This window comes from Helianthus annuus, chromosome 1, assembly GCF_002127325.2.
Source record: "Helianthus annuus cultivar XRQ/B chromosome 1, HanXRQr2.0-SUNRISE, whole genome shotgun sequence".
NCBI lineage: Eukaryota > Viridiplantae > Streptophyta > Magnoliopsida > Asterales > Asteraceae > Helianthus > Helianthus annuus.
This window is the reverse complement of record NC_035433.2, coordinates 67356568-67500746: the sequence shown is the minus strand read 5'-3', so window position 1 is coordinate 67500746 and position 144179 is coordinate 67356568.

The window sequence follows — 144179 nt, the reverse complement described above, 5'->3', positions numbered from 1 at the left end:
TATCCTTTGGGCTTGTCCCCAGTTATCCTATGGGCTTGTCCCCAGTGATCCTCTGGGATCATTCTCAGTTATCCTTTGGGCATAACCCCAGTTACTAATTTACTTCTTACATTGGCTTAGTCCCAAGTTGTGCTTCGTTTTTCAGGTTTGTCAAAGGTAAAACACATAAGGATCCTTAATCCTTATTATCCATCAAAATCTTATCCACGATTGTCTCGATTGAAGGTTAGGATCCTGACTTGGATCCTCAGGTATGATCCTTGGCTATTTTAATTATATTCATTATCCTAACCGACCCTTATACTTTGACAACCAAATCTATGATCCTTGAACTAAAATACTTTGAATATTTTCAATATCAGGATATTTGATCTAGGATCATATCCTAAATTTATTAAATATATTTTCAACTCTTGCCACTTTAACAAATATACTACAAAAACAACTAAGAAACAAGAAGATAAGGATAACAACACGAGATAAGCCAGAAAAGTTAAGTTATATTATTAAATAAAAGGATCATTAACCCTTTCGAAAAGTTGTCAAAATTGCCAACCCACATTTCTACCAGCAAAACGTGGCCCGTCCACATGGGTTGGCAAAGGGTGTCCATTGTCTATGCGGTCTTAGCATTATGCAGGAAATTAAAAAGCGGCAGGATCACAAAGGTTTCATCCCCCAAACAGAGGATCCCTCCACCTTTTGCAATCCTACCCATTGTTCAAAGGATCCAGGATCCTTAACCCTAAAAACTATTGTTCGAAGATTACAAACCATAATTGTCTCAAACCATCAACAACCACAAAAACCACTACCAAACCTAAAAAAATTGGGCTCCGGCCTAGTCAACAATATCCATCATCGCCCAATCATGCAGCCTACTCCTTTGCTGCTCCATCACCACCGGCTGCTCCACCTTGATCCTTGTCAGCATCACCTCCCTCCAGCATTGGGATATCCTCAGCCTCATCCTCGTCCTCCAGGTCTGCCAGCCTTGCCTTCCAACCTTCAACATCCCACGAGCTTTTGTCAAAGGTAGGATCCTGAGCCTCCTCGGCCATCTGAAGTTGTATCTTATACATAGCAATTGCCGCGGAGACCTTAGCATCTTGGGTGATCTCCTGCTTCTCGTTATCCATATCGATCAACCTCTGAGCAGCCTCAGCCTTCATGACCCGGAGTTCCTTCTCAAGATCTCCTATCTTGAGATCCTTTAACACACCCATTTGCTGGAGGTCGGCAATTTGGCTCTCCTGGTCCTCAACATGGCCAAGATAGGTCTCAATCTCGGCAAGTTTCTGCAACAGGAGAAAAAAGATAAGCTTAGGATCAGATGATCCTCAAAGAAAGCAGGATACACAAACAGGATATGCGAGACGGATAACCAACAGGGGCAGTGATCCCTACCTCATTCACGTAGTCGAGGAATTGCTGACGGAGGAGGGGAAATCCCTGGAGATCATCTGAAGCCTTCCTCTTCTTCCCTTTGCCTCGGATAGGCGCTTTAGGAGCCGATGCTGAAGGACTGGCAGCAGGAGCCTTCTTCTTTGAAGACGTGACATTGGCAAGATCACTTATCCCAAATTTGGAGGCAGATTTAACAGACCTGGCAGATTTTCCAGCACCTACACAATTCAGAAACAAGATAAGTTCCCTTGTTAAATTAAATACTCTTACATAAAACTTACTTTCTATGAGGATACTTACTTGACATTGTGGCAGATGCAGAGGATATCTCTTGAGAATCTTGGATAGTGACTTGGAAGCTTCTAACTTCAGGATCAAGCTTTTTAAAAGCTAGGACTCTCTCTTTTGCAGCAGGGCTTAATTTCAAATGAGCAATGGATATAGCTGCACAAAAGATAAAAAGAGATATTAGTGATCCTCATTATATGAGACGAGGCTGATAGTGATCCTTCGAGGATCCTCTATCCTACCATGAATGGCCCATTCCTTGGGCAGATCCTCCCCATCTGGGATGGAATCCCTCCTAACAAAGAAAAAGCGACGCTTCCAGTTTGAATCGTTCTTAGTAACCTTGAAAACAGGATGATCCTCCCCGGCTTTCCGTTTCAACAAATACCGGTGAGAACCGAATGTGGTGAGATCATAAAACTCAGCTAACTCCGCCATCCCCAGATCAATCCCTTCCTGCTCGATGATCCTCTCAAAGGTATACAGAACCCTCCAGATCATCGGCATAGCTTGGATATATGAGATGCCGGTTAAGGAAAAGAAAGATTGGGTGAACGATGGGAAAGGATATGAATACCCTATGGTGAATGGAGTAGCAGGAAAAGCCACCCAGGTATTCGAAACAGAGTCACTCAGAGCGGTAGGTGTGAAGGATTTGAAAACAGCATTCGCCGGGAAACAATGACGAATTCTGTCTATGTGAACATCAGTGAAACAACACCTCTCCGTAGGAGAATCCTTGATAATCCCCTGGCTTTTTAAGGGACTATCCTTCTTGGGATCCTTGTGTGGAGAATTCCGGAGCAACATGTTTGTGACGGGACGGAAACAGAGTAGAAGCAGAAAATAGAGCAAAGAGAAAAGAAAGAGAGAAAGATACCTGATCAATCTTCGGTGCAGAATATAAAGGGAGTGTATCTTGAATTTAAATACAAACTGATCCTCACCCTATCTCCTATTTATAATCATGATTTGCAGGGATTGTCACATCCATGACGTAATGATCGTAACGGCTAGTTCAATATTAACGGCTAGTTACTCGGAGTTGCCCGTTGGAGATAAGATCAAAACAAAATACAACTCGTTAATTTACAATCAACTCCTTATATTTTGGGGGCAATTGTTAGGGCTGCATTTTTATTATAGGTGATCCTTACACATGATCCTAACCGGTGATCCTTGTTTCTTTGGCAGACAGTGATCCTCAGCAGGACTTCAGGATCAGGATCATGGGACATTATGGTGATCCTCATACTAACGGCCACTTCGACTTAATACAATATTGTTTCGCAGGAACATCTAGCAGAATACGCTCTAGGCGTCATGATCCAGGGACGCGTCTTCACAATTATGGCAAGAGCTAAATCAGAGATAGACGTTGCACAGGATATGGAAACATGGCTTGATTTATGGGCGGCTATTTAGGCTAGATTGTATCTCATTTCTAAAGGGGTAATGAGCTGAATATTAGTTTAGCTACCTAAAATAGGTCACCTACACATGTATAAATATCACTTCTCCATCATTTGGAAGGGGACACACGACATACAACGCAACTCTCACACACTTAGACACCAAAAGCAATAGTGATCCTTGTACTCAGCTCATTATCATCCAAAGTTGTAATCATATTTTTGTTATATTGAAGTTGGTGATCGGTAGTTGCCATCACCCGAGGTTTTTTATGCCGGAGATCATTCATTGATCAAGGGCTTTTTCCTCGTATAAATCATTGTGTCTTTGCATCTTTATCACAGAAGTGATCCTTTACTTTCATAATTAACCAAGCATCATACCCCGTTTTCATAAAGTTTGGTTACATTATCCTTGTGTGATTTTTGACCAAAACATAAGGGTTGCAACGGCTAGTTCGATATTAACGGCTAGTTATCCGAGTCATTCGTTGCAGATAAGATCAAAGCAAAATATAACTCATTTATTTACAATAAACTCCTTATATTTTGGGGGCAATTGTTAGGGCTGGATTTTTATCATACGTGATCCTTATACGTGATCCTAACCAGTGATCCTTGTTTCTTTGGCAGACAGTGATCCTCAGCAGGACTTCAGGATCAGGATCATGGACCATTGAAAGGATCCTCATGCTAATAGTTACCTTCGTGTAATACAACATTATTTTGCAGGAACATTTGGCAGGATACGCTCTTAGCATCATAATCAAGGGACGCGTCTTCACAATTATAGCACGAGCTTAATCAAAGATAGACGTTGCAAAGGATATGGAAACTTAGCTTGATTTAAGGGCGGCAATTTAGGCTAGATTGTCTTTTATTTCTAAAGGGGTAATGAGCTGATTATTAGTCTTTTTACCTAAAATAGGTCACCTACACTAGTATATATAACACTCTTCCTCATTCGGGAGAACGGACAACACAACTCTCACACGCTTAGACACTCGAAACTATAGTGATCCTTGTACTCAGCTCATTATCATCCAAAGTTGTAACTATTTTTCTTATATTGAAGTTTGGTGATCGGTAGTTGCCATCACCCGAGGTTTTTTGTGCCGGAGATCATACATTGATCAAGGGCTTTTTCCTCGTATAAATCATTGTGTCTTTGCATATTTTATATTGAAGTGAGCCTTTTCAGGGATCCTTTCAGGATCCTGAGTCCTTTGCTTTTTTCTTCCCAACAATTCTTTTAGATGCCCCTTGCTTAACAGATATCCAATTTCTTTTCTTAAAGCTATGCATTCTTCAGTTAGATGCCCGAAATCCACATGGTATGCACACCATTTTGACTTGTCTTTAGTCCCGGATGGTTTATCATTCTTCCTGGGCCACCGAGCTTTTTCTCCTAGATTCTGCATTGCAAGGATTAGTTCATGATTATCAACGGAAAAACAATATTCGGAGATTGGAGGATAATCTTCATCATCCTCTTCTTGGTCAACAGCATGCACATTCTGGTTGTCATTTCTATGGTAGGATTTGAATTTATTGTTCTTGAAGGAGGATCCTTGCTTCTCCTGTTTTGAGGATCCTACTTGTCTATCCTGGATCCTCTTGTCATCCTCTAGCCGGATGAACCTGAGTGCCCGAGTTCTTACTTCATCTAGATTCCTGCATGGTGTCATAACAAGATCATCATAGAACGATGAATCCTTAAGCAGTCCCATTTTGAAGGCTTCAACAGCCGTAGCCATATCCAAGTTGGGAATGTCCAAGGATTCTTTACTAAATTTAGTTATATAATCCCTTAATGATTCATTATGACTTTGAGTTACCCTATATAAATCACTAGTTAATCTTTCAAATTTTCTACTACAAGAGAATTGGTTATTGAATAAATTAACTAAATTAGCAAATGAAGTGATAGAGTAAGGGGGAAGACTTAGCAGCCATTTAAGAGCTGATCCAGTAAGAGTGGATCCAAATCCTTTACATAGGCATGCTTCCTTTAACTTTTCCGGTATTGGATTGGTCTCCATCCTCTCCCTGTATTGTGCTATGTGCTCCTCAGGATCCGTTGTACCATCATACAGCTTCATAGTAGGGATATGGAACCTTTTGGGTACCTCTGCATCACAAATTGGTGGTGCAAAGCGAGATACCTTATGGCTTCCATCTGCAATCTCTGGGATAGGCTTGACTACCCCTGGGACACTTGAGATCATATCTTTTAGCTTCTGCAACTCCCTGGCCATAGCATGATTGATACCTGTATCCTGCATGAATCCATGGTTAGTGGTAAGATAGTTATTTAAAGTGTTACCTCCCATTGAGTTCAAGTTAGGAACATTGGGTGTGAATCCATATTGCTGGGATTCTGGGATAACGGAGGGACCAGTGGAAGCAATGGTCTGCATTGGAATGAAGTCCCCTTGATGGACTTCTAGACTTCCTGTTTGCAAACTTTTTAGGGATCCTGGCATCTGGAAGGATCCTGGTATCTGGGACGATCCTGGAACGAAGAAGGATCCTTGAACCTGGGATGATCCTGGGACAAAGGAGGATCCTTGACCCTGGGATGATCCTGGAACAAAGTAGGATCCTTGAAACTGCTGTGCTCCCAGATAGGTTCCTGAATTCATGAAGGATCCCATATGCTGGGGATAGGATCCTGCCGGCTGGAAGTGTGAGCCTGATGCCTGAGTCATTGCTGCCGATCCGAGGTGCAACCCTCTTGATTCTCCCATAATTTGCATGTCTGGGACTCCCGATGGCTGAGAAGTGATCACTGGAGTATCAAAGCTTAGGGATTTGGGCATCAGTGGGGAATGATCCTCTGCCGCTATCTTTTGCCTTTTGAGGTCTCCAATTTCCCTGAGGATCCTGTCATTAGTTTCATCCTGCCGCTGCATACGATCCTTCATCTGCAAAATTAAAGCAAACACATCACTAGTACTAGGAACAGAAGAATTCATGGCAGAAGAAGATGGAGGTTTAGAGAAGGTAGGATTTGGTCTCTTCTCAGCATTTTTCTGGGATCCTGCCGGAGGTGGAGGCAGAGTGTTCTGGGACGAGGTGACTGCAGACATCGCCGTGGACGTATTCTTCAATGATGAAGCCATGTAACTCTTTGAAATGATTTCGAACAAAAGGTTTTCTTATGAATGAAGCACCAATTGCCCCACGGTGGGCGCCAAACTGTTTTGGTCAAAAATCACACAAGGATAATGCAACTAAACTCTATGTAAACGGGGTATGATGCTTGGTTTATTGAAAAAGTAAAGGATCACTTTAGTATGAAATATGCAAAGACACAATGATTTATACGAGGAAAAAGCCCTTGATCAATGTATGATCTCCGGCATAAAAAACCTCGGGTGATGGCAACTACCGATCACCAAACTTCAATATAAGAAAAATAGTTACAACTTTGGATGATAATGAGCTGAGTACAAGGATCACTATAGTTTCGAGTGTCTAAGCGTGTGAGAATTGTGTTGTGTGTTCTTCCGAATGGGGAAGAGTGTTATATATACAAGTGTAGGTGACCTATTTTAGGTAAAAAGACTAATAATCAGCTCATTACCCCTTTAGAAATAAAAGCAAATCTAGCCTAAATTGTCGCCCTTAAATCATGCCAAGTTTCCATATCCTTTGCAACGTTCATCTCCGATTAAGCACATGCTATAATTGTAAAGACGCGTCCTTTGATCATGATGCTAAGAGCGGATCCTGCTAGATGTTCCTGCAAAATATCACTTAATTCAATGAAGGTAACTGTTAGCATGAGGATCCTATAATGGTCCATGATCCTGATCCTGAAGTCCTGCTGAGGATCACTATTTGCTAAAGAAACAAGGATCACTGGTTAGGATCACATGTAAGGATCATATATCATAAAAATCCAGCCCTAACAGGTATGATCAGAGAGGTAAAATATCCAAAATGGCTAGCCAATGTGGTTGTTGTTCAAAAGAAAAACGGAAAGTGGAGGGTATGTGTCGATTTCACTGATTTAAATAAGGCATGTCCCAAGGATCCTTTCCCATTACCCCACATTGACTCCATGGTGGATGCAACGGTGGGTCATGAACTGTTAACCTTTATGGATGCATCATCTGGATTCCAACAAATTCAGATGGAACCATCTGACCAAGAGGATACGGCCTTTATGACCCCAACCGGTTTATATTGTTATATTGCTATGCCTTTTGGATTAAGAAATGCAGGTGCAACATATCAAAGGCTGGTGAATATGATGTTCAAAGATCAAATTGGATAAACTATGGAAGTGTACATAGACGATATGGTGGTGAAATCCAAAAAAGCTGAGGATCACCTAAGGGACTTGGAGGAAGCATTTGATATCCTTGATAATTATAACATGAAGCTTAATCCTTCAAAATGTCACTTTGGTGTTAAAGCAGGTAAATTCTTAGGATATATGGTAACCCAGAGGGGCATTGAAGCAAGCCCGGAACAAATTAAAGCATTGGTGAATATCAAATCCTCTGCCAATGCTAAGGATGTGCAAAGGCTAACAGGCAGGATAGCAGCTCTAAACAGATTCATATCCAAATCCTCAGAAAGGTGTAAAGAATTCTACGATATCTTAAGAAAGAACAAGAAATTTGAGTGGACTGAAAAGCATGAGAAAGCTTTACAAGCCCTCAAAGAATACATGTCCTCAGCTCCAGCATTGATGAAACCAGAAAAAGGAGATGTGTTATCCTTATATCTCGCGGTATCCTCAAAAGCAGTAAGTGCAGTCCTTGTTAAGGATCATGAAGGTACACAATATCCTGTCTATTATGTAAGTAAGAGTTTACTTGATGCCGAATCCAGGTACTCACACCTTGAAAAACTTATTCTTGCATTAATTATGGCATCTACTAAGCTATGACATTATTTTGAAACCCATGTTATTGTTGTTAGAACTAATTTTCCAATCAAGAATGTCCTCAGGAAACCAGAAATGTCCAGAAGGATGGCTAAATGGGCAGTAAAGCTTAGTATAAGATATGAGCCTAGAACAGCCATCAAATCTCAAGCATTAGCAGACTTTGTGGCTGATTTCAGTAGTGATTTACAAAAGGAAGCCGAATTGGAGGTCCAGCAGCTGGATGAGACCAAGGATCCTTGGATACTACACACTGATGGATCCTCAAATGTTAAAGGCACAGGGCTTGGTATACTACTAAAATCGCCACAGGGGGACATAATACCCCACTCCATAGCCTGTGAGTTCCAAGCAACTAACAATGAGGCTGAATATGAAGCCTTAATTGCTGGTTTGCAAATTGCTAAGCATATGGGGGTCAGGTATCTTGAAGTATACGTAGATTCATTATTAATCACTAATCACTTTAATGGATCCTACGCTGTTAAAGGTGAAAAACTAACCAAATATTTAGAGATAGTCAAAGAATTGGCACTCTCCTTTGTTTTCTTCAGTTTGACACAGGTACCAAGGGAGGAAAATACAGAAGCTGATGCATTGGCCAATCTAGGATCATCTTTGAAGATCCCAGAGGATATAAGTATCCCCATAATCCATATCCTGACTCCTGCTATTGAAAATCAGGTAGCCATGGAAATAGAAGAGGATTCTGCAATGATCCCTAGTGAGGATACTCAATCTGGTTCAGGATCATGGATCTCACCAATCATGAGATACTTACAACACGGAGAGATTCCTATGGGAGAAAACCCTAGGGCTTTCAGAATTAAGCTATCCCAATTCACAATCTTAAATAATATGCTGTATAAGCGATCTCTTGCAGGACCATATTTAAGATGTATCGAGGATCCTGAAGTTCAAGAAGTCTTAAAGGATTTCCATGAAGGAGATTGTGGAAATCACACTGGGGGCATGGCATTGTTCTCAAGGATACTAAGGACAGGATACTACTGGCCAACTATGAAAAAGGATGCTGTGGAGTATGCTAAGAAGTGTGATCCTTGTCAAAGACACAGCAATATCCTTCATCAGCCGGCAGAATTTCTACATCCTATACCATCCTCTTGGCCATTCATGAGATGGGGGATGGATATAGTTGGCAAGCTCCCTAAAGCACCTGGTGGAAAAGTATTTATGCTTGCCATGACTGACTACTTCTCCAAGTGGATAGAGGCTGAAGCTTTTGCCTAAGTCAGAGAAAAGGAAGTCATATCCTTTATTAAGAGAAACATTATAACCAGATTTGGCATTCCTTCTGAAATTGTATGTGATAATGGTTCCCAATTCATTGGGAGCAGGACTACTAACTTTTGTGACAGTTGGGGAATTAAGATGATAACATCAACACCAGTCCATCCACAAGCTAATGGTCAAGCAGAATCATCCAACAAGATCATCGTCAACAATCTGAAGAAGAAACTTGGATCCAAGAAGGGGAAATGGGCAGAGGAATTGCCTTATGTGCTCTGGGCTGATAGGACGAAAATTTGAGTTCTGATAGTCCAGGTATCCTCAGCATATCATTGAGAATCTTCAAAAGCATCTCAGATCCTTGGGTTCAACCCCAGCTATCCTTGGGCTTGTCCCCAGTTTCCGCCTGTAGCGCACGATGATCCTGGTATAGTTCACGTCTTTGGGACCAGTACCCACCTTCGGGGCTGATAACCCCATCGTACTGGCTATATCTAGGATCCTACGTATAATGGTAGACGTACCATACATCCGTTCCTAAGGTTTCTAACGTTTTCACGTTAGCTAAGGTTTTGGCATTTTCATGTCACTAAGTTTGGATAGTCGCCAGCAAGGGCCATACTCCAGTTTACATACGATCCTTGGGCTTGTCCCCAGTTATCCTTTGGGCTTGTCCCCAGTGATCCTTTGGGCTCGTCCCCAGTTATCCTTTGGGCTTGTCCCCAGTGATCCTTTGGGCATGTCCCCAGATACTAACCTATCTTTTATATTGGCTTAGTCCCAAGTTATGTTCTATTTTTCAGGTTTTCGAAGTTAAAACAATTAAGGATCCTTAATCCTTATTATCCATTAAGATTTCATTTACGGTTATCCTGATTAAAGGTTAGGATCCTAACTTGGATTCTCTGGTATGATCCTTAACTGTTTTTAATCCTATTCATTGTTTCTTTATGCTAACCCTTGAAATTTGACAACTAAATTTGTGACCCTTAAAATATGTACTACTTTTTGGGATTTTTCAACTATAGGATTGTTTTGGTCAAAAATCACACAAGGATAATGCAACCAAACTCTAAGTAAATGGGGAATGATGCTTGGTTTATTGAAAAAGTAAAGGATCACTTTAGTATGAAATATGCAAAGACACAATGATTTATACGAGGAAAAAGCCCTTGATCAATGTATGATCTCCGGCATAAAAAACCTCGGGTGATGGCAACTACCGATCACCAACTTCAATATATCAAAATATGGTTACAACTTCGGATGATAATGAGCTGAGTACAAGGATCACTATCGTAATGTGTGTCTAAGCGTGTGAGAATTGTGTTGTGTGTCTTCCGAATGGGGAAGAGTATTTATATATACAAGTGTAGGTGGCCTATTTTAGGTAAAAAGACTAATAATCAGCTCATTACCCCTTTAGAAATAAAAGTAAATCTAGCCTAAATTGTCGCCCTTAAATCATGCCAAGTTTCCATATCCTTTGCAACGTTCATCTCTGATTGAGCGTGTGCCAAAATTGCAAAGACGCGTCCCTTGATTGTGATGCTAAGAGCGGATCCTGCTAGTCATTCCTGCAAAACAACATTAAAGTTAATGAAAGCAACTGTTAGCATGAGGATCCTATGATGTTCCGTGATCCTGATCCTGGAACTCTACTGAGGATCACTATCTGCCAAAGAAACAAGGATCACTGGTTAGGGTCACATGTAAGGATCATGTATTATAAAAATCCAGCCCTAACAATTGCCCCCCAAAATATAAGGAGTTTATTGTAAATTAACGAGTTATATTTTGCTTTGATCTTATCTGCAACGGGCGACTCGGATAACTAGCCGTTATAATCGGACTAGCCGTTGCAACCCTTACGTCATTGAAGTGACAACTCTGCAGATCATGATTATAAATAGGAGATAGAGTTAGGATCAATTTGCATTTAAATTCAAGATATACTCCCTTTATAATCTCGTCCGAAGATCGATCAGGTATTCTCCTCTTTTCTTTCTTCCTTCTTTTACTCTGTTTTTCTGCTCCTCTGTTTACATTCTTCTGTTAGTATGTTGCTCCGAAATTCCCCTCACAAGGATCACAAGAAGAGCAGCCCCCCGAAAAGCCAAGGGATCATTAAAGACTCTCCTACTGAGAGATGCTGCTTCACCGATGCTCACGTCGATAGGATCCGTCACTGTTTTCCGGCGGATGCTATCTTCAAGTCATTCACTTCCACCGCTTTAAACGATTTTATCTCTGACACATGGGTGGCCTTTCCTGTAACTCCGTTCACCATAGGATATTCATATCCTTTTCCAACTTTCACCCAATCTTTCTTTTCTCTGACCGGCATGTCTTATATTCAAGCCATGCCAATGATCTGGAGGGTTTTGTATACCCTGGAAAGGATCATTGAGCAAGAAGGGATTGATTTAGGAATGGCGGAGCTGGCTGAGATGTATGATCTCACAACGTTTGGATCCTGTCGATATTTGTTGAAACGGAAAGCTGGGGAGGATCGCCCTGTTCTTAAGGTTACCAAAAATGATACGAACTGGAAGCGGCGATTCTTCTTTGTTAGGAGGGATACCATCCCTAATGGGGAGGATCTGCCCAAGGAGTGGGCTACTCATGGTAGGATAGAGGATCCTGGAAGGATCACTATCAGACTTGTTCCTTAAGGCGAGGATTACTAATATTCTGTTTTTTGTGCAGCCATATCTATTGCTCATCTCAAGTTAACTCCTGCTGCAAGAGAGAGAGTTCTAGCCTTCAAAAAGCTTGATCCTGAGACCAGAAGTTTTCAAGTTGCTACCCAGGATTCACAGGAAGTATCCTCCGCATCTGCCACTATGTCAAGTAAGTATCTTTATTAAAAAGCAGTTCTATGTAAGATTTTAAATTAGTTAGGGTACTTATCTTGTTTTGATTGTGTAGGCGCTGGGAAATCTGTCAAGTCTGCCTCCAAGTTTGGTATTGACGAGCTTGGCAATGTCAAGTCCACAAGGAAGAAGACCCTTGCTGCTAGCCCCTCTGCTTCAGCCCCTAAAGCTCCTATTAGGGGTAAAGGAAAAAAGAGAAAGGCTTCTGAGGATCTTCAAGGATTTCCCCTGCTCCGCCAGCAGTTTCTTGATTATGTTAATGAAGTAAGGATCATTGCCCCTGTTGGTTATCCTGCTTGAATATCCTGCTTTAATATCCTGCCTGTATATCCTGCTTCTTTGAGGATCACCTGGTCCTGAACTTACCTTTTTCCCTTTCTACAGAAACTTGCTGAAATAGAAACCTACCTTGGCCACGTCGAGGATCAGGATCGCCAAATCGCCGACCTCCAACAAATGGGCGTGTTGAAGGATCTCAAGATAGCTGATCTTGAGAAGGAACTCCGGGCTACAAAGGATGAAGCTGCTCAAATGCTGGTCAACATGGATGGTGAGAAGCAGGAGATCACCCAGGATGCCAAGGTTTCTGCCGCAATAGCTATGTATAAGATACAACTGCAGATGGCTGCAGAGGCTCAGGATCCTGCCTTTGATAAAAGCTCATGGGACGTGGAGGGTTGGAAGGCAAGATTGGCAGAGCTGGAGGACGAGGACGAAGCTGAGGAGATCCCAATGCTGGAAGGTGGTGAGGCTGGCAAGGATCAGGGTGGAGATGGAGCAGCAAAGGTTTGAGCTGCAGGATTGGGCGATGATGGATATTTCGAGACTAGGCCGGAGCCCAATTTTTTAAGTTTGGTAGTGGTTTTTGTGGTTGTTGATGTTTTGAAACAATTTATGGTCTGTAACTTAAACAATAGTTTTTAGGGTTAAGGATCATGGATCCTTTGAACAATAGGTAGGATCGCAAATGGTGGAGGGATCCTCTGTTTGGGGGATGAAGCCTTTGTGATCCTGCCGCTTTTAATTACCTGCACCTGCTATGACCGCATAGACAATGGACACCCTTTGCCAACCCATGTGGACGGGCCACGTTTTGCTGGTAGAAACGTGGGTTGGCAATTTTGACAACTTTTTTGAAAGGGTTTAAGATCCTTTGTTAATAAAATAACTTTAATCTTTCTGGCTTACCTTGTTTCGTTATCCTTTATTTATCCTCTTGTTGTCCAATTACTTTGGAAATATATTTGTTAGAATAACAGAAGTTGAGCAAATCATGTTTCATAAATTTAGGATATGATCCTAGATCAAATATCCTATCATTGAAAATTTTCAAGGCAGTTTATTTCAAGGATCATAGGTTTAGCTGTCAAAGTGCAAGGGTTGTTCAGAATAATGAGTATAATCAAAATAGTCAGGGATCATACCTGAGGATCCAAGTTAGGATCCTAACCTTTAATCAAGATAACCGTAGATGAGATTTTAATAGATAATAAGGATTAAGGATCCTTATTTGTTTAACTTCGAAAACCTGAAAAATGGAACATAACTTGGGACTAAGCCAATGTAAAGGATAAATTAGTAGCTGGGGACATGCCCGAAGGATAACTGGGGACAAGCCCAAAGGATCACTGGGGACAAGCCCAAAGGATAACTGGGGACAAGCCCAAAGGATAACTGGGGACAAGCCCAAGGATCGTATGTAAACTGGAGTATGGCCCTTACTGGCGACTATCCAAGCTTGGTGACATGAAAATGTCAAAACCTTAGCTAACGTGAAAACGTTAGAAACCTTAGGAACGGATGTATGGTACGTCTACCATTATACGTAGGATCCTAGGTATAGCCAGTACGATGAGGTTGTCAGCCTCGAAAGTGGGTACTGGTCCCAAAGACGTGAACTATACCAGGATCATCGTGCGCTACTGGCGAAAACTGGGGACAAGCCCAAGGATAACTGGGGTTGAACCCAAGGATCTGTGGTGCTTTTGAAGATCTTTAACGATATGCTGAAGACACCTGGACTATCATAACTCAAATTCTCGTGAGAGAAGGATGAAGGATACGTGATCCTTATCCTTAGGTAAAAATAAGAAAATGGAAAAGTTTTGAGATAAGGATTTTACCAGAGTAAAGGATCACTGATGTCGCCGGGATCCTTCGAGGATGCTTCCAATGTAAGGATCATATGCTTGGAGGATCCTGTTCACATGAAATATTTCTTTAGGTGAACAGCATTCCAGGCTCTAGGTAAAAAATTTCCTTCCATGGTTAGCAATCTATATGCCCCTTTTCCTGCTTCAGCTTCAATCAAGTAAGGGCCTTCCCATTTTGGTGCTAATTTTCCGTCAGCAGGATTGATAGTGTTTTGGAATGCTTTTCTCAACACCATATCCCCGACTTGGAACTTCCTTATCCTGACATTTTTATTGTAAGCACCAGCCATTCTTTGTTGGTAGCTTGCCATCCTTATCCTAGCCAAATCCCTGATTTCCTCAATAGTATCCAAGTCTTGAGCTAAGATTGCAGCATTCTCTTCAGGATCACGAGTACTTGTTCTAGCAGTTGGAACCACCATTTCTGTTGGGATCACTGCTTCTGCCCCAAATACTAAAGAGAAGGGTGTTTGACCAGTGGCATTCTTGGGAGTTGTTCTATCAGCCCATAGCACATAAGGCAATTCCTCTGCCCATTTCCCCTTCTTGGATCCTAGCTTCTTCTTCAGATTGTTGATGATGATCTTGTTGGATGATTCTGCTTGACCATTGGCTTGTGGATGGACTGGTGTTGATGTTATCATCTTAATTCCCCAACTGTCACAAAAGTTAGTGGTTCTGCTCCCAATGAATTGGGAACCATTATCACATACAATTTCAGAGGGAATGCCAAATCTGGTTATAATGTTTCTCTTAATAAAGGATATAACTTCCTTTTCTCTGACTTGAGCAAAAGCTTCAGCTTCTATCCACTTGGAGAAGTAGTCGGTCATGGCAAGCATAAATACTTTTCCACCAGGTGCTTTAGGGAGCTTGCCAACTATATCCATTGTCACACCCTGGCTTTGCGGAAGCGTGGTTAATTTGGTGTGACTTCTTAATACCATAGCTTAATCATAACAAAGCTATATGAATTAAAAACATGCAAGAATCATCCATTAAGTTTTAAAAACCAAATACAGTACCATTGTTTTAACGGGAAACACGCCCTAACAACCATATCCTTGTTCAACAAACATTACGAACTTAAACATAACATAAACACAGTTTAAGGACTGTGACTTGTCCAGGAAAGAGTCACATTCCCTAAACCCCGGATGATCTTGGAAACTAGTGCAGCGGGAAAACATGCCATACCGTGCCAGATCTTTTAATTCCCTGAAATACATGTAAGTTGAAAAATCAACAATAATGTTGAGCGAGTTCATGCGATAGTGAGTAAATAAACCTTTATCTTTATCAAAAACCTGGTATGTAGCAAATAAGGAAATAAAAGAGATCACCAATGGGTTGCAAGTCCACTGATATGTGTGAAGTGCAAGTAGGGATGACTCAAACCTAGCGGATTTATGCGTCGGGCACTAAGTCACCCCGAGGTCCGTTATGCTGGACCTGGGGCTGGGCTCGCTACACCCAGATAGATCTACCGCTCCTGTCCCTCGGTCCTCAACGAGGATTAATGGCCTCAAGTTTCTGCCTACCCACTCACATGATCTAAGTAATAACCCTCCTTATGCTAACCATACCATGTATAACATATCCATAATCATTGTAACATGTATTTCACCCCCGCAGTTTATAAAACTGAAAACAGTTAAGAGAAAAGGGGGACATGAACTCACAGTGAATGCGTCACAATATCAAATAGTCCAGATATCCAGGTGCTGCGCAACGACCTACATGTGCTAATTTTATTAGACGGATGGCCGTGCTTTAGCTTCATAGATTATATTTTTGGGAAACAGTTAGACAACCGTTCCGTATATATGTTTGATACGCATTCTCCTTCCCAAGGATGGGGGATTTAAATACATGTATACTTATATTATTTTATTAAGTCCCACTTAATATATTTTATTCCTTATTTCAAAATATATTTATTTTTCTCAAAAAAATAATATATTTCCTTTTTCTCATAATATTTTCCCAAAATAATGTTTTAACAATACATGCTTATGAATACTTCCGAATAAAGCGTAAGTTACGTTTTGGTGATTAAGTGGTAATAGAAATTACCGTTGTAACTTATATGTTTGCCGTGAAGGCGTTTGTAATACTTCGGGCTTGACAAGGTTAGTAAATATTATTTTTACTCTCAAAATAATATTTATATATCTTCACAAAATAATCATAAACAGTGAGGTGACAAAATATATTTTCCGAATAAATATTTATCACTTTTAGTTTTGTGAAAATCCCACCTCCGATTATTTATAAATAAAGTTGTGGCGAAATATATTTGAAAACATGTCAAGGTAGTCTAACACTTGTAAATAATTCTGAGTGTTAGATTTTTAGAAAATTTCGCCAGAGTTTCCCCTGTAACTGGAGGTGGCCACGCTTTCAAGCGTATCATTTTCTTTTACAACTCCTCTCAACAATTTATCAAATCAACCGAATCAATTTTCAACACTTCAAATAGAAGACTAGTATGTAAAACCGCGTTGTTTCATGAACTTGTAGTTTTTACAAAAACTACGGTGTAGATTTCGTTATTTTTAGTGGATCTATTCATAACATAACTTAGTCTTGCAAAAACCTCGTTTTTAGAACAACTTACTTCTTACAACTTCCCGACAATTTTTGTAAATATTGTTATTTTGTCGGATCTTTTATTCTACAAGTGTTTCTACACTTGTAGTTTATAGAAATCGTATTTGTTAACACTTTATCCATTTTTATAAAAACATGATTTTCTCGACACCCGGTCCTACGAATATACCACTTGTACATTCGTAGATCGGCTTGTTTTAAATACTATTTTTCACGTTAAAACATTTTTACACAAGTTCATGTTTCCCGTGTGGTGGAGTTTCACCTTTTAACCCTTGTACCAAAGAAACCAGTGTATGTCAAGATACGTGATCCTAACAAAGTCGGGTTAAACGATGATGAGAGCCACCACATCATAGATCGGGCCATAAAAACCAACATATTCAAATACTACGACATTTACACGCGTTTTGAGCTTTTATCCAACGATATACACGTTTTAGTAAACTTTAAAGTTCCATTAAGCGGGTTACCGACATTCAACCGACAAATATCCTTTTAACCACTTTAGACATGACCAAAAATGAGTTTTAAACGTTATACCTCTAGCTCGGGGCTAGGGAAGAAACTAGTCGAAAACTGCGTGGATAATAGCAAACGGTAGAGGTCCTCCGCGTTCCGTTTGTTCCGAGCTCCGTTGTACGTAACCACCGACACTTGAGTATGCTTGGAATGTCAAGACTTGAACCGAAAAACGGATGTGGGGGTGGTGGTGATCTCGGCCGAGAGGAGGGAGAGGGAGAGGGAGAGAGAGTGAAGGTGAGGTGTGTGTGTTTGTGTGTGTGAGAGGTGAGGGGTTTAAATAGAAAAAGTTGTCTCGATCCTCGTGCAATCCAATTAAATATTCAAAAGCGTACTCTCCTTGGCCCCACTAGTTGGCCGATTCCATTGAGTTGTAATGGTGCTCGGTTCGTTTCCAATCGTTCAGTTACGGTTTAGTTTGGTTAAGTGCGTTACTTTTAAGGTCTAACCCCGTTAGTTGTTTTAGTGTATTAAAAGCGGGTGTTAGGGTAATCAGGGACCCTAACTGGCTCAGAAAAGTACCAATATTAATTTTGGCAATATTTTTATGTTCCGGGTATTGTCCGGTTGTTCGGTCGGATAGTAATCCGTTAAAGTGCTTAAGATATCCGTTAAGCGTCATAAATAATATTTTTAGCGACACAATTTATTCTGCAAAGTGTCGGGAATAATTCCTCATATTTTGGCACTTTATTAATTAGCTAGAAGCTAGTGTGTTGATAAAAGTGCTGTGTTCCGTGCTTAAAGTACGTTTTAGGCACATCCAAATCTCTATATCTTATTCCTAGAGACGTAATCATACAACCCTTGTATCCCTACACACACTATGGGTGTAGTAAAAATATTCTGGCTCATTCAGGCCTTTAGAGGCAGTGTTTGCCTGATGCTGGCTATACCAGCATGTTCACTGTGTATCCGTTTAGTGCTACTGTGCTTTTGTGCATCATGTTTGTCACTAAGGTTCAGTAAATAAGTAGTGTAGTGACAGGAATATCAAAGTATGATGCAGATATGTACAAGTACCAACAATCAAGTAGCAGTTTATCAGCAAACTCAGTAAAGCACAGTAATTAGGCAACAATTAATAATTAATTAAGTCGTACGGATACCTGGTTTTGAGGGGGTTGTCACATTCTCCCCCCGTTAAATAAATTTCGTCCCGAAATTTAGGTTCTGCTTGAAGAAGCAGGGTTCTTAGGAAACAGGTGGGGGTATTTCTCTTTCATTCGGTCTTCACGCTCCCAGGTGAATTCAGGACCATGTCTAGCATTCCAGCGAACTTTAACGAGCTTGACACTGCTCCGGCGGGTCTTGTTAACTTTCCAATCCGTGACCTCAACAGGTTCTTCAACGAAGTGGAGCGTGTCATCAATATGAATTTCGTCGGTAGGAATGGCAACGTTAACTTGAGTTGGACTCCTCTTTAGATTGGATACATGAAATGTATCGTGAACGTTATTCAGCTCGGCAGGTAGATCCAACTTGTATGCTACTGTTCCAATTCTTTCCAAAACCTTGAAAGGACCAATGTAGCGCGGATTCAACTTCCCACGCTTCCCAAAGCGTGCTACACCCTTCCAGGGTGATACCTTCAACAAAACCATATCCCCAACCTCGAACTCTTGAGGTTTCCTTTTCAGATCTGCATAGGTCTTCTGGCGATCACGAGCCGCGCTAATGCGATCTCGGATTTGCGCGATCTTATCTGTAGTTTCCTGAACTACATCGGGACCTACCAATTGTCTATCACCTGCGTCAGACCAACAGAGCGGCGACCTGCACTTGCGCCCATATAAAGCTTCGAATGGCGCGGCACCAATACTGGTGTGGTAGCTGTTGTTGTATGAAAACTCAACCAGGGGTAAATGCTTATCCCAGCTACCGCCTAAATCCATCACACATGCTCTCAGCATGTCTTCCAATGTCTGAATCGTCCGCTCACTTTGGCCGTCGGTCTGCGGGTGAAACGCGGTGCTCATATTCAGCTTCGAGCCAAAAGCTTCCTGGAAGGATTGCCATATCCTCGATACGAACCTTCCATCTCTATCGGATATAATCGAGAGAGGTACTCCATGGCGAGTGACAATTTCTCTCATGTAAATCTCAGCCAGTTTGCTTGTATGATCCTTTTCGCGGATATGCAAGAAGTGTGCTGACTTCGTCAAGCGATCCACTATCACCCAGATAGTGTCATGGCCCTTAGGCGTTCTTGGCAACTTCGTAATGAAATCCATGGATATTTCTTCCCACTTCCATTGGGGAATTTTTGGTTGCTGCAGAAGTCCCGAAGGCTTCTGGTATTCTGCCTTAACCTTAGCGCAAGTCAAACAATGGCTCACGTAGATAGCAACATCGCCTTTCATCCTAGGCCACCAGTAATAATTTTTAAGATCCTGGTACATCTTATCCGCTCCAGGGTGGATAGAGTACCGCGACTTGTGAGCTTCATCAAAGATAATCTCTCTTAAACCACCAAACAGAGGAACCCAAATCCTTTTCTCAAAACACAATGTTCCTTCCCTGTTTGGCATCAATAACTTCTCCATCCCACGGAGATACTCTGCCTCAAGGCTTCCCTCCTTGAGAGCTTCCTTCTGTGCTGCACGAACGCGCGAGGTAAGGTCGGTTTGAATTATCATCTCCATAGCCCTAACCCTTATGGGCTTGATTCTCTCTTTACGACTTAGGGCATCAGCGACCACATTCGCCTTCCCTGGATGATACTTGATCTCGCAGTCGTAATCGTTCAACAACTCGACCCATCGTCTTTGCCTCATATTCAACTCCTTCTGGTTGAATATATGCTGGAGGCTCTTGTGATCTGTAAAGATTGTACACTTTGTACCGTAAAGGTAGTGTCTCCAGATCTTCAAGGCAAAAACCACTGCGCCTAGCTCCAAATCATGAGTGGTATAGTTCTTTTCGTGCACCTTCAGTTGGCGTGATGCGTAGGCGATAACCTTCTGACGTTGCATCAACACACAACCCAATCCTTGACGCGATGCGTCGCAGTATACCACGAAATCATCAGTACCTTCTGGTAGAGCTAAGATTGGCGCGTTGCAAAGCTTATCCTTTAATGTCTGAAACACTTCATCCTGTTTGATTCCCCAATCAAACTTCTTATCTTTCTGCGTGAGGAGTGTCAACGGTTGAGCGATCTTTGAAAAGTTCTCGATGAACCTTCGATAATAGCCAGCCAAACCCAAGAATTGCCGAATCTCAGTTGGCGTCTTTGGCGTTTCCCAATCTTTGATCGCCTCGATTTTGGTTGGATCTACATGAATTCCACTTTTATTTACCACGTGCCCAAGGAATTGCACGTCTCTCAGCCAAAACTCACACTTAGAGAATTTGGCATACAACTGCTCCTTCTTCAGTAGCTCTAAGATAGCTCTGAGGTGTTGCTCGTGTTCTGCCTTCGTCTTTGAGTAGATCAAGATGTCGTCGATGAACACAATCACAACTTATCCAGATACGGCTTACAAACTCGGTTCATCAAATCCATGAACACTGCAGGTGCGTTTGTTAAACCAAACGGCATGACAAGGAACTCGTAGTGCCCATAACGAGTTCTGAAGGCTGTCTTCGGAATACTCTCCTCCTGTATCCGTAGCTGATGGTATCCAGATCGAAGATCGATCTTTGAATAGAAGCTCGAACCTTGAAGCTGGTCGAACAGATCATCGATTCTTGGCAGGGAATACCTATTCTTGATCGTCAGCTTGTTCAACTCTCTATAGTCAATGCACATACGGAAACTACCGTCCTTCTTCTTCACAAACAAAACTGGAGCTCCCCAAGGCGAGAAGCTTGGTCGGATAAAACCCTTGTCTAACAACTCTTGAAGTTGTGTCGACAGTTCTTGCATCTCAGACGGAGCGAGTCTGTAAGGTGCCTTAGCCACAGGCGCGGCGCCTGGAACTAAGTCGATGCGAAACTCCACTTGCCTCTGAGGCGGCAAGCCAGGCAAGTCTTCTGGAAAGACTTCTGGGTATTCCCTCACGACAGGGATGTCTTCGATTTTCGGCTCAGCAGCCTTCTTATCCACAATGTGTGCTAGAAAAGCAACACATCCTTTCCTCAAACACTTCCTTGTCTTCAGGCAGCTAATAATCCTCAACGGCGTCTCACGCTTCTCTTCGTGAACAACAATGGTCCCACCATCATCGGTCGGGATACGAACGACCTTCTCATGACCAACCATCTCGGCCTTGTTACTCAATAACCAATCCATCCCTACTACCACGTCGAAGCTTTCCAACTGGACTGGTAGTAGATCGAGAGCAAACTCACGCTCTCCCAACTTGATTACGCAACCTTGAATCGCCTCGTTAGCTTCTACTAACTTCCCATTCGCCAATTCAATTGAGTATGGAATATCTAATTTACTAGCGGTTAAACCAAGCATATTCTTAAATTCTAATGATACGAAGCTATAATCGGTACCATTTTCACACAAGATAGATGCGAAAGTTTTGGTTGTTAAAGAACGTACCAGTAATCATGCCTGGATCCTGGCATGCTTCACAAACTCCGATGCTGGGTGTTCTCTCACGGTCTTGTTTCAACTCCGGGCATTCTCTCTTAAGATGTCCAATGTCCCCACAATGGAAGCATCCTAGCATTCGGCCATTTCCTTTCCTGCTTCCACCTTGAGCGTTGTTACGGTTTTCTCCTTGTTTGGGACTCTTCATCCCACAACCATCCTTGTTATGCCTTTTCCTCTCGCACCTAGGCTTCCGACATCCACATTCATGGTGATATTTGCACCCAGCACGTCTTGCTTTAGTTTCTAAGCAAATCTTATCATTGGCCTGTCTGTTGTTAGGGCAATCTTTCTTGAAATGCCCTTTGTCTCCGCAGTCAAAACAACCTCGAATAGATCTTTGTTCATCATTATTTGTTCGGGTATCTTCGGTAAGCTTCCTTTTGTTCTTTCCAGATGACTCTACCTGAGTCTCCCTATCAGGGTTTGCAAGTTTTTCTAGTCTAATGGCTTCCGTAACGAGTGCCAAACCCATCTTGCTTGCAGCAATAGTTGTTGGTGGCGTAGATGCTGCCATTAAGCTCATGACTTCTGGTGCCAGTTCCCAAATGAACTGTCCCAATTTCCTCATTTCTGGTTCCGCTAAGTGGGGAATAACTCGTGCCAAGTCATGAAGTCTTTGCATGTACCCCAACATTTTTGGACCTTCCATTATCAGGCTCTGGAATTCCCCTTCCAACTTCTGGGTTTCCTCTTTGGAGCAATACTTCTCACGCATCATTCCCTTCAGTTCATCCCATGATAATGCATATGCTGCGGTTTCGCCCTTCATTTGAACCTGAAGGTACCACCATAGTCGAGCTCCATCTTGAAACAACCCAGAAACGTATAGGACTTGTTGTTCTGGCGTACAACCACTCATTCGAAAGATGGAATCCATACTTTCAATCCATTTCACAACAGCTATGGCACCTCCAGTGCCGTCGAACTTCGGAGGCTTGTAGTTGAGGAAGTGCCAGTAGGGACAACCGTTATTTTCCGAGGTACCTCCGTTGCGCTCGGAGTGATGGGCCTCGTATTGTGTGATGACTGCAGCAATGATTTCCTGAAGTTCCGCCTCGTTGGTGGGTAAGCGCATTTCGCGTCTTGGTGGCATCTTCTAAAAGATGTTTCACATAGGTTAGGTCGTACCAGGGAAAATGTACGTATGTATTCAACAATATCAGCACATAACATCTCATGCTATCAATAAATCAGCCACATAACATCTCATGTCATAGAACATAAACCATAGATCAAACATCACAAGTGATGAGAATACTACGATTGCATTACCACAAATCGAGACCACAATGTAAAGCTTATATGTACATAACTGTATCATACAACAATAATGACTTAGTAGGGGACGACCCTAGGCAAGTCGTGCGATTTCTGGACATGTTAAGGAATCTCGGGTCTCTCCATTTTCAAATTCCAGAACTCCACCTTAAGCTTCTGAATTCCAGTCCTAGAACAACATTTCTTCCCAATCATTTCCTTGAGCTCGTCCCAGCTCAGTGCATAAGTAGCATCCGTGCTAAGGGCCTGAACATGATGGTCCCACCATGAGAGTGTGCCGTCTAGTAATGACCTTGAGGTAAAGGTATCACTCCATTTGGGGCGAACAGTTTGTCTTTCTTAGAATGGAGTCAATCTTTTCGGGCCAACGAACAAATGCAATGGTGCTTTCTGTTTCGTCGAAGTTCAAAGGCTTGCAGTTTAGGAACTGCTTATAGGTGCGGTCAGCTAGGGATTATTTCCAATAGTGCCATTGCCGTGCTAAAAGCGGAGAGCTTCATGTCGTGCAATTGCCTGTGAGTTGCGTTTTTGCAGCTCGGCTCCTATCCTTGGCAACATACTGGTGTTTGTGTCACGCCTGGGTGGCATTCTCTTCTGCCGGAATGGCATGAAGTGGGTTAGACAACTTTCCAATTGTCTATGAGATACATAGCACCGTAAGCCATCATGTACTCACCCAATTTTACACATAAATATACTTAATGTATGGGTGGGGAAATAAATTTTCTGAGCCTCCACATAGGCTTGCCAATATGGCTTGTTGTTTGAAATAGAATGAACTCGAGGCTTCATCGCCTTGGTCATTCGTGTTCGAGTTATTTCCTGCTACATTGGTTTTCATTAGCTTGACCCGCAGAGTCCACCAGGATTTCTGTGCACTACAAGTCGTTATTACGTGGGCCCCCGTAATAATAAATTGTCTTGCATAGTTACCCCAAATTTTCTCTCGTCCAAGCAGATGATCAATCAAGGAGTAACAGCAGGTGCATTGGCATGATCAGGGTCATGCTCCAATGCGGTGTTAGGAGCAACGCCTGGCTCAGGGGCCATGACTAGCTCCGGATCAATAAATTCCATCTCAAAATCAGCTGGATTAACCATCACAGGGGGTTACAGGATCCTCCAAGGGCTGGTTTAAGTGTATGATCTCAAGGTCAGGGCCTGGATCAAAACCGGGTGGAAGAACAAGATCACCCTCAGTACTGTGATCAAACTCAAAGCTGTGTGCGGGAACCGGTGCAGCTGATGATGCCGTATCAGGGTCGGCGTCGTGTGAATGGTGCTGCACTCCCTGTATGCGAAAATGCGGATGTCAGGAACTCAAATGAGTCTGGGACAGAGGAATGGGCATAAGTTTCCCTTGCAGGAGCGTCCGCAAGCAGTAGGTTAATACCAGCAGCAATAGGGCCTCGCCCTCAAATGGGTCCTCTTTCTAGTAGATCGTTATCGTCGTCAGAGGCCACGTCGGGGGGGGGGGGCATATCAACAATAGGGTAAGCGGCAAGGGGCACAGGAACAGGGATCACCGCGAATGGCAAATTCCCAACAAGATGGCCATCAGTAGGCTCTGTTACGACTTCAGGCAGCGCAAAAGGGCTGAAAGTCGTCATTGTCTGTGCCGGTAGTATCGGAAATGTACTCCTCGTGCTCCGATGAAACTATGTCGTCTAATACTATGGCCACGGGATTCGTAGTGTCCATCCTTCTAGTACATGGTGAAAGCATGACGTTTGTAACACAAACACATATACGTATAATAATCAATCATATATTCATGTAAACATGTAAGTCAACAATAATCAATCAAATAATTCTCCTAGTCCCACTAGCCTCCCAGTCTCCTAGACTGACATTCCTAGTCCCACTAGCCAAATTCCTCCCAGTCTCTAAGACTGCTCTACCATCCACCTCGACCTCTTAGATCGAGCCTCGGCCTCCAAGACCGAGCCTCAGCCTCCAAGACTGAGCCTAAAACAACAAACATCTACCTCGATCTCTAAGATCGAGCCTCGGCCTCCAAGACCGAGCCTCAGCCTCCAAGACTGAGCCTAACATAAATATCATCTACCTCGATCTCTAAGATCGAGCCTCGGCCTCCAAGACCGAGCCTCAGTCTTCAGGACTGAGCCTAATAATGAATAAATGAAATGTGCTCAACATTTGTTTGTAAAAACGTTTTGGATCTGGACTTAAGTGGTATGCAGTAAAAAGGTTTTCGTGAGAGCCCTAGTGATCATAGTCTAGACTCGAGAAGGAATCCTAGTTCGCTATGATCAGAGCTCTGATACCAAGCTGTCACACCCTGGCTTTGCGGAAGCGTGGTTAATTTGGTGTGACTTCTTAATACCATAGCTTAATCATAACAAAGCTATATGAATTAAAAACATGCAAGAATCATCCATTAAGTTTTAAAAACCAAATACAGTACCATTGTTTTAACGGGAAACACGCCCTAACAACCATATCCTTGTTCAACAAACATTACGAACTTAAACATAACATAAACACAGTTTAAGGACTGTGACTTGTCCAGGAAAGAGTCACATTCCCTAAACCCCGGATGATCTTGGAAACTAGTGCAGCGGGAAAACATGCCATACCGTGCCAGATCTTTTAATTCCCTGAAATACATTTAAGTTGAAAAATCAACAATAATGTTGAGCGAGTTCATGCGATAGTGAGTAAATAAACCTTTATCTTTATCAAAAACCTGGTATGTAGCAAATAAGGAAATAAAAGAGATCACCAATGGGTTGCAAGTCCACTGATATGTGTGAAGTGCAAGTAGGGATGACTCAAACCTAGCGGATTTATGCGTCGGGCACTAAGTCACCCCGAGGTCCGTTATGCTGGACCTGGGGCTGGGCTCGCTACACCCAGATAGATCTACCGCTCCTGTCCCTCGGTCCTCAACGAGGATTAATGGCCTCAAGTTTCTGCCTACCCACTCACATGATCTAAGTAATAACCCTCCTTATGCTAACCATACCATGTATAACATATCCATAATCATTGTAACATGTATTTCACCCCCGCAGTTTATAAAACTGAAAACAGTTAAGAGAAAAGGGGGACATGAACTCACAGTGAATGCGTCACAATATCAAATAGTCCAGATATCCAGGTGCTGCGCAACGACCTACATGTGCTAATTTTATTAGACGGATGGCCGTGCTTTAGCTTCATAGATTATATTTTTGGGAAACAGTTAGACAACCGTTCCGTATATATGTTTGATACGCATTCTCCTTCCCAAGGATGGGGGATTTAAATACATGTATACTTATATTATTTTATTAAGTCCCACTTAATATATTTTATTCCTTATTTCAAAATATATTTATTTTTCTCAAAAAAATAATATATTTCCTTTTTCTCATAATATTTTCCCAAAATAATGTTTTAACAATACATGCTTATGAATACTTCCGAATAAAGCGTAAGTTACGTTTTGGTGATTAAGTGGTAATAGAAATTACCGTTGTAACTTATATGTTTGCCGTGAAGGCGTTTGTAATACTTCGGGCTTGACAAGGTTAGTAAATATTATTTTTACTCTCAAAATAATATTTATATATCTTCACAAAATAATCATAAACAGTGAGGTGACAAAATATATTTTCCGAATAAATATTTATCACTTTTAGTTTTGTGAAAATCCCACCTCCGATTATTTATAAATAAAGTTGTGGCGAAATATATTTGAAAACATGTCAAGGTAGTCTAACACTTGTAAATAATTCTGAGTGTTAGATTTTTAGAAAATTTCGCCAGAGTTTCCCCTGTAACTGGAGGTGGCCACGCTTTCAAGCGTATCATTTTCTTTTACAACTCCTCTCAACAATTTATCAAATCAACCGAATCAATTTTCAACACTTCAAATAGAAGACTAGTATGTAAAACCGCGTTGTTTCATGAACTTGTAGTTTTTACAAAAACTACGGTGTAGATTTCGTTATTTTTAGTGGATCTATTCATAACATAACTTAGTCTTGCAAAAACCTCGTTTTTAGAACAACTTACTTCTTACAACTTCCCGACAATTTTTGTAAATATTGTTATTTTGTCGGATCTTTTATTCTACAAGTGTTTCTACACTTGTAGTTTATAGAAATCGTATTTGTTAACACTTTATCCATTTTTATAAAAACATGATTTTCTCGACACCCGGTCCTACGAATATACCACTTGTACATTCGTAGATCGGCTTGTTTTAAATACTATTTTCACGTTAAAACATTTTTACACAAGTTCATGTTTCCCGTGTGGTGGAGTTTCACCTTTTAACCCTTGTACCAAAGAAACCAGTGTATGTCAAGATACGTGATCCTAACAAAGTCGGGTTAAACGATGATGAGAGCCACCACATCATAGATCGGGCCATAAAAACCAACATATTCAAATACTACGACATTTACACGCGTTTTGAGCTTTTATCCAACGATATACACGTTTTAGTAAACTTTAAAGTTCCATTAAGCGGGTTACCGACATTCAACCGACAAATATCCTTTTAACCACTTTAGACATGACCAAAAATGAGTTTTAAACGTTATACCTCTAGCTCGGGGCTAGGGAAGAAACTAGTCGAAAACTGCGTGGATAATAGCAAACGGTAGAGGTCCTCCGCGTTCCGTTTGTTCCGAGCTCCGTTGTACGTAACCACCGACACTTGAGTATGCTTGGAATGTCAAGACTTGAACCGAAAAACGGATGTGGGGGTGGTGGTGATCTCGGCCGAGAGGAGGGAGAGGGAGAGGGAGAGAGAGTGAAGGTGAGGTGTGTGTGTTTGTGTGTGTGAGAGGTGAGGGGTTTAAATAGAAAAAGTTGTCTCGATCCTCGTGCAATCCAATTAAATATTCAAAAGCGTACTCTCCTTGGCCCCACTAGTTGGCCGATTCCATTGAGTTGTAATGGTGCTCGGTTCGTTTCCAATCGTTCAGTTACGGTTTAGTTTGGTTAAGTGCGTTACTTTTAAGGTCTAACCCCGTTAGTTGTTTTAGTGTATTAAAAGCGGGTGTTAGGGTAATCAGGGACCCTAACTGGCTCAGAAAAGTACCAATATTAATTTTGGCAATATTTTTATGTTCCGGGTATTGTCCGGTTGTTCGGTCGGATAGTAATCCGTTAAAGTGCTTAAGATATCCGTTAAGCGTCATAAATAATATTTTTAGCGACACAATTTATTCTGCAAAGTGTCGGGAATAATTCCTCATATTTTGGCACTTTATTAATTAGCTAGAAGCTAGTGTGTTGATAAAAGTGCTGTGTTCCGTGCTTAAAGTACGTTTTAGGCACATCCAAATCTCTATATCTTATTCCTAGAGACGTAATCATACAACCCTTGTATCCCTACACACACTATGGGTGTAGTAAAAATATTCTGGCTCATTCAGGCCTTTAGAGGCAGTGTTTGCCTGATGCTGGCTATACCAGCATGTTCACTGTGTATCCGTTTAGTGCTACTGTGCTTTTGTGCATCATGTTTGTCACTAAGGTTCAGTAAATAAGTAGTGTAGTGACAGGAATATCAAAGTATGATGCAGATATGTACAAGTACCAACAATCAAGTAGCAGTTTATCAGCAAACTCAGTAAAGCACAGTAATTAGGCAACAATTAATAATTAATTAAGTCGTACGGATACCTGGTTTTGAGGGGGTTGTCACATCCATCCCCCATCTCATGAATGGCCAAGAGGATGGTATTGGATGCAAGAATTCAGCTGGCTGATGAAGGATATTGCTGTGTCTGTGACAAGGATCACACTTCTTAGCATATTCTACAGCATCCCGTTTCATAGTTGGCCAGTAGTATCCTGTTCTAAGGATCCTTGAGAACAATGCCCTGACCCAGTGTGGTTTCCACAATCTCCTTCATGGAAGTCTCTCAATACTTCTTGAATTTCAGGATCCTCGATACATCTTAAATATGGTCCTGCAAGAGATCGTTTATATAGCATATTATTTAAGATTGTGAATTGAGATACCTTAATCCTGAAAGCTTTAGGATTTTCTCCCATAGGAATCTCCCCATGTTGCAAGTATCTCATGACTGGTGAGATCCATGATCTTGAATAAGATTGAGCTTCTTCACTAGGGATCACTGCAGTATCCTCTTCTATTTCCATGGCCACCTGATTTTCAATAGCAGGAGCTAGGATATGGATGATGGGGATACTTATATCCTCTGGGATCTTCAAGGATGATCCTAGGTTGGCCAATGCATCAGCTTCTGTGTTTTCCTCCCTTGGTACCTGTGTTAAGCTGAAAGAGACAAAAGAGAGTGCCAATTCTTTGACTATCTCTAAATATTTGGTTAGTTTTTCTCCTTTAACAGCATAGGATCCATTAAAGTGATTGGTGATTAATAATGAGTCTACATATACTTTAAGATATTTCCCCCCCATATCCTTAGCAATTTGCAAGCCAGCAATTAAGGCTTCATATTCAGCCTCATTGTTAGTTGCTTGGAACTCACAGGCTATGGAGTGGGGTATTATGTCCCCCTGTGGCGATTTTAGTAGTATCCCGAGCCCTGTGCCCTTGACATTTGAGGATCCATCAGTGTGTAGTATCCAAGGATCCTTGGTCTCATCCAGCTGCTGGACTTCCAATTCTGCTTCCTTTTGTAGATCACTACTGAAATCAGCCACAAAGTCAGCTAGTGCTTGGGATTTGATGGCTGTTCTAGGCTCATATCTTATATCATGGGCACTAAGCTTTACTGCCCACTTAGCCATTCTTCCGGACATCTCTGGTTTCCTGAGGACATTCTTGATTGGAAAATTAGTTCTAACAACAATAGTGTGGGTTTCAAAATAATGTCTTAACTTAGTTGATGCCATAATTAATGCGAGAATAAGTTTCTCAAGGTGTGAGTACCTGGATTCTGCATCAAGTAAACTCTTACTTACATAGTAAATAGGATGTTGTGTACCTTCGTGATCCTTAACGAGGACAGCACTTACAGCGGTTGAGGATACCGCTAGGTATAAGGATAACACATCTCCTTTTCCGGGTTTCATTAATGCTGGTGCTGAGGACATATATTCTTTAAGGGCTTGTAAAGCATTCTCATGCTTTTCAGTCCATTCAAATTTCTTGTTTTTCCTTAGGATATCATAAAATTCTTTACATCTTTCTGAGGATTTTGATATGAACCTGTTTAAAGCTGCTATCCTGCCTGTTAGCCTTTGCACATCCTTAGCATTGGCAGGGGATTTGATATTCACCAATGCTTTAATTTGTTCTGGGCTTGCTTCAATGCCCTTCTGAGTTACCATATATCCTAGAAATTTACCTGCTTTAACACCAAAGTGACATTTCGAAGGATTAAGCTTCATGTTATAATTATCAAGGATATCAAATGCTTCCTCCAAGTCCCTTAGGTGATCCTCAGCTTTCTTTGACTTGACTAACATATCATCTATGTATACTTCCATAGTTTGTCCTATTTGATCTTTGAACATCATATCCACCAGCCTTTGATATGTTGCACCTGCATTTCTTAGTCCAAAAGGCATGGCAATATAACAATATAAACCGGTTGGGGTCATAAAGGCTATATCCTCTTGGTCAGATGGTTCCATCTGAATTTGTTGGAATCCAGATGATGCATCCATAAAGGTCAACAGTTCATGCCCCGCCGTTGCATCCACCATGGAGTCAATGTGGGGTAGTGGGAAAGAATCCTTGGGACATGCCTTATTCAGATCAGTGAAATCGACACATACCCTCCACTTTCCGTTTTTCTTTTGGACAACAACCACATTGGCTAACTGTTAGGGCTGGATTTTTACAATACATGATCCTCACGTGTGATCCTAACCAGTGATCCTTGTTTCTTTGGCAGATAGTGATCCTCAGCAGAGTTCCAGGATCAGGATCACGGACCATCATAGGATCCTTATGCTAACAGTTGCTTTCGTTGAATTAAATGTTGTTTTGCAGGACATCTAGCAGGATCCGCTCTTAAGCATCACAATCAAAGGACGCGTCTTTACAACTATAGCATGTGCTTAATCGGAGATAGACGTTGTGAAGGATATGGAAACTTGGCATGATTTAAGGGCGATAATTTAGGCTAGATTTACTTTTATTTCTAAAGGGGTAATGAGCTGATTATTAGTCTTTTTACCTAAAATAGGTCACCTACACTTGTATATATAACACTCTTCCCCATTCGGAAGAACACACAACACAATTCTCACACGCTTAGACACTCGAAACTATAGTGATCCTTGTACCCAGCTCATTATCATCCGAAGTTGTAACTATTTTTCTTATATTAAAGTTTGGTGATCGGTAGTTGCCATCACCCGAGGTTTTTTATGCCGGAGATCATACATTGATCAAGGGCTTTTTCCTCGTATAAATCATTGTGTCTTTTCATATTTCATAGTGAAAGTGATCCTTTACTTTTTCAACAAACCAAGCATCATACCCCGTTTACATAGAGTTTGGTTGCATTATCCTTTGTGTGATTTTTGACCAAAACAGTTTGGCGCCCACCGTGGGGCAATTGGTGCTTCATTCATAAGAAAACCTTTTGTTTGAAATCATTTCAAGAATTACATGGCTTCATCATTGAAAAACATGTCCACGGCGATGTCTGCAGTCACCTCGTCTCAGAACACTCTGCCTCCTCCACCGGCAGGATCCCAGAAGAATGCTGAGAAGAGACCAACTCCTACTAACTCTAAAACCTCCATCTTCCTCTGCTATGAATTCTTATACTCCCAGTACTAGTGACGTATTTACTTTGATTTTGCAGATGAAGGATCGCATACAGCGGCAGGATGAAACTAATGACAGGATCCTCAAAACAGGAGAAGCAAGGATCCTCCTTCAAGAGTAATAAGTTCAAGTCCTACCATAGAAATGACAACCAGAATGTGCATGCTGTTGACCAAGAAGAGGATGATGAAGATTATCCTCCAATCTCAGAATATTGTTTTTCCGTTGATAATCATGAACTAATCCTTGCAATGCAGAATTTAGGAGAAAAAGCTAGGTGGCCCAGGAAGAATGATAAACCATCCGGGACTAAAGACAAGTCAAAATGGTGTGCCTACCATGAGGATTTCGGGCATCTAACTGAATAATGCATAGCTTTAAGAAAAGAAATTGGATATCTGTTAAGCAAGGGGCACCTAAAAGAATTGTTGGGAAGAAAAAAGCAAAGGACTCAGGATCCTGAAAGGATCCCTGAAAAGGCTCCAGCACCTCCGGCAAATGCACAAGTGATCAACTTTATTTCCGGAGGATCAGACATCTGTGGTACATCCTTCTCGGCGGCCAAAAGGCATGCAAAGGAATAAAAAATGGATAATGGAGAAAGACCTATTAGAACATCAAGTGTCTCAGAAGGGAAGATGATAACGTTTGATGAGGATGATCGCATTAACATTCAGGATCCTCATCATGATAGTTTAGTTATTACTCTCTTTATCTCTAGCCATTTTGTCCGCAGGATCCTTATCGATGGAGGGAGCTCAGTGAACATTATCCAGCTTGATGTTCTGAAGAAAATGGGTATCCCAGAATCAGACATCACACCAAGATCCTCTGTGCTTGTAGGGTTCAGTGGAGAAACGAAGAAAACTCTGGGGGACATCAAACTCCCAATCTACGTGGAAGGATTACATAATTATCAGAAATTTTGTGTTATTGACTGTTTATCTTGTTGCAATGTTATCCTTGGCAGGCCTTGGATACATGATATGAAAGCAGTCCCATCCACCTACCATCAATGTGTGAAGCTCCCTAGCCCATGGGGAATAATCAAGATCGACAGTGATCAGCAGGAGGCTAAGGATTGTTATACCTCATCCATGAAGCCAACCTCGAAGCCAAGGGAGCAATAGCAATTACAGTATCCTCCGAGGAATGTCTTGGAGGCAAGGGAACAAGATGTGGATGAAATCCTCTTGGATCCTAGTGATCCTGAATCAAAAATCTATATCGGATCAGGGATCCTTGGCAAGATGAAAGAAGATATGATATCCTTCCTCAAAAGAAGAAAGTCTACCTTTGCATGGAAGCACGAAGATATGACAGGTATATCTAAGAATATCATAACTCATAAACTTGGCATTGACAGGTCTATAAAACCAATCCATCAAAAAAGGAGGAAGTTTGCACCAGAAAGGAATGCCATTATCCAAGAAGAAGTAGAGAGACTACTTCGAGCAGGTATGATCAGAGAGGTAAAATATCCAAAATGGCTAGCCAATGTGGTTGTTGTCCAAAAGAAAAATGGAAAGTGGAGGGTATGTGTCGATTTCACCGATCTGAATAAGGCATGTCCCAAGGATCCTTTCCCATTACCCCACATTGACTCCATGGTGGATGCAACGGCGGGACATGAACTGTTGACCTTTATGGATGCATCATCTGGATTCCAACAAATTCAGATGGAACCATCTGACCAAGAGGATACAGCCTTTATGACCCCAACAGGTTTGTATTGCTATATTGCCATGCCTTTTGGATTAAGAAATGCAGGTGCAACATATCAAAGGCTGGTGAATATGATGTTCAAAGATCAAATTGGACAAACTATGGAAGTATACATAGATGATATGGTAGTCAAATCAAAGAAAGCTGAGGATCACCTAAGGGATTTGGAAGAAGCATTTGATATCCTTGATAATTATAACATGAAGCTTAATCCTTCAAAATGCCACTTTGGTGTTAAGGCAGGTAAATTCCTAGGATATATGGTAACTCAGAGGGGCATTGAGGCAAGTCCGGAACAAATTAAAGCACTAGTGAACATCAAGTCCCCTGCCAATGCTAAGGATGTGCAAAGGCTAACAGGCAGGATAGCAGCTCTGAACAGGTTCATATCAAAATCCTCAGAAAAATGTAAAGAATTTTACGATATCCTAAGGAAGAACAAGAAGTTTGAATGGACTGAGAAACATGAGAATGCTTTACAAGCCCTTAAAGAATATATGTCCTCAGCACCAGCATTATCAAAGCCCGAAAAAGGAGATGTGTTATCCTTATATTTGGCGGTATCCTCAACCGCTGTAAGTGCTGTCCTTGTTAAGGATCATGAAGGTACACAATATCCTATCTACTATGTAAGTAGGAGTTTACTTGATGCCGAATCCAGGTACTCACACCTCGAAAAACTTATTCTTGCATTAATCATGGCATCAACTAAGCTAAGGCATTATTTTGAAACCCATACTATTGTTGTTAGAACTAACTTTCCAATTAAGAATGTCCTCAGGAAACCAGAGATGTCAGGAAGAATGGCTAAGTGGGCAGTAAAGCTTAGTGCACATGATATAAGATATGAGCCAAGAACAGCCATTAAATCCTAAGCACTAGCTGACTTTGTGGCTGATTTCAGTAGTGATCTACAAAAAGAAGCAGAATTGGAGGTTCAACAGCTGGATGAGACCAAGGATCCTTGGATACTACACACTGATGGATCCTCAAATGTCAAGGGCACAGGGCTCGGGATACTACTAAAATCGCCACAGGGGGACATAATACCCCACTCCATAGCCTGTGAGTTCCAAGCAACTAACAATGAGGCTGAATATGAAGCCTTAATTGCTGGCTTGCAAATTGCTAAGGATATGGGGGTGAAATATCTTAAAGTATATGTAGACTCATTATTGATCACCAATCACTTTAACGGATCCTATGCTGTTAAAGGTGAAAAACTAACCAAATATTTAGAGATAGTCAAAGAATTGGCACTCTCTTTTGTCTCTTTCAGCTTAACACAGGTACCAAGGGAGGATAACACGGAAGCTGATGCATTGGCCAACCTAGGATCATCCTTAAAGATTCCAGAAGATATAAGTATCCCTATCATCCATATCCTGGCTCCTGCTATTGAAAATCAGGTGGCCATGGAAATAGAAGAGGATACTGCAGTAATCCCTAGTGAAGAAGCTCAATCTTATGCAGGATCATGGATCTCACCAATCATGAGATACTTGCAATACGGGGTGATTCCGACGGGAGAAAATCCTAGAGCTTTCAGGATTAAGGTATCTCAATTCACAATCCTAAATAATGTGCTATATAAACAATCTCTTGCAGGACCATATTTAAGATGTATCGAGGATCCTGAAATTAAAGAAGTGTTGAGAGACTTCCATGAAGGAGATTGTGGAAACCACACTGGGGGCAGGGCATTGTTCTCAAGGATCCTTAGAACAGGATACTACTGGCCAACCATGAAAAGGGATGCTATAGAATATGCTAGGAAATGTGATCCTTGTCAAAGACACATCCATATCCTTCATCAACCAGCTGAACTGCTACACCCTATACCATCCTCTTGGCCATTCATGAGATGGGGGATGGATATAGTTGGCAAGCTCCCTAAAGCACCTGGTGGAAAAGTATTTATGCTTGCCATGACTGACTACTTCTCTAAGTGGATAGAAGCTGAAGCCTTTGCTCAAGTCAGAGAAAAAGAAGTTATATCCTTTATCAAAAGAAACATTATAACTAGATTTGGCATTCCCTCTGAAATTGTATGTGATAATGGTTCCCAATTCATTGGAAGCAGAACCACTAACTTTTGTGACAGTTGGGGAATTAAGATGATAACATCAACACCAGTTCATCCACAAGCCAATGGCCAAGCAGAATCATCCAACAAGATCATCATCAACAATCTGAAGAAGAAGCTAGGATCCAAGAAGGGAAAATGGGCAGAGGAGTTACCTTATGTGCTATGGGCTGATAGGACAACTCCCAAGAATGCCACTGGTCAAACACCTTTCTCTTTAGTATTTGGGGCAAAAGCAGTGATCCCAACAGAGATGGTGATCCCAACTGCTAGAACAAGTGCTCGTGATCCTGAAGAGAATGCTACAATCCTGGCTCAGGATTTGGATACTATTGAGGAAATCAGGGATCTGGCTAGGATAAGAATGGCAAGCTACCAACAAAGAATGGCTGGTGCTTACAACAAAAATGTTAGGATAAGGAAGTTCCAAGTCGGAGATATGGTGTTGAGAAAAGCATTCCAAAACACTATCAATCCTGCTGATGGGAAGTTAGCACCAAAATGGGAAGGCCCTTACTTGATTGAAGCTGAAGCAGGAAAGGGGGCATACAGATTGCTAACTATGGAAGGAAACTTGTTACCACGAGCCTGGAATGCTGTTCACTTAAAGAGATACTTTATGTGAACATGATCCTTTAAGCATGTGATCCTTACACTGAAGTATCCTCGAAGGATCCCGGTGATGTCAGCGATCCTTACTCTGGTAATGTCCTTATCTTAAAACTATTACATTTCCTTACTTTTTACCTAAGGATAAGGATCATGTATCCTTCATCCTCTTCTCACGAACCATTTGAGTTATGATAGTTCAGGTATCTTCAGCATATCGTTAAAGCTCTTCGAAAGCACCACAGATCCTTGGGTTCAACCCCAGTTATCCTTGGGATTATCCCCAGTTTCCGCCAGCAGCGCACGATGATCCTGATATAGTTCACGTCTTTGGGACCAGTACCCACTTCCGGGGCTGACAACCTCATCGTACTAGCTATACCCAGGATCCTCCGTATAATGGTAGACGTACCATACATCCGTTCCTAAGGTTTCTAACGTTTTCACGTTAGCTAAGGTTTTGACATTTTCATGTCACTAAGTTTGGATAGTCTCCAGTAAGGGCCATACTCCAGTTTACATACGATCCTTTGGGCTTGTCCCCAGTTATCCTTTGGGCTTGTCCCCAGTTATCCTTTGGGCTTGTCCCCAGTGATCCTTTGGGATCATCCCCAGTTATCCTTTGGGCATGTCCCCAGCTACTAACTTATCTTTTACATTGGCTTAGTCCCAAGTTATGTTTCATTTTTCAGGTTTTTAAAGTTAAACACATAAGGATCCTTAATCCTTATTATCCATTGAAATCTCGTCTACGGTTATCTTGATTAAAGGTTAGGATCCTAACTTGGATCCTCAGGTATGATCCTTGACTATTTTGATTATACTAAACAACCCTTACACTTTGACAACTAAACCTATGATCCTTGAAATTGATTGCTTCAGAAATTTTCAGTGTCAGGATATTTGATCTAGGATCATATCCTAAAATTATTAAACATGGTTTGCTCAACTCTTGTTACTCTAACAAATATATTTCTAAAACAACTGGAAAATAAAGAGGATAAATAAAGGATAACAACACGAGATAAGCCAGAAAGATTAAAGTTATTTTATTAACAAAAGGATCTTAAACCCTTTCAAAAAGTTGTCAAAATTGCCAACCCACGTTTCTACCAGCAAAACGTGGCCCGTCCACATGGGTTGGCAAAGGGTGTCCATTGTCTATGCGGTCTTAGCAGGTGCAGGAAATTAAAGGCGGCAGGATCACAAAGGCTTCATCCCCCAAACAGAGGATCCCTCCACCTTTTGTAATCCTACATATTGTCCAAAGGATCCATGATCCTTAACCCTAAAAACTATTGTTCAAGTTACAGACCATCATTGTTTGAAAACACCAACAACCACAAAAACCACTACCAAATTTTAAAAATTGGGCTCCGGCTATGTCTAGAAATTTTCATCATTGCCCAATCCTGCAGCTCAAACTTTCGCTGCACCATCACCACCAGCTCCACTTGCTTCCCCCTGATCCTTGCCAGCATCACCACCTTCAAGCATAGGGATATCCTCAGCATCATCATCATCCTCTAACTCTGCCAGCCTTGCCTTCCAACCTTCCACGTCCCATGTGCCTTTGTCAAAGGAAGGATCCTGAGCCTCCGCAGCCATTTGCAGCTGGATCTTATACATGGTTATCGCAGCAGAAACCTTAGCATCCTGGGTGATATCATGCTTCTCGTAGTCAAACTTGATCAATGCTTTGACAGCTTCATCCTTGGTAACCCGGAGCTCCTTCTCAAGATCAGCTATCTTGAGATCCTTCAGCACACCCATCTGTTGGAGGTCGGCAATTTGGCGATCTTGATCTTCAACGTGGTTAACATAAGTCTCTATTTCAGTAAGTTTCTGCAAAAACAACAAGATATGACGTCAGACATAGGTGATCCTCAAAAACCATCAGGATAACCAACAGGGGCAGTGATCCTAACCTCGTTGACAGAATCAAGAAACTGCTGGCGGATCAGGGGAAATCCTTGAAGATCCTCAGAAGCCTTTCTCTTCTTTCCCTTACCCCTAATAGGAGCTTTAGGGGCAGAAGCAGAGGGACTAGCAGCAGGGGTCTTCTTTCTTGAAAACTTGACATTGGCAAGTTCATCAATCCCGAACTTGGAGGCAGACTTGGCAGACTTAGCAGGTTTCCCAGCGCCTACACAGTCAAAACAAGATAAGTTCCCTTACTAACTAAACAGTCTTACGTATAACTTACTCTTTAATAAGGATACTTACTTGACATAGTGGCAGATGCGGAGGATACTTCTTGTGAATCTTGGACGGTGACTTGAAAACTTCTGGTCTCAGGATCAAGCTTTTTGAAAGCTAAAACTCTCTCTCTTGCAGCAGGAGTTAACTTGAGATGAGCAACGGATATGGCTACACAAAAGACAAAGAAAACATCAGTGATCCTCATCACGAGAGACATATCTGATAGTGATCCTTCCAGGATCCTCTATCCTACCATGAGTAGCCCACTCATTGGGCAGATCCTCCCTGTTAGGGATGGTATCTCTCCTAACAAAGAAGAATCATCGCTTCCAGTTGGTATCATTTTTTGTGACCTTAAAAACAGGGTGATCCTCTCCAGCTTTCCGTTTCAACAAGTACCGACAAGAACCGAACGTGGTAAGATCATATAGTTCGGCCAGCTCCGGCATCCCTAAGTCGATCCCCTCCTGCTCAATGATCCTCTCAAGGGTACACAGAACCCTCCAGATCATCGGCATGGCTTGGATATAGGACATGCCGGTCAGAGAAAAGAAGGATTGGGTGAAGGCTGGAAAAGGATATGAATATCCTATGGTAAACGGAGTAGCAGGAAAGGCCACCCAGGCGTCGGAAACGAAATCACTCAGAGCGGTGGGAGTAAAAGACTTGAAGACGGTATCCGCCGGAAAACAGTGACGGATCCTATCAAGATGAGCATCAGTGAAGCAACACCTCTCCGTAGGAGAGTCTTTGACGATCCCTTGGCTTTTCAGGGGACTGCTCTTCTTGTGATCCTTGTGAGGGGAATTTCGGAGCAACATACTCTCGGCAGGGTAAAAGCAGAAAACAAAGCAAGAGAGGAAAAGAAGAGAATACTTGATTGATCTTCGGTTGAGATTATAAAGGGAGTATATCTTGAATTTAAATGCAGATTGATCCTAACCCTATCTCCTATTTATAATCATGATTTGCAGGGATGTCACCTCAATGACGTAAAGGTTGCAACGGCTAGTTCGAGATTAACGACTAGTTATCCGAGTTGTTCGTTGCAGATAAAGATCAAAGAAAAATATAACTCATTTATTTACAAAATCACTCCTTATATTTTGGGGGCAATTGTTAGGGCTGGATTTTTACAATACATGATCCTCACGTGTGATCCTAACCAGTGATCCTTGTTTCTTTGGCAGATAGTGATCCTCAGCAGAGTTCCAGGATCAGAATCACGGACCATCATAGGATCCTTATGCTAACAGTTGCTTTCGTTGAATTAAATGTTGTTTTGCAGGACATCTAGCAGGATCCGCTCTTAAGCATCACAATCAAAGGACGCGTCTTTACAACTATAGCATGTGCTTAATCGGAGATAGACGTTGTGAAGGATATGGAAACTTGGCATGATTTAAGGGCGATAATTTAGGCTAGATTTACTTTTATTTCTAAAGGGGTAATGAGCTGATTATTAGTCTTTTTACCTAAAATAGGTCACCTACACTTGTATATATAACACTCTTCCCCATTCGGAAGAACACACAACACAATTCTCACACGCTTAGACACTCGAAACTATAGTGATCCTTGTACCCAGCTCATTATCATCCGAAGTTGTAACTATTTTTCTTATATTAAAGTTTGGTGATCGGTAGTTGCCATCACCCGAGGTTTTTTATGCCGGAGATCATACATTGATCAAGGGCTTTTTCCTCGTATTAATCATTGTGTCTTTGCATATTTCATAGTGAAAGTGATCCTTTACTTTTTCAACAAACCAAGCATCATACCCCGTTTACATAGAGTTTGGTTGCATTATCCTTTGTGTGATTTTTGACCAAAACACTAACCATTTTGGATATTTTACCTCTCTGATCATACCTGCTCGAAGTAGTCTCTCTACTTCTTCTTGGATAATGGCATTCCTTTCTGGTGCAAACTTCCTCCTTTTTTGATGGATTGGTTTGATAGACCTGTCAATGCCAAGTTTATGAGTGATAATATCCTTAGATATACCTGTCATATCTTCATGTTTCCATGCAAAGGTAGATTTTCTTCTTTTGATGAAGGATATTATGTCTTCTTTCAACTCACCAAGGATCCCTGATCCGATATAGATTTTTGATTCAGGATCACTAGGATCCAAAAGGATTTCGTCCACATCCTGTTCCCTTGCCTCCAAGACACTCCTTGGAGGATACTGTAATTGCTATTGCTCCCTTGGCTTCGAGGTTGGTTTCATGGATGAGGTATAGCAATCCTTAGCCTCTTGCTGGTCACTGTCGATCTTGATTATCCCCCATGGGCTAGGGAGTTTCACACATTGATGGTAGGTAGATGGGACTGCTTTCATATCATGTATCCAGGGCCTGCCAAGGATAACGTTACAACAAGATAAACAGTCAATAACACAAAATTTTTGATAATTATGTAATCCTTCCACGTAGATTGGGAGTTTAATGTCCCCCAGAGTTTTCTTCGTTTCTCCACTGAATCCCACAAGCACGGAGGATCTTGGTGTGATGTCTGATTCTGGGATACCCATTTTCTTTAAAACATCAAGCTAGATAATGTTTACTGAGCTTCCTCCGTCGATAAGGATCCTGCGGACAAAATGGTTAGAAATAAAGAGAGTAATAACTAAACTATCATGATGAGGATCCTGGATGTTAATGCGATCATCCTCATCAAACGTTATCGTCTTTCCTTCCGAGACACTTGATGTTCGAATAGGTCTTTCTCCATTATCCATTTTTGCTTCCTTTGCATGCCTTTTGGCTGCCGAGAAGGATGTACCACAAATATCTGATCCTCCGGAAATAAAGTTGATCACTTGTGCATTCGCCGGAGGGGCTGGAGCCTTTTCAGGGATCCTTTCAGGATCCTGAGTCTTTTGCTTTTTTCTTCCCAACAATTCTTTCAAATGTCCCTTGCTTAGCAGATATCCAATTTCTTTTCTTAATGCTATGCATTCTTCAGTTAGATGCCCGAAATCCTCGTGGTATGCACACCACTTTGACTTGTCTTTAGTCCCGGATGGTTTGTCATTCTTTCTGGGCCATCTGGCTTTTTCTCCTAGATTTTGCATTGCAAGGATTAGTTCATGATTGTCAACAGAAAAACAATATTCAGAAATTGGAGGATAATCCTCATCATCCTCTTCTTGGTCAACAGCATGCACGTTCTGGTTGTCATTTCTATGGTAGGATTTGAATTTATTGCTCCTGAAGGAGGATCCTTGCTTCTCCTGTTTTGAGGATCCTAATTGCCTCTCCTGGATCCTCTTGTCATCCTCTAGCCGGATAAACCTGAGTGCCCGAGTTCTTACTTCATCTAAGTTCCTGCACGGTGTCATAACAAGATCATCATAGAACAATGAATCCTTAAGCAGTCCCATTTTGAAGGCCTCAACAGCCGTGGCCATATCTAAGTTGGGAATGTCCAAGGATTCTTTACTGAATTTAGTTATATAATCCCTTAATGATTCGTTATGACTTTGAGTTATCCTATATAAATCACTAGTTAATCTTTCAAATTTTCTACTACAAGAGAATTGGTTATTGAATAAATTAACTAAATTAGCAAATGAAGTGATAGAGTAAGGGGGAAGACTTAGCAGCCATTTAAGAGCTGATCCAGTAAGGGTGGATCCAAATCCTTTACATAGGCATGCTTCCTTTAACTTTTCTGGGATTGGATTGATCTCCATCCTCTCCCTGTATTGTGTTATGTGCTCCTCAGGATCCGTTGTACCATCATACAGCTTCATAGTAGGGATATGGAACCTTTTGGGTACCTCTGCATCACAAATTGGTGGTGCAAAACGAGATACCTTATGGCTTCCATCTGCAATCTCCGGGATAGGCTTGACTACCCATGGAACACTTGAGATCATACAGCTTCATAGTAGGGATATGGACCAGTGGAAGTAATGGACTGCATCAGAATAAAATCTCCTTGATGGACATCTAGACTTCCTGTTTGCAAATTCTTCAAGGATCCTGGCATCTGAAGGGATCCCTGAACATGGGATGAACCTGGAACTAAGGAGGATCCTTGAACCTGGGATAATCCTGGAACGAAGGAGGATCCTTGAACCTGGGATAATCCTGGAACGAAGGAGGATCCTTGAACCTGGGATGATCCTGGAACGAAGGAGGATCCTTGAACCTGGGATAATCCTGGAACGAAGGAGGATCCTGAGTTCATGAAGGATCCCATATGCTGAGTATAGGATCCTGCCGGTTGGAAATATGATCCTGATGCCTGAGTCACTACTGCTGGGCCGAAATGCACTCCTCTTGATCCACACATGTGTTGAACGTCTGGGACCTCTGATGGCTGAGAAGTAATCATCGGAGTATCAAAATTCAAAGATTTGGGCATTAGTGGGGAATGATCTCTGCCGTTTTCTTTTGCCTTTTGAGATCTCCGATTTCCTTGAGGATCCTGTCATTAGTTTCATCCTGCTGCTGCATACGATCCCTCATCTGCAAAATCAAAGTAAATATATCACTAGTACTGGGAACAGAAGAAGTTATAGCAGAAGATGATGGTTTAGAGGAGATAGAAGTTGGTCTCTTCTCAGCATTTTTCTGAGATCCAGCTGGTGGTGGAGGCAAAGGTGGAATGCCAGTAGATGAATTGACTGCCGACATCGCTGTGGATGTATTTTTCAATGATGAAGCCATGTAACTCTTTGAAATGATTTCGAACAGAAAGTTTTCTTATGAATGAAGCACCAATTGCCCCACGGTGGGCGCCAAACTGTTTTGGTCAAAAATCACACAAGGATAATGCAACCAAACTCTAAGTAAATGGGGAATGATGCTTGGTTTATTGAAAAAGTAAAGGATCACTTCAGTATGAAATATGCAAAGACACAATGATTTATACGAGGAAAAAGCCCTTGATCAATGTATGATCTCCGGCATAAAAAACCTCGGGTGATGGCAACTACCGATCACCAACTTCAATATATCAAAATATGGTTACAACTTCGGATGATAATGAGCTGAGTACAAGGATCACTATCGTAATGTGTGTCTAAGCGTGTGAGAATTGTGTTGTGTGTCTTTCGAATGGGGAAGAGTATTTATATATACAAGTGTAGGTGGCCTATTTTAGGTAAAAAGACTAATAATCAGCTCATTACCCCTTTAGAAATAAAAGTAAATCTAGCCTAAATTGTCGCCCTTAAATCATGCCAAGTTTCCATATCCTTTGCAACGTTCATCTCTGATTGAGCGTGTGCCAAAATTGCAAAGACGCGTCCCTTGATTGTGATGCTAAGAGCGGATCCTGCTAGTCATTCCTGCAAAACAACATTAAAGTTAATGAAAGCAACTGTTAGCATGAGGATCCTATGATGGTCCGTGATCCTAATCCTGGAACTCTGCTGAGGATCACTATCTGCCAAAGAAACAAGGATCACTGGTTAGGGTCACATGTAAGGATCATGTATTATAAAAATCCAGCCCTAACAAGGATATTTGATCAAGGATCATATCCTAAATGTTTTCAATCTGACTTATTCAAAATTACTTATTCAATGAATGTACACCAAAACAATGGGGAATTAAAGGAACAAAAAGGATAATAACACATGATAAGCGACAAAAGTTTAAGATTTTATTTATAAACGAAAGGATTAACCCTTCAAAGGTTGTCAAAATTACCTACCCCGAGCATCTACCAGCAATACGTGGCCCGTCCGCTGGGGTAGGTAAAGGGTGTCCATGATAATAGGTTCAAAAGTTATGCAGGGATATAAAGGCGGCATGATCACAATGGCTTCATCCCCCAAACAGAGGATCCCTCCACCATTTGCAATCCTACCTATTGTCTGAAGGATCCTGGATCCTTAATCCTAAAACTATTGTTTAAAGTTACAGACCATCATTGTTTAAAACATCAACAACCACAAAAAAATTGGGCTCCGGCTATGTCTAGAAGTGTCCTTCATCGCCCAATCCTGCAGCTCAAGCCTTCGCTGCACCATCACCACCAGCTCCACTTGCCTCTCCACCCTGATCCTTGCCAGCATCACCACCTTCAAGCATCGGGATCTCCTCAGCCTCCTCATCATCCTCCAACTCTGCCAGCCTCGCCTTCCAGCCCTCCACGTCCCATGTGCTCCTGTCGAAGGCAGGATCCTGAGCCTCCGCAGCCATCTGCAGCTGGATCTTATACATGGTTATCGCAGCAGAGACCTTAGCATCCTGGGTGATATCATGCTTCTCTAATCAAAGTTGATCAGCATTTTGGCGGCTTCATCCTTGGTAGCCCGGAGCTCCTTCTCAAGATCAGCAATCTTGAGATCCTTCAGCACACCCATCTGTTGGAGGTCAGCAATTTGGCGATCTTGATCCCCGACGTGGCCAACATAAGTCTCTATTTCAGCAAATTTCTGCAAGGAAAACAAGGCATAACGTCAGAAACAAGTGATCCTCAAAACTGTCAGGATAACAAACAAAGCAGTGATCCTTACCTCGTTGAAGTAGACCAGAAACTGTTGGCGGAGCAGGGGCAGGCCTTGTAAATCCTCTGAGGCCTTTCTCTTCTTCCCTTTACCCCTAATAGGTGCTTTAGGGGCTGAAGCAGTTGGGCTAGCAGCAGGAGTCTTCTTCCTTGCAGATTTGACATTAGCAAGATCATCAATGCCAAACTTTGAGGCAGACTTAGAAGGTTTTCCAGCACCTACACAACCAAAATAAGATAAGTATTCTAATTAAACTTGAAAATCCTACATAGAATTACTTTCTAAATGAGGATACTTACTTGACATTGTGACAGAGGCAGAGGATACTTCTTGGGAATCTTGGGTAGCAACCTGGAAAGTTCTTGTCTCCGGATCAAGCTTCTTGAAGGCCAAAAGTCTCTCTTTTGCAGCAGGTGTCAACTTCAGACGAGAGATGGAGATAGCTGCACAATAAACAAAAAAAAAATATCAGTGATCCTCATCCTAAGGAACAGGTCTTATGATGATCCTTCCAGGATCCTCTATCCTACCATGAGTAGCCCACTCTTTGGGCAGATCCTCCCCATCAGGGACGGTATCTCTCCTAACAAAAAAGAACCGTCGCTTCCAGTTCGTGTCATTCTTGGTAACTTTGAAGACAGGGTGATCCTCCCAGTTTTTCGCTTAAACAAATAGCGATGGGATCCGAAAGTGGTAAGATCATACATCTCAGCCAGCTCCGCCATACCAAGGTCTATCCCCTCTTGTTCAATGATCCTCTCAAGGGTATATAACACCCTCCAGATCATGGGCATCGCTTGGATATTGCAGATGCCGGTGAGAGAGAAGAAGGATTGAGTGAACTGTGGGAAAGGATACGAATATCCTATCAAGAACGGAGTAACAGGAAAAGCTACCCAAGTATCAGAAATGAAATCACTCAAAGCAGTAGGAGTGAAAGATTTGAAAAGGGTGTTCGCCGGAAACCAATGGCGAATTTTGTCGATCTGAGAGTCGGTAAAACAACACCTCTCAGTGGGAGAATCCTTGATGATCCCCTGACCCTTCAAGGGACTGTTCTTCTTAGGATCCTTGTGCGGGGAGTTCCGGAGCAACATCTTTGCAGAATGATGGAAAGAGATAGAAAAACAGAGTAAGAGAAGGAAGAAAGAAGAAAAGAGATACCTGATTGATCTTCGGACGAGAATATAAAGGGAGTCTCTCTTGAATTTAAATGCAAATTGATCCTATCTCTAACTCCTATTTATAATGATGATTTGCAGGGCTGTCACTTCTGTGACGTAAGGTTTGCAACGGCTAGTCTGTCTCCAACGGCTAGTTATCCGTTACTTTGTTGCGGATAAGATCAACAAAATACAACTCGTTTATTTACAATATTACTCCTTATATTTTGGGGGCAATTGTTAGGGCTGGATTTTTATGACTTATGATCCTTACATGTGATCCTAACCAGTGATCCTTGATTCTTTGGCAGATAGTGATCCTCAGAAGAGTTCCAGGATCAGGATCACGGACCGTCCTAGGGATCCTCATACTAACAGTTGTACTCCTTGGATTTAATGTTATCTTGCAGGAATTTCGAGTAGGATCCGCTCTTAGCAACGTAAACAAGGAACTCGTCTTTACAACTTTGGCATATGCATAATCAAAGATGGACGTTGTGGACAATATGGAAACTCAGCATAATTTAAGGGCGATAATTTAGGCTAGATTTACTTCTATTCCTAAAGGGGTAACGAGCTAATAGTTAGTTTATTTACCTAAAATACGACCACTCACACTTGTATAAGTAGCACTCTTCCACATTCGGAAGACACAACACACTACTCACACGCATTGACACACGATACTATAGTGATCCTTGTACTTAGCTCGTTACCATCCGAAGTTGTATATATATTGTTATTTATATTGAAGATTGGTGATCGGTAGTTGCCATCACCCGAGGTTTTTTATGCCGGAGATCATTCATTGATCAAGGGCTTTTTCCTCGTATAAATCCTTGTGTCATTCGCATATTTTACATTAAAGTGATCCTTTACTTTGTTCAACAAACCAAGCATCATTCCCCGTTTACATAAGAGTTTGGTTGCATTATCCTTGTGTGATTTTTGACCAAAACAGTGCGTTAGTTAGGCCAAAAGGCATGACCACAAACTCGTAGTGCCCATATCGAGTACGAAACAAAGTTTTCGGAATATCATCTTCGAGGACATGTAGTTGATGATATCCAGAACGTAGGTCAATCTTAGAAAAGCAGGACGCGCCTTGAAGTTGATCAAATAAGTCGTCGATGCGAGGTAGAGGGTAACGATTTTTCACAGTAAGCTTAGTTAGTTCACGGTAGTCGATACACATACGAAAAGAACCATCTTTCTTCTTGATAAATAAAACGGTAGCACCCCATGGGGAGGTACGTGGACGAATAAAACCCTTATCGAGTAATTCCTGCAGCTGACTAGATAACTCTTGCATCTCAGAAGGTGCAAGACGGTAAGGAGCCTTGGCGAAAGGAGTCGCACCAGGTACGAGGTCAATACAAAAATCAACGGCCTAGGAGGAGGAAGACCAGGAATATCTTCAGGAAAGACATCAGTAAAATCACACACTACCGGAACGTCGCTTATGTTCTTCCCCTTGCCTTTTTGTTCCACCACGTGGGCCAAGAAGGCAGGGTTCTTTTTACGTAAGCTTTTGCTCGCTTGTGTGCATGACATCAATCTCAGTCCCTTTGAAGGCCGGTCTCCATAGACGATCAAAGTATCACCGGAGGGAAGAGGAAGACGAACAAGTTTCTCGTGACACACAATCTCGGCATGGTTCTTGTTTTGGTCAAAAATTACCTAAGCAATTAAGTGATCAAATTAGTTTTGTGAGGTAGTGTGCTAGTAATACTTTGTGAAAAATATGCTGGTTTGTTTGTTTGCAAAAACAGTTATCAGGATACAACTCAGGATATCGAGCTGTATCTATAATCAAACAATGAGCAAAAATGTAAAGGTTGACACGATATGTACGAGGAAAGCCCTTGATCAATCTAGATCTCCGGCATAAAACCTCGGGAGCTGACAATCGTCGGATGCCTTGTTCTTCTTATTGCTTGAATAACAGGATATAGTGCGGTATAATGCTCAGATCTCTACTAAGTGTTACAATGATTGCAAGTGATGAGTGTTAGTGAGTGATTACTGCTAGAAAAGAGAGTGAATGAGCACCAATGAATTCCAGAGTGTGTGACCTATGGATCTGGCATCTCCTTTATATAGTTACAAGAATTAACTAATTATGCTAAAAATCCGGGATATTATGCTAAAAATCCGGGATACTGAGATTATTTCTTTTCTGAACGTTGCAAGGCTGTCTCTGTTTTGGTCAAAAATCACACAAGGATAATGTAACCAAACTTTATGTAATTGGGGTATGATGCTTGGTTAATTATAAAAGTAAAGGATCACTTTCGTGATAGAGATGCAAAGACACAATGATTTATACGAGGAAAAAGCCCTTGATCAGTATATGATCTCCGGCATAAAAAACCTCGGGTGATGGCAACTACCGATCACCAAACTTCAATATAAGAACAAAATGGTTACAACTTTGGATGATAATGAGCTGAGTACAAGGATCACTATTGCTTTTGGTGTCTAAGTGTGTGAGAGTTGCGTTGTATGTCGTGTGTCCCCTTCCAAATGATGGAGAATGGTATTTATACAAGTGTAGGTGACCTATTTTAGGTAAAAGGACTAATTATCAGCTCATTACCCCTTTAGAAATAAAAGACAATCTAGCCTAAATAGCCGCCCATAAATCAAGCCAAGTTTCCATATCCTGTGCAACGTCTATCTTCAATTAAGCTCTTGCCATAATTATGAAGACGCGTCCCTTGATCATGATGCCTAGAGCGTATCCTGCTAGATGTTCCTGCAAAACAATATTGTATTAAGTGGAAGTGGCCGTTAGTATGAGGATCACTATAATGTCCCATGATCCTGATCCTGAAGTCCTGCTGAGGATCACTGTCTGCCAAAGAAACAAGGATCACTGGTTAGGATCACGTATAAGGATCACCTATAATAAAAATCCAGCCCTAACAATTGCCCCCAAAATATAAGGAGTTAATTGTAAATAGACGAGTTATATTTTGTTTCGATCTTATCTCTAACGGGCGACTCCGAATAACTAGCCGTTACACATGGACTAGCCGTTGCGATCATTACGTCATAGATGTGACAATCCCTGCAAATCATGATTATAAATAGGAGATAGGGTTAGGATCACTCTGCATTTAAATTCGAGATATCTTCCCTTTATAATCGCTACCGAAGACTGATCAGGTATCCTCTTCTTCTCTCTTTCCTTTCTTCCTTCTCTTTGCTCTGTTTTTTCTGCTCCGTCTCTGTTTCTGTTCCGTCACAAACATGTTGCTCCGGAACTCTCCACACAAGGATTCCAAGAAGGATAGTCCCCCAAAAGGCCAGGGGATTATCAAGGATTCTCCTACGGAGCGATGTTGCTTTACTGACGCTCATGTAGACAGAATTCGTCACTGCTTCCCAGCGAATACTGTCTTCAAATCCTTCGTTCCTACAGCTTTGAGCGACTTTGTTTCAGACACCTGGGTGATCTTTCCTGCAACTCCATTTACCATAGGATATTCGTATCCTTTTCCGGCCTTCACCCAATCTTTCTTTTCTCTGACCGGCATATCTTATATCCAAGCTATGCCGATGATCTGGAGGGTCTTGTATACCTTCGAGAGGATCATTGAGCAGGAGGGGATTGACTTAGGGATGGCAAAGCTGGCCGGGCTTTATGATCTTACCACGTTTGGTTCTCATCGATATTTGTTGAAACGGAAGGCCGGGGAGGATCACCCTGTTTTGAAAGTTACCAAAAATGACACAAATTGGAAGCGTCGTTTCTTCTTCGTGAGAAGGGATTCCCTCCCTGATGGGAATAATCTGCCCAAGGAGTGGGTCACCCATGGTAGGATAGAGGATTTTGGAAGGATCACCATCCGACTTGTCCCTTATGATGAGGATTACTAATGTCTTGTTTTTTGTTTATTGTGCAGCTATCTCCATCGCTCATCTCAAGTTAACCCCTGCTGCAAGAGAAAGAGTTTTAGCTTTTAAAAGGCTTAATCCTGAGGTCAGAAGTTTTCAAGTCACCATCCAAGATTCACAAGAGGTATCCTCCGCATCTACCACAATGTCAAGTAAGTATCCTTACCAAAAAGTAAGTTCTATGCAAAAAATATTAAATTAGTTAGGAGACTTATCTTGTTTTGATTGTGTAGGTGCTGGGAAATCCGCTAAGTCTGCCAAATCTGCCTCCTGGTTTGGGATTGATGATCTTGCCAACGTCACGTCTTCGAAGAAAAAGACTTCTGCTGCTAGTCCTTCTGCTTCAGCCCCTAAATTACCCATTAGGGGTAAGGGAAAGAAGAGGAAAGTTTCTGAGGGTCTTCAAGGATTTCCCCTGATTCGCCAGCAGTTTCTTGATTCTGTCAACGAGGTTAGGATCACTGCCCCTGTTGGTTATCCTGATGGTTTTTGAGGATCACCCGTGTCTGACGTTATATCCTGTCGTTTTTTGCAGAAACTTACTGAAATAGAATCTTATGTTAGCCACGTTGAAGATCAGGATCGCCAGATTGCCGACCTTCATCAAATGGGTGTGCTGAAGGATCTCAAGATCACTGATCTTGAGAAGGAGATCCGGGCTGTTAAGGATGAGGCTGTCAAAGCATTGATCAAGTTTGATTATGAGAAGCATGACATTACTCAGGATGCTAAAGTCTCTGCCGCGATAGCTATGTACAAGATACAATTGCAGATGGCCACGGAGGCTCAGGATCCTTCCTTTGATAAGAGCACATGGGATGTTGAAGGCTGGAAGGCAAGGCTGGCAGAGTTGGAGGATGACGATGATGTTGAGGATATCCCTATGCTTGAAGGTGGAGATGTTGGTAAGGATCAGGGGGAGGCAAGTGGAGCTGGTGGTGATGGTGCAGCGAAGGTTTGAGCTGCAAGTTGGGCAATGATGGAAACTTCTAGACATAGCCGGAGCCCAATTTTTTAAATTTTGATAGTAGTTTGTGGTGTTTGAAACAATTATGGTCTGTAATCTTCGAACAATAGTTTTTAGGGTTAAGGATCCTGGATCCTTTGAACAATAGGTAGGATTACAAAAGGTGGAGGGATCCTCTGTTTGGGGGATGAAACCTTTGTGATCCTGCCGCTTTTATTTTCCTGCACAATGCTAAGACCGCATAGACAATGGACACCCTTTGCCAACCCATGTGGACGGGCCACGTTTTGCTGGTAGAAATGTGGGTTGGCAATTTTGACAACTTTCTTGAAAGGGTTAATGATCCTTTTGTTTAATAATATAACTTTAACTTTTCTGGCTTATCTCGTGTTGTTATCCTTTAATTATCTTCTTTTTTCTCAATTGTCTTTGTAGTATATTTATCAAGAGTTGAAAATATGTTTTAATAAATTTAGGATATGATCCTAGATCAAATATCCTGATATTGAAAATATTCAAAGTTTTTTAGTTCGAGGATCATAGGTTTGGTTGTCAAAGTATAAGGGTCGGTTAGGATAATGAGTATAATCAAAATAGTCAAGGATCATACCTGAGGATCCAAGTTAGGATCCTAACCTTCAATCGGGATAACCACAAGTAAAACTTTAATGGATGATAAGGATTAAGGATCCTTATTTGTTTAACTTCGAGAACCTGAAAGATGGAACATATCTTGGGACTAAGCCAATGTAAGAGATAAATTAGTAGCTGGGGACGTGCCCAAAGGATAACTGAGAATGATCCTGGAGGATCACTGGGGACAAGCCCATAGGATAACTGGGGACAAGCCCAAAGGATCGTATGTAAACTGGAGTATGGCCCTTTCTGGCGACTATCCAAACTTAGTGACATGAAAATGTCAAAACCTTAGCTAACGTGAAAACGTTAGAAACCTTAGGAACGAATGTATGGTACGTCTACCATTATACGTAGGATCCTAAATATAGCCAGTACGATGAGGTTGTCAGCCCCGGAAGTGGGTACTGGTCCCAAAGACGTGAACTATATCCGGATCATCATGCGCTGCTGGCGGAAACTGGGGATAATCCCAAGGATAACTGGGGTTGGACCCAAGGATCTGTGGTGCTTTTGAAGATCTTTGACGATATGCTGAAGATACCTGAACTTATCATAACTCAAATGTTTCGTGAGTAGAGGATGAAGGATACATGATCCTTATCCTTAGGTAAAAAGTAAGAAAATGCAATAGTTTCTAGGATAAGCATATTACCAGAGTAAGGATCACTGATATCATCGGGATCCTTCAAGGATACTTCAATGTAAGGATCACGTGCATGGAGGATCATGTTCACATGAAATATTTCTTTAACTGGACAGCATTCCAGGCTCTTGGCAACAAGTTTCCTTCCATGGTTAGCAACCTGTATGCCCCCTTTCCTGCTTCAGCTTCAATTAAGTAAGGGCCTTCCCACTTTGGTGCTAACTTTCCATCAGCAGGATTAGTAGTGTTTTGGAACGTTTTTCTCAACACCATGTCTCCGACTTGGAACTTCCTTATTCTGACATTTTTGTTGTAGGCACCAGCCATTCTTTGTTGGTAGCTTGCCATCCTTATCCTAGCTAGATCCCTGGTTTCCTCAATAGTATCCAAATCCTGAGCTAGGATTGTAGCATTTTCTTCAGGATCACGAGCACTTGTTCTAGCAGTTGGGATCACCATTTCTGTTGGGATCACTGCTTCTGCCCCAAATACTAAAGAGAAAGGTGTTTGACCAGTGGCATTCTTGGGAGTTGTCCTGTCAGCCCATAGCACATAAGGTAACTCCTCTGCCCATTTCCCCTTCTTGGATCCTAGCTTCTTCTTCAGATTGTTGATGATGATCTTGTTGGATGATTCTGCTTGACCATTGGCTTGCGGGTGAACTGGTGTTGATGTGATCATCTTGATTTCCCAACTGTCACAAAAGTTAGTAGTTCTGCTTCCAATGAATTGGGAACCATTATCACATACAATTTCAGAGGGAATGCCAAATCTAGTTATAATGTTTCTTTTGATAAAGGATATAACTTCTTTTTCTCTGACTTGAGCAAAAGCTTCAGCTTCTATCCATTTAGAGAAGTAGTCAGTCATAGCAAGCATAAATACTTTTCCACCAGGTGCTTTAGGGAGCTTGCCAACTATATCCATCCCCCATCTCATGAATGGCCAAGAGGATGGTATTGGGTGTAAAAATTCAGCTGGCTGATGGAGGATATTGCTATGTCTTTGGCAAGGATCACACTTCTTAGCATACTCTACAGCATCCCTTTTCATGGTTGGCCAGTAGTATCCTGTTCTAAGGATCCTTGAGAATAATGCCCTGCCCCCAGTGTGGTTTCCACAATCTCCTTCATGGAAGTCTCTCAACACTTCTTCAATTTCAGGATCCTCAATACATCTTAAATATGGTCCTGCAAGGGATCGTTTATATAGCACATTATTTAAGATTGTAAATTGAGATACCTTGATCCTGAAAGCTCTAGGATTTTCTCCAATTGGAATCTCTCCGTTTTGCAAGTATTTCATGATTGGTGGGATCCATGATCCTGAATAAGATTGAGCTTCTTCACTAGGGATTACTGCAGTATCCTCTTCTATTTCCATGGCCACTTGATTTTCAATAGCAGGAGCCAGGATATGGATGATAGGGATACTTATGTCTTCTGGAATTTTTAAGGATGATCCTAAGTTGGCCAATGCATCAGCTTCCGTGTTATCCTCCCTTGGTACCTGTGTTAAGCTAAAAGAAACAAAAGAGAGTACCAATTCTTTGACTATCTCTAAATATTTGATTAGTTTTTCACTTTTAACAGCATAGGATCCATTAAAGTGATTGGTGATTAATAATGAGTCTACATATACTTTAAGATATTTTACCCCCATATCCTTAGCAATTTGCAAGCCAGCAATCAAGGCTTCATACTCAGCCTCATTGTTAGTTGCTTGGAACTCACAGGCTATGGAGTGGGGTATTATGTCCCCCTGTGGCGATTTTAGTAGGATCCCGAGCCCTGTGCCCTTGACATTTGAGGATCCGTCAGTGTGTAGTATCCAAGGATCCTTGGTTTCATCCAGCTGCTGGACCTCCAATTCTGCTTCTTTTTGTAGATCACTACTGAAATCAGCCACAAAGTCGGCTAAGGCTTGTGATTTAATGGCTGTTCTTGGTTCGTATCTTATATCATGGGCACTAAGCTTCACTGCCCACTTAGCCATTCTCCCTGACATCTCCGGTTTCCTGAGGACATTCTTAATTGGAAAATTAGTTTTAACAACAATAGTATGGGTTTCAAAATAATGCCTTAACTTAGTGGATGCCATGATTAATGCAAGAATAAGTTTTTCGAGGTGTGAGTACCTGGATTCGGCATCAAGTAGACTTTTACTTACATAGTAGATAGGATATTGTGTACCTTCGTGATCCTTGACAAGGACAGCACTTACAGTGGTTGAGGATACCGCCAGGTATAAGGATAACACATCTCCTTTTTCCGGTTTTGCTAATGCTGGTGCTGAGGACATATATTCTTTAAGGGCTTGTAAAGCGTTCTCATGCTTCTCAGTCCATTCAAACTTCTTATTCTTCCTTAGGATATCGTAGAATTCTTTGCATTTTTCTGAGGATTTCGATATGAACCTGTTCAAAGCTGCTATCCTGCCTGTCAGTCTTTGAACATCCTTGGCATTGGCAGGAGATTTGATATTTACTAATGCTTTGATTTGTTCCGGGCTTGCTTCAATGCCCCTCTGAGTTACCATATATCCTAGGAATTTTCCTGCCTTAACACCAAAATGGCATTTTGAAGGATTTAGTTTCATGTTGTAACTATCAAGGATATCGAATGCTTCTTCCAAATCCTTTAGGTGATCCTCAGCTTTCTTTGATTTGACCACCATGTCATCTATGTACACCTCCATAGTTTTTCCAATTTGATCTTTGAACATCATATTCACCAGCCTTTGATATGTTGCACCTGCATTTCTTAGTCCAAAAGGCATGGCAATATAACAATATAAACCGGTTGGGGTCATAAAGGCTGTATCCTCTTGGTCAGATGGTTCCATCTGAATTTGTTGGAATCCAGATGATGCATCCATGAAGGTTAACAGTTCATGCCCCGCCGTTGCATCCACCATGGAGTCAATGTGGGGTAATGGGAAAGGATCCTTGGGACATGCCTTATTCAAATCAGTGAAATCGACACATACCCTCCACTTTCCATTTTTCTTTTGGACAACAACCACATTGGCTAACCATTTTGGATATTTTACCTCTCTGATCATACCTGCTCGAAGTAGTCTCTCTACTTCTTCTTGGATAATGGCATTTCTTTCTGGTGCAAACTTCCTCCTTTTTTGATGGATTGGTTTGATAGACCTGTCAATGCCAAGTTTGTGAGTAATAATATCCTTAGATATACCTGTCATGTCTTCATGTTTCCAAGCAAAGGTGGATTTTCGTCTTCTGAGGAAGGATAATAAGTCTTCTTTCATCTTGCCAAGGATCCCTGACCCGATATAGATTTTTGACTCAGGATCACTAGGATCCAAAAGGGTTTCATCTACATCCTGTTCCCTTGCCTCCAAGGTATCCCTTGGAGGATACTGTAATTGCTATTGCTCCCTTGGCTTCGAGGTTGGCTTCATAGATGAGGTATAACAATCCTTAGCCTCCTGCTGATCACTGTCGATCCTGATTATTCCCCATGGGCTAGGGAGCTTCACACATTGATGGTAGGTAGATGGGACTGCTTTCATATCATGTATCCAAGGCCTGCCAAGGATAACGTTGCAACAAGATAAACAGTCAATAACACAAAATTTTTGGTAATTATGTAATCCTTCCACGTAGATTGGGAGTTTGATGTCCCCCAGAGTTTTCTTCGTTTCCCCACTGAATCCTACAAGCACGGAGGATCTTGGTGTGATGTCCGATTCTGGGATTCCCATCTTCTTCAGGACATCAAGCTGGATAATGTTCACTGAGCTCCCTCCATCAATAAGGATCCTGCGGACAAAATGGTTAGAGATAAAGAGAGTGATAACTAAACTATCATGGTGAGGATCCTGAATGTTGATGCGATCATCCTCATCAAATGTTATCATCTTCCCTTCTGAGACACTTGATGTTCTAATAGGCCTTTCTCCATTATCCATTTTTGATTCTTTTGCATGTCTTTTGGCCGCCGAGAAGGATGTACCACAGATGTCTGATCCTCCGGATATAAAGTTGATCACTTGTGCATTTGCCGGAGGTGCTGGAGCTTTTTCGGGGATCCTTTCAGGATCCTGGGTTCTTTGCTTTTTTTCCCCAATAATTCTTTTAGATGCCCCTTGCTTAGCAGGTATCCAATTTCTTTTCTTAAGGCTATGCAATCTTCAGTTAGATGCCCGAAATCCTCATGGTATGCACACCATTTTGACTTGTCTTTAGTCCCGGATGGTTTATCATTCTTCCTGGGCCATCTAGCTTTTTCACCTAGATTCTGCATTGCAAGGATCAGTTCATGATTATCAACGGAGAAACAATATTCTGAGATTGGAGGATAATCTTCATCATCCTCTTCTTGGTCAACAGCATGCACATTCTTGTTCTTATTTCTATGGTAGGATTTGAATTTGTTGTTCTTGAAGGAGGATCCTTGCTTCTCCTGTTTTGAGGATCCTACTTGTCTCTCCTGGATCCTCTTGTCATCCTCCAGCCGGATGAACCTGAGTGCTCGAGTTCTTACTTCATCTAGATTCCTGCATGGTGTCATAACAAGATCATCATAGAATAATGAATCCTTAAGCAGTCCCATTTTGAAGGCTTCAACAGCCGTAGCCATATCCAAGTTGGGAATGTCCAAGGATTCTTTGCTAAATTTAGTTATATAATCCCTTAATGATTCATTATGATTTTGAGTTATCCTGTACAAATCACTAGTTAATTTTTCAAATTTTCTACTACAAGAGAATTGGTTATTGAATAAATTAACTAAATTGGCAAATGAAGTAATAGAGTAAGGGGGAAGACTTAGCAGCCACTTAAGAGCTGATCCAGTAAGAGTGGATCCAAATCCTTTACATAGGCATGCTTCCTTCAACTTTTCTGGGATAGGATTGATTTCCATCCTCTCCCTGTATTGTGCTATATGCTCCTCTGGATCCGTTGTGCCATCATACAGCTTCATGGTAGGGACATGGAATCTTTTGGGTACCTCTGCATCACAAATTGGTGGTGCAAAGCGAGATACCTTGTGGCTTCCATCTGCAATCTCTGGGATAGGTTTGACTATCCCTGGAACACTTGAGATCATTTCTTTTAGCTTCTGCAACTCCCTGGCCATAGCATGATTGGTACCTGTACCCTGCATGAATCCATGGTTAGTGGTAGGATAATTTTTTAAAGTGTTACCTCCCATTGGGTTCAAATTAGGGAATCCATATTGCTGGGATTCTGGAACAACGGAGGGACCAGTGGAAGCAATGGTCTGCATTGGAATGAAGTCCCCTTGATGGACATCTAGACTTCCTGTTTGCAAACTTTTTAGGGATCCTGGCATCTGGAAGGATCCTGGTGTCTGGGATGATCCTGGAACAAAGGAGGATCCTTGAACCTGGGATGATCCTGGAACAAAGGAGGATCCTTGAACCTGGGATGATCCCGGAACAAAGTAGGATCCTTGAAACTGCTGTGCCCCCGGATAGGCTCCTGAATTCATGAAGGATCCCATGTACTGAGGATAGGATCCTACTGGCTGAAAATGTGAGCCTGATGTCTGAGTCATTGCTGCCGACTTGAGATGTGATCCTCTTGACTCCCCTATGATTTGCACGTCCGGGATCCCTGATGGCTGGGAAGTGATCATTGGAGTATCGAAGCTCAAGGATTTGGGCATCAGTGGGGAATGATCCTCTGCCGTTTTCTTCTGTCTTTTGAGATCTCCAATTTCCCTGAGGATCCTTTCATTAGTTTCATCCTGCCGCTGCATATGATCCTTCATCTGCAAAATTAAAGCAAACACATCACTAGTACTGGGAATAGAAGAATTCATAGCAGAAGAAGATAGAGGTTTAGAGAAAGTGGGAGTTGATCTCTTCTCAGTATTTTTCTGAGATCCCGCCGGTGGAGGAGGCAAAGTGGTCTGTGATGAGGTGACTGCAGACATCGCCGTGGACGTGTTCTTCAATGATGAAGCCATGTAACTCTTTGAAATGATTTCGAACAAAAGATTTTCTTATGAATGAAGCACCAATTGCCCCACGGTGGGCGCCAAACTGTTTTGGTCAAAAATCACACAAGGATAATGTAACCAAACTTTATGTAATTGGGGTATGATGCTTGGTTAATTATAAAAGTAAAGGATCACTTTCGTGATAGAGATGCAAAGACACAATGATTTATACGAGGAAAAAGCCCTTGATCAGTATATGATCTCCGGCATAAAAAACCTCGGGTGATGGCAACTACCGATCACCAAACTTCAATATAAGAACAAAATGGTTACAACTTTGGATGATAATGAGCTGAGTACAAGGATCACTATTGCTTTTGGTGTCTAAGTGTGTGAGAGTTGCGTTGTATGTCGTGTGTCCCCTTCCAAATGATGGAGAATGGTATTTATACAAGTGTAGTTGACCTATTTTAGGTAAAAGGACTAATTATCAGCTCATTACCCCTTTAGAAATAAAAGACAATCTAGCCTAAATAGCCGCCCATAAATCAAGCCAAGTTTCCATATCCTGTGCAACGTCTATCTTCAATTAAGCTCTTGCCATAATTATGAAGACGCGTCCCTTGATCATGATGCCTAGAGCGTATCCTGCTAGATGTTCCTGCAAAACAATATTGTATTAAGTGGAAGTGGCCGTTAGTATGAGGATCACTATAATGTCCCATGATCCTGATCCTGAAGTCCTGCTGAGGATCACTGTCTGCCAAAGAAACAAGGATCACTGGTTAGGATCACGTATAAGGATCACCTATAATAAAAATCCAGCCCTAACAGTCTCCACTCGTTTTCCACGCACTTACTAACTATAACTCCGGGATTTAAGCTTCCATAACTGTTACAACATTAATATCTTTGACCAGCGTTCGTAACTTCCCATAAAACGTGCCAATCTTCAATGCTGACCGTTACAAGAGCTATTTTTCCGCCATCAACGTCCTTATCCTAACCAATTTGAGCGGGTCTTCAGGATGACTTGGTCTTCATGAACGTTAGTCCCTTATAGCCAACGTTTACAAGCAAATTGTTAGTAATAGTCAGGATACTACCTCAGGATGTTACCAATATCCTGGTCCGGTATCCTGATCCGGTATCCTGATCATATACAACTAATAAAAAATCAAGATACAAAGTCAGGATATGAGCTCAGAATTCACCCATAACAATTGTCCCCAAAAATATAACTGTTGGATATCATGATTCCAACGGATATATTTTTTAGTCATTCTAACATGCCTGGCAAGGATATATGTTTTCTTCGATCTTGAGAAGCTTGACAGCTCTCCCAAGCCTGTCCTGGTGAAAAAGGAGCCATCTGTTGCTGCTGTCGAAGGTTTCTCTTATGATGACCTTGGCTTCACGGAATCTATCGAGCCCATGACCTCCTTCCCTAATAAGGTAAGTATCCAGATCCTGTATCCCGTACACATATACTGAACCTGTATCCTGGTTAGTCTGTCTTTAATGATACTTGTATTTTGTAGGGTCTAAATCATCCGGTCATCCTGCACTTAGAACAATTTTAATTTCCTGCAGATAGAATAGTTTGACAGTTGAAGGTGGAAGGATCCTGTGTTTTCAGGATGAAGCCTTCAACTGTTTATGTAAATATGCTTTAAAAACTTAATTGTGTCCTCGGTGGATGGGTCTCTTTTTGAGACGAAACCAAGAATACAATCTTTTGGACTAATAATAATAAACTGACCTTTTAGTCTTATTTATTATGTTTTTATTTTGAAAGGTATGTTTCGAATATCCTGATCAAATATCCTGGTCAGGATACTGATGAAATGTCTCCTAAATGTTAGACAAAACTTGGTTGAATATGACTTTTTAGAAAACTTAAATCATTTAGATAAGGTTTTCGAGACTTGAAGAATAATAAATCATACCAGAAACACTTAGGCAATAATTTCCAACCTTAACCTTTGAATCCTTTGCAATGTCCCCGGCATGGATGTCCCCTGTCTGTGCAGGATATTGCATCAGTGCATGACATACTTGAGTATTTCTTCACTTAGTGATTAAACTTCATAGCTTCTTATCCACAAAGAACGTGTGTAATCACAGCTTGTCATATCTTTGTAATCTTGTTAAAAACTTTAGTTTTACTGGGGATAAACCCTTACTCTACTGGGGATAAACCCTTAGTATCCTGGGGAAAATCCCAAATTTTCGTGCGCTACAGGCGGGAGTGTATAAACTCCAAGACTTAGAAAGGTGAAAACCTTTAAACCTTAGAGAGTATGAAAATACCCTTTCGCGAGAGAGGGTGATCAATCCTCATATACCTTAAGGATCCAGGGTATAGCCAACAGTAACGAAATTGTCAGCCACTTTTACATGAACTGGTCCCGCCACCTTGAACTATCCCTGGATAACTTGCGCTCCAGGCGGGGTGTTTAAACCCAATTCGTGAGAAAGGTGAATACCTTTAAACCTATGAAGGGATCAGGATCCCTTAAACGTGAGAGAGGGGGCCAATCCTCTAATCTTTCGAAGTATCCTAAGTGTGTATCCCGGCTATATCCCGAAAGCATATTCTGCAAAACAACCTTAAACTAAGGTGGGTGTTAGCTTGGCTAACACCCCTCCGATGCTTAAGTTAGTATTGGGTTCAAATAAAATAAATTATATTTAAAAGAGACAGAATTCATACCATTTTGAGTTAGAAATTAAATTCTAAACTCACTTGAAATAGGCTTTGAGATGTATAGCATTCCAGGATCTTGGTAGTATATCCCCCTCCATATTCTTGAGCTGGTATGCTCCTTTTCCGGATTCCGATTCAATCTCATAGGGTCCTTCCCACTTTGGAGCCAACTTTCCATCAGCAGGATTCGTAGTATTCTGAAAAGCTTTCCTTAACACCCAATCTCCGACTTGGAACCTTCTAGTCCTTATATTCTTGTTATATGCTCTGGATATCCTCTGTTGATATGCCGCCATCCTTAGCTTTGCTGCATCTCTTGTCTCATTAATAGTATCCAGTTCTTGACATAAGATTTCAGGATTTGATTCAGGATCCCGTAGGCTTGATCTAGCTGTCGGTATCACCATTTCTGTCGGGATCACTGCTTCTGCCCCAAATACCAAAGAAAATGGGGTTTGCCCAGTAGCATTCTTCACAGTTGTTCTATCAGCCCATAGGACAAATGGAAGTTCCTCTGCCCATTTTCCTTTTTTGGCACCAAACCTCTTCTTTAAATTGTTGACGATTATCTTGTTCGAGGATTCTGCTTGTCCATTTGCTTGAGGATGCACTGGTGTTGACGTAATCATCTTAATTCCCCAACTCTTGCAAAAGTCAGTAGTTCTTTTGCTGATGAATTGAGACCCATTATCACAAACTATCTCAGCTGGTACCCCAAATCTGGTCAGGATATTCCTCTTTATGAAGGATACCACTTCTTGATCCCTGACTTGAACAAAGGCCTCGGCTTCGACCCACTTGGAGAAATAATCTGTCATTGCCAGCATAAAAACCTTTCCTCCTGGAGCCTTTGGAAGTTTTCCCACTATGTCCATTCCCCATTTCATAAACGGCAAAGGGGATACGATAGGATATAATGGTTCTGAAGGCTGATGCAGGATGTTGCCGTGTCTTTGACATGCATCGCATTTCTGAGCATACTCCGCGGCATCCTTTCTCATGGTCGGCCAGTAATATCCTGTTCTCAACACCTTCGAGAACAGATATCTGCCCCCAGTATGGTTGCCACAGTCTCCTTCGTGTATACCCTGAAGTACCTCCTTGGTCTTAGGATCTTCCAAGCACCTTAGGTACGGACCTGCAAGGGATTTCTTATACAAAATATTATTTATAATAGTAAAACGAGATACCTTCATCCTAAAAGCCTTAGGATTTGTATCCTTTGGGATATCTCCTTCTTGAAGATACTTCACAATTGGAGTCATCCAGGATTCAGGATCCTTCTCAGGATATCCATCACCAGGATCCTGGATACATGCTACTTCTTTATCCTGAGATTTGAAATGTTCCATTGCAGGATACAAGATGTGCACTATTGGTATCTGAGTTCCCTCCGGTATCCTGACAGTAGATCCTAAGTTTGCTAGAGCGTCAGCTTCAACATTCTTTTCTCTTGGAACCTGTTCAAGTATAAAAATTTCGAAATATCCTGCTAATTTTTTTAACAATTTCAAGATATTCAGCTAACTTTTCGCCTTTTACTGCATAACATCCATTGAAATGGTTAGTAATCAACAGGGAATCAACATATACTTGTAAATATCTAATATTCATATTTTTAGCTAATTCTAATCCTGCTATCAGAGCTTCATATTCTGCTTCATTATTAGTGGCAGGAAACTTACATCTAATGGCCTGGGGTAATATGTCCCCCTGTGGCGATTTTAGTAGTATACCCAAACCTACACCTCTTACATTAGATGCACCATCAGTATATAGTGTCCAAGATTCAATATTTTCTCTGAGTTGTTGTACTTCTAGGTCTACTTCATTTTGAATATCACTACTGAAATCAGCCACAAAGTCAGCTAGAGCCTGAGATATTATGGCATTTCTAGGTTCATATACTAGATCATAGGCACTTAATTTTACTGAACACTTAGCCATTCTACCTGACATCTCAGGTTTCCTAAGCACATTCATAACAGGATAATTAGTTTTAACATGAATCCTATGTGTTTCAAAATAATGTCTATGCTTAGTTGATGCCATAACTAGGGCAATATCATTTTTTCTAGATGAGAATATCTAGTTTCAGCATCTAATAAACTTTTACTAACGTAATAGACAGGAAACTGCTGACCTTCATGATCCTTTACAAGGACAGCACTTACTGCATTCCCTGATGTTTTGGTCAAAAATCACTTAAAGATAATGCAACCAAACTTTATGTAAACGGGGAATGATGCTTGGTATGATGAACAAAGTGAAGGATCACTCAAATGTAAAATGCACAAGTGACACAAGGATTTATACGAGGAAAAAGCCCTTGATCAATGAATGATCTCCGGCATAAAAAACCTCGGGTGATGGAAACTACCGATCACCAAACTTTAATATAACAAATAATGGTTACAACTTCGGATGGTAACGAGCTAGGTACAAGGATCACTATAGTATCGTATGCTAAAGCGTGTGAGAAGTGTGTTGTCTCTTCCGAATGTTCAAGAGTGCCATTTATACAAGTGTGTGTGGTTCTATTTTAGGCAAATCACCTAACTACTAGCTCGTTACCCCTTTAGAAATAGAAGTAAATTTAGCCTAAATAATCGCCCTTGAATTGTGCTGAGTTTCCATATTTTCCCTAACGTCCATCTTTGATTATGCATGTGCGAGATTATCGTAACAGATTCCTTGTTTACGTTGCTAAGACCGGATCCAACTCGTAATTCCTGCAAGATAATATTAAGTCCAAAGAGAACAGTCGTTAGTATGAGGATCCTTGGAATGATCCGTGATCCTGATCCTGGAGCTCCTCTAAGGATCACTATCTGCCAAAGAAACAAAGATCACTTGTTAGGATCACATGTTAGGATCATATGTAAGGATCATAGGTCATAAAAATCCAGCCCTAACAATTGCCCCCAAAATATAAGGAGTATTTATGTAATATAAACGAGTTATATTTTGCTGAATCTTATCTCTAACTAACTCAACGGATATATAGCCGTTAAGGTGGAACTATCCGTTATGGTCTGACGTCATGGAGGTGACAGCCCTGCACAATCATGATTATAAATAGAAATAGGGATAGGATCGAATGCATTTAAATTCAAAGCAACTCCCTTTATAACCGCATTCAGAAGATCAACTAGGTATTCTCCTTTCCATCTTCTCTCTTGCTCTGTTTTTCTTGCAGAAATTTGCTGAGATAGAGACTTATGTTGGCCACGTCGAGGATCAAGACCGCCAAATTGCTGACCTCCAACAGATGGGTGTGCTGAAGGATCTTAAGATAGCTGATCTTGAGAAGGAGCTCCGGGCCACCAAGGATAATGCTGCCAGGATGCTGATCAATTTTGATTATGAGAAGCATGAGATCACCCAGGATGCCAAGGTCTCTGCTGCAATAACCATGTATAAGATCCAGCTACAGATGGCTATGGAGGCTCAGGATCCTGCCTTCGACAAAAGCACATGGGATGTAGAGGGTTGGAAGGCGAGGCTAGCAGAGCTTGAGGATGATGAAGAGGCTGAGGAGATCCCGATGCTTGAGGGTGGAGAGGCTGGCAAGGATCATGCTGGTAAGGCAAGTGGAGCTGGTGGTGATGGTGCAGCGAAGGATTGAGCTGCAGAATTGGGCGATGAAGGAAACTTCTAGACATAGCCGGAGCCCAATTTTTTTGTTTAGTGGTTGTGATGTTTTAAAACAATGATGGTCTGTATTTGAACAATAGTTTAGGGTTGAGGATCCAGGATCCTGTGAAGAATATGTAGGATTACAAATGGTGGAGGGATCCTCTGTTTGGGGGATGAAGCCATTGTGATCCTGCCGCCTTTTAATTTCCTGCATGCTATGACCGCACAAACAATGGACACCCTTTGCCAACCCATGTGGACGGGCCACGTTTTGCTGGTAGAAACGTGGGTTGGCAATTTTGACAACTTTGAAGGGTTTTAAACCTTTGTTAATAAAATAACTCTAATCTTTTTGGCTTATCTCGTATTGTTATCCTTTTAATTTCCAATTGTTTTGATACATGTTTGTTTGAGTAAGAAAAGTTGAGCAAATTATGTTTAAGAAATTTAGGATATGATCCTGGATCAAATATCCTATAATCGAAAATTTTCGAAGTAGTTTATTTTAAGGACCATAGGTTCAGTTGTCAAAGTCTAAGGGTTATTCAAATAGATAATGAATGAAATTGAAAATAATTAAGGATCATACCTGAGGATCCAAGTTAGGATCCTAACCTTTAATCAGGATAACCATAAATGAAACTTTAATGGATAATAAGGATTAAGGATCCTTAATTGTTTAACTTCGAAAACCTGAAAAATAGAGCATAACTTGGGACTAAGCCAATATAAAAGATAAGTTAGTAACTGGGGACATGCCCAAATGATCACTGGGGACAAGCCCGAAGGATAACTGGGGACAAGCCCGAAGGATAACTCGGGACAAGCCCAAGGATCGTATGTAAACTGGAGTATGGCCCTCACTGGCGACTATCCAAACTTAGTGGCATGAAAATGCCAAAACCTTAGCTAACGTGAAAACGTTAGAAACCTTAGGAACGGATGTATGGTACGTCTACCATTATACGTAGGATCCTAGGTATAGCCAGTGCGATGAGGTTATCAGCCCCTAAAGCGAGTACTGGTCCCAAAGACGTGAACTATACCAGGATCATCGTGCGCTACAGGCGAAAACTGGGGACAAGCCCAAGGATAACTGGGGACAAGCCCAAGGATCTGAGTTGCTTCTGAAGATTGTCAACATTATGCTAAGGATACCTGAACTTATCAGAACTCAAAATCTCGTGAGAGAAGGATGAAGGATACATGATCCTTATCCTTAAATAAGAAGATATGTAAATAAGAGTTCAAGCTTAGGACATTACCATAATAAGGATCATTGATGCTTCAGGGATCCTTGAAGGATACTTCCAATGTAAGGATCACTCATGCCAGAAGGATCCTGCTTACATGAAATATTTTTTCAAGTGGACAGCATTCCAGGCTCTTGGTAACAGATTACCTTCCATGGTAAGCAATCTATATGCCCCCTTTCCAGCTTCGGCTTCGATCAAATAAGGGCCTTCCCATTTTGGTGCCAATTTCCCATCAGCAGGATTGGTGGTATTTTGGAATGCTTTTCTCAATACCATATCCCCAACTTGGAATTTCCTTATCCTGACATTTTTGTTGTAAGCACTAGCCATCTTTGTTGGTAGCTAGCCATCCTTATCCTAGCCAGATCCCTGATTTCTTCAATAGTATCCAAGTCTTGAGCCAGGTTTGCATCATTCTTCTCAGGATCACGGGTACTTGTTCTAGCAGTTGGAACCACCATTTCTGTTGGGATCACTGATTCTGCCCCAAATACCAAAGAGAAGGGTGTTTGACCAGTAGCATTCTTGGGAGTTGTCCTATCAGCCCAAAGCACATACGGCAATTCCTCTGCCCATTTCCCCTTCTTGGATCCAAGTTTATTCTTCAGATTGTTGATGATGATCTTGTTGGATGATTCTGCTTGACCATTAGCTTGTGGGTGGACTGGTGTTGATGTTATCATCTTAATCCCCCAACTGTCACAAAAGTTAGTAGTCCTGCTCCCAATAAATTGGGAACCATTATCACATACAATTTTAGAAGGAATGCCAAATCTAGTTATAATGTTTCTCCTAATAAAGGATATAACTTCTTTCTCTCTGACTTGGGCAAAAGCTTCAGCCTCTATCCATTTGGAGAAGTAGTCAGTCATAGCAAGCATGAATACTTTTCCACCAGGTGCCTTAGGGAGCTTGCCAACTATATCCATCCCCCATCTCATAAATGGCCAAGAGGATGGTATAGGATGTAGAAATTCAGCCGGCTGATGAAGGATATTGTTGTGTCTTTGACAAGGATCACACTTCTTAGCATACTCCACAGCATCCCTTTTCATAGTTGGCCAGTAGTATCCTGTCCTTAAGATCCTTGAGAACAATGCCCTGCCCCTAGTGTGGTTTCCACAATCTCCTTCATGGAAGTATTTTAACACTTCTTGAACTTCAGGATCCTCGATACATCTTAAATATGGTCCTGCAAGAGATCGCTTATATAGCACATTATTTAAGATTGTGAATTGAGATACCTTAATCCTGAAAGCCCTAGGATTTTCTCCCATAGGAATTTCCCCGTGTTGTAAGTATCTTATGATTGGTGAGATCCATGATCCTGAATAAGATTGAGTATCCTCAATAGGGATCATTGCAGTATCCTCTTCTATTTCCATGGCCACCTGATTTTCAATAGTAGGAGCCAGGATATGGATGATGGGGATACTTATATCCTCTGGGATCTTCAAAGATGATCCTAGGTTGGCCAATGCATCAGCTTCTGTATTTTCCTCCCTTGGTACCTGTGTTAAACTGAAAGAAACAAAGGAGAGTGCCAATTCTTTGACTATCTCTAAATATTTGGTTAGTTTTTCACCTTTAACAGCATAGGATCCATTAAAGTGATTAGTGATTAACAATGAGTCCACGTATACCTCAAGATACCTGATCCCCATATGTTTAGCAATTTGCAAACCAGCGATTAAGGCTTCATATTCAGCCTCATTATTAGTGGCTTGGAATTCACAAGCTATGGAATGGGGTATTATGTCCCCCTGTGGCGATCTTAGTAGTATACCAAGTCCCGTGCCTTTAACATTTGAGGATCCGTCAGTATGTAGTATCCAAGGATCCTTAGTTTCATCCAGCTGCTGGACTTCCAATTCGGCTTCCTTTTGTAAATCACTACTGAAATCAGCCACAAAGTCTGCTAATGCTTGGGATTTGATGGCTGTTCTGGGCTCATATCTTATATCATGGGCACTAAGCTTTACTGCCCACTTAGCCATTCTTCCGGACATCTCTGGTTTCCTGAGGACATTCTTAATTGGGAAATTAGTTCTAACAACAATAACATGGGTTTCAAAATAATGTCTTAGTTTAGTAGATGCCATAATTAGTGCAAGAATAAGTTTTTCAAGGTGTGAATACCTGGATTCAGCATCAAGTAAACTCTTACTTATATAATAGACAGGATATTGTGTACCTTCATGATCCTTAACAAGGACTGCACTTACTGCTTTTGAGGATACCGCAAGGTATAAGGATAACACATCTCCTTTTTCTGGTTTCATCAATGCTGGGGCTGAGGACATGTATTCTTTTAGGGCTTGTAAAGCATTCTCATGCTTTTCAGTCCATTCGAATTTCTTGTTCTTTCTTAGGATATCATAGAATTCTTTACACTTTTCTGAGGATTTGGATATGAATCTGTTTAGAGCTGCTATCCTGCCTGTTAGCCTTTGCACATCCTTAGCGTTGGCAGGGGATTTGATATTCACCAATGCTTTGATTTGTTCTGGGCTTGCTTCAATGCCCCTCTGGGTTACCATATATCCTAAGAATTTACCTGCTTTAACACCAAAGTGACATTTTGAAGGATTAAGCTTCATGTTATAATTATCAAGGATATCAAATGCTTCCTCCAAGTCCCTTAGGTGATCCTCAGCTTTTTTGGATTTCACCACCATATCGTCTATGTACACTTCCATGGTTTGTCCAATTTGATCTTTGAACATCATATTCACCAACCTTTGATATGTTGCACCTGCATTTCTTAATCCAAAAGGCATAGCAATATAACAATATAAACCGGTTGGGGTCATAAAAGCCGTATCCTCTTGGTCAGATGGTTCCATCTGAATTTGTTGGAATCCAGATGATGCATCCATAAAGGTTAACAGTTCATGACCCGCCGTTGCATCCACCATGGAGTCAATGTGGGGTAATGGGAAAGGATCCTTGGGACATGCCTTATTCAAATCAGTGAAATCGACACATACCCTCCACTTTCCATTTTTCTTTTGAACAACAACCACATTGGCCAGCCATTTTGGATACTTCACTTCTCTGATCATACCTGCTCGTAGTAATCTTTCTACCTCTTCCTGGATAATGGCATTTCTTTCTGGTGCAAACTTCCTCCTTTTTTGATGGATCGGTTTAACTGACCTGTCAATGCCAAGTTTATGAGTGATAATATCCTTAGATATACCTGTCATATCCTCATGTTTCCATGCAAAGGTAGATTTTCTTCTTTTGAGGAAGGATACTATGTCTTCTATCATTTTATCAAGGATCCCTGATCCGATGTAGATCTTGGATTCAGGATCATCAGGATCCAAGAGGATTTCGTCCACATCCTGCTCTCTTGCCTCCAAGACACCCCTTGGAGGATACTTTAATTGCTATTGCTCCCTTGATTTCGAGGCTGGTTTCATTGATGAGGTGTAACAATCCTTAGCCTCCTGTTGATCACTATCGATCTTGATTATTCCCCATGGGCTAGGAAGCTTCACACACTGATGGTAGGTGGACGGGACTGCCTTCATATCGTGTATCCAGGGCCTGCCAAGGATAACATTACAACAAGACAAACAGTCAATAACACAAAATTTTTGATAATTATGTAATCCTTCCACATAAATTGGGAGTTTAATGTCCCCCAGGGTTTTCTTAGTTTCGCCACTAAATCCTACAAGCACGGAGGATCTTGGTGTGATATCTGATTCAGGGATACCCATTTTCTTCAGAACATCAAGCTGGATAATGTTTACTGAGCTTCCTCCGTCAATAAGGATCCTGCGGACAAAATGGTTAGAAATAAAAAGAGTAATAACTAAACTATCATGATGAGGATCCTGGATGTTAATTCTATCATCCTCATCAAAGGTTATGATTTTTCCTTCCGAGACACTTGATGTTCGAATAGGTCTTTCTCCGTTATCCATTTTAGCTTCCTTTGCATGCCTTTTAGCTGCTGAGAAGGATGTACCACAGATGTCTGATCCTCCAGATATAAAGTTAATCACTTGTGCATCTACTGGAGGAGCTGGAGCTTTCTCAGGGATCCTTTCAGGATCCTGAGTCCTTTGCTTTTTTCTTCCCAACAATTCTTTCAAATGCCCCTTGCTCAGCAGATATCCAATTTCCTTTCGTAATGCGATGCATTCCTCTGTCAAATGCCCAAAATCTTCATGGTATGCACACCACTTTGATTTATCTTTAGTTGCGGCTGTTTTGTCATTTTTTCTGGGCCATCTGGCCTTTTCTCCTAGATTCTGCATTGCAAGGATTAGTTCATGATTATCAACGGAAAAACAGTATTCAGAAATTGGAGGATAATCTTCATCATCCTCTTCTTGGTCTACAACATGCACATTCTGATTGTCAGTTCTGTTATAGGATTTGAATTTGTTGCTTTTGAAAGAGGATCCTTGCTTTTCTTGTTTTGAGGATCCTACTTGTCTCTCCTGGATCCTTTTGTCATCCTCTAGCCGGATGAACCTGAGTGCCCGAGTTCTTACTTCGTCTAGGTTCCTGCACGGTGTCATAACAAGATCATCATAGAACAATGAATCCTTAAGCAATCCCATCTTGAAGGCCTCAACAGCTGTGGCCACATCCAAGTTAGGAATGTCCAAGGATTCTTTACTAAACTTGGTTATATAATCCCTTAATGATTCATTATGACCCTGTGTTATCCTATATAAATCACTAGTCAATCGTTCAAATTTTCTGCTACAAGAAAATTGATTATTGAATAAGTTAACTAAATTAGCAAACGAAGTAATAGAGTAAGGGGGAAGACTTAGTAGCCATTTAAGAGCTGATCCAGTAAGAGTGGATCCAAATCCCTTGCACAAGCATGCTTCCTTTAACCTTTCTAGAATAGGATTGATCTCCATCCTCTCCCTGTATTGTGCTATGTGTTCCTCAAGATCCGTTGTACCATCATACAGCTTCATAGTAGGGATATGGAATCTTTTGGGTATCTCAGCATCACAAATTGGTGGTGCAAAACGAGATACCTTATGGCTTCCATCTGCAATCTCCGGGATAGGTTTGACTACCCCTGGAACACTTGATATAATATCCTTCAGTTTTTGTAGTTCTCTGGCCATAGCATGATTGATACCTGTATCCTGCATGAATCCATGGTTAGTCGTAAGAGAATTATTAAAAGTGTTACCTCCCATCGGGTTCAAGTTAGGAACGTTAGATGTGAATCCATATTGCTGGGATTCTGGGATGATTGATGGACCAGTGGAAGTAATGGACTGCATCAGAATAAAATCTCCTTGATGGACATCTGGACTTCCTGTTTGCAAATTCTTCAAGGATCCTGGCATCTGAAGGGATCCCTGAACATGGGATGAACCTGGAACTAAGGAGGATCCTTGAACCTGGGATAATCCTGGAACGAAGGAGGATCCTTGAACCTGGGATAATCCTGGAACGAAGGAGGATCCTTGAACCTGGGATGATCCTGGAACGAAGGAGGATCCTTGAACCTGGGATAATCCTGGAACGAAGGAGGATCCTGAGTTCATGAAGGATCCCATATGCTGAGTATAGGATCCCGGTTGGAAATATGATCCTGATGCCTGAGTCACTACTGCTGGGCCGAAATGCACTCCTCTTGATCCACACATGTGTTGAACGTCTGGGACCTCTGATGGCTGAGAAGTAATCATCGGAGTATCAAAATTCAAAGATTTGGGCATTAGTGGGGAATGATCCTCTGCCGTTTTCTTTTGCCTTTTGAGATCTCCGATTTCCTTGAGGATCCTGTCATTAGTTTCATCCTGCTGCTGCATACGATCCCTCATCTGCAAAATCAAAGTAAATATATCACTAGTACTGGGAATAGAAGAAGTTAGAGCAGAAGATGATGGTTTAGAGGAGATAGGAGTTGGTCTCTTCTCAGCATTTTTCTGAGATCCAGCTGGTGGTGGAGGCAAAGGTGGAATGCCATTAGATGAATTGACTGCAGACATCGCCGTGGAAGTATTCTTCAATGATGAAGCCATGCAACACTTCCGGAATGATCACCAACAGAAAGACTTTCTTATGAATGAAGCACCAATTGCCCCACGGTGGGCGCCAAACTGTTTTGGTCAAAAATCACTTAAAGATAATGCAACCAAACTTTATGTAAACGGGGAATGATGCTTGGCATGATGAACAAAGTGAAGGATCACTCAAACGTAAAATGCACAAGTGACACAAGGATTTATACGAGGAAAAAGCCCTTGATCAATGAATGATCTCCGGCATAAAAAACCTCGGGTGATGGAAACTACCGATCACCAAACTTTAATATAACAAATAATGGTTACAACTTCGGATGGTAACGAGCTAGGTACAAGGATCACTATAGTATCGTATGCTAAAGCGTGTGAGAAGTGTGTTGTCTCTTCCGAATGTTCAAGAGTGCCATTTATACAAGTGTGTGTGGTTCTATTTTAGGCAAATCACCTAACTACTAGCTCGTTACCCCTTTAGAAATAGAAGTAAATTTAGCCTAAATATCGCCCTTGAATTGTGCTGAGTTTCCATATTTGCCCTAACGTCCATCTTTGATTATGCATGTGCGAGATTATCGTGACAGATTCCTTGTTTACGTTGCTAAGACCGGATCCAACTCGTAATTCCTGCAAGATAATATTAAGTCCAAAGAGAACAGTCCTTAGTATGAGGATCCTTGGAATGATCCGTGATCCTGATCCTGGAGCTCCTCTGAGGATCACTATCTGCCAAAGAAACAAAGATCACTTGTTAGGATCACATGTTAGGATCATATGTAAGGATCATAGGTCATAAAAATCCAGCCCTAACACCTGATACTGCGAGATACAGGGATAATGGTTCACCATCCTCAGGCTTCATTAATAGAGGTGCAGTTGAAAGATATTGCTTTAATTCCTGTAGGGCTGCTTCATGTTTTTCTCCCCACTCGAACCTCTTATTCTTCTTCAGGATATCGTAGAATTCCTTGCATTTTTCCGAGGATCTTGATATAAATCTGTTTAATGCTGTTACTCGCCCTGTTAATCTTTGAACATCTTTCATATTTGAAGGTGACTTGATATCCAAGATAGCTTTAATCTGCTCCGGGCTTGCTTTTATCCCCCTTTTAGTCACCATGTATCCTAAAAACTTTCCTGCCCCTACTCCAAAATGGCACTTGGCAGGATTTAGTTTCATATTATACTGGTCCAGGATATCAAATGCTCCTTTAATATCCTGGAGATGATCCTCAGCCTTCTTGGATTTGACTACCATATCATCAATGTACACCTCCATGGTGTCCCCCAGTTTGTCTTTAAACATCATGTTCACCAATCTCTGGTACGTTGCACCTGCATTTTTTAAACCAAAAGGCATAGCAGTATAACAGTAAATACCTGTTGGTGTCATGAAAGCAGTATCCTCCTAGTCTGAAGGTTCCATTTGGATCTGTTGGAATCCTGAGGATGCATCCATGAAGGTTAACATTTCATGACCGGCAGCGGCATCCGCCATCGAGTCTATATGAGGTAGAGGGAATGGGTCTTTAGGACATGCTTTGTTCAAGTCTGTGTATTCTACACAAACTCTCCATTCCCATTCTTCTTTTGAACCACGACCACATTTACTAGCCACTTGGGAAATTTGACTTCCCTGATCATCTTGGACTTCAATAGTCTTTCAACCTCTTCTTGAATAATTATGTTTCGTTCTGGAGCAAACTTCCTTCTCTTTTGCTGGACAGGCTTGAAAGACCTGTCAATTCCAAGCTTGTGAGTAATAATATCTTTGGATATACCTGTCATATCCTCATGCTTCCATGCAAATGTTGACATTCTGCATTTCAAAAAGTTAATTAACTGATGTTCAATATCGTGAGGGATATTGGCTCCTACGAGCACCGAGATATCTGGATTATTCTGGTCCAGGATAATTTTCTTAACATCCTGCTCCGAAGCCTCCACGATATCCTGGGCTCGCATCTTTAATTGCTATCCTGCTTTGGATTTTCTTGAGGCCTTCATTGAAGAGGAGTAGCACTCTTTCGCTTCCTGTTGATCACTTTCCACCTTAACTACTCCCCAAGGGGTAGGGATCTTGATACATTGATGATAAGTTGACGGCACAGCTTTCATATCATGGATCCAAGGCCTACCTAATATAATATTATAGCAGGACAAGGAGTCCATGACACAAAAGCGTTGCATTGAGTTGACTCCTTCAACATATACTGGCAACTTTATTTCTCCCACAGTATTCCTAGCCTCTCCACTGAACCCAACAAGTACAGTGGACTTTGAAGTGATCTCCATCTCGGGGATGTTCATTCTCTTAAGGGTTTCCAGCTGAATTATGTTGAAGGAGCTGCCATTATCCACCAGTATCCTGCGCACAAAATGGTTAGCAACATATAACGTTATTACCAAAGCATCATGATGAGGATCCTGGACAGTATCCCTGTCATCGCTATCGAATGTCATCACTTTATCAGTTGTGAGGGCTGACATCCTGGTTGGCTTGTCTCCCCTCTCTGCCTTGGCCTCCTTCGCGTGCCTTTTTGCCGCAGAATATGATGTCCCGCAAATGTCGGATCCTCCTGAAATGAAGTTAATTATCTTGGCATCCGCAGGAGGTGATCCGCTCGTTCAGGATCCTTCTCAGTATCCTGACCCTTATTCTTCTTTCTTCCTAGAAGATCTTTCAGATATCCTTTGCTTAGCAGATAGCTTATTTCCTTCCTCAGGGCTATGCAATCTTCCGAAACATGTCCGAAATCCTCATGGAAGGCACACCATTTGGATTTATCCTTCCAATCAGCTTTTTGTTGATTCTTCCGAGGCCACCTGGCTTTATCTCCCAAACCCTGCATAGCATACATTAGTTCAGGTATATTAACAGAAAAACAATATTCTGACAATTCAGGATACTCCACAGGATCCTCATTTTCAACAGCGTTCACTTTTTTGCTATCATTCCTGTCATATGGCTTAGAACGATATGGTTTGTATGAGGATTCTGACTTCCTGTTAGTTGGTTCGTATGTTGAGGATGCATTCATCCTCTCGTGCATTTTCTTATCATCTTCCAGCCTGATATATCTCAAGGCCCTGTTTCTAGCTTCGTCCAAGTTCCTACAAGGATTCATCACAAGATCCTGATAAAACTGGGAATCCTTTTGTAGCCCCATCTTGAATGCTTGGACTGCTGTAGCAACATCAAGGTGTGGGATATCCAAGGATTCCCTGCTGAATTTGTTCACATAATCCCTTAGGGATTCTTAAGGCCCTTGTGTTATCCTGTAGAGGTCACTTGTTAGTTTTTCAAAGCTTCTACTACAAGAAAACTGACTATTAAACAAATTAACTAAATGAGCAAATGATGTAATTGAATAAGGTGGAACATTTAGAAGCCATTTCAAGGCTGATCCTGTTAGAGTAGAGCCGAAGCCCTTGCACAAGCATGCTTCCTTAAGATATGGCGGGATAGGGTTAATCTCCATCCTCTCCCTATACTGGGCAATATGCTCCTCAGGATCTGTCGTCCCATCATACAGCTTCATGTTAGGAGTCTGGAATATCTTTGGGATTTTTGCATCACAAATGGGGTGAGCAAAGCGGGATATGTTGTGACTATCCCGGGATACTTCCGGTATAGGCTGCACTATCCCAGGCACACTTGATATCATATCCTTCAGCTTTTGAAGCTCTCTGGTTATAGCTGATATCACACCTGCATCCTGCAATGATCCAAGATTATTAGTAACAGGGATACCGGCGTTAACAGACAAGTTACCAGCTTGGTGATTCTGGCCATATCCTGGAACGCATCCTGGAGCATATCCTGGATTTCTCACAGTTGACACCCTGACCGAAGAGGGTATCTCAGGAATATGAGTTTGGGAATGGCTAGGCACAATATTCCCCCTGTTATCCTCAGTATATACTGTCGAACTGAAGTTCAAAGATCTAGGCTGCAAGGGAGTGACAGTATCCTCAGTGGGCCTTCTTGAGCTAGATTTCAAGAGTTGTATCTCTCTCATCAGCATTTGGTTGGTCTCTTGCTGTTGCCTCATCTGTTCCTGTACACTACCAAACAAAGTTAGAATTTCTTCATTAGAGGCCAAAACAGGACTGGATCCCTGAATAGTGCGAGTGGGGATAACATCCCGAGCCACATGAATTTCAGCTCCTTGAGAAGAGGCTTACGATCTTGGAGAAGGTGGTGGAAGCACCGAACCAATTGTTGCAGAGGTTGTAGCAGACATGGTAGAAGAGCTCATGTTTGATCTTGAGGCCATTGAAAATAGTGTAGCAAAAAGTTTTGAAAATAGAAAACCGATTAACGATTTTACAAAAGCTTTTAGTAGAAATAGCACCACTAGCCCCACGGTGGGCGCCAAATTGTTTTGGTCAAAAATTACCTAAGAATTTAAGTGATCAAATTAGTTTTATGAGGTAGTGTGCTAGTAATACTTTGTGAAAAATATGCTGGTTTGTTTGTTTGCAAAAACAGTTATCAGGATACAGCTCAGGATATCGAGCTGTATCTATAATCAAACAATGAGCAAAAATGTAAAGGTTGACACGATATGTACGAGGAAAGCCCTTGATCAATCTAGATCTCCGGCATAAAACCTCGGGAGCTGACAATCGTCGGCTGCCTTGTTCTTCTTATTGCTTGAATAACAGGATACAGTGCGGGATAATGCTCAGATCTCTACTAAGTGTTACAATGATTGCAAGTGATGAGTGTTAGTGAGTGATTGCTGCTAGAAAAGAGAGTGAATGAGTTGGTGAATTCCAGAGTGTGTGGCCTATGGATTTGGCATCTCCTTTATATAGTTACAAGAATTAACTAATTATGCTAAAAATCCGGGATATTATGCTAAAAATCCGGGATACTGAGATTATTTCCTTTCTGAACGTTGCAAGGCTGTCTCCACTCGTTTTCCACGCGCTTACTAACTATAACTCCGGGATTTAAGCTTCCATAACCGTTATAACATTAATATCTTTGACCAGCGCTCGTAACTTCCCATAAAACGTGCCAATCTTCAATGCTGACCGTTACAAGAGCTATTTTTCCGCCATCAACGTCCTTATCCTAACCAATTTGAGCGGGTCTTCAGGATGACTTGGTCGTCATGAACGTTAGTCCCTTGTAGCCAACGTTTACAAGCAAATTGTTAGTAATAGTCAGGATACTGCCTCAGGATGTTACCAATATCCTGGTCCGGTATCCTGATCCGGTATCCTGATCATATACAACTAATAAAAAATCAAGATACAAAGTCAGGATATGGGCTCAGAATTTCACCCATAACAGTTCTTACGCAACAAGTCCACACCGATAATAACATCAAAGCTACCCAAGGGCATGGGTATGAGATCAATAGAGAACATGTGATCGTTAAGAGTCAGGGAGCAATCACGAATGATAGAATTAACAAGGATCAACTTACCATTGGCGACCTCAACAAAGAACGACTCAGGTAACTTGGAGCGTGTACAGTTTATCAAATACTCAAATTCCACGGACACAAGGCTTTTATCGGCACCCGTATCAAATAGAATCGAAGCATAAAGGTTATTATCTAGGAACATACCATTGATGACGTCATTGTCATTACGAGCCTGATTAGCGTTAAGGTTGAACGCTCGACCACGAGCGGCTGGCTGCTGGTCCTGGTTCAGCTGAGGACACTGGTTACGGAGGTGGGTAGTATCTCCATACTTGTAGCATGCACGAACAACATTGACTGGTCTTGGGTTCTGCAGAGGAGCTACTAACGCTGCCTGAGCTGGGGCTTGTTGAGCTGGCTGGGCCGGGTTAGTTTGACGGCAATAAGGAGTCGTGTGACCATAGCAATTACAATTGGTGCACAAACGACATGCAGAAGTAGCAGGATAATGGTAGCTGCAAGTGATACACTTTGGATGAGAACCAGTGTACTGTTTCTTAGCTTTAGGAGCAGTAGGGTTAGCAGCAATAGTAGCAGGAGCGAGTTTAGCAGTAGGGTTTGCAGCAGGAGTAATAGCATTACATCCGAAACCCTGAGATTTCCTTTTCTTGTTCTTGCTGCCGCCTGGCTGCTGAGTAACTTGATTTGTAGACTTAGCAGGAGTAGCGAACTACTTATCACGCACACGGTTGTTGTTCAAACTTGCTGCCAAATGATAGACTTCTTCAATAGTTTCTAGTTGAGCTGCTTCAATAGAATCACGCATAGCCGGAGGTAGACCATTGATGTACTTGGTTATCATTCGCTTAGGAGTAGAAACCAAGTGAAGAACGATCAAGCTGAGCTGCTTAAAATGGGTGGTATAAGCCAGATTATCATCACCAATCTGCTTCAAGTGCCAGAACTCTTCTTCAAGCTTCAATTGTTCATGAGGAGGGCAGAACTCAAGCATCATTAGTTCTCGCACCTCGGCCCATGGAAGAGCATAGGCTTCCTCATTTGAACGGATGTTTCTCTCATTCGACCACCACTCCAATGCTCTGCCTTGAAACATCCCAGTTGCACTCGTAGTCTTTAAATGATCTGGGCACTCAATGTTAATGAAGGTAACCTCGATGCTGTCGAACCACTCGAGCATCGTAGTCACCCCATCATTGCCCGTGAAAGACTTAGGGTTGCAAGAGATGAAATGCTTATAGTTGAACTTAGTAGGCTTTTGCTTCTCGGCCTTTGAGTCCACAGAGGATGGAGGAGTGTTTGATCCTTGGAGCTCAGTGACGATCTTTGGCACGACTCGGGCAATCTGGTCGGCCATGAATGACATCATCTTTTTCTGAGACTTCTCCCTGGATTTCCTGAGAGTGTCGGATAGCTTTCTAGAAGACATCTAATAGATCCAACATGAGGATCATATAAGTCTAAATCCACGAAGCCTCACAATATAGGTTCACACACACAATAGACTAAAACTCAACAAGATTCACAAGATTCACATAGATACCGCCAACCTACGACCTTTGCATGGCACGTTGTACGAAGTTTGGTAACATGTCAGAAGCGCTTGTATATAGGAAGTACCAGCGGCGTATCCACCACGCTTCGGGCACATCGCTTCCACCTCGTACTCGGTGTCATGTTACGTGTCGTAGAACACACTCATCATCGATATCATAGATTCACCTAGATTAAAATAGATCCCAATAGATTCTCGTAGATTCCAATAGACTCCAATAGATTCAATATATTCAATAGACTCCAATAGATTCACATAGTTTCACATAGATTCGTGTTAACATTCCACAAACAATGAAATCTTGCATGGCACGTGCTACGAAAGTTCGGCAACATGACGGTAGCACTTATATATAGGAAGTACCAGCGGCGTATCCACCATGCTTCAATCATGCCACGTCCGTCTCGTCATCGGTGTCATGCCTCGTTAACCACCGTTTTAGATTTCACCACTTCTCAAAGCATAGATTAACAAGATAGATTCAATCACATAGATTAACAAGGTAGATTCAATCACTCAAACCCGAGCCTTCAAAACTACGAATTTCACTTAGCGCGTGGTACGAAGGTTTGGTAGCATGCCAAAAACGCTTATATATAGGAAGTACCAGCGGCGTATCTACCACGCTTCGGACATGCCACTTCCTCCTCGTCTTCGGCGCCAGGCTACGTTTCATATTTTGTTACTCAAAACCATACATATGCAGATTACACATAGATTACCCATAGATTACACAAGTAGTTTCCCATAGTTGATATGTGGTCGAAAACCGGTGCTTGTAATTGTTTAATTTGATGTTTTTACGCAAGTTTTAATTTCGAATAGCCTACTTTTGATTAGATACTTGTTTGCAGGTCTAACAGAGTTTAAGGAGCTTTTCGGGAGCTTTACGCGTCACTGGAGTGAAAACGGAACCACCGGGATGCGAAACGGCTCAACCGGACTCAAGAAACGAGAAAAACAGAAAGTTAAACTCATGGGCACCATCGCCGACGCCCAATTGGGCCGTTGCCGACGGTTGATGTATTCCTCCGTCGCTTGTTCATCCGTAGACAGCAAGTTTAATCGTCGGCCAAGTTTTGCAAAAGCATGCACCGTCGCCGACGGGGCTTCAGGCCGTCGGCGACGGCCCCTCAATGTCGCTGTCGCGAATTTTGGTTTCCATTGGTCTTGGAACGAATCAAAAGGGGATGTTATCATTCAATTTCGGGGGTTACACTTTCTGGGAGAGTTTGAATATCATATTGGAGCCATTATCATCTATCTATCACCGACCATTCTATCTAGCTACACATCTACAACCCGAATCAACACCCGAATCATCAATCATTAATCAAGAACCCTAATTCACCATCACATACTTCATTCCAACCCATCATCACCAACCTTCCACAACCCTAACCATTCATCCATTCATCCACCTTCAAGCTTCACGATGATCCAATTCAAGCTTTCTACATAAGGTGATCATGTTTCTTCGATCATGCTCGGCTAATCTTTTGGAGGTTTCACCCCGGTGTAAGTTATTGTAAGTCTAGGGTTTGAACAATGTTTTAGTTTGGTTTTGTGACAACTTGATTTGTATTTGAATTGATTGACAATTGTCTTGCATTTGAACTATATTTGTGAATTGTCGAGTGAGTTATGAAATTTGACTTTGCGAAACAAGTTTGTGCAATTATGCCTTGTCTTTCAATAGGTTTTACTTGTCCAAAGTAACGAAGTGCATTGTGGTCCGTCCTTCACGGCGTTGATAGCAATTGGCACCTAAGCTTTGATGATAGAATTCTGTTAATAACATATTCGAGTGAATCAAATTTAAAACGTGTAAGAACCCTAGGTTTGCAATTACCGAACCGGGTGTGAGCCTTGTTTTCTCTATATTGTTTAAACTTCTAATTACATTTTTGCAATTGTTAATTGTGCGTAATCAATCCAACCAATCATTTAGTAATTTTAATTCACATCTCTTAATTAAACAAAAATACAAAAATATATCATAGCAAGCTTCATAAGTGTGATATCTTTTACAATTCATTCAAAGTCCATTCGCAAACCACAGACTCTTCGTGTTTCGACCCCTTGCTACCACTAACTATTTGTTAAGGGTAATTTGGGACTATAAATATTATCTTTGACCGGAGCGTGACTCTCCGATCAAATTTTGGCGCTTTGGCTGTCTCTAACCAAATAGCGATTAATAACGCCAAGGTACTCCATGATCAGGAGCGCCATCAAAGAGACTATCAAGCTGGTCTCCCTTTTGCCGAACATTCGGGGTGGACCGATTACCCTAACCTTCCCCATCCACGAGGCCCATCCGATCCAACCCCTCACTGGCCCGAGGCAGTAGGCTCCAGCTTCATCCCGATTCCTTACCAACCACCACCTCAAGGGGAGCAGAGTCCACTCGATAACTATAGGGAGATGTTTGAGGCCCTCACTGCTTATCAATACCAGCCAAACCCGCCAGTGAACCCTAACGAGAGATATTAGCGGTAGAGGCAAGGTATGTTTATGTTTATGTTATTGTATATTATTTTGTTTTCGTTCTTTTTATTTCGTTTTATTTACTTTTGCCTAATTAAATGAACGTTGTGGGTGTGTTCCCTATATAACCCTCACGAGACCTCTCGTCCTCCCAAGCTATTGGGGGGTTTAAAAGGGCTTGTTGCATAAGCTAAATGCAACCGTGATTCCTACGAAAGTGAGTTAGGTTTGTTGTTGTTATAAATTATTTTCCACATAAATCAAAGTGAAATAACGTATAGCTTGGTAATATTTTCATAAAAGTGATAGAACTAGGTAACTAACAAATTTTGATGGTTGTGAGAAGCATGCTTCTACACAAGGGCTAAGATTTGTAGGTACATTGGGTTCGTGGGACAACCGCTTTCATGAAGAGGAGAGGAGCACATGTGAAATGAGCTCAAAAACCAGGTGCATACGTTTCCTTTTACTTTTGATCTTTAGATTAGTAAATAAGTGGATTGTAAATTGTACATTATTTTCCGGGGTGAAATTTTGGGGAATTAGCCGTGTCACATCCCTTGTGCGTTTAATACTCTAGTTCTTACACATTGAGGACAATATGTACTTCAAGTGTGGGGATGGGGGAGTAGTAAAAATTTTCGTTTTTGACCCGTTCATTTAAACACTACACATTGAGGACAATGTTTACCTCAAGTGTGGGGATGGGGGAAAATTTCAAAAACTTTTCAAAAATATCTTGTTTCAAAAGCGATCTTAAAAGCACAAGTAACTAAGTCAACGAAGGATGTCACGACCCATTTGGTCTTTTGTCATGGTCAAGTTCAAATTAATAGCATGACGGGTATTTAGCGGGTGGTTATTTGGGAATAATCCGCCTAAGAAACTAGTATTTTATGCATGTCACATACCATACCCTTTAGATATGTGAGGTTTTGAGCCACTTTTATATCATAGATTACATACCTATGTTTCTTTGTTTGAGTGGACCATTAGTCATATATTGTAGAACTTGCAACTTTTGATACGTTTGAGACCATAGACCGAATACAAGCACGAGAATGATTAAGGCATTAGGTAAACCTTTTCTTTTAAAACCATTTATCCATCCTTACCCAAATAAGTCCCCTAGTTACCCACTTTGAGCCTAAACCTTTCGTTTGATCACCCTATAGCCCATAACCTTAAACCTTTTTCTTTTAAACCCGTGTGATGGAAATTCGATTATAGGAGTCGTATTTGTATAGTTGTTGTTGATTGTTTGCATATTAAAAAAAATCAGAAAATGTTATGAAAAAGAATTGAAAAAGGCATTGAGAAAAACACAAAAAGAAGTGTTAGTAGTTGTTGAATAAAAGGGCGAAAGATTATTGCCCGTAGTTGATGTTTATATTTAGTTTCATTTAAGTTAGTGGTTTGTAATAAAAATCGAATTTTCATTGCCTTAGCCACTTTAAAATATCCTAATTCCTACCCTTAGCCTAGCCCCATTACAACCCTTACAAAGACCTTATGACTTATGCTTAGGGTTCGTGATCAATGGTGGAGAATGATTGAGTTGCAAGCTTATGCGGGTATGTGTTCCAATCGGTTTTGAGCGAATATTCTTTGAAGTGCTAATACATTATAAACATTAGCCAATTTACAAGCCGAGTGGAAGAACATTGTGAGGGATGTGCATGAATTGTTGGTTTCACGGGTGGGTTAATCTTGGGTAACCATTTTTGTATGTGAAATCATTTTACCGTTAAATATGTTGAAAATTGTAAAGAGTTTGAACATTAGCAATAGTTTAGTTTTCAACCATCTCATCACTCGTCTGTAAAACACTAATGTTCGCATGGCACTTAGTACGAAAGTTGGTAACATGGCGGAAACACTTATATATAGGAAGTACCAGCGGCGTATCCACCTTGTTTCAGACACGCCACTTCTGTCTCGTATTCCATGCCATGTTTCATTTAGCGTCTCATAATCACCACAACACATAGGTTTATCATATAGATTCACATAGCATCATGATTCCCATATAAATTGTATAAAGCTTCATAAATTTAGTTTGATCCTGAGATTAGAGTTAACGTTTTAGGTTGCGGACATACGTGCGATTCGTGTAAAAGTCCCAAAACAATCAAAGAGTCAATAATGAGCGAAGAATAGGGTTTAAAACCACACATAAAATCAAGATAGCAGAAAAGATAGACTTATAAAACGCAGGATTGTTCCAGATAGAAGAACGACGACTAACCAACGTGATTCGAACCCCTTTCGAATTGAGGTAACGTGTCTTGACTTACTTGGAAAAATACGCCATCGATGTTAGGCCTACGTTATTCGTCCTTTTAGTCGTTCCACGTTCCTAATTGATTGGAACTTCGAGACTTTGGCGAGACATAAAACCATCAAGGAGTGAGACTAGTTTTCAAGGTCTGAGTTTCACCTCCATCTTGACAACATCGTACCCTGGTAGCGTTGGTACTTATCCGCAGACAAGACCTACTTGATTAATATGGAGAATTTCCGTCAAGGTTTGGATGTCACTCCTAACTTGAGGGTAAACCCTATGCAAAATATAAACACCGTGTAACAGTGTTTTCATAATATAAAGTGTACATTGTATCGACCTTAGGAAAGGCATGTAAGTTCAATAGGAACATGTGCTGCTAGGAAGCAGATACGGTAGAATGCATAGGTCTTAAACAACAAATAAGAATCAAGTTCCTAGAACTATAAACTAGGGCAAGTATTCCTACTCATCCTAATTCCCTATAGTTATGGCTCTGATACCAATCTGTCACACCCCAACCGATGGCGGAAACATCGGGGTGCGAGCACTAAGCGTTCAGATTGCTCATGAGAATTCCATAACACTATTGTTTCAATAAAAGTTAATTGATTTCATGCAATAATCTAAACAACTTCATCACAAATATCACATTACAAACCAATTTATAAATTGTTCAAATTGTTCAAAAGACTAAATTAACTAAGCGACGTTTCTAAGCATCTCCTAGCTTGGTTCCCATGTTTCGTCACAACCTATCAGCCTACAACATGTATTTAAAATATCAATACAAAAGTTTTGGCGAGTATACAAGTTTGATAATAGAATAATAGATTAAAACAACTCATATCCACAGTGTAAGAAATAAAAATAGTTTCAGCCGTGCTAGTGTCGCAGTCCACACAGTGATAGCCCAAGTATCCTGATGCTTTAGTGTTTACCCGAGACTCAAGGTAAACTAGAATCCTCCTAACAATACCCCCCCGAGAATAATGGGAGAGGAGCATCTCCTATAGCGCTACTATTGTTAAGGCGAAACTACACACTCTGGATTAAGCGTCACATAGCACAAAATCAAGAATCAAGAATCACAAGTTTCATGTTCACATAGGATAGAGTTCAAGTTTCAAAAGATTCAAGTTTCAGTTTCATAGAATACATGTTGCACCCCAAAAGTTTAAAGTAAAAGGGGATCGAGTATACTCAAAGTGATTGCTTAACAGTCGCAACTATTATTGGATCAAAGGGAGCTCTTTTTAGAATTAGCCTGATTAGATTACAATAGGATAAGAGTCGGGCAGAATAATGAGATTGCTCAAAGTGCCAAATCAGTCACTGGATCGGATGGTTGTCCGATCGGATGACTATCCGATCAGATTGCCAGTCGATTGGTGACCTGGGTGAGAGAGAGACGAGTGGCTGTCTGATCGGATGGCCATCCGATCGGATTGCCTCTTGTTTCAAAACCCACAAGGTCATGGGGATAGGGTGGCTGCCCGATCGGATTGCTGTCCGACCGGGTTGCCACTCGACCCAAGTGCTAAGTGTTCTGGTTCCTCTGGTCGGGTGGCTGCTCGATCGGATTGCTGTTCGATCGGGTTGCCGTTCGATCAAGGTTCCAAGTTTCAAGTGCCTTGGTTATCTCAATCGGGTGGCTACTCGATCGGGCGGCTGTCCGATCGGGCTGCCACTCGATCAAGGTTTCCAAGTTTCAAAAGATTCTAAGTGTCTGAAAAGTTTCAAAGTTTCGAGACTAAAGGACAAGTGTCTCCTGATAGCTCCGATCGGGTTGCCGCTCGATCGGGCGACCCTTGTTCTTGTTTACCATTTTGTAAATTTTCTAAGTTTCCAGCTTAATGGTGACGGCATGATACGTACTGAGACAACGGTAAACTTTTCAGTACACAAGCATCCTGATCGGGTGGGAATCACCCCTGTTCGGCCAGTTGTCTGTCCCTCACGAGTTTATGTCGGAATCCGTTGCCATGCTCGTCTTCACCGGTAATAACTCGGATTCAAGCCGACTTTAGACTACTTATCAAGTCTACAGTCCATTTGGACCCGGTTTCCACCGAATAAAGTAAAAGTTGAAGAAAAGATGAAGAAAACTTAAGTTTTATTATCAAAACTCTTAGATCTAGTATCTATTTGATGAAAAACGTATGAAATCACTTAAATCTTAGCTAGATCGCTAAGTTCTTTCAAAGAATGGCATCATATAGTAGTTTGTACAAACCTCCATGATGACATCATCTTCGAGGTCTCAGATCCAAGAGATTTCGTGGTGAAAAAGGTGATTTCAAAGGTGAATCGCGTAAAGAATGAAGTGTAGATCGAGAAAGTACAAAGAGCCAGTCTAAAACGTACCGAAATCATCAAGAAAATGGAGGAGAAAGGGTATTTGTGCGTCTGAGTCGAGCAGGGCTGTCATATCAGTGAAGGACTGTTGTGACAACTCTTATTTATAGTGTGAGGTGAAGAGAAGAGAGAGTGTGTGCGCGGGTCGGGTGGTAGTCCAAACGAGTGGTCACTCGATCGGGTGGTCATCCGGTCAGGTTGTAATCCGATCGGGTGGAAATCCGATCGGATTGCCACTCTGGTCAATCCAACCTTTCCGCGTCCCTGTCTTTGATTTGTTTTGTGAGTTAGATTAAGCGTTGCGTATAGTTTGGGCAAAAGTTTCTTGTAACTATATCACATTATAAACATAAGGTTTCATAGATTCCGCCAGTGACAAGACTCTAGTATCTCGCTTAACCAAGAATCAAGTTTCACGATTCTCAAGAGTCAGGCACCAAACAAGTTTCAAGAGTCAAGAGTCATAGTTTCTCAAGTATCAAGAATCAAGAGTCCAAGTATCAAGTATCAAGAATCATCATAAAGAATCTAGCTTTCATAGTATTAAGGATCAAGTATCTAGTTTAAGTAATATGAATCATGTATCTAGAATAAAGCATCATAGTTTAAGCATCAAGTATCAATAAGATTCAAACCAAAACTGCCAAAGTATCAACATCTTATAACAAAAGGGACCAAAACTGACAATGGTCTAATCTTCAGGGACTAATCTTGACAAGATCCTAAAGTTTAGGGACGCTGGGCGTTACAGTTCAGGGGCTAGATCGTAAACCATTTCACTAATGGTTCTTAAATAGGTTAGTTGGTTGTTAAGATCAGTTCATTCTCTTCTTTTGTAATCTTCTTGGTCATAGATTAGTTCAACAATAAAAGTGTTAATTATTTGAGTTTGATTTCGTTTTGTTCTTCATTCTTGTTAATTCTTTGGTGTTAATTCTGATTTGATACTCAACAATCGGTATCAGAGCCACGGTTAGGGCTCAATTCAAAGAATTTTCAATTCTATTAGGGTTTTAATTGAAGGGAGGTGATTGAAGATGGTGTTAACAAAGTTCGACATTGAGAAATTTGATGGTAAAAACGACTTTAGCCCTTGGAAGATTAAGATGAAAGCGTTGCTGGTTCATCAAGGTGTAGTTGGGGCTTTAGCCAGAGAAGCTCAATTGGCCGTACTTCAGGATCGTGATTGAAGAGATATTCTCAAAAAGCACATAATGCAATTATATTGTGTCTTGGTTATCAAGTATTGGGGAAGTTTCAAAAGAAACCACGCTTGTAGGGATTTGGGTGAAATTAGAGAGCCTGTATGTGACCAAGTCATTAGCTAATCCAATGTATCTGAAACGAGGCTTTACACGTTTCACATGTCCTCGGGAAAGACTCTGGAAAATCATATGGATGAGTTTAACAAACTCATTTTGGATTGGAAAATATAAAAGTTGTTCTGGAAGAAGAACATCAGGCCATTATTTTCCTAACCTCTGTACCACATTCCTATGAGCATTTCATAGATACACTCATTTATGGAGGGATACACTCTTTATGTAGGATGTATTGGCTACTCTCAATTATAAGGAACTCAAGGAAAAGAGTGACAGTCATGAAGAAACAGATAAAGGGTTGGTGGTTAGAGGCACACCTGAACAAAGAACTTCAAAGTTTAAAGGTCCCAGGAATCAATCATAAGTGAAGAGGTATGGTCCCAAATCACGTATAGACACGTGTCAACGAGACCACACCACTCCAGACTTGCGATATCGCCATATGACGACATCCAGTAGGATCTAGAAGGTTATGGAATAAGACACCTAGCGACAAGAAGATGCTCCTAGTAGACAGGAAGGACGACAGCTGGCACCAATGGCAAAACGCCAATGCCAGTCGCAAGTTCTTCATGGGACAGACCGGCAACCAGTACAAAAGGGTGCTGAGCTGGAGCGAATAACCATACGCCACGTCACCTTGGTACACGACCAGGTCTGGTTAGGTTAGAGGGGACATAATGGATATTCCTCCTGGTCGGACAGTTGGCAGACAACGGCCAGCTAGCAGCCCTTCTCCTTTGCAATTGTCCGGCTATAAATAGAGGACTCAACCTCCAGGTTTAGGGATTTGATTTCTCACTCTCTCACTTTACACACACACTTATCCTCAAAAAGATTACTTATTATCACATCGGAGGGTGGTTACAAGGATAACCCCCGTCTTCTCCTCCTTGTGACGAGTCAGCGGTGTTGTTCGTTTTGTAGGAAACTTTGAAAGAATCAGTCACTTGTCGAGTGAAGGAAAGAGATTGAACCTACTTATACGAGACAACCCAGCTATATAGCCTAGTGTTATACAGTGTATCTTTAATAAGGAAGCTCAAGATCCCAGTTCAAACAAAGATGCTTTGTGTGTAATTTAGACAAGCATGTCAAAAGGGTCCAAACAAGAAGAAGTATGAATCCATTTCTTCTAAAAGTGTACAAGAATACTCTTCACCAGAAGGATCTATAGAAGGCTATGATGTCACACCCCGGTATTTTAACCACAAACCGGTGGGCCCGGTGGGGAGTACCGTGACGTAGTTGATATCATCATAGTCAATTAAACACAGTTATAACACAGTGGATGGCTTGGAATGTAAATTACTATTACAACCCAATTGTTCAAAGTACGAATAAAAGAATATACAGACGTTTGTAAAGAAAGGATCCACAGGCGGATCTAAATAAAATATAAAACAAGTTCAACAGACTTAAGGCATCATGGACTTGCAAGATCCTCTACTTAACGCCCAGTAGCTCCCAGCCTATTACGTGTAGTACCTGTCACTTAGTCTTTTGAAAATATGTCATTTTACACTGGTAAATACAATTAACCGACTCTTTTGAAAAGTGTTTAAGAAAATTGGTTTAGGTGCATAAAGCACAAAAAACTTTTATAACTTGGGACAATTATACTTATAATCTTGTATACAGATTTACATGTTTGTCATACATTTGGGGCCTGGTATAGAAGCCGAGACATGATTAACCGACACACCACTAATATAAACCCACAAGGAGTTATCCCCAACAATGTGGGTATATCTTTTTACATACGCAACTGTCAGGTGTATGCCTAGACCCCATGCTTAAGTCATGGCCATTTGCAATTAAATGAGCCGAGGATATCCAGGACACGGTCGTATCAACCCCCAATGTTTATGTTATCAAACAAAACGGATTAAAACGGGTTATGCGGATTTATTAATCACAATCGGACTAAGTGATCCCATAGCTGACCAAGCGGTAATATTTTACCGTATCCCAAGCCCGTATAAGGGAAAATAAGTTAAAAGTATTTACCTAAATTTCTAAATGCAAGATTTATCTACTCAGCCGTATAATGTACTTAGACTTGTGAAGGTATCTTTTACCGGGGCTCCCTAATCTGGAACGATGGTTTTATTAACCTATTAGAATACCAACGGGTCTTATTTAAGTCGTAGACTTAGACCGGTTAGTTTAAAGAAGGATTTACGGTATGAAATGCTAGATTAAGCGATAACCGGAATGGATTGTAATTTAGACCCAACAAGTATGGAGACTTGTATTATATGGGTAAACTAAATACATTCTAGATTTTGAAGTACAAATGATAAGGTTAAACCCTTTTCGGTTAATTTATGCATACTAGTTAGATAAACCGAACCGAATGCGTATAAGCATAAACGGGTTACCGGATGAGTCATATACTAGTTCCATATGTTATTATGCTTAAAATATGTCATGATATCAGTAGGATATCAACATGTATGCCCATAAAGGTTTTAAAACCGAATTTAGCCTCATAAGGGCATTTTGGTCATTTTAAAGATTTATAAAAGGGATTTATATGTAAACTGAAGTTCTGGTCATAAACTGTAGGATCGAATGTTGACCCGAACGAGTCGTTCAGAGGTTAACTCTTGCGTTTCAGATGCGGAATAATAAGAAATGCAAGTAGATATAGCTTGTTCTTCCTCCTAACTGCTTGTTGTATTGATTAGAAACGTTTTACAGATCAAACGTCACACCGGCAGAGCTTCGGCATGGAATACTATTAATCACTATTTAGGATCGCTCTTGACACACCTATATATAGAGTTCTGGGTCCGCTCATGTGGACACGTCCATATGAGCGGTCCAGTCTCTACCACATAAGCGATCCACAATGACACATAAGCGGTCCATAATGACACATAAGCGGTCCATGATTACTATGACCCTTTGAGCGATCCAGACTCCTAACACCTATACAGACTCCTGTTTTCTCGTATTTCGTGCCCTATACTATACAATACGATGTAAGACCTGATCCTAGACACTTAGACGGAATCAACAGATGTAGTGCACCAACATAAACATCTTGTAAATATATTTAGTTTACATTATTATAATAGTAGGATATCATACATATGTGTGATTTATGATTTATGGCCAAACTATGCACCATAGGGGCATTTTGGTCATTTCACACATAGTTCTAAGGACTTAATTGAGATTCTGAGTTCATGACTTATACCTACTGTAAAAATATTAAAAATGGTTTATAAAAGCAGTAGGTAACAAGTCTTGGGTGCTAAGTATAGTTTAAAACCATACTATGCACTTTAATGTCGTAAAAGTCGATAAATGACGATAGTTCGTATGTTTAAGGAATTCTGAGATTATGATCAGCTTTTAATAGTCAAGATACTTTATTTATCATAACATATCAGTAGTAAATGGTCTTGCATGTAAATTATGTTGAAAAATCATTTTAAGTATGAAAAGGGCATTATCGTCATTTAATGACCTTATACAAGAACATGTGTATAAACTCAACAAGTAATCAGACTTGACATCCCAACTAATCCTAAATATAATATCCTAACAGTAGATAATGAGTTTTTATGTCAAGTTATGTTTAAAACTCATTTTATGTGAACAAGGGTACTTTAGTCCTTTTTAAAAGCTTAAATCTCGATTAATTAAACAAACTCAGTTTATGACCAGTTTATAAACGTTAAAATATGCTAAACATGTTAGCATATCAGAATGTAATACATTTGTATGCTTAGTTATGTTTTAAATCTCATTTTTGAATAAAAGGGCATAATAGTCAAGTTTAAGCATAACAACGGAAACTAGTAAACGGACTCAGATTACTATGTGACCATGTACTACAACCTCAGAGGGTTATACTACAACATAATATGGTCATAAAGGAACCTTAATGCATAAAGGAATTAAGCTAATTCGGGTCAGAACTGAAAGTCAAAGCAAAAGTCAAGCTTTTGCGACTTTCGGTTGCGAACCGAGCCTAAGCTTAGAATTGTCGGGTTGAACATGTTTAGACATGTTCTAATAATGTTTACAAAGTTATTAAAGTGATAAAAAAATATTTTATAACTTCTATATTATCAAATTTGAATTTATTTAAAAACTGACCCGTTTAACTTCGTGGTAATTAGGAGGTGCCCTTTTGATGGATTAATACCTACCTAATTACGATCACGTAGCCATATTTACCTCGAATAATGGCTGGAACAATCCGAAGATTCAAACAATGTGATGAAAAACAATGTGATTAAAACAAACTTAAGTGTTTTGAAATCTAAATGGGAAAATAGTTTGTTGAAAGGGGGAGTTCTGATTGTTTATGCCTAGTGGATGGAGAATTGAAGCGATTCGATATCATTTGTCATTTTACTTGTACAATTTGTTTTTCAAATTTCTTTAAATGTGTTTGCATTTTAGGGGGAGTAAGAATTTCAGAAAATATAAAAACATTAGAAAATTTGAAAAAGCCAAAAACATGATAAAATCTAAAGTGAGTTTTGTTGTTAAAAGAGGAAATGATAGTACATCAATGGACTATCACAACATGCTAAAGAAATGGAAAGTTAAAAATGTGATAAACAATCTCACTGCGGATGTGCCAGTAGGTTTTTTGCACATTTAGTAGATTGTGACGAGGTATAAACCTAAATTTTAAACTTGCTTATATCGTGGGGAACATTTCTTGGATATATGGGTAACCCCCAAAATCTTGTTTGAAAGGTCCCTCTTTCTGAGATAGTAGGTCTTTATGCTTATTGATATCTGGGGTATTATCCCAGGACTTCTGCTGAATGGAAATTCTGACCTAGTCCCCGTATAATACTCTGCAAATTGCTTGAAATATAGCCCGCCCTCAGCAAAAATGATGAAACAATAAAATTGATAATCATTGCTGTTGAAGAAAAGATCCTCTAAAGGGGACACACCAAAAGTCGAGCCGTCATCTCTCTGCTGAACGGAAGTTCTGACCTGAGCTCTCACGGTTTCGCATCTAACCCCTTACAGATATCATCTAGGTATATTCACCTGTAAGACTGAATATTGGGATCTGGATACGGGAGTATATTCAAGTGGTGGGACACGCGGATAAGTTTAAGTGCTTAAGACATTAATATCGTATCTCGAAATAGTTGAACTTTGTGTGAAAATTTAAGAGGACTAATATACTGACAGTCTAAGTGAATTGTTTAGAACTTAAAATGAAATGAAGCTTAACGGTGTTGGTGATTTGTCTCATAAACTGATATGATCCTCTTACACAAACTCACAAAAATATTGTCTGTAAATATTTCTTTACTGCATTTCATATTATATCAAAAATCCAAAAAGATTTTCACTGTGTTTTAGCATAAATTCTGAAAAAATTCAAAAAGATTTTCGACAACTGATGTTAGAAAGCTGTTTTTCAAAATTCCGAGTGTTGAACATGATGAACAGGTTTGGGATAGTTTGTTTGATGATAATCATTTTGAGGGAGAGTCTGAGTTGGTTCATACATCTTAATATTAAATTGTTAAAATTTATGGAACCTATGTTTGCGGAAGAGACTGTGCAGGGTTGAGTAAGACTTGTTTTAATCAATCCTGAGAAACTTGTGATTGGAGAGAGCCGGATTTTGATTCTGAGCACAGTATGAGTCAGGCAACGATCTTGAACCTTTGAGAAACAGATTATGATCCTGAAGCTGATGATGCTGATGAACTTAAGGAATTCTGGCACATCGAAAGGGGCAATCTGAAGACATTCGAGAGAAGGATTAGATCGAAGGGAGCATGTTGGTGCTGATAGAAAGAGTTAAGCCCAAAGACTGATAAAGACTGAAGATGTGAAGACTCGATACTTAAGACTCGTCAACATCTGAGGGGGAGTCTGTTGGTGCATACATCTGTCGTCTTCGTCTTGTATCGAGTCTTGTTACTAGATATGTTAGATCAGGACACAATGTTTGAGAAAATAGAAGTTTTAGGTGTTATTTAGTATGATTCCGCTTGAAAATAATGATTTCGCATGAAATGTCTTGTGACTGTTTCAAGCGAAATCACATCTATATGATTCCGCTTGAAATGTTACTTGTCTATTTCAAGCGAAACCCCCTTGGCTATAAATAGGTTAGTTCAAGCGAAATCATGTAACAGTTCTGGATTTTCATACCGAGGTGCTGCCGGTTTGTTTTCTGCATGTAAACAGTGTTATATCAATCAGAAAGGTGTTTAAAGTAATTTGCAAGCTGTTTCGAAATCTGTTTCTTAGTTTCTGCCTCTGAAACAGATAAAAACTTCTCTGAACAACTCATTCGGGTCATCACACGATCCTACAGTTTAGGTCTAAACCAAAAGTCAAAGCCGATTTGCGGCAACTTTGACTTTCGGCTTTTAATGCATAAAACCGAACTAGAGTGGCTAAGGACACTTACAACAGGTCCTAGCTTGAAAAATTGACTAAGGGGAGCTTCCTTTTGATCAGGAACCTCAGAGAAGTAGAGAAGTAATTTTTGAAAGGTGCAAGTATGAATGGCAACACGAAGGTCCTATTTATAGTGAAACAAGGATCCTGAAGATCATTCCAGGTGTATTGAGGATTCCTCTGATCATCACAAGTGTCCTATAGATTTTTAAAAACCATTTACAAGCTCCTTGTATCGAAATCAGGCTGCATGGTGGTTTGATTGGGGAACAAGGCTGCCATACATGCAGCTGTCCATTTTTTTCAGAACTGGGCATTTGCTCGCGGCCCGCGAAAGAGTCAAGGGAGGGCTTCGTGGCCCGCGACTCTCCCCTCTTCCGGTTAAAACAAGTTTCAAACTTGGCAGTTATAGTCCCTTGATCTTATAACTTCATATATGTTTCTTTTTATGCATAATTGGCCCCTATAGTTAGTTTTTAAGTTTCTTGGGAATAACAACAAACATTGTTAGGCTCCCGTTCTGTTAAAAGGTCACCCGAAGGCACTAGTTTCCCTCGTTGACGCTTTTAACCCCTTTTTCTTGAAATCTTGCACAACTAACATATAATGATACCGAAACTTTTCATAATTAATATCAAGCGTTCTCAGAAGTATAATTGGACATTACGAAGCTCCGGGTTTTGTTAAAAGGTCACTCAAAGGTAAGAATTAACATATTGACACGTTTAACCCCTTCGTCTTGTAAATTTTCAATTGTTTTCACAAATGGCTTCTCACGCCCAATAATTTACTTGTTTGAGAATACGAACATCGTGTAAGGTCATTTAGAGGCATAAGTTTAGCATGTTGACACTTTTATTCCCTCCGCATACATCTTTTCACTGTTTGTCAACTTTAGTCCTTCAAAGTCAACTTATTATACGTTTAGGGTTTATGACAAGTGTCTTCACATTATTGGACACTGAAATAAGTGAGGGTACTTTTGTCGCATAGAAGATTCAACCTCCCATGTATATTCCGGGCCTCTATGGGCATCCCATTTCACTTTAACAATTGGTACATGTTTCCTTCGAAGCTTTTTAACCTGTCGATCCTCGATCGATATTGGTTTTTCAACAAACCTCAGGCTTTCATCTATCTGCATGTCCTTATGAGACATTGCTAACGATTCATCAGCTAGACATTTATTTAAGTTGCAGATGTGGAACACGTTGTGAATTCCACTAAGCTCCTCAGGCAAGTTTAGCTTATAGGCCACACTACTGACACATTCGAGGATCTCGAATTGTCCAATGTATCTTGGGCTTAGTTTGCCCTTTTTACCAAAACGCATCACCCCTTTCCAGGGTGATACTTTTAGTAACACTTTATCTTCTACCTCGAATTTTAGAGGTTTACGCCTTTTATCTGCGTAGCGCTTATGCCTGTCTCTGGCAGCCTTTAGACGATCACGGATCTGAACAATCTTATATGCCCCCTCAAGGACTATCTCAGGTCCTGATAGCTGGGCCTCCCCAACTTCTGCCCAACAGACGGGCATTTTGCATTTTCTTCCATATAAAGCCTCGTAAGGCGCAGCTTGAATGCTCGTATGCTAACTGTTATTGTAGGAGAACTCAATCAGGGGAAGATGATCATCCTAACTTCCACCTAAATCAATAACACATGCACGAAGCATGTCTTCGAGTGTTTGAATTGTACGCTCACTTTGTCCATCCGTCTGAGGGTGGTAAGCAGTACTGAAATTCAAACGAGTGCCTAAGGATTGTTAGAAACTTTTCTAAAAATGAGAAGTGTATCTAGTATCTCTATCAGATACAATAGATACTGGCACTCCGTGAAGTGATACAATTTCGTCCACATATAATTGGGCTATTTTATCGGAGCTATGAGTCTCCTTGATGGGTAAGGAATGAGCCGACTTAGTTAGTCTGTCAACTATGACCCATATTGTATCATTTCCATGGCTTGTCTTAGGTAACTTGGTGATAAAATCCATGGTTACCATCTCCCACTTCCATGTGGGAAGTTTTAGTTGTTGCAGTAATCCTGACGGCTTTTGATGTTCGGCTTTAACCTGTGAGCACGTCAAACATTTAGCTACGTGTGTGGCTATGGATTTCTTCAAACCCATCCACCAATAATTTGCCTTTAAGTCTTGGTACATTTTGTCACCTCCAGGGCGGACTGAGTATTTGGAATTATGAGCTTCCTGGAGGATTATATCTCTAAGTCCTCCATGAATCGGAACCCAGATTCGACCATTTAATCTAAGGATTCCGTCATTCCCAGGTGACAGCTGATCAATAGTTGCACCTAATCTTTCCCCAGGAAGGTTAGCTTCCAATACAGCTTTGTTCTGTGCTGCTAACAGTTATCATTTAAACTGTTCTTAAGTTCAATACTTTTAGCATTAATTCGTATTGGTTTGACTCTTTCTTTTCTGCTTAATGCATCTGCGACTACATTCGCATTGCCATGATGGTAGCGAATCTCACAATCGTAATCCTTTAAAGTTTCCATCCAACGGCGTTGTCTCATGTTGAGATCTTTCTGGTTAAACAAGTGTTGGAGACTTTTGTGATCTGAGTATATCACACATTTAGTTCCATACAGGTAATGTCTCCATAGCTTATGTGCAAATACAACGGCACCCAATTCCAATTCGTGGGTGGTGTAATTCTTTTCATGTACCTTCAGTTATCGTGATGCGTAGGCAATCACCTTGCCTCTTTGCATAAGTACATAGCCCATGCTAGTGTGCGAAGCATCACAGTAGACAACAAATTCTTCTATTCCTTCAGGCAAGTTAACACATGAGCATTGCTTAACTTTTGTTTGAGAATCTCGAAAGACTCCTGCTGTTTAGGACCCCAATTAAACTTTACATTTTTGCGGGTCAAAGTAGTTAGCGGTGCAACTATCCTTGAAAAAATTTCGATAAATCTTCTGTAGTACCCTGCTAATCCCAAGAAGCTACGAATTTCATTAGGTGTTTTAGGTGCTTCCCAGTTCATGATTGCTTCTATTTTAGCGGGATCCACTTGGATACCATGCTCACTTACAACATGTCCAAGAAATTGGACTCCGCGAAGCCAGAATTCGCACTTGGAGAATTTAGCGTACAGCTTCTCCTGTTGTAGAAGTTTTAGGATGCACCGGAGATGTTTCTCGTGACCGGCTTGATTACGGGAATAAATAAGTATGTCATCGATGAAGACAATGACAAACTTATCCAGGTACGGCTTGCAGACTCGATTCATGAGATCCATGAATGCTGCAGGCACATTAGTGAGCCCGAAAGGCATCACTAAGAACTCATAGTGGCCATACCTCATTCTGAATGCAGTTTTTGGTACATCTTCAGTGTTGACTTTTAGTTGATGATACCCCGACCTTAGGTCAATCTTTGAGAAGAAGCTTGCCCCTTGTAGCTAATCGAACAGATCGTCGATCCTGGGCAATGGATAGCGGTTCTTGATTGTTACTTTGTTCAACTCGCGGTAATCAATGCACAGATGCATTGAACCATCCTTTTTCTTCACAAATAAAATGGGTGCTCCCCAAGGTGACGAGCTTGGTCGAATGAAACCCTTTTCCAAAAGTTCATCTAATTAGGTTCTCAGCTCCTTCATTTTTGTTGGTGCTAAACGGTAAGGAGCTCGTGCGACTGGTGCTGCCCCTGGTATAATATCGATCATGAACTCTACTTGCCTCTCAGGAGGTAGTCCAGGTAGTTCCTCAGGGAAGACTTCTGGGTATTCTGAGATGACTGGAATGTCCTCTCTTTTGGGCTTCGGCACGTCTACTGTTACCTGTGCCATATATATGACACATCCGTTCTTCAAACATTTGAATGCCTTAAGCATAGACACTTGATCAGGCAATCCATAGTGCGTATCTCCTTGAATAGTGATTGATTCACCAGAAGGGTTTTGATGTTAACTTGTTTCGTATCACATGAGATTTGGGCTTGGTTAAGGGATAACCAATCCATGCCTATAACTATATCATAAGCCGCCAATTTCATTGGCAGTAAAGATAAGGGAGATAATGATTCTTAATGGATATAAAACATCCATCTAGAATTGTCGATGCAGTTTCTAAGGTACCGTCAGCTAGTTCTACCTCATATTTAATGTTTAGAGTTTTAATAGGCAGATTTAACATTTTACTAAATTTAATGTCTACAAAGGACTTATCTGCACCTGAATCAAATAAAACTCTAGCATAAATATCGTTTATGAGGAAAGTACCGGTTATAACATTGTCGTCTTGCACTGATTCCCTGGTATTCATCTGAAACACTCTGGCATTTGTTTTCTTAGCCTCTTCAGGCTTCTTTACATTTTTCGGGCAATTTGACTTGATATGCCCTTTTTCATTGCAACCATAGCAGGTTGCATTCTTCAAATCCTTGCACTCTGATATTCGCTAATTTACACATATTTTAGTCCCCCGTTTTACCCCCATTTTATGCGTTTTCGGCCGTAAAACCGTCATTCGGATACTTAATTATCTACATTTTGGTTTACAGGCCTAAAACAGCATACTAGACGAGATGATACCAAAAACGAGGACTTTCCGGACAAAACGATGAAGCTGCGAAGATTCTGTGGAAAAAGACTGACCTGGGCGTTTGGCACGGTCATGCGGCCATATGCACGACCGTGCATATCCGACAAACCAAGAAGATCCGGCAAAGAACCGAGCGTGCAACTCACCGTGCAAGGCACTGAAGGCAAGCCCAGTAAGGAACTACCGTTCCCGATCAAGAACGATCGTGCGGATCCGAGGTCAAACATAAACCCGGAAAAGAACGACCAAAGAACCGAGCGTGCAACTCAAACCTCGGAAAGGAACGGTCGTGCCAAGCCAAGAACGACCGTGCATGACCGAAGACCAGTCAACGATCTGTGACGTCATGCAGTATGGTGGCCCACCACCAATAATGCTTAAAGTGCACGGTCGTGCGATCGGAAGAACGGCCGTGCAACTTCGAAAAAGCATTTAAACAGAACAGCACCATTTTATTAGTAACTCTGGACATTTTGGGAGCTCTGCAGGCGATTTTGAGGCTCCGAAGGCTGCTGCTTTCACTCGGATTCAAGCCACATTGCCCGGTTTTGCTCGTTTACTATCCAGATTCTTAACCTTGTGCTTGTTTATGGTTTGGATTTCTAACCTTTCCAGAATTTTGTTAATGTTTCAAGCATTTAGATTAATATTTATGTATTATTGTAGCCTTTGGGCAAAAACACAACAATCCCTTGCTTGATTAGTATGTTAATCTATGTTTGTAATGACATTTTGAAGTATTTTCTATGATTATCTTTGATGATTAGTTTGCAACCTTGTTATTGATATTGATTTCTTGATTATAAGTAATTGTGTTGGATGATTGGTGCTTGGTTAGGTAAGATAGTTGCAAAATGAAGCTTATTTAATCATGTATTAGTAAACTTTTAATTTGGTTAACTAGTTTAACTTGGTTAAAATGTAGGCACCATGATACTCTAACGGGTTAGTGGTTTAATAAAATGCAATTATTATTAATCAAGAGAGCTTGCCCTCACGGAAGGACTCTAACGGGTTAGATGGTGTTGTTACGAATTCTTGCCATGATTTGTTAGCTTAGTTAGTAGTTTCGGCCAAAATTGCTATCTTGGTGAATTTATGTGCAAGATTTGTAAAATGAACTCGGTTGTGATTTAATCTAGTTTATGCTTGTCTCGGTGGTTGCATTGTGTTTATCGGTGTTGCTTTCCTTGATTAAGTGAGGTTAGAAAACTCCTAACGGATGACTAACTTATTTTTAGGAGATTTTTGTAGACATTAATCAATCGCACGTTAAAGAACAATTTTAGGTGGTTAAAGTGTGTTTATCGTTTTAACTTTCCGAATGATTGTCATGTTAGGATTCCCGAAAGGGATACTAATTGTCTCGAAATGGAAAATTGACCGAATGCTTCTAAAATGCCAAAACTGACTTAGCTGACATGCTGTGGTTGTGTATTAAGCAAGGCTATTTATATATAATTTACTATGTTTTATAAGTATTTATTTATGCTTACTTTAGTTTAATTAAAAACCAAAACAAATTATGTTTTTACCGGTAATTTAGTGACAAAGGTCTAGTATTATTTCTCCGCCCATTTCCGTGGATCGATACTTGGTTCTTACCGATACTTTACTACATATATGACGGGGTACACTTGCCTCTTTCGTGTGTGTTTTGATGTAAAAGTAATAATCACTTTTATAAATTTAAAACCAATTCGTGTGTAAATTCATTGTAAAAATATGTATAGTCGCGCACGTACCAAGTTTTTGGCGCCGTTGCCGGGGAATGGCGAGTTTTAGGAACGACCCGAGTCATTGTGTTATCGGCGTATATACTTGTTAATATTTGTGTATATTTTCGTGATTGTTTATTCGTTGATTTAATTGTTAATATTTCTTGTTTTTAATTTAATTTATTCATTTTTGTGATTGTTTTGTACACTTGTAAATTTTTATTCTATTTATTTGTTCAAATCCAGATTTATTTATTCATTTATTCTTTGAGTTTTCGGCTCTTAAAAATCATTCTTGTACTAGCCGATTCGATTATTTCCGTTGCTTTAATTTTTATAAAAATTTCGGCCCATTTTCGGATTTTTATAAATTTTACAGCTTATATTTATACATATTCTGCTTTTATTCAACAAAAAAAAAGCATTATTTTATTAATAAAATATTCATTGTGTCAGTTTTTCGTTTGCATGTTGATGTCCTCAACTCCCGCGCCCGCTATTGCTGAGCCGACTGACGAACGAGCGCATAATCTTAGAAGAAGTAGGAGGCTGCGCGAAAGGTCACTCGTCGTTGCACAACGCATTGCAAATGCAATTGACGATCCGGTGATTATCTCTGAAGACGAAAGCTTAGAGGACGAGGAGAGAGTCGTCATGGCGGACGACGACCGACCATTGAATGAAACAAATCAGCCCGGAAGGGCAGGCCTGGAGCCGAGTATCCTTCAGCCCACTATAGATGCACCTAATTTTGAAATTAAATCTAGTGTTATTAACATGTTGCAGAATTCGGTGCAGTTCGACGGACGTGAGCATGAGGATCCCGGGAGGCATATCGCTGCTTTTCTTGCTATTTGTTCGACATTTAGGATGACTGGTGTTTCAGAGGATGCAATTCGGTTGAGGTTGTTTCCGTTTTCGTTACGTGACAAAGCTAGAGCTTGGCTTATGTCACTTCCTGCCGGGTCCATCAGGACCTGGAATTAGTTGGCGGAGCAGTTTATGCAGAAATATTTTCCGCCAGAGAAAACGAACAAACTACGGAACCGGATTGTTTCCTTTCGCCAAGACGAGGGCGAGTCGTTGCATGCAGCTTGGGAGAGATTCAAAGATTTGTTGATTGATGTGCCACATCACGGCTTCTCCAAGCGACAGCTGGTTTTGACGTTCCATCAGGGGCTCAACTATAACACGCAGAAGCGATTAGACGTGAACGCGGGCGGCGATCTTGGAACTAAGACGCCGACTGAAGCGTATGATATTATCGAAAAAGCTGCGTTGAAATCCAGCTCGCGTCGGGATGGAGATAGAGGTCGGGCAACATCATCATCATCTCGCTCAGGAGTTCATGCTGTAGACGATTACACGGCCATTACTGCACAACTCTCGGCTCTTACATCGAGATTCGACAAGTCCCAGATGATTGCGCATGCTGGCTCGGGATGTGACCAGTGCGGAGTGTCACACGAGCCTGGGGCATATTTTCAGGGAGTCGTATATGAGGGCCATGAAGAGGTAGATTTTGTGAGTAATCAAGTGAGGCCGCAGAACAACCCGTACAGCAACACCTATAATCCCGGTTGGAGAAATCACCCAAATTTTGGGTGGCGAGCGAATGCAGGAAATCAGAACCCATTGGGGTTCACTCAGCGTGCTCCAGCGCTTCAGCAGGGTCAGCAGTACCAGCAGTACAACCAACCCTACCAGCAGCGTCCATATTCATACCAGAATCAGGGCACTAGGAGTAGCTTCCAGCAGCAGGCCCCTCAGTCTAGTTCCAAGCTGGAGGATATGATGGCTCAGCTTCTCTCTAGCTCTGAAAAACGATACCAACAAAGCGAAGATCGTTTTCTGGCTAACGAGGGAGAAATGAGGAGTCAGAAGGCCTCGATTCAGAATATCGAGAATCAGGTTGGTCAGCTGGCACAGATGATGTCCAAAAGACCCCCAGGCGGTCTTCCGGGTAATACAGAACCAAACCCGGGCGGACAGAGGGATGTAAATGCTGTGATGACCAGGAGTGGAAAAACTACCGGACCCGTCATATCGGACTCAGTACCGATCACTGAAGCGGTCCCGACTGACACACCGGACGAGGTGCAAGCCAGGCTGCGCCCAGCAAGTACAGCACAAGTCCAGGAGCCGGTCAAAGATTACACTCCTCCGGTACCTTATCCAGGCAGGCTGAAGAAGCAGAAGAATGAAGAACAATACGGTAAGTTCCTTGAGTTGTTTAAGCAACTACACATCAATATACCGTTTGTTGAAGCCTTGGCCCAGATGCCAAAGTATGCGAAATTCCTTAAGGATATCCTCTCAAATAAACAGAAGCTCGAGGATATATCGTGTGTGGTGATGAATGAGACTTGTTCCGCCGTTCTGCAAAACCGTCTGCCCACGAAAATGGGAGATCCTGGTAGTTTCACGCTCCCATGTTTGATTGGAAACATGTCTGTTAGCCATGCGTTGGCTGACTTGGGAGCGAGTATTAACCTTATGCCGTATAAGGTTTTTACTAAACTGGATCTGGGTGAGCCGTCACCCACTAGGATGAGCATTCGGTTGGCAGATCGCTCAATAAAGTATCCGCGTGGATTTGTGGAAAACATGCTTGTAAAAATCGATAAATTTGTTTTCCCCGTGGACTTTGTTATCCTTGACATGGATGAAGATTCAAGGGTACCTTTGATACTTGGACGTCCTTTCCTCAATACAGCGAGGACGATTGTTGATGTGGCAGCTGGCCAAATCACGCTCCGAGTGAATGATGAGCACGTGACATTCGATATCAAAAGATCGATGCAGCATCCGCAATGTCACGATGACACGCTTTATTACGTCGACATTGTCGATGCATGTGTGTGCTCTCATTTTCAAGGTACTATTGACGAGATTGATTCGGAAACACGTCTGTCGTGTGGGGACCTGATTGGCATTACACAGGAGGGCCACGATTTCGAGCAGCCAGTCTATCAGATTGGTGACGATGGTTCCCAGAGTCCGGAGAGATTTCTTGAAATTGACCATGTGAAAAGGGGGGAAGCAGAGCCTTCGGTTGATGATCCGACGCCTTTGGAGTTGAAAGAACTCCCGCCACATCTCGAGTACGCATTTCTAGACGAGGAGCGTCGCCTACCGGTCATAATTTCAGCATCATTGGAAAAGGATGAGAAAAATCGGCTTCTCGAGGTTCTGAGACTTCATAAGAGAGCCATTGCATGGAAAATCATGGATATCAAGGGCATCAATCCTTCTTTTTGTACTCACAAGATTCTGATGGAAGACGAGTACAAACCATGTGCGCAGCATCAGAGACGTTTAAATCCAAATATGCAGGACGTGGTGAAGAAGGAGGTGATTAAATTGTTGGATGCCGGCATGATTTATCCTATTTCTGACTCTGTATGGGTGAGTCCGGTGCAGGTTGTACCTAAGAAAGGTGGTATGACTGTAGTTTCGAATGATAGGAATGAACTAATTCCTACCCGTACCGTCACTGGGTGGCGAGTTTGCATTGACTACCGCAAGCTCAATGATGCTACTCGCAAGGATCACTTCCCGCTTCCATTCATCGACCAGATGTTGGAACGTCTGTCGGGGAAGTTGTATTACTGTTTCCTTGACGGATTCTCTGGGTACTTTCAGATTCCTATCGCTCCTGAGGATCAGGAGAAGACTACCTTTACATGCCCCTTCGGCACATTCGCCTACCGGCGGATGCCTTTTGGGTTGTGTAATGCACCAGCAACCTTCCAGAGATGCATGGTTGCAATTTTCCATGACATGATCGAGGATTCCATGGAGGTTTTCATGGATGATTTTTCGGTATTTGGGGATTCCTTCGATCACTGCTTGGAAAATTTGAGAAAGATGTTGAAGAGGTGTGAAGAGACGAATCTGGTCCTGAACTGGGAGAAATGCCACTTCATGGTGAAGGAGGGCATAGTTCTGGGACACAAGATTTCGCATGCTGGTATGGAGGTCGATCCAGCCAAAGTGGATATCATTTCACGACTTCCGCCTCCCACCTCTGTTAGAGCGATACGGAGCTTTCTCGGTCATGCCGGGTTCTATCGGTGATTCATTAAAGATTTTTCAAAAATCGCAAGACCCATGACCCGTCTGTTGGAGAAAGACGCTCCGTTCATATTCGGAGATGATTGCTTGAGAGCCTTTGACCTTCTCAAGCAAAAGTTGATTGAGGCCCCTATTTTAGTTGCACCGGACTGGAGTCTGCCGTTTGAGATTATGTGCGACGCGAGTGATTACGCCATAGGGGCCGTTCTTGGTCAAAAGAGAGAAAAGCACTTTCACCCGATCTATTATGCGAGCAAAACTCTTCACGACACTCAAGAGCATTATACCACGACTGAAAAAGAGCTCTTGGCGGTCGTTTTCGCATTTGACAAATTTAGATCGTACTTGATGCTTTCGAAAACCGTTGTGTATACTGATCACGCTGCCATCCGATATCTCTTCAGCAAGCAGGACGCTAAGCCACGTCTGATCAGGTGGATCTTGTTGCTGCAGGAGTTTGATATTGAGATTCAAGATAAAAAGGGTGCGTTGAATGTAGCGGCTGACCATCTATCTCGGTTAGAGCATGGAGACATCGTGGACGCGCGTTGGGATTCCATAAATGACAACTTCCCACACGAGTCTTTGATGAGTGTTGAGATATGCGATGAGTCGCCATGGTTCGCTGACCTTGCGAACTACCTTGCTTGCGGGATTCTGATCAAAGGGTTGACTCACCAGCAAAAGAGGAAATTCTTTTCGGATGTCAAGCACTACATTTGGGATGACCCTTACTTGTTTCGGGTTGGTGCTGATCAGGTGATTAGGAGATGTGTTTCAGGAAAGGAGGCGACCGATATTCTGCGCCACTGTCACGAGGGACCTACCGGAGGCCACCATGGAGCCAACTTTACCGCCAAGAAAGTGTTGGACTCCGGGTTTTATTGGCCTACTATATTTCGTGATGCGCAGAGTTGGGTTAGAGCGTGCGATGCTTGCCAGAGGGCGACAAATATATCGGCACGTGATGAAATGCCTCAGACCTGGATTCAGGTTTGTGAAGTCTTTGATATCTGGGGGATAGACTTCATGGGACCATTTCCCCCCTCACGAGGTAATAAGTACATCCTGGTCGCGGTTGACTATGTATCGAAGTGGGCGGAGGCACAGGCCTTGCCCACCAATGATGCCAGGGTGGTCGTGAGATTTTTGAAAAGCTTATTTGCCCGGTTCGGCGCTCCGAAAGCGCTTATCAGTGACAGAGGGACGCATTTTTGCAATACTCAGCTCGAGAGAGCTTTGTCCCGTTACGGTGTGCATCACCGTCTATCCACGCCCTATCATCCACAAACAAGCGGGCAGGTGGAAGTCACGAACCGGGGGCTGAAAAGAATCCTTGAGCGGTCAGTAGGTGCAAACCGCAAGGATTGGTCAGATAAGCTTGATGAAGCGTTGTGGGCCTTCCGTACGGCTTACAAGACGCCTATTGGGACTACTCCATTTACCGGTTGAGTTGGAACATAAAGCGATGTGGGCGCTAAAGACCGCAAATCTGGACCTAAAAGCCGGAGGTGAAGCCCGGTTCCTACAGATTCACGAGTTGGAAGAGTTGCGACAGCGCGCTTATGAGAACTCCGTGTTGTACAAGGAGCGCACGAAGAGATTGCATGATAAACGCTTGAAGGACCACAAAGAATTCCAAGCGGGCGATCTTGTCCTTCTTTACAACTCGCGGTTGCGCTTATTTCCCGGAAAGCTCCATTCACGTTGGACAGGCCCATACACGGTTAAAGAGGTATTTCCGTATGGGACTGTTGCAATAGAGAACGCGGACGGCGTTATTTTCAAAGTAAATGGGCATCGCTTGAAGTTATACGTTGCCGGGCCGACAGAGTCGGTGATGGAGGTCATAGAACTCCAAACCCCGCACACATCATAAGTGTGGGGAGGAGAGAGTCTACGCTGCTGACTCGTGGATAAAAAATGCAGCAAGAGCGTATTTTGCGCTTTAGGGGTAGTTTAGTCATTTAGGATTTATTTTCTAGTTTTAGCGTAATTTAGGTTAGTTAGGTAGTTTCCGATAGTTTGTACAGTTTCTATTCGTGCCGAGCGAGGGTTCTATGTTGCAATATTGTTAGAACAATTGGTGTGTCGAAAAAATGGCGAAAAACGGCCAAAACAGTTGCTGGAAATGCATTCTGCAGAAAATTCTGATCTGCAGCTGATGCACGCCCGTGCCAGAATCCGCACGACCGTGCGTTTTCGAGGATCAGGCACGATGGGTCGCACGCTCGGTGCATCACCGAGGAAAATGAAAAACGTCGGTTTCGCACGCCCGTGCCAAAGGTCGAACGACCGTGCGGCAGGCTGAGGGCATTTTTGTTATTTTGCACATTATATATACCCTCATCTGCAGAAAAATCTTTCATTCGCGAACCCTAGCAACTGCAGCCGTTCCAGAACGGTTTTTACACCAAATCGCACGATTCTTCGCACGATCTCGCACCCAACTTCGCACGGTACGTCTCTAGTGTTAGATTTCTTGTTTTCCCACTTTCTAGTTTAGATTTATTCCGATTCTTCAAGGAAATTTTTAGGGTTCTCTTCATAAACAAATCGAAACCCTAACCCTTGTTGAATCGAAGTATCGTGAACACCCGGTTGACTTTCAGACCCCTGTTGACCCAATGCTTGTTAAAATTTTTATAGAAATCAGGTTGTTCTAAGTACAGGGGTCGAAAACTGCAGAAACTGAACGGCACGGTCGTTCCTCAGGTGGAACGGACGTGCATTTCCTACTTTTTCATAATTTCTGCTGTTGATCGGTGATGCACGGTAGTGCAACGGGTTGTCCGATGTTGCACGGTCGTTCCGCTTAAGGAACGGGCGTGCGTGTCCGACAATCACTGGGCTTGACTGTTAGTTCTCGGATATGCACGACCGTGCATGTCGATGCACGCTCGTGCCATTTGCCCAGTTCAGTTGGACAGAAGCTTCATAATTTGCTGCTCGGCTGTTTTCAATTCCATTTTCTCCTGTTTCTGTCTTTCTAACAATGTTCCCCATTACAGATGGATCATCCCTTCCTACAGTTCGATCCTAACAACGAGCGTGAAGCTTTGTGCATTCCAAAAAGAGACGAGTTATGGGCCCGGAGGGGGCAATTCGGAGTCCCTAGATGGCTTGATTGGGAAGTTATGCAAGAACTAAATCAATACGACCGTTTAGAAAATATGATGAGTCGTCTACTTATAAATCTGGTCGGTTGTAACCGACCCGTGTACTTGGAGCTTACCATAGAGTTCTTTGCATCATATGCTTATGAGAAGCCAGTTGCTGCTCGTAGACCCAAATTCCGCCACAAGGAGCGGATAGCTTTCCGATTGTGTGGTAAATGGCACCGGTGGTCGGTTGGTCGTCTGGGAAGGAGACTCGGTATTTACACTAGGGAAGACATGGATGATGCCAGTGTCTTCACAGAGCAGTTCACTTTCCCGTCTGATGCAGCAAGGGATGAGTTTTGGGCTGCAAATGCTGTTGGGGACCCATACAACCCAAGGATGTCAAAGGCCTCACGACTTAGAGACCCTCTGGTGCGGGTGATGCACCATGTGTTTAGCCACACTATATGCGGGCGCATGGACAGTCTTGGTAACTGTCCAACACCAGATCTGATTTTTCTTTACGCATTGGTGGAGAAGGCGCCAATTAATTTAGCGGCGCGTATGGCTGAATACTTTGTGAAGAGCTCAGGAAGGACCCCTAACAGTCAGATACATGGCGGTCAATATGTGACCGAACTTGCATACAACGAACATCTCATGACTGACGAGGTACTTCAGAGTCTCACCCTGATTACTGAGGGAGTGCATGTTGACATCAGGTCGCTGAAGGCGATGGGGGTTATTGTTGAGACTGATCACGGGGATAGGTTGAGGGGGCTGAATAACGAGGTCTGGGACCCGTTACCCCCGCTCCCAGCAGAGGAAGAGGAAGAAGATGTAGAGATGCACGAGCAGCACCAGCCACACACACCGCCACACCAGCCGCAGCACCACGAGTTCTACCAGCATCAGGATTGGCCTGAATTTTATCAGCAGTTCCAGCAAATGCGGGTCACGCAGGAACAACATGGTACGTATATCGATCAGATCAGGACCAGCCAGGACCAGATCCGGGTCAGTCAGGATCAGCTGCGGACCAGTCAGGATCAGCTGAGGCAGAGCCAGGAGAGCTTGTATCAGGGGGTGAGTACCGGGTTTTCGTACCTATTTGGGGAGATGCGCCATGCATATCCCAACTACTTCCAGAACCCTCCACAGTTCCCACCGTGGAACCCACCTGGTTATGGTGGTGCAGGCCCCTCATTCACGAGAGACGATGACGGCGATGACGAGTAGGCGTTGGTGGTGATTTTCGTTGGTGGTTTTGTATGGTTATTATTAGTACTTGTTATTTCGGGTGTTATTTTTGCATACTATTTCCAACACCCTCGGATTGTATTGTACTTTTAAACATTTTGCTTTATGTTGCGTCTTTGTTTGAACTAGTAGTATTTATGTAAATTATGGTTTATTTGGGTTTATTCTGTTACTGTTCTGTTGCTCTGTACCATATGACATATTTGCAGATTGTGGCTATCAAGTCTTTGACCGGAGCATATGACAGACGCAGCTTTGGAAGCCTCGATACATCAGATATCATCTTGAGGGGAGTACTATTATCCTTTTTCTCTATATTTCGGGTTTCACATTGGGGACAATGCGAAGTTCAAGTGTGGGGAGGGGGTTAACTTTGTTAACTTTGTTTGTCCTCATTTATATATATAAAAAAAATCAGAAAATTCAGAAAAATCATTCAAAAATACCTGTATTTTGTATATATATTAGTAAATAAACCGGTTGGTTGTGTTTTAGAAAGCTTCGGACTTGATAAAAACTCGACAAGCAAAATATTTTTGAAAAAGGAAACCGGAAAGCGTGACAAACAAAGAAAGACTTACATGATAGTTTTCACACTTTTACCCATTCCATCCGTTACGTGAGCATATTTGAGCCTATTGTTATATATTTGTTCATTTCGGATATAGGAGTGAGCCGGATGTTATGTGTAATTTAGAACTTGTCACTAGTATGCTTGTTAAGACCATGAACTTGTGAATTCGTGTAAAAGTGATAGAGGCACTTAGATTACCCCTTTGTTGTAAACCTTGTTCTTTGTGTTGTGCTTACCGTTCACCTTATATTACCCTTTAGGATTAACCATGTCGAGCCTTCCCGTTTACCTTTGTTTACCCACATTATCGCCCACTTAGCCAAATTTAGCCTTTGTATGTTTTAAACCCTTTTTAGTGTTGAAACTCGGATAAAATAATCGTTTAACTAGCATTTGTTTCGGTTTATTGTATAGTTATTTATATATAAAAAAAAAACACAACCCAGAAAATAAAACACCCTAAAATAGGGTGAAGTTGATAGAAATCGAGCAATTTTGAATGCTTAAATGTTAAAATTTCGTTGATAAACTCGATTGCGCTTTAGTCGCCTTTTTAAGGCATTTGTATGTATAGTTGTATTATGTTCTTGCTAGTTAAACGCTAAAACCGAGTTTTAACCATTTTCGCCACTTTAAATGTCTACTTCCATACCCTTCGCCCAAGCCTAACGTTACAACCCGTAAAGACCTCTTGATTTACACTTATTTGCATGTTAGTTGGTGGAGACGAGATCTTATGACAAGCTTATGATATTGCATATTTCATTGACGTGGCATTGAGTGTTTGCACATACACATTTTATGTATGTTTCATAAATAAAACCGAGTGTGTGTGAATATTGTGAGTCGTGTGAAGATTAACATGTTGAGTCAATTAAATGTGAAGTCACGGCTTTTTGGTTGTCGCTATTATAATTGCATATGCTTGTTGGGTTTTAGTCTTTTGATGATGTCTTTCGACAAACCGGCCAACCGTTTATAGTAGTTTTCAATAAAATAGTGTGTAAATTATCGTACTTGTTTCTTTCCGTCTTTTATTTGCTTTTTAGTTCTGCTTGCTTGAGGACAAGCAAGGTTCAAGTGTGGGGAGATTTGATATTCGCTAATTTACACATATTTTAGTCCCCCGTTTTACCCCCATTTTATGCGTTTTCGGCCGTAAAACCGTCATTCGGATACTTAATTATCTACATTTTGGTTTACAGGCCTAAAACAGCATACCAGACGAGATGATACCAAAAACGAGGACTTTCCGGACAAAACGATGAAGCTGCGAAGATTCTGTGGAAAAAGACTGACCTGGGCGTTTGGCACGGTCATGCGGCCATATGCACGACCGTGCATATCCGACAAACCAAGAAGATCCGGCAAAGAACCGAGCGTGCAACTCACCGTGCAAGGCACTGAAGGCAAGCCCGGTAAGGAACGACCGTTCCCGATCAAGAACGATCGTGCGGATCCGAGGTCAAACATAAACCCGGAAAAGAACGACCAAAGAACCGAGCGTGCAACTCAAACCTCGGAAAGGAACGGTCGTGCCAAGCCAAGAACGACCGTGCATGACCGAAGACCAGTCAACGATCTGTGACGTCGTGCAGTATGGTGGCCCACCACCAATAATGCTTAAAGTGCACGGTCGTGCGATCGGAAGAACGGCCGTGCAACTTCGAAAAAGCATTTAAACAGAACAGCACCATTTTATTAGTAACTCTGGACATTTTGGGAGCTCTGCAGGCGATTTTGAGGCTCCGAAGGCTGCTGCTTTCACTCGGATTCAAGCCACATTGCCCGGTTTTGCTCGTTTACTATCCAGATTCTTAATCTTGTGCTTGTTTATGGTTTGGATTTCTAACCTTTCCAGAATTTTGTTAATGTTTCAAGCATTTAGATTAATATTTATGTATTATTGTAGCCTTTGGGCAAAAACACAACAATCCCTTGCTTGATTAGTATGTTAATCTATGTTTGTAATGACATTTTGAAGTATTTTCTATGATTATCTTTGATGATTAGTTTGCAACCTTGTTATTGATATTGATTTCTTGATTATAAGTAATTGTGTTGGATGATTGGTGCTTGGTTAGGTAAGATAGTTGCAAAATGAAGCTTATTTAATCATGTATTAGTAAACTTTTAATTTGGTTAACTAGTTTAACTTGGTTAAAATGTAGGCACCATGATACTCTAACGGGTTAGTGGTTTAATAAAATGCAATTATTATTAATCAAGAGAGCTTGCCCTCACGGAAGGACTCTAACGGGTTAGATGGTGTTGTTACGAATTCTTGCCATGATTTGTTAGCTTAGTTAGTAGTTTCGGCCAAAATTGCTATCTTGGTGAATTTATGTGCAAGATTTGTAAAATGAACTCGGTTGTGATTTAATCTAGTTTATGCTTGTCTCGGTGGTTGCATTGTGTTTATCGGTGTTGCTTTCCTTGATTAAGTGAGGTTAGAAAACTCCTAACGGATGACTAACTTATTTTTAGGAGATTTTTGTAGACATTAATCAATCGCACGTTAAAGAACAATTTTAGGTGGTTAAAGTGTGTTTATCGTTTTAACTTTCCGAATGATTGTCATGTTAGGATTCCCGAAAGGGATACTAATTGTCTCGAAATGGAAAATTGACCGAATGCTTCTAAAATGCCAAAACTGACTTAGCTGACATGCTGTGGTTGTGTATTAAGCAAGGCTATTTATATATAATTTACTATGTTTTATAAGTATTTATTTATGCTTACTTTAGTTTAATTAAAAACCAAAACAAATTATGTTTTTACCGGTAATTTAGTGACAAAGGTCTAGTATTATTTCTCCGCCCATTTCCGTGGATCGATACTTGGTTCTTACCGATACTTTACTACATATATGACGGGGTACACTTGCCTTTTTCGTGTGTGTTTTGATGTAAAAGTAATAATCACTTTTATAAATTTAAAACCAATTCGTGTGTAAATTCATTGTAAAAATATGTATAGTCGCGCACGTACCACACTCCAACGTCTTGTGCCCCTTTTTCTTGCAGATTCCACAGGGCTTGGCCTGCGGATCTATGGTGCATTTCCCAAAATGATTCCTCTTGCAGTTCTTGCACAAAGGCTTTTCACCCGTCTGATTAGGATTTTTCTTGGACCCAAAGTTACCTTTCTTTCTCTTATCTGAGCGGTGTGAGTTATCATCTTCTCTCTTTCTTTTCCCTTCATCTGTAGTTCTTACAGACCTACTTCTGATGATATCCAGTGTCAGGGATAGAGACAGATCCACGGCTGACTTGTAGGTGGCAGGCTTTGAAGCCTTGACATGTCCTTTTACCTCAGGGGCCAAGCCACCTATGAAGCGCGCTATGCGCTTTGGTTCTGGAGTTACCAACTAAGGCACAAGTCTGGACATGGAGTTGAAGCTAGTAACATATGCTCGACAATCTAGGTTCTTCTTGACCAAAGTCAGGAAGTCAGCTTCAACTTTCTCCACTTCATGTTGCGGGCAGAAGGTTTCTTTCATCAATTCTACAAACTTAACCCACGATAGGTTGTAGAGTGGAATTTTTCCCGAGGCCTGTATTAGTGCCCTCCAACAAACTAGGGCATCACCTTTAAAAGACTGGGATACAAACTTAACAACATCCTCCTTGGCACACCCACTTATGTCAACAACTGTCTCCATCTCGTCAGGCCATTTCATACAATCTATGGCTCCTTTTAGAGACGAAGTACTTGTAGGAACAAGCTTTGAAATGTGGTTCCTGGTTGGTGAGATCCGAAGCGCACATATTTATTTACAGTGAACTTCGCACTCACGTGTGGTTTATTTATTTATAAAAATTGTTTATACCTTAACATTAAAACACACACAACAAAGGACAAGTGTATCCCGTCATATATGCAGCAAAGTATTGGTAATAGCCAGATATCGATCCATGGAACACGGGCGTTATAATGTACTAAATCTTTGTCATTAGATTACCAGATAAAAAGATAAGTGAATGATTGTTTAATTAAGTTATCTAAATTACATCTAAAACATAAATATACTACTATCTTGTTTCATAAAGAACCTAAACATGTTATCTATCATATATGTCAAAAAAGCACTTAATCAATTTTCCAATTTCAAGACAGTTAGTCATCCGCTAGGAGTTTTCTAACATGATGATTTTTTGGAAAGTTAACGCGATAAACACACGTTAACCACCTAAAATCATTCTTTAGCGAGCTATTGATATTCATTCATGTAAACCTTTAAAGATAGATTAGTCATCCGCTAGGATTTTTCTAACCTCACTTATCAAAGAAAGCAATACCGATGGTCACAGTACAGCCACGAGGATAAACATTTAAGTAGATCATATAAAAACATATTTCACCTTTACAAGTCTTGAACACAAATCTACCATGTCAGTAATTTTAGACCAAAACTACTAAACAAGGATCATAAACCGCATGCAAGAACATGTAATCAACACCATATAATTCGTTAGAACCCTTACGTGCAAGAAAACATTCCTAATCAAAATAAGATATATCTTGGATAAAACCAATACCCCTCTCGAGTTTCATGGTGTAAACAAGTTTACAAACAAGTAATTAATCAAGAAATAGTTACCATCCCACTAACCACAGATTCATTATCCAAAATAATCAAACATAATCAGGAACTCAACATCAATGAAACGTTCATTATATAATCATGAAGATTCAAACATGAAAAAAGTACCAAGCTTCATACAAACAAGATTACAACATAAAGATTATTCAAGAAACAAGTTTATAACTACTATTACATAAACTACATTAAATATAAACTAACATCAGCTCAATACTTACAAAATGATCAAAATACATGTTCAAGAACAAGGAATCAAACCATAAACAAGCAAGGAATTGATGGGTTGGATCGGTTATGCTTCCACTCGGTCTTTAAGCTTCAAAGTGGTCTGATCAGGACTGCTTCAGAACCCAGAAATCGCCCAGAAACATGGAGAAAAAACCCAACATTTTGATCAGTAGCGAATGCTGCTATTTATAGGCAATTTTTAGTTTGGCACGGTCGTGCCGATGGGTCGCACAGTCATGCGGTCAGGCCTTGTCGGGTGACGTAATTTTCTGCGATCCCGGGTCAGCCAAGTGGACTAGTGGACAACTTGTCTAGGTCACCAGATTGGCACGGTCATGCGACTGCTCGCACGGTAGTGCGAGGTCAGCAGAATCTTGATCAGAAAGTGTGGTTTGGCTGTTGCACGGTCATGCGGCGGGTGGCACGGTAGTTCGGTCCGAGAAGATGTTGGCACTGGCAGTTGCACTGGTAGTGCTTCCGAGATCGAACGATCGGCACGGTAGTGCCGATGGATGGCACGGCCGTGCCACACCTGGCAGTCATCAGAATTTTGTACTTTTTATCAGAAATGCATCAGAATTTGTCCGTTTTCATCAGATTTTTATTTTTTGCTCCGTTTAAGACCTGAAAATATAAAAGTACCGAATTTGGTACCTAAACGTTGCGGTTTCGGTCAAAAACGCTTAAAATGGAAGTGTTTTGGGGTATAAAATCATGTATAAATTAACGTATATCAAACATCCCCACACTTGAACTTTGCTTGTCCTCAAGCAAACTTAAAATAATACAAGGAATCAAATCTGAATATTTACAGAGTTACTAATTTGTTTGGTGGTCAAATTTGTTTTCAAAAAGTCATCATCAAAGATTTAAAATAAACAAGCTTTGTTGGATGTATGAAAGGATAACCATAAAGCAATGATTCTACGTTTGATTGACTTAGCATGCAAATCTTTACATTTCTCATGATGTTCACACATACTCGGTTAAATTTATGAATCATACATGTAATGTGTATGTGTAAAACACTCAACGCCAAGTCAACAAATCATGCAATATCATAAGCTTGTCAAAAGATCTAATCTCCACCAATTAATATGTGAAAAACATAAATCAAGAGGTCTTTTGTGACAACCCAGATAATTAAGGTCAACATTGCTCAAAATCCCACAACTTTTAGTGTGTACCTCTATGCTATTTGTCTATCGCGTGCACCACTAAAGGTTTATGTGAATATGAGTAATTTCAATGCTAAGAATTGTTAGACGTTTCATGTATCGCTTAATTAAGTTAGGTGATTAATTGGATTGAACCGCGAATTTACTTGATACACTTGAGTCATGAACTGGTTGAGCACATTAATGATGTATGGTAATGGGTAGACCTCATTAGATCACACTATATTTGTCGGCCATGTGATTAAGTTAGAGAGGTCCAAGGGAGCTTATCACTAACTGAATTGTTGTCGGCTATTTTTGTATAAAAGCCCAAACATCATAAAAGCATCATAAAAGCCCAAAAAGAATAAATAAGAAAATAAAAAAAAACCCAATAGGGTTCGGCAGCCTTGTTCCGATTAATATATATATAGGGGTTCAATGCACTTTTTATTAATTGAAGAGATAGGAACCCTTGTGTATTTTTCTTGGAGCCTAGGCAATAGACGACTAAAGAAACCCCCACCCCATGTGCGTACAGCTAACATTGCTACCTTTCCTTTCCTTGTATGAATATCTCGGCCCACATATACATGAACCGCCCTTTATATGAATTATATATGTGAACGTATTCTCTAAAACAAACCCTACCTTCCCTCTCTTGATTGCTGCGGACATAGAACCCCCCCCCCCCCCCCCCCGTATTGCATCGGCAGTAGGACTCCCTCCTCTTTCGAAGTTCTTTCCTCTTGGAACTTATCTCTTGTGCTTAGTTCTATACATCGTCGGGTAAGTATAATCTTAACGATTTCAATCCCGTTTGACTATAATTGATTGTATGAGATGTGTTATTGATACGTATGCATGGTTGCAATGTTTGGTTTATGTTATGAAATATGTGCTGTTGATGAACGATGAGTTTTATAGAGTCGGCAATGAATTAGTGGTGGTAGAATATTAGTGGTTAATGTAATCGAATGAGGTATAATTGATGAATATGATTTGAGAATGCATGATAAGTGTGGTGAACCTGTTGTGGTAATCAACCTATTGTTTAATACTGATTAAGGCACCTACGTGGCACATGATAAGCACTTCTTGATAGCCGATGACAAGCACCTTAAAAACCCTCTTCTTGATTAGTCAGATATTGCATGTGAACCGAGATGAGGGGGAAGTTCATATGATATTAAATTGTAGGCTAGTTGTATGACTGAACTAAATGGAGCTGATGGGGCCGCACACTTCGGTAAACGTTGTGCTCGGTTTTTATTATTTGTAGGCGGTAATTTAGAGTGGGCCGTATACATGTTATGAAATTCACACATTGTTAAGAATTGTGATTTGTGAATGTGATCTCACAAGCATACGAATAATGGACGAGTTAATTGTCAAGTAATATGATGCTAAATGTATGTAGTAATTGCGTAGCATGACTAACTGGTACAATTGTGTGAGGATGTGTATTAATAATGTTTATACATGCAATCTGATTGAATACGTGAAATAGTTGTATGCGAAACTGATGTGCTGAATGAATCGCACAGCCCAACCGGCCGCACAAAGGGAACTGGGTATCTTCATAATGGGTCGGTGGTGTGGTAAACCACTTTACGGTTGGGCTGGCATAATAACGGGCCGCACCACAAGGGTAACGGATCTGACTAAGTGTGGGCCGAACATGTTTGGTGGTTAGGCTTGATGTAGTAATGGATAGACTATGTATATATGAATTAAGTTGAGCTATTAAATGTACATAGGATTAGCGGTTACGACGTGAACTATATGTGTGCGTTACATGTGCTTTATGTGAACGTTGAATTTGTGAGTTAATTGTACGTGTAAGTTGTGGTTCATGTGCACGCAAAACTGACTGTCTTTGGTAATCACGATAGGGTTTAATCGATCAACTGTTAAACAAGAAACTAATCTAACCGAGCAAAACCAAGGTGAGTTCATCTTTCTTGAGCATGCGTCCCGGTGGTTGGGACAGTCAGTGGGTATTCCTGGGAGGGACAAGTCTTTTGGGTTAAAACGGGAATGTTGGATAATATACTCTTCCTATCACCTTTCAAGTCCCTCCGTGTTGTTTGGTTACCAGGAAGGTAACATGGTATTAGTTAGTAGCGCTACTTAGGTTTGGCAACCTCACCCCGTATCTGGGAGAACGGGTGTTGAACTAATGACCTAGTCATGACCAATGCTTTGATAGGAGCATTGGAGAAAGGGCAAAATAATCAGAAGCCGTCTTGTATCGGGTTATTATCAACATTGTTTTCAACATTACTTCGGGAATTAACTTCAATGGATTAACTACATACTTGGTAAACAACGTTTTCGTAAAACTATGAACTCACCAGCGTTGTCTGATACACCTTTATGTGAACGTTGAATTTGTGAGTTAATTGTACGTGTAAGTTGTGGTTCATGTGCACGCAAAACTGACTGTCTTTGGTAATCACGATAGGGTTTAATCGATCAACTGTTAAACAAGAAACTAATCTAACCGAGCAAAACCAAGGTGAGTTCATCTTTCTTGAGCATGCGTCCCGGTGGTTGGGACAGTCAGTGGGTATTCCTGGGAGGGACAAGTCTTTTGGGTTAAAACGGGAATGTTGGATAATATACTCTTCCTATCACCTTTCAAGTCCCTCCGTGTTGTTTGGTTACCAGGAAGGTAACATGGTATTAGTTAGTAGCGCTACTTAGGTTTGGCAACCTCACCCCGTATCTGGGAGAACGGGTGTTGAACTAATGACCTAGTCATGACCAATGCTTTGATAGGAGCATTGGAGAAAGGGCAAAATAATCAGAAGCCGTCTTGTATCGGGTTATTATCAACATTGTTTTCAACATTACTTCGGGAATTAACTTCAATGGATTAACTACATACTTGGTAAACAACGTTTTCGTAAAACTATGAACTCACCAGCGTTGTCTGATACACTTGTTGCATGCTCGCAGGTCGTTAGGTATCTTGGATTTGGAGAACTTGCTTTCTGAAGTAGCGGGAGTGGTCATGGGTCGACAGGAAGAATTTATGTGACTGATTTCTTGATATTATACTTGGTTTTGAAACAGTTTAACTTCGTTTACTATTTGCTTCCGCTGAACTTATTGGTTTTCGTTTAAACTCATTGAAGATGTTTTATTAATAATGGGAATTTTAATTATAACTCGTATGGGTTCAATGTAATTGGTGGCTCGTTATTGGTACGTCACACGCCTATCAGGGACACTCCCTAGGTGGTATAGTTGAGGGTGTGACAGTTTGGTATCAGAGCCATTGGTTATAGTGAACTTGGTTTTAAAACGTTTTCATAAAACCAGACTATAACCGAACAGTACCGAAATCGACCATGACACTCAGCTCCAGACTGCAAGGTTCGTTTCTCATTTACTATTGCATAGTATATCTAGCGTACACTCATGTATAACATTACACGTGACTGCACACTTGGCACAACAGTATGAGCCCTTATGTTATCGACCCCTGTTATGTGAACTGTTAGTGTGACACAACCCTTTGACTATTGTGATTCTCGATCCTGTGAAACCTTTTGTTGCTATTTGAATGTGGGGAACCTTTTAGCGCAAGTTAAGAGGCACTGAGATAAGCATGCAAATTACCTTATTATTATGGGTGCACACATAATAATAACGCGAGGTGCATGCAAGTCCCAGTGAGGCTTAACGAGCGTGGGGAGGGTTCTGCCCTATTGTGTGTAAATTTAGTAGTTTGTAGATTTCAATGTGATACTCGACTTTTGCCTCATTTCGACCCTTAAGATTGTTCCCTTCTCTTACATAGAACCATGAGTGGACGTGGAGGAGGCCGAGGTGGTGGACGTGGTCACATTGCTATGACCCAGGCCGAATTAACCGACTTGATCAACACTCGTGTAGCTGAAGCCCTAGCGGCTTATCAGGCTGGTACGATATGTGCCAATTACTTTCTATCCTTGTGTCGTATACTCGAATCTTACCTGAGCGTCTTACTTCCTTCGTTTTAGGTCAACCTGCGAATCGAAACCATCCACCCGCTTGTACGTACAAAATGTTCATGGATTGTAAACCACAGACCTTTAGCGGGACTGAAGGGGCTGTGGGACTCTTACGTTGGTTCGAGAAGGCTGAATCAGTATTTGCTATGTGCAACTGTCCCATGGGGGACCGTGTGAAGTATGCTACAGGCACTTTGGAGGATGGTGCCTTAACCTGGTGGAATGCCCAAGTGCAAATGTTGGGTATTGAGATGGCGAATGCCACTACCTGGGATGATTTCAAGGAGCTGATGCGAGAGGAGTATTGCCCTCGTGATGAGATTCAGAAACTGGAGAACGAGTTCTACAACCTGAAGATGGAGGGTTCTGAGATCGAAGCATACACTAGGAGGTCTAATGATCTAGCAACTTTGTGCCCTAACATGTCTCGACCCCCATCCCGGCGGATTGAGTTGTATCTCAAGGGCTTAGCACCAGCTGTTAAAGGGTACGTTACTGCTGCAAACTTAGACAATCTGCCCCGTATCGTCCGTCTAGCACATAAGATTACCGACCAAGAGGTCGAACGTGGCAACTTGCCGCCACGTGTTTCTGCTACTACCTCGACTGCTACAGCTACAACACCTGCTAGTGACCACAAGCGAAAATGGAACGATACTGACAAAGCAACCGGTGCCAGCCAATCTCAAAAAAGGGCAGACAACAGCACCCACCGTAGTTTCAGCCAGACATCCTCTGTGAACCAGAATCAGAGCAACAATTCAAATCAGGGTTCTTACGCGGGAAAGCTACCAAAGTGTGATAAGTGTATGTTTCACCATCGCGGGCCGTGCACCCGAGTATGTCATAGGTGCAACAAGGTGGGCCATATGGCTAAAGATTGTAGGGTCTGGCTTCCAAGGCAGCCGTAGCAGCAGCCACAGCAACAGGAGAGGCAACAGTCTCAACAGAACCAGGGAAATCAAAAGGGGTGCTTTCAGTGTGGTGATGAGGGTCATTTTAAGAGGGATTGCCCTCAGCTTAATGAGAATGCTGGCAACAACAACAATACGGGGAGCGGAAACAATGGGAACAATGGTGGGAACGGAGCACGTGGAGGAGTGTACACTATTGGCGCTGGGGGAGACTCGCAGTGAAGGCAATGTTGAGACCGGTACGTCTTCTTTGAACGATCTTTTCTGCTTCTGTTTTATTTGACTCTTGTTTCGATGGGAGTTATGTGCCTTAGGGTTCAGTCGTCAATTAGGACTGACTCCCACCTTTCTTGAAAATAAGCATGTCGTAGAATTAACTGATAGTAAATCGATAGAAGCTTCACATGTTCTTTTGGTTGTAAACTTGCTCTTGTGGGCCAAGTGTTCGACATTGACCTACTTCCTTATATTCTTGTAAGTTTTGACGTAGTCGTTGAGCGAAAATTCTCGGTAAAGGAAAGAATCGTGCGTATCCCTCTCCTTAGTGGGGAATCCTTATCAGTTCAAGATCATCATAATTGTGCCATTGTTGGCATCGTCTTAGTCATGAAAGCCCAGAAGTGTCTACTGAAGGGCTACCCTGCTATTCTAACTCCCGTCACCGATTCGCCACTTTAAGAAAGAAAGATCAAGTATCTTGATGTTATTCGTGAAATTTTTGTCATGTCTTCCAAAGAGTTACCTGGTTTACCTTCACATCGTTAGGTGGAATTTTAGAATTGACCTTGTGCAAATCCCGATTTCCTTCTGGGGTACAACAATCCCTTGGATTCGCTGGACACTATCACAGCTTCATCATAGGACTTTCGAAGGTTTCGCAACTTCAACCTCCTTAGCATAGCGGGGAGCTGTGAATTCCTGAGAAATAAAATCGGGGAAACGTCTGTTCAGCTTTTGAAACCCAACCCTACAACACGCGGAGCATCACTCCTATCCGAGAGTACCGATGATACAGCGATATACCATGATGGCTTAATTCAGAATCCCAGTTACACGCATTTGTCGTTTTGCAACACTAATCTTTACCCACCAAACTCTGTTTTAGACAAATGACACACTTGCGCGACCGCAATGTAACAAACTTCCCTGTTGTGCCATGCCGCCATGCACGACTACTGGAAATTACTTCTAGACAACAAATCTGCCGGCCAAATCCTTCAGATGTTTAATGGACCCCTGTTTCGCTCGATTCTTTGTATGAACCTCATTAATTCCCTGTTTCTTTGATTGGCAACTGATATAACAAAACGCTAACAACCATACCATGATTTCCACCGATCACAAGATTAGCCCCCAGGCGTTGTAAGGTATCTATAGATCGAGTTCGTCGGAACTCACTTCAAGCCATTGTTTTAGATCAATTTTCGGGACGAAAATTCTTTCAAGTTGGGGATGATGTGACACCCCGCGAAAACGCTTAACAAAACTAACTTCCTCAGTGACCGTTTGCTAAATTTCGGGACGAAATTTCTTTCAAGTTGGGGATGATGTGACAACCCAGATAATTAAGGTCAACATTGCTCAAAATCCCACAACTTTTAGTGTGTACCTCTATGCTATTTGTCTATCGCGTGCACCACTAAAGGTTTATGTGAATATGAGTAATTTCAATGCTAAGAATTGTTAGACGTTTCATGTATCGCTTAATTAAGTTAGGTGATTAATTGGATTGAACCGCGAATTTACTTGATACACTTGAGTCATGAACTGGTTGAGCACATTAATGATGTATGGTAATGGGTAGACCTCATTAGATCACACTATATTTGTCGGCCATGTGATTAAGTTAGAGAGGTCCAAGGGAGCTTATCACTAACTGAATTGTTGTCGGCTATTTTTGTATAAAAGCCCAAACATCATAAAAGCATCATAAAAGCCCAAAAAGAATAAATAAGAAAATAAAAAAAAACCCAATAGGGTTCGGCAGCCTTGTTCCGATTAATATATATATAGGGGTTCAATGCACTTTTTATTAATTGAAGAGATAGGAACCCTTGTGTATTTTTCTTGGAGCCTAGGCAATAGACGACTAAAGAAACCCCCACCCCATGTGCGTACAGCTAACATTGCTACCTTTCCTTTCCTTGTATGAATATCTCGGCCCACATATACATGAACCGCCCTTTATATGAATTATATATGTGAACGTATTCTCTAAAACAAACCCTACCTTCCCTCTCTTGATTGCTGCGGACATAGAACCCCCCCCCCCCCGTATTGCATCGGCAGTAGGACTCCCTCCTCTTTCGAAGTTCTTTCCTCTTGGAACTTATCTCTTGTGCTTAGTTCTATACATCGTCGGGTAAGTATAATCTTAACGATTTCAATCCCGTTTGACTATAATTGATTGTATGAGATGTGTTATTGATACGTATGCATGGTTGCAATGTTTGGTTTATGTTATGAAATATGTGCTGTTGATGAACGATGAGTTTTATAGAGTCGGCAATGAATTAGTGGTGGTAGAATATTAGTGGTTAATGTAATCGAATGAGGTATAATTGATGAATATGATTTGAGAATGCATGATAAGTGTGGTGAACCTGTTGTGGTAATCAACCTATTGTTTAATACTGATTAAGGCACCTACGTGGCACATGATAAGCACTTCTTGATAGCCGATGACAAGCACCTTAAAAACCCTCTTCTTGATTAGTCAGATATTGCATGTGAACCGAGATGAGGGGGAAGTTCATATGATATTAAATTGTAGGCTAGTTGTATGACTGAACTAAATGGAGCTGATGGGGCCGCACACTTCGGTAAACGTTGTGCTCGGTTTTTATTATTTGTAGGCGGTAATTTAGAGTGGGCCGTATACATGTTATGAAATTCACACATTGTTAAGAATTGTGATTTGTGAATGTGATCTCACAAGCATACGAATAATGGACGAGTTAATTGTCAAGTAATATGATGCTAAATGTATGTAGTAATTGCGTAGCATGACTAACTGGTACAATTGTGTGAGGATGTGTATTAATAATGTTTATACATGCAATCTGATTGAATACGTGAAATAGTTGTATGCGAAACTGATGTGCTGAATGAATCGCACAGCCCAACCGGCCGCACAAAGGGAACTGGGTATCTTCATAATGGGTCGGTGGTGTGGTAAACCACTTTACGGTTGGGCTGGCATAATAACGGGCCGCACCACAAGGGTAACGGATCTGACTAAGTGTGGGCCGAACATGTTTGGTGGTTAGGCTTGATGTAGTAATGGATAGACTATGTATATATGAATTAAGTTGAGCTATTAAATGTACATAGGATTAGCGGTTACGACGTGAACTATATGTGTGCGTTACATGTGCTTTATGTGAACGTTGAATTTGTGAGTTAATTGTACGTGTAAGTTGTGGTTCATGTGCACGCAAAACTGACTGTCTTTGGTAATCACGATAGGGTTTAATCGATCAACTGTTAAACAAGAAACTAATCTAACCGAGCAAAACCAAGGTGAGTTCATCTTTCTTGAGCATGCGTCCCGGTGGTTGGGACAGTCAGTGGGTATTCCTGGGAGGGACAAGTCTTTTGGGTTAAAACGGGAATGTTGGATAATATACTCTTCCTATCACCTTTCAAGTCCCTCCGTGTTGTTTGGTTACCAGGAAGGTAACATGGTATTAGTTAGTAGCGCTACTTAGGTTTGGCAACCTCACCCCGTATCTGGGAGAACGGGTGTTGAACTAATGACCTAGTCATGACCAATGCTTTGATAGGAGCATTGGAGAAAGGGCAAAATAATCAGAAGCCGTCTTGTATCGGGTTATTATCAACATTGTTTTCAACATTACTTCGGGAATTAACTTCAATGGATTAACTACATACTTGGTAAACAACGTTTTCGTAAAACTATGAACTCACCAGCGTTGTCTGATACACCTTTATGTGAACGTTGAATTTGTGAGTTAATTGTACGTGTAAGTTGTGGTTCATGTGCACGCAAAACTGACTGTCTTTGGTAATCACGATAGGGTTTAATCGATCAACTGTTAAACAAGAAACTAATCTAACCGAGCAAAACCAAGGTGAGTTCATCTTTCTTGAGCATGCGTCCCGGTGGTTGGGACAGTCAGTGGGTATTCCTGGGAGGGACAAGTCTTTTGGGTTAAAACGGGAATGTTGGATAATATACTCTTCCTATCACCTTTCAAGTCCCTCCGTGTTGTTTGGTTACCAGGAAGGTAACATGGTATTAGTTAGTAGCGCTACTTAGGTTTGGCAACCTCACCCCGTATCTGGGAGAACGGGTGTTGAACTAATGACCTAGTCATGACCAATGCTTTGATAGGAGCATTGGAGAAAGGGCAAAATAATCAGAAGCCGTCTTGTATCGGGTTATTATCAACATTGTTTTCAACATTACTTCGGGAATTAACTTCAATGGATTAACTACATACTTGGTAAACAACGTTTTCGTAAAACTATGAACTCACCAGCGTTGTCTGATACACTTGTTGCATGCTCGCAGGTCGTTAGGTATCTTGGATTTGGAGAACTTGCTTTCTGAAGTAGCGGGAGTGGTCATGGGTCGACAGGAAGAATTTATGTGACTGATTTCTTGATATTATACTTGGTTTTGAAACAGTTTAACTTCGTTTACTATTTGCTTCCGCTGAACTTATTGGTTTTCGTTTAAACTCATTGAAGATGTTTTATTAATAATGGGAATTTTAATTATAAATCGTATGGGTTCAATGTAATTGGTGGCTCGTTATTGGTACGTCACACGCCTATCAGGGACACTCCCTAGGTGGTATAGTTGAGGGTGTGACATCTTTGATGGGTTGTAATGATAGGTTATGGTTAAGGGTGTGGAATGGATATTTGAAAGTGGCTAAATGGTTAAAACTCGGGGGTTATTTGTAACTAGCGTAAATGAATCAACAACTATACATAAATAACGCTTAAAGACGGTTTTACACTTTTCGAGCTATACAACATATTTGTACTATTCAGTGCTTAAAATTGCTCTAATTTGATTGTCTTTTGATATGTTTTTCGATCACTATTTTCTAGAGTTTTTTTTAACAGGGAAAATTACAAACAATCTAGTTGGATAATAACTTTGGCCGAGTTTTAACACAAAGGTTTAAAAATAAAAAGGCTAAATTTGGTTAAGTAGGCTAAGTAGTTGGGTAAAACTAGAAAAACACGGAAAATAGGCTCAACATGGCGGACTAATGGATAATGTTGGGTGCGGGATATAAACAAAGAAAAAGGCTAACACAAAAGGGTATCCTAAGTGCCTCCGTCATTTTCATGCAATTTCACATATTCATGATCTTGAAAAGTATACAAATGACAAGTTCTAAATTACATGAAACATCCGGCTCACTCATTTTCCGCAAAACAAAGAAGCATTGAAGAAAGCAGTAAAGGCTCAAAAATATGCTCACGTAAACGGAAGTAATGGGTATAAATATAAAGATAAACATGCAAGTCTTTCTTTTGTTTCGTCATGCTTTTAGTTATCTTTTTCAAAAATCAATTTGGCTTGTCGGTTTTGATCAAATCTGATGGTTTCTAAAGAACACAACTAACCGTTTTTGTAATTTTTTTTTAAACGAAAGGACAAACAACGTTAACCTTAACCCCTCCCCACACTTGAACTTCACATTGTCCCCAATGTGAAACACGTATTAGTTAAGCGATTATGAAGAGCTAAACTAATAATGTGAAAAAGGATAGAGGTACTCCCTCAGAGTTGGAGTAGACTTGTATGAAATAGATTTGAATATAAGTCTTCTCAACTATGTGTGCATTCCTTACAAACCTGCCAAGTACGTCACTTAACTAAAACAACAAACACTACTATTGATCAAACCGTTAGATGAGTAAAACCAAATCCATTATTAAACAAAAATAAACACACACTAAAAACAAGTAAGGAATCATACCTTGATTGAAGATTTGAGTTAAATCCTTGCAAAAATTGGTTGTTTTTAGGAGTGGGAGAGCCAAGAACAGGTGTGCGGCCAGTGTTAGTAATTTTGAAGGGTTATTTATTTATTTTATTTTTATTCTTATTTTTATTATTTTTTTTTGAAAAATTATTGTTGCTAATGTCGTGCACGGTAGTGCGCATCAACCTGTGCACTGTGGTTCGCAACGTGGTGGTGCTGTGCATGGTAGTGAAATCGGTTCACACGGTATTGCGTGTCCGACGACCACCTTATGCACGTTGTTCTTGGTCAGATGTGATTATGAAGTGCACAGTCGTGCGGATCAGGTGCACGACCGTGTATCATCTGTACATTCTGCAGACAGCAGTAACAGAATGCTCTTCAACTCATTTTTCTCAATAGATTTTACCATTTTTGCATGGTTTTACATGTTTTAACTTTAAACTAACTTCAAAACTTCTGAAGACATGAATCAACCTTGTTCATTCCTACTAAAAACATGAAAAGTTAACGAACAAGGAAATAAATGCGATAAATGTAATATTTACAAAAATACCATTAGCGTGTGAAAACACGCTCGCTAAATTTGTCAGCGAGTCGATAGCTAGACTCCTTCTCCCCCACACTTGTTAAACGTGCGGGGCATTGACACGCCCTTTCGGATTCGGCTCTGTGTTACCTGGAAGACCGCCCGGGGGTCTCCCAGACAACATTTTAGCCAATTGTCCAACCTGATTCTCAATGGTCTGGATGGAAGCTTTCTGACTTCTCATCTCCCCTTCTTGGACCAAGACACGCTCCTCATGTTGCTGGTAGCGGTTCTCGGCTATCTGATTAGCACAATTGAAGTTTCCTAACAACTGTGCCATCATCTCCTCTAGTTTAGAGTTACTTTGAGAGGCGTGCGACTGGGAACTATTCCCGGTGCTTTGATGATGGTATTGTGGCTGGAAGGACTGACCTTGAGATTGGTAAGGCTGTCCCTGGGGCTGTTGTGGCGCGGGAGCACGTTGAGCATATCCAAGTGGGTTTTGGTTATTTGAATTAGATTTCCACCCAAAGTTTGGGTGATTTCTCCAACCCGGATTGTATGTGTTGCTGTAGGGGTTATTTTGGGGCCTTATTTGATTGCCCAGATAGTCCACTTCTTCGTGGCCAGTAAACATAACACCCTGCTCACAAGTACCTGCCTCGTGTGACACTCCACACTGCTCACATGACGATTGTACCTTCTTAGGTTATTTTCTGGTTCGTTGCCTAGCTCAGCAATAGCGGGTACAGGGGTTGTGGACATTAACCTGCAAGTAATAAGGAATGCATTATACGGAAAAAATAACATAATAATAATATAAGTAATATAAATGTAAATAATAATACTATTATATTATATACATATATATACAATTTATTATACATAACTATATAACTATTTACTTACTTATTTACATTCAATTTTTTTTGGTCAGAAAATATGATGAGATTTGATAAAAAATCTGATTATCTCATTGAAAATCTGAAATTTTTATATTTTACCAGAAATTCTGCTTACTTCATCAGAAGTCTGATAAATTTATTAGAAATCTGATGATTTTATCAGAAAGTCTTTTTTTTATTTTTATATATCAGAAAATCTGGTAAGATCTGATAAAAATCTGATGAAAATTTCTTTTCATCAGAATTTCTGATAAATTCATCTGAATTTACCAGAAAATCCGGTAAATTCATCAGAAGTGAAAATTTTTGTCTCAGAAAATCAAATGGGTTTATCAGAATCCATCAGAAAATCTGATAAATTGATCAGAATTTACCAGAAAATCTGATGATTTTATCAGAAAGTTTTATTTTCGTGGAGTAAAAAAATAAACAATTGAATAGAAATAAATGAATGAAAAAGCAGTTAACTAAATAAACAAATGAACAAGAATGAATAAATGAATAAATGAAACTGAAATAAATGAATATAAATGAAATAAATAAATAAATATATAAGCGGTTTGATTCCGAACACGGGCATAAATATAAATATAAACAGGAATGAAATAACTGAATTGAAATAAATAAAATACTGAAAAAATCTGTACTGGAATGAAATAAATAAATAAATGAATGAAGTACAGAAATGAAATGACTGAATTAAAATAACTGAAATGAAAGAATAAAAGAAAAATGGTTCGATTCTGAACACATAACTGAATTAAATAAATAAATGTAAAATGTTAGTCGAAAAATAAAATAAAAAGTTAGTATGTTAGTGAGTTAGTAAAGTAAAACAGAAAAATTAATTGGGCGTGCCAGACTAAATTTTCACAAGTTAGAAAAAAATAAATAAATACAAAAATGTACAAGTATGAACAAGTATTCACAGTTTGTACACCGGTAAAATAATGACTCGGATTGTTCCATAAATTCATCGTGTCCCCGGCAACGGCGCCAAAAACTTGGTGAGATCCGAAGCGCACATATTTATTTACAGTGAACTTCGAACTCACGTGTGGTTTATTTATTTATAAAAATGGTTTATACCTTAACATTAAAACACACACAACAAAGGACAAGTGTATCCCGTCATATATGCAGCAAAGTATTGGTAAGAGCCAGATATCGATCCATGGAACACGGACGTTATAATGTACTAAATCTTTATCATTAGATTACCAGATAAAAATATAAGTGAATGATTGTTTAATTAAGTTATCTAAATTACATCTAAAACATAAATATACTACTATCTTGTTTCATAAACAACCTAAACATGTTATCTATCATATATGTCACAAAAGCACTTAATCAATTTTCCAATTTCAAGACAGTTAGTCATCCGCTAGGAGTTTTCTAACATGATGATTCTTCGGAAAGTTAATGCGATAAACACACGTTAACCACCTAAAATCATTCTTTAGCGAGCTATTGCTATTCATTCATGTAAACCTTTAAAGATAGATTAGTCATCCGCTAGGAGTTTTCTAACCTCACTTATCAAAGAAAGCAATATCGATGGTCACAATACAGCCACGAGGATAAGCATTTAAGTAGATCATATAACAACATATTTCACCTTTACAAGTGTTGAACACAAATCTACCATGTCAGCAATTTCAGACCAAAACTACTAAACAAGGATCATAAACCGCATGCAAGAACATGTAATCAACACCATATAATTCGTTAGAACCCTTACGTGCAAGAAAGCATTCCTAATCAAAATAAGATATAACTTGGATAAAACCAATACCCCTCTCGAGTTTCATGGTGTAAACAAGTTTACAAACAAGTGATTAATCAAGAAATAGTTACCATCCCACTAACCACAGATTCATTATCCAAAATAATCAAACATAATCAGGAACTCAACATCAATGAAACGTTCATTATATAATCATGAAGATTCAAACATGAAAAAGTACCAAGCTTCATACAAACAAGATTACAACATAAAGATTATTCAAGAAACAAGTTTATAACTACTATTACATAAACTACATTAAATATAAACTAACATCAGCTCAATACTTACAAAATGATCAAAATACATGTTCAAGAACAAGGAATCGAACCATAAACAAGCAAGGAATTGATGGGTTGGATCGGTTATGCTTCCACTCGGTCTTTAAGCTTCAAAGTGGTCTGATCAGGACTGCTTCGGAACCCAGAAATCGCCCAGAAACATAGAGAAAAACCCAACATTTTGATCAGTAGCGAATGCTGCTATTTATAGGCAATTTTCAGTTTGGCACGATCGTGCCGATGGGTCGCACGGCCGTACGGTCAGGCCTTGTCGGGTGACGTCATTTTCTGCGATCCCGGGTCAGCCAAGTGGACTAGTGGACAACTTGTGTAGGTCACCAGATCAACACGGTCATGCGACTGGTCGCACGGTAGTGCGAGGTCATCAGAATCGTGATCAGAAAGTGTGGTTTGGCTGTTGCACGGTCATGCGGCGGGTGGCACGGTAGTGTGGTCCGAGAAGATGTTGGCACTGGCAGTCGCACTGGTAGTCATCAGAATTTTGTTCTTTTTATCAGAAATGCATCAGAATTTGTCCGTTTTCATCAGATTTTTATTTTGTGCTCCGTTTAAGACCTAAAAATATAAAAGTACCGAATTTGGTACCTAATCGTTGCGGTTTCGGTCAAAAACACTTAAAAGGGAAGTGTTTTGGGGTATAAAAACGTGTATAAATTAACGTATATCACTGGTCAAACACTATCTTCGTGGGTGGTTGATTGTTTCTTTTGATTTGATGAATGTACAGATTCCTCCTTTTTTATGTATGCGGTTTGGAATGGGACTTAGAATGGGACACATAATGAGATTTGGAGCGAGTAGCACTCGACTCCCTGACTACTCGGCCTACAGCTTTAGTTACAGCTCTATCTATCATAGCCTGCAAATCAGCGCCCGTTATGTTCACTCTGATGTCATTATTCCCGTCAGCTGGGTGACTATGTGCCTCATCCGAGTTAGCCATGAAGAAGCTTGAATGCTATATATCAAGTGACAACAACTTATTTAGTGGTCATATATTGAATCATCATATTCGATGATTAACTAACCATGGTATAAATAAACCATGTAGGTTAATAGGTTTAATCATTTTTGAAGAATGTTTATTTGAACTTTTATTATAGTTAGCCTAGGTTATAAAGAACCCTCAAAAGCATTTAAATGGCACAAAAAGGCCATGTCACTTGGATAATTTAAAATATAAGCCATGATCTTATTGGATCGAGGGCATTAAGGTTTGAACGTAGTTCTTCACCTTTTGACAGAGAGTCATAGACTACTACTGTCGTTGTTATGAGAATGGTATAGCTTGGCCCGTAGGCAAAATAATAACATCACCAATGGATGCTTTAATATGATCATCTTATTTGACAATATCAGCCATGATTCACATTGATCATTTAGGTTATATAAAGACTTGGAAGAATCCAAGTATTTTGATGACTAGTGTGGTTTCTCACGCCACATTTGTCAAGAGTGTTAACATGTTCTAGATGTTAACAAGGATTTATTATCTTAAGAGGGTTTTACCATCATAGCCATGTTCATATTGACATATAGGCTAGGTTATACCATTAAGAAGGCCTTTTGGAATTTATTGGCAGATCAATTAGAAATTGAAATGATTGTTTAGTCATTGATGTAATGAATATATATGTATGATAACAATGTAAATTCCAAAAGAAAATTTTTATTAATAGTATTAAGGATTACAAAAACTGCCCTAAACGGGTCTTTTAAATAAGATAAATTATGCACACAGGGACTAAAAGAGAAACAAGTCCTCGTAGGGACTGATACTTAAAAGAAATGTCCACGCAGGGACTTAATTTAAATAATAATTACAATAATAAAAGTAAAGGGTCTTCAATCATCATCCTTCTTTCCCTTGATAAATTTTGCAAGACCTTTAAGAAACTTATGGGTCTTTCTTTCACGTCCATCCACCCTACGCTCAACATCTTGCACCCTTTGCAAGATTTCTTGATGTTGTTGTTGGGGTGGAAGTTGAGCTTGTGGCTGTGGTTGAGGCGGAGGGTATTTATACCCATAGGCAGGATACCCGGTTGGGTATGCAGGTGGGAAAGGTGAAGGATAAAGAGCATTATAGTTGACTGCCTCGACGTATGGGTCGTAGGCAGGTGGTTAGTAGTTATAACCTATAGGAGCTTGTGGCTCAAACAGGTTAAACCCAGTCGTATCTGGGTAAGCAGGAATTGGGTTTTCAAAACCCATTGGGGGCGGTGGTAGTGGTGCAAAGGTGGCCGGAGTAATGTCGATTTCCGGCACAGCGTTTGAAGGTCCACCTATTTGTGGATCTTCATAAATGGGAGGATAGTTGCTAGAAGCTTGAGGGGTACTAAATCGTAGACCCCCTCGCACAGACATACATGCGTTTCTCCTTCGTGTTAGTGGTTCTTGTGGTGGCGGAGGTTGTTCCAGTGCTGGTGGTGGCGGTGGTGTGACCGCTTGAAAGTGCGGCTCCTCAGAAGGAGGCTGTTACCGAGGTGTGTTGTGGTGGGAAGGAGTGAATTCAAATTTCCACTGCCCAAACCATTCTTGAAATTCATCGGGACCTCGATAAGGAGATCCCGCAAAGGAAGAACCACTTGAAATATCAATGGGAAGCGTGGGCGTCCCAGATGGCGGCATTGCTGGATCTGGATCTTCGTCCACATCCATGTCTTCAGGGAAGTGATCTTCTGGACCCAACAAGTTATGACCTGCTGGTGCGTCGATATAATCGTTAAGGTTGAAGTGACCCTGGGAATAGGAGTGGCAAGAAGAATGATGGGAGGAATGGTGGGAATGGTGTGAATGCAGCTAGTGCTGCGAATGGTGATAGTTTTGGGGCTCTTCTGGTTGTTGTGGCCCGAAGGAATGATGGTAGGATGGCGAAGTGCTTAGTGAGATAAATCGTCTTGTGGGCTCAAGTGAATGTCTCCAATCGTCATAAGGATCGGAGCTAAATGATGCCGAGGGCGTGCGTCGGTTAGAAGGCCCTGCTTGGCTAGGCATTCCTCGTCTCATAGGTCCTTTTCCTCTTCCTCCTCTTACATGTGGCGGCATTGTCGATATGTGAACCTGTCAAAAGCAAGGAAACAATAAATATAAACCAAATAAGATTAAGATTAATCCAGGTCATTTGCCTAGACTCAGAAGTCAAAGGAATATGCTTCTGTGTCATTGAGATTAAACACAAAAGGCTAGTGTTTAATTCACTCAATGTTGGCTCTGATACCAACCTGTCACACCCCGATATTTTAACCACAAACCGGTAGGCCCGGTGGGGAGTATCGTGACGTAGTTGATATCATCATAGTCAATTAAACACAGTTATAGCACAACGGAAGGCTTGGAAGGGAAATTACTATTACAACCCAATTGTTCAAAATACGAATAAAAGAATATACAGACGGTTGTAAAGAAAGGATCCACAAGGGGATCTAAATAAAATATAAAACAAGTTCAACAGACTTAAGGCATCACGGACTTGCAAGATCCTCTACTTAACGCCCAGTAGCTCCCAGCCTATTACGTGTAGTACCCGTCACTTAGTCTTTTGAAAATACGTCAGTTTACACTGGTAAATACAATTAATCGACTCTTTTAAAAAGTGTTTAAGAAAATTGGTTTAGGTGCATAAAGCACAAAAATCTTTTATAACTTGGGACAATTATACTTATAATCTTGTATACAGATTTACATGTTTATCATACATTTAGGGCCCGGTATAGAAGCCGAGACATGATTAACCGACACACCACTAATATAAACCCACAAGGAGTTATCCCCAACAATGTGGGTATGTCTTTTTACATACGCAACTGTCAGGTGTATGCCTACACCCCGTGCTTAAGTCGTGGCCATTTGCAATTAAATGAGCCGAGGATATCCATGACACGGTCATATTAACCCCCAATGTTTATGTTATCAAACAAAATGAATTAAAACCGGTTATGCGGATTTATTAATCACAATCTAACTAAATGATCCCATACCCGACCAAGCAGTAATATTTTACCGTATCCCAAGCCCGTATAAGGGAAAATAAGTTAAAAGTATTTACCTGAGTTTCTAAATGCAAGATTTATCTACTCAGCCATATAATGTACTTAGACTTGTGAAGGTAACTTTTATCAGGGCTCCCTAATCTGGAACGAAGGTTTTATTACCTATTAGAATACTAACGGGTCTTATTTAAGTCGTAGACTTAGACCAGTTAGTTTAAAGAAAGATTTACGGTATGAAATGCTAGATTAAGCGATGAACGGAATGGATTTTAAATTAGACCCAACAAGTATAGAGACTTGTATTATATGGGTAAACTAAATACATTCTGGATTTTGAAGTACAAATGATAAGGTTAAACCCGTTTCGGTTAATTTATGCATCCTAGTTACATAAACCGAACCGAATGCGTATAAGCATAAACGGGTAACCGGTTGAGTCATATACTAGTTCCAAATTTTATTATGCTTAAAAGATGTCATGATATCTGTAGGATATCAACATGTATGCCCCTAAAGGTTTTAAACCGAATTTAGCCTCATAAGGGAAATTTGGTCATTTTAAAGATTTATAAAAGGGATTTATATGTAAACTAATGTTCTGGTCATAAACATCTTGTAGATATATTTAATTTATGTTATTATAATAGTAGGATATCATACATATGTGTGTGATTTATGACTTATGGCCAAACTATGCACCGTAGGGGCATTTTGGTCATTTCACACATAGTTCTACGGACTTAATTGAGATTCTGAGTTCATGACTTATACCTACTATAAAAATATTAAAAATGATTTATAAAATCAGTAGGTAACAAGTCTTGGGTGCTAAGTATGGTTTAAAACCATACTATGCACTTTAATGTCATAAAAGTCGATAATTGACGATAATTCGTATGTTTAAGGAATTATGAGATTATGATAAAAAGGGAAAAATACTTTATTTATTTATCATAACATATCAGTATTAAATGGTCTTGCATGTAAATTATGTTTAAAATTCATTTTAAGTTTAAAAAGGGCATTATTGTCATTTAATGACCTTATACAAGAACATGTGTATAAACTCAACAAGTAATCAGACTTGACATCCCAATTAATCCTAACTATAATATCCTAATAGTAGATAATGAGCTTTTATGTCAAGTTATGTTTAAAACTCATTTTATGTGAACAAGGGTACTTTAGTCCTTTTTAAAAGCTTAAATCTCGATTAATTAAACAAACTCAGTTTATGACCAGTTTATAAATGTTACAATATGCTGAACATGTTGCCATATTAGAATGTAATACATTTGTATGCTTAGTTATGTTTTAAATCTCATTTTTGAATAAAAGGGCATAATAGTTAAGTTTAAGCATAATAACAGAAACTAGTAAACGGACTCAGATAACCATGTGACCATGTTCTACAACCTCAAAGGGTTATACTACAACATAATATGGTCACAAAGGAACCTTAATGCATAAAGGAATTAAGCTAATTCGGGTCAGAACTGAAAGTCAAAGAAAAAGTCAAGCTTTTGCGACTTTCGGTTGCGAACCGAGCCTAAACTTAGAATTGTCGGGTTGAACATGTTTAGACATGTTCAAATAATGTTTACCAAGTTATTAAAGTGATAAAACATATTTTATAACTTCTATATTATCAAATTTGAATTTATTTAAAAACTGACTCGTTTGACTTTTTATGTTAATTACTTTGACCCGACAATTAACTAAGTAAGTGTGGCAATTAGGAGGTGCCATTTTGAGTGATTAACACCTACCTAATTACGATCACGTTGCCATATTCGCCTTGAACAATGGCTGGACTGTTTAGGTCTAAACTGAAAGTCAAATCCGATTTGTGGCAACTTTGACTTTCGGCTTTTAAATGCATAAAACAGAACTAGAGTGGCTAAGGACACTTACAACAGGTCCTAGCTTGAAAACTTGACTAAGGGGGAGCTTCCTTTTGATCAGGAACCTCAGAGAAGAAGTAGAGAAGTAATTGTTGAAAGGTGCAAGTATAAATGGCCACATGGAGATCCTATTTATAATGAAACAAGGATCCTCAAGATCATTCCAGGTGTATTGAGGCTTCCTCAAATCATCACGAGTGTCCTAGAGGTTTTTAAAAACCATTTACAAGCTCCTTGTATCGAAATCAGGCTGCATGGTGGTTTGATTGGGGAACAAGGCTTCCATACATGCAGCTGTCCATTTTTTTCAGAACTGGGCGTTTGGTCACGGCCCGCGAAAGAGTCAGGGGAGGGCTTCGGGGCCCGCGACTCTCCGCTCTTCCGGTTAAAACAAGTTTCAAACTTGGCAGTTTCAGTCCCTTGATCTTATAACTTCACATATGTTTCTTTTTATGTATAGTTGGCCCCTATAGTTAGTTTTTAAGTATCTTGGGAATAATAATAAGCATCGTTAGGCTCCCGTTCAGTTAAAAGGTCACCGAAGGCACTAGTTTCCCTCGTTGACACTTTTAACCCTTTTTTTCTTGAAATCATGCACAACTAACATATAATGATACCGAAACTTTTAAGTAACTAATATCAAGCGTTCTCGGAAGTATAATTGGACATTACGAGGCTCCGGATTTTGTTAAAAGGTCACTCAGAGGTAAGAATAAACATGGTGACACGATTAACCCCTTCGTATTGTAAATTTTCAATTATTTTCACAAATGGCTTCTCACGCCCAATAATTTACTCGTTTGAGAATACGAACGTCGTTGTTACACCCCCAAAATCCACCATGCGGAGTATCACCTCTTGGAGGCGTGACATGACCAGGATCGAGCCACCAATCATATTGAACAACGTAAATAAGTAAGTAAAACCAACCACAATACAATTAGTGACCATAAGACAGTAACCAACTTTAAGTTAACAGCGGAAGCATAAAACGTAAGTCCAAAACATAAGTTCCATAGTTCATAAGTTTGAAGTCTGATACGTAAGTTTAATAAGTTTATAAAGATTAAAAGTTTAGCACGGGACATAATCAGTCCATATACCACAACGACCTCCTCCTCTTGCAAGCTCCATAAGCATCTAGCGACCTGTAAGGCATGTAACAACGAGTCAACAACAAAGTTGAGTGAGTTCACGGTTGGTTGTTTAGTTTTAAGTTGTTTTCGAAAACTTGGTTTGTCTTTCGTTGGCTTAATTGCTGTGGGGGTTACCCCATAGTTGAAAGTATGATTAACCAGTTCCTTCTTTATTACCCAAACCATATCCATAATTAGTGGGGGCTTCCCCATGTGAACTACTAGACCGTTAAGATATCGACAACTGACGAACAATAGTTGTGCCCTACGTCAATGTCTATCATCATTGACAGTTTGCCATAGTCCATTAATACACGCCCGTCCGACTGGCACGGTGTGAGGTTTGTTAAACCTAATAGCGCTATTAACTAATGACCCGCTCGCCATTGGCCTCGGCGATTAAGTGTCACACCCCTAATTTCCACGTGTCACCGGTGGGCCCGGTGGGGGAGTATCGTGACGTAATTGATATCATCATAGTCAAACAACACAATTTATAAATGCACAGCGGAAGCAAAAAGATAGATTTATTTCAACCAAATAAACTGTAATATCCAAGTATCACAATGCAGCTGAAATAGATCCACATGCGGATCAAAATAAAAAAGGGAACTGTTCAACAGATCATGGCATCCAAGCTTGCGAGACTCTAACGATGCTAAGGAGTAGCCAGCCTATTACGTGTAGAACCTGCACTTAATCTTTTTGGGGAAAATACGTCAGTTTACACTGGTAAATACAATTTAACTAACTCATTTTAAAAAGGTTTTAAAAATTCATTTGAATGCACATGGCACAAAACTTTTTATAACTTGGGATAATTTATCAAATCTAATCTTGTAAAAGAATTACATGTTTGTTATGCGTTTAGTCGCCCGGTTCGTGCCGGGTTTAAGATTAATAGACACACCACAAAGTATAAAACCGCGGCGGGAAACCAACGGTTATACCTTAATAAATATGGACACATTGTCGGGTGTACGCCTACACTCGCGTGTCAAGGTCGTGGCCATTTCATGAATGATGCCAAGGATATCCGGGACATGGTCATTAAACTCTCAAAGGTGTAAAACAAACAAAACCAATTTTTAAACGGGTCACATTGATAATACCCAACTACTAATGAGTTAGGATCAATTGCCCGACCAAGCGGTATTTTATATACCGTACCCCAAGCCCGTATAAGGGAAAATAAGTTAAAAGTATTTACCTGAGCAAGTACAAACCACAACAAGCAAGTGCAAGTATCTTTTACTGGGTCTCCTATTCTGGAACGAAGGTTTATAATAACCTATTAGAATCCTAACGGGTCTTTTACTTAGCCTAAGCTTAGACCGGTAGTTTTAAAGAATAATTATGGTTTAATCGCATGAGAGGCGAAAACCGGAATGGAATGTGATTTAGACCCAACAAATTTGGAGACTTGTATAAGATGGGTAAGCTAAACACATTCTGGATTTTGAGACAAAACTGATATGGTTTGACCCGTTTCGTCTATTAAGCGTAAACTAGTTACATAAGCTGATCCGAACGCGAAAGTGCGTAACGGGTAACCATATAAATCATATACAAGTTTCCTGAGATTATATGCACTAAATATGTTGGGATATCAGCAAGGTATCTCCTATTATGCCCAAAGAAATTTTAAACTCACATTATGCCTCGTAAGGGCATTTTGGTCATTTTAAAGGGTATAAAAGAGTCAACTAGTAACCTGAGTTACAAATCTGAATAAATTAGTAAATATACTTAATTTACTATGTTATAACAGTATAATATCATATATATATATATGTGAATTTTATTAAATATAACCATCTTATGCACCGAAAGGGCATTTTGGTAGTTTCACATAAATCTAAAAGGTCAAAACTGGAAACCTGAGTTTAAAACTTTAGTTTACTGATATAATATAGAAATTTACTGAATATCTCAGTAGGTATCAATTTATATACATATAAACTAGTTTTGATACATACTATATCGTAAAAATGCCTAAAAAGGCGATTTGGAGCCATTTCCGGGTTTTGAAAGAAAAGCTGATATTTTTATAATTCCAGAAGGCTCAAAATATTATATTTAACATAATAAATCAGTAGAAAAAGGTTTGAGGTCAAAAGGATTTATAAAATTCATTTTATAGCCTAAAAGGGCATAACCGGCAATAACCGAATTAAGCTTAGAACTCTAAGTTATGCTCAGCCTAAAAATAAATAAAAATCTCTAAAAATCCCAAAATATTATTATATATCAGTGGGTATAAAGTTTGATATTAAAATTTGGGTTCAGATAGGCTATATGCTAGTTATATTATTTAATTACTAAGAAAGCTTCTAATTACGCTAATGAGAATAACTCTTAATCTAAACCTTAAACTGATGTCAAACTTTAGGTACAAGTTTATAATTCAGTAACTAAGATGTCTACCCTTTTATATTTTCAAAAATCATATTTTAAGGTCATTTGGGCATAATGGTCAACATATGGGCATTTAAGGGAAACTTGCATAATGTTTAGATAACTAGTGAACCAAGCCGTATAATCACAGAGGGTTATACTAACATGTAACTAGGTCCAAAAGAAGCTTTAAGGCAATCCTAAACTTGGCTAAAACGGGTCAGAACTGAAAGTCAAAGCGAAAGTCAAACTATGCGACTTTCGGTTCCAAACCGGGTCTAAACAGAAAATTGTCGAGTTGAACATGTTGGGACATGTTCTTACATTAGTTACCAAGTTATATTAATGATCAAACAGGTTGCATGTATCCTACATTGCTAACTATGAGTTAATTTGGATTTAAGCATTCTGTTGACTTTTTAAAGTAAGATTTGACTCGACAATTATCATGGTTAGAGTGGGAATCTGGAAATACCCTTTTAAGGGTTTGTTACCCACATAATTACCTACTTATAGGTATTTTTAATTCGAGATATTACTGAGTAATTATTGACTAATCTCGAAGTCAAACCTTAATTACGACGGTTTGACTTTTAGCTAATTAACTAAGCTAAAACGAATTTAGAAAGGTTAAGGACACTTACAAGAGTCCTAATTAGGATTAGGGATGCTAAGAATATTTGTTGCTGACCAGAGGAGCTCCAGAAGTGAACTTATGCAAAGTTGAAATGAATGAATGAAATGCTCACAACTCAAGCTCTTATATAGTGAACAAGGGAGCTCAAGATCAAGACATGGAAGTCTAGGATGATTACAAGATCATCCCAGGTGTCCCTAATAAGCTAAATACTACCTAGCAAGTCCCTGATTTCGAAAACCACAATGCTAAGGCGGTGCAACAGGCTGAACAGGCAGCTGTCCATTTTCTGCTGCCAGCGACAGGCTTACGGACCGTAAGCCAAAGTCCTTGCGGTCCGTATGCTCCTCTTGCAGACCGTATGCTTGAACTGTTGCGGTCCGTAACCGACCTTTGCTGAAATCGCCCAGACATGCACCTTACGGACCGTAAGCCTAGGGTCATACGATCCGTAACCGATGACCAGAACCAAAAAAAAATTTACAAACTTCCAAATCTTGACCATGCAACTTTGAAACTCCGAATGTCATGACATTCTTTTCAGTTGTCGGACCTATTTGCTCAGCCATTGCATGCTTGCATGCCCCTTACATGTTTTTGGATCTTGTGGGAAGACTTAAAGTGACGGAAATTACAAGAATTGATCATGGACTTGATTAATTCAAGTTTTTATTCTTTTAAATCAAGAATCTAAGTTCTTATTTGTAGTAACATTTAAAGAAACCCATTTTCCATATGAGGATGGAAATTTATTTATTTAAGAAAAACCGGTTAACATATTAGATGTTTATCAAATGATTTAAGGATCTTGGGATTTATAATTTGGGTCGCTCAGAGGTGTTTTAATAACATGTCGCCCTTGGGGTCGTTCAGAGGTATTTTAATAACATGACGCCCTTTTTAAATCCTACCATACATCTTTTATTCGATCTGGGTTCCTGACACGTTTGTCCCACATGACACGTGTCTTTGTTTTATTGGGTATAAATTTTTCGAGGTGTTACATTAAGAGGGACTTCATGATAGAGTTTTGTCTAGTAAGTTTTAAGGTTGTTGTCCTACCCAAGGAGGACGAACGTACGTATTCTACCCAAGGAGAATATGCAGGATTAATATTGGCATCCTACCCATGGAGGATGGCAGTACATATCCTACCCAAGGAGGATATGTAGGTTCCGTTTTAATTCTTTACCTCATTCCCAACCACCGGGAATCCCATGCCTTAGAAAGTGTGTGAACTCACCTTTGGTTGCTCGGTTTGACTCTCAAATATAGCTAACAGTCAAGGTCGGTCAACACGTCCTAATATGATTACCAGTTAGTCATTTAGTGGTTTCAAAAAGAGCACAAAGTTCACGCTCGTATAAACATTCCACCTATAGCTACTCAATAACAAGCATACGATATTGCACATATTACTTTCATTGACATATAACATGTTAGATCATCCTCAGATAACATACTCGACATTTAGACACGCAAATTACTACTTATGTCATTTCAGTTTTAACATCCAAAACTGAGCTGTTTTCGGGCATTTTAATAAAATAGTTACCTTACTCCAAAAATTCCCAACTTTTTACAAAAGGTGCTAAACGATCCACATATTATTGTGTAAAAATCTAGGGATTCAATTCATTACCAATATTTTATAAAAAAATCATTTACCGGACTGTAATTGACGAAATTCCACAGAAAAATTCATTTAAAATTCATCGTAAGTCCGATTGACAAAATTCCAGTGGGAGAATTACAACGACATCAGTGTCCATCTACAGTACAAATTTCATGACCTAATTCTACACAGATTTCAAGTTATGACGAAAAACATAACACACATTTTTTGCAGAAAAAACGCAGCTTGAGCTGCTGTCCAAAAACAGACCTTTAAAAATAGTAAACGAAGTCCAAAAATTATGATTCCAGTTCCATTAGAACCGTATTTCGAAATAGCATGTTATAGACTCAAGAAAATCAATTTTTCCTTAAATATCGACCTGTTTACAGCCAATGTAAATGTTCGGACAGAAGCTGTTTTCAGCTTATAGTGTTCTAACGCAAGTTCTATTTGTTTCGTTAAAATGTTTAGTGATCAACAACGATATTAACATCAATATTAACAAGCAAATCATCAGGTAATCAATAACAAAAATCAAAACAACTTCATACTAACATCACTTCATCACATTTCATCTTTATGTAAACCTTATGTTCATGTTTCTTGTTTAACCCTTTTAGTGTTCTTTAAGTTTATCATCAAACAATAAATTTTAACCACTACAAAACATGAAGTAAACAAGATCAAAGAAGCTTACAACTAGCTTAAAGCTAGGGAAGAACACTAGTGAAAATGTGGAGGTTAATAGCAAACGAAGGTGGTCCTTCAAGTTCCGAGAGTTCCACACCTCCTAAACCACCTTTGTGCACCTTGAAACAAGCTTGGATTGGATGAGGGAAGATCGAAAATGGATGTGGTGTGTAGGTGGTGTTTGGCCATAGCTTACAAGAGGGAGAGGAAGTGTTGGAGTGTGATGAAGAAGATGGTAGATACTTATGTTCTTATAACCTTCAAGTTCTAATATCCAAAGGATCATATGTCTCCCAAAGTACAATCACAATCCCATCAAATTCTAGCAATTTCCAAGAGGATCATTATGAAGATATGGAAGAAGATTTAAACAAATCTTTGGGTGTGGGGCCCCATAGGGGACGGTTACAATAGGGGGGGGGGGTAAATGTAATTTGTTTTGGTAAAAGGGTAATTAGGGGAAGGTAAATGGTGGAGGTCTAGTGTTTAGTGTGTTGCATGTATTATGTAGTGTGTTAGTGCGCTCAGGAGCCATAACTAGCTCAGAAAAAGTGAGACAATGTTTTTAACAATATTCTTGTGTTCCGGGTAATGTCTGGTTGTTCGATTAGATACCGGTTCGTCAAAGTACTAAGTTATTCCGTATAGTGTCTTTTATGTATCTTTTTGTAACACTTTTAATTTCCAATACTTAGGAAGACATACAGGACCATTTAGTCAATTTTTTGCACAAGACTAGTATGTTAAAAAGCACTTGTAAGTATGACACAGTAATCAGAACGCAGTTAAGTAATTCAGCACAGTCATCAATCACTTTAATTAGCATTAATAAATCGTACGGATACATGGAATTATGAGGGTTGTCACATTCTCCCCCTGTTAAGAGAATTTCGTTCCGAAATTTAGCACGTGGTTACTGAGGAAGCTAGTTAAGTTTTGTGGTGTTCCTGGGGTGTCACATCATCCCCCCGTTGGTTTGTAATTTCATCCCGAAATTCTGCAGTAGCTTCAGCCTTAGTAGTGGTTGCACTTTTCTTAAACAACTGGGGATACTTGAGTTTCATTTGGTCTTCTCGTTCCCAGGTATACTCTGGGCCACGACGGGAATCCCAACGAACTCGGACAAGAGGTATTCTGGTACGCTTGAGAATCTTAACATCTCGATCAGTAATCTCTACTGGTTCCTCGACGAATCGCAGCTGGTCGTTGATAGTGAGCTCCTTGAGAGGAACTATGAGGGTCTCATCTGACAGACACTTTTTCAGATTTGACACGTGGAATACGTTGTGAACTCCGCTGAGTTCTGTCGGTAGATTCAGCTTGTAGGCCACCTTGCCAAAACGAACTACACCTTTCCAAGGTTAGACTTTAAGTAGCACTCGGTCCCCAACCTGGAACTCGAGTGGTTTCCTTCGCTTATCAGCATAGCTTTTCTGACGGTCACGAGCTGCCGCCATTCGTTGCCGTATCTGAGCAATTCTCTCGGTTGTATCTACTACAAGTTCTGGGCCAGTGATTTGGCTGTCACCAACTTCTGTCCAACAGAGAGGTGATCGGCACTTTCGTCCATACAATGCCTCGAACGGAGCGGCCTGGATACTGGTGTGGTAACTGTTGTTATATGAAAACTCCACTAACGGGAGGTGTTTTTCCCAGCCATTACCAAAGTCAATTACACATGCCCGAAGCATGTCTTCAAGGGTTTGGATGGTACGTTCAGATTTCCCATCCGTATGTGGATGATATTCCGTGTAATCGAGAGCCAAAGGACTTGTGCATAGCTTGCCACAATTCAGATGTAAAACGTGAGTCACGATCAGAAATGATGGAGGTTGGCACTCCGTGCCTTGATACTACTTCCTTTAGGTAGATGTCTGCTAGAGTGGAGAACTTATCCGTTTCCCTGATAGCCAGAAAGTGTGCAGACTTGGTCAGTCGATCCACGATCACCCAAATGGTATCATTTCCGCGTTGAGATCTAGGAAGACCAGAAACGAAATCCATGGAAATTTGCTCCCATTTCCATTTAGGTATCTCTGGTTGTTGAAGTGGGCCTGATGGTTTCTGGTATTAAGTCTTGACTCTCGCACAAGTCAAACATTTGCTAACGTAGGTTGCTATGTGGGCTTTCATGCTAGGCCCCCAGTATGTAGTCTTTAGGTCGTGGTACATCTTATCCGAACCAGGATGTACTGAGTAGCGAGACTTATGTGCTTCATCCATCACAAGCTTGCGTAAGTCTCCATACAGTGGAACACAGATGCGTCCGTTAACATAGTAGGCGTCGTCTTCCTTTTGTTCTAACCGCTG